Source organism: Panthera onca, chromosome E1, assembly GCF_046562875.1.
Source record: "Panthera onca isolate mPanOnc1 chromosome E1, mPanOnc1 haplotype 2, whole genome shotgun sequence".
Classification (NCBI taxonomy): domain Eukaryota; kingdom Metazoa; phylum Chordata; class Mammalia; order Carnivora; family Felidae; genus Panthera; species Panthera onca.
The window spans coordinates 53,287,096-53,428,794 of record NC_138352.1 but is presented as its reverse complement, the minus strand read 5'-3'; the positions used below and the strand labels follow the sequence as shown (position 1 = coordinate 53,428,794).

Below are 141,699 nucleotides of genomic sequence, written 5' to 3'. Positions count from 1 at the left end.
CCGTCCCCCCCGCCCCAAGTCCCTTTACGGACCCAGCCAAACGCGCTGAAAGCCTCAGCTGCTCCTTTACATACCGCCCAGACACCTCCGGGAAGGTCAAGGCCAAGTTGAAAGTTAAGAGTCTGTTTACCTCCGGGAGCCCATTCAGCGCGGCCCCACGGACCGCCTTTGACCTTTACAGCCGGGCTTTGAGCGCGGCCGCCGCGCCCCCAGGGGTTCCGGCCACGGGGACTTGGAACCTCCTTGTCAGCTCCCGCCCCCGCCCGGGCTCGGGTCGCCGGCGAGGGGGAGGGGGCGAGCGGCGCCCCCTCGGCCCACTTGGGGCAGTGGTTAAATTATGTATTATGTTTTGTAAAGCAAGATGAGCGCCACTGTCTTCGTTCTCCCACCTGGAACAAGGTATATGATCACGACGACCGAAGGCCTCAGGTCGGCCGTGAAGAGTAACGCGAATTTATCTGTGGTGGCCACAGTTCTTTTTCTGGAAAGGTCAGGGCTCCGCTGCCGCGACACTGCTTGGAGCCGCTTCCTTTATGAAGAGGGCCTAATGGGGTGTGTGCTCTTTTCTCTCGTCTTTTCTAACATCCTTTCTTTCCATCTGTATTTTCTTTTCGTCTGTCTTTAGTCTCTTGGTATCTTTCTTTTCTTTTTTTACATCTGTGTTGTCCTGACTGCCTTTCTTTCCTTCGATTTTAATTATCTTTCTTTTCGTGCGTTCTTTCCCGCATTCTTTCTTTCTGTCTGTATTGCTTCCCTTCGCCCCCTTCCCCATCCCCATGTACCTTTATGTAGCCTTCGGTCCCTTTCTCCCTAGCTGCCCCTTACCCTATTTTTCCTTTGTTTGCTTTTTCCTCCCCTCTTTTTTCTTCCTTTCGTTTTCTCTCTTTTCCTTCCTTCCTCCTTTTCTGTCTTTCCTTCTCCTTTATGTCTTTTTTTTTTTTTTTTTCAATTTCTTTCTCTCTTCTCTCAGATTTACTTGTCTCTGCCCTCTGCCCCCAACGCACACACTCGGTTTCTCCTTTTCGGATCCTCCCAATTTTCCATTGTTCTTCTCCAGAGTCTGGAAGGGGCCTCTCTGCAGGCGGCCGGAGCCTGCCCTTGGCAAGGTCGGTCTGCAGGGTGGCCTGGAGTGGGTCACCGGCTTCGGGGGCCCTGCCGGCAGTTGGGGAGGACAGGGGGCCCAGGCCCTTCTCTCGGAACTGAAGTCAGGCTGGGCCTCTCCCGACCTTAGAGGAAAGTCTTTCGGCAAATTGACGGCCCGGTCCAGGAGCTACAAGAATCAGAGACTGGAAGCACGGCTCTTAAGAAGGAGCCCGCCACCACCTCCACTGTCTCTCCCCACCCAGAGAAGCCTGGAGACATCCCCGGGGATTAGGACCCTTTCAGGACAAACTCAAGTGCTTTCGAAGCGGAGACTGTAGGAGAGAGCTACAAAATGAGCCGATCAAGGCCTCGGGCACGGAACACTGGATCTGAGGAGATGATCAAAAGACGGTCTGCTAAGAGGAGCGGCGCGCCCGCCCTGATGGTGCCTGGAAACCAGAGAAGCGCTTAACCAAGCCCAAGAACCGTGAGTGGGGGTCTGGAGCAGGGGGAGGGAGGGAGAGAGTGAGGAGCGGGGGGCGGGGGGCAAAACTGAGGGTCGCTGAAAAGAGACCAAGAGCCTCCAGTCCTTTGGTCCTGCAACTGTGGGCCAGAAGCACGCTGTTCCCTGCCTGCCTTGTGTGCTGTGTGTCCAGTTAGAGGCCCTGCCGGCCCCCAGAGTCCCCAGCCTCTTCCCACCCTGGGCTTTGCTGGGGAGAACGACCTCCGGCACCCACCCCAGCACCCAACCCAGAAGAGCCCAGTGTGGATCTGGCCCAAACCACTAGGAATTTGGGGCCTAGAGGGCGGCACTGCAGAGCAAGGCTTGGGTGGGCAGAATCATTTCCCCTCTCCGAGCCTCTGTTTTCTCCTCTGCCTGTGTAAGGAGCGGAGGGCTGGACAAATCTCTAGGCCCGCTTCAGCGTTCACTTTGGGCAGAAGCAAGAACAGGAAAAGGGAGCATTCCTGGAGGTCGAAGGCGTTAGTGGGGAGGGAAACCCTGGAGAGAGCCACAAATAGGCCACTGGGCTGGCCACTGATTATTCTGAGAGGATCTAGGGCGGGGCACAGTTATTAGGTCCTTGAGGGAGCCCTGCCCTGAGACCATTTCAGGCTGACTCAGTTGGGACAGACAGCCCCAGGGTATAAACTCCACAGTAGCCCATTAAATAAGACCAAATTGGTGTGGGAGATCACCTCCTCCACCCCTCATCCTGTAATGCCCTGAGGAGCCCTCTAACCTCCTCAATGATGCACCCACTGGGAGTAGGATAACAAGAGTGGCATCCTCAAACGGAGAGGCACAACTAACGTCTTTGGGGTTTGCAGCGGCTTCCCGGGTCCCCAGAGACTGGGCTTCCTTTGTTCCCGCCCCTGCGATCCTGGATGGGACTCAGGAATGAGGAACATAAAAAAAAAAAAAAAAAAAAAAACAAACAAACAACTTACCTGCAAATTCAAGAAAATAATTTCAGTCCCTTACGACCTCCCCACCCCATCTCCACCTTGTTTTTTTTTCTATCGGGTGCATGTGGTTCTAGATGATAATTATCAGGATAAATGGCTGGCTACTCTCAGGGCTGCTGGTGGACAGGCAGTCAAGTGGAAAGTCAGCACCAAGGCCCCTTCAAATCCAAACCCACCTCCTTGGCCTAAAGTGGAGCTGTCGGTTTGAGGCTTAGGGGAGAGTACAGTTTGAGAGATTTAACTTCTTGCCCTGATTTCCCCCACTTCCCTTGCTGACAGGCCTGAGACCCCCTCCAATGGTCCAGAACTTGACTGTCTTGTGGCCCCACCTTCTTTTTCTCTCCCCCATCTCTATAGCAAAAGATTTTCCCTTTGCTTTCCACTAAGTTATTTGTTCCAAGAAACAAAGTTGGGGGAGGAGAAAAGTAGGCATTTCACACACACACACACACACACACACACACACACACACCCCATCTGCTTCTCTGAATCTCAGCCCTAGCCTGAGATGACAGTCAGATGGTTCCTGGTTACTACCTAAGTACTCTGACCTGCAGAAAAGTCCATCTTAGACAGGCCGCCAAGGTTCTGGGCCAGCCATTTACCCCAGACACCAGCATGTTATAAATCTGGAGGAATCTGGCTGATTGTCTACACCGACCCTCAAGGTCCAGAGCCAGTACTGGGCCATACACAGGGAACCCCTCCATTGACATGAGATCTGGGATTGGAGCCGCGCTCTGAGCTCTGGATCACCAGCTTAAACTAGTACCTCTCCCTCTCCAGCTTCCTTCAGGGGTTTTCTAAGCGCTCTGAGAGGGTGGAGGAGATGCCCTTCATTTTAAATTGGAAAATCTCCTGCCAAAAAAAACAACTTTTTTTTTAATTTGGTCCCCACAGAGTCTATGGCTTGGTCCACATTAGAGGAGACTGGTATCCGCTGTTGGCCCTGGAGGCCAGAAATCTTTCCCCAGAGACATGAAGAACTTTGCTTCCCCTTCAAGTTGCTTATGTGGCTGGGGGAGGGCTTGGGAGCGGATTCTGATCTTGGAGGCTACTGTATAAAAACTAACACCAGGGGCTAAGGATCTAGGAGCTTAAAAGGGCAGAAAAGCTTTCTCCCAAGGAAGCATTAATCAGGGCCATCTTTGATTGGGGGGTGTTGGGGGGGGCTCCCCTTTCTCTCTTCTCCCTTTGAAGGATCGGAAGTCCCAAATTCTGTAGTTACTCGAACTGGTCAGCTGGTGTTCGGCGTGGGGAGGATCCTTAGAGATCATTCAGTTGTCGCCAGCCGTGTGCTCAAGCGGCTGGACGGCAGAGGCCAAGAGAAAGAAGCGGTTTTGCTCACACCAGAACGAACGGACCTCAGAATAACTGGGGGTTCTCTGGTTCCGGTAAGCTCCGAGCTGAGCTGCCATGGTGGGAGCGGGACGGAGAGATGAAACCAGAAGGTAGACAGCTATGGCAGCTGGATGCAATGTGGGAACTTCCAGTGACGCCCTGACTGTCCCTCTCGGCGCCTGCCCCGGGGGAGCCCCCAAAGCCAGGCTGACTGGGACATGATTATGGAGAAGCTCTACAAGTTTGGCTCCATTGTCTACCAGGGCCTACAGGGCCAAAGCTTGGCCACAAAGGCACGCCCTCCCAGGCTGAGGGACTGCTGGTGGGGCTGTTCCAGCCCCACTGAGCAAGACCAAGGTTCTCGGTTTCCTATTCCTAGGGTTGGCCTGGAAATTTTCCCTTAGAACGGGGCTCAGCCTTAGAGGCCCAGATGGAGGCCTGGGGAAGAGCCATGGTAAGCAGACCCTCGCCCCATGTCTTCACCACCACCAATTCCTTAATAACCCAGGGGATCTGGTAAGGTCCAGTTCAGATATCTGGCTACGTGTGTGTGTGTGTGTGTGTGTTTTGGCTGATGCAGACAGGGATCTGGGTGGGGGGGAAGGGTGCCCTCCAGCCTTGGATTGGAATCCCCCATATCAGCCTACCTTCAGGTTCTGCATCATTCATTGTCCCCTGCTCCCCCCCCCCCCCCCCAGCTCTGCATGGTGTTTCTAGCCTCAGCAATCACCGGTCCCAGGGGTGCTGGCCAAGGCTGGAACCAGGGCGGGCAAAGATGGACGGTAGACCAGCTCCTCCTCCAGGGGCCTTTTGTGGTCTCAGATGCGGGCTAGGTGGATCCTCCCTCCAGAAAGGAAATTTCATAGGAACAACTCTCCATCGAGAGGAGGGGTGGCCTAAAGACTTTCCCCCTTTAGTCCAAGAGCCTTTCTTCCCTTACTGACGTGGGTGTAAACACCCCGTCGGGCAGATTTTTCAGTAATGTGGCCGAACACACCCGTCCCGCGAGGGTTACCGCTGCGGGAGGTTACCGTCCCGCGAGGGTTACCGCGAGCGGGTGCCGCTCTTGGATGGCAAAGCGTCCCGCCCGGATGGGTCGTTTTGACCTCAGAGGGCGCAGCTGCAGAGTGTGGGAGCCTCCTCCCAGACCCTCCTTCCACCCACCCAGAGACCTCTGTGCCGTTAGGTGCGCCCTCCTAATAGGGAGTCCTTACCCTGAGGCAGAGGCTCTCCCTCTAGACGGAAGTTCCCGCCAGACCAAAACCTGCCTAGTGCTTCGTCGGAAGCGGTGCGCGGGAGCAGCGTGGGACCGGCCTGAGGACCGGCGATCCCCGGGGCGCCACTTTGGCCGGCACCTTACTTCCGGCCAGACCCCTACATCCCTGCCCCGCTGCTTCTCGGGGGGGGGGGGGGGGGGGGTTGGTGGAGGGCCGCTTCAGAATTCTTGTTAGGATCCTAACCCAGTGTGTCCTGTGCTGGGGACTGTAAGTGCCCTGTATGTCACTTTCATTTAATCCCCCCCAACAATAGAACTGGGTAGAGGGCAATTGTTACTACCGGAGCTTTGCTTGTTTCTTTGTTTGTTTGTTTTGGTTTGTTTGTTTGTTCATTTCTGTTTTATTGTAGATAAGAAAACTAAGGTTTAAGAGATTATTGTGTCCCATTTCTAGAGGCTAATGGATGAGGAAGGCTGGACTCCAACGCGTGTCTTCATGGCACCAGATCCAGGCTCCGACCCTTTCACTCTCTCTTCCCTATTTAAACGCCACGTTGTTTCCAAGTTTTGAAATGGAAATAAATCTCATTAAAAAGTACAAACGGATCCTGAAAATAGAAGCTATTTGAGGAAGTTATGGAAGGGCAGAGGGAAAAATAAAGGGTTCGGGAAGAACTCTTTCACCCATGGTAAAGGTTGACTAGGGACACTGACCCCCCCCCCCCACTTTTAAAACTACAAAGGTGGGGACGAAATTCAACTCCCCTATTTCTACCCCGCTCTCACCATTCTCTCTCACTTCAGAGCTGAGTTTCTAGGAGCAACAACAGAGCTGTGCTGGGAAATTTTCACCTATACCCCAATGTCTGAACCCAAACTCCTTAGCGCCTGGGCTAAGGACACCTGGGCCTCCCACACCCGCGGCACTGGGGAGAAGAACGTTCTGTCGTTGCTCTGCCGCTGAATCATTTTCCAATTCTCTCCTGTCCCCGGAGGAAAGTAGGTGTCTGGTAAGCCCGAAGATTGTAAACCTGATTCCATGGGCTCACGCCTTGAAATTGGGGGTGAAAGTTGGTGCATGTATGTGTTTCTCTGGGATAGGGATCCACACTTTACTGACTGGTTTTCTAGTGGCAAATTTCACATATCAGAAAAGTAAATAGTAAAAAAAAAAAAAAAAAAGTAAAAAGTAAAATTCACATATGCAGAAGGGGATAATAATGCTTTCCTTATACGTTTCATTTAGCGTCCACAACGATCAACTCATGGCCAGCCTTATTTCAGGGTGTTTTTTTTTTTTTTCCGAAGTATTGTAAAGCAAATCCTACACGTCGTTTTACCCAAAATCACTTCTGTTTGGATGTTTAACAGATCAGGATTTCTTCTTTTTTTTTTTTTTCCTTTTAACAAAACCTCCACGTGATTATCATACATAACAAAATTACCAATAATCCCTTAATACTATCCATGTTTCAATTTCTTCAACTGTCTCACAGTTCTTTTTACAATTAGTTTTTCAAACAAAATCCTGACCTAAACAAACTCCACGCCTTACATTTGGCTGATACATCTCTCAACTTGCTTATAACTGATAACAGCTTCCTCTCCTTTTTCTCGTGCCGTTTATTCAAGACCTGGGTCAACCCCATTCTCAAAGGTATTGGTCATCGACTGCTCTAGGGGCGCCCGGGGTGGGGGGGCTCCGTGGGTTAAGCATCTGATTCTTGATTGCCGCCCAGGTCATGATGTCAGGGTCGTGGGATCGAGCCTTGAGTCGGGCTCCTCTGTGCTGAGCCTGGAGCCTGCTGAAGATTCTCTCTTTCTCCCTCTGCCCCTCTCCCTGCTTATGCTCTCTCTGTGTCTCTCAAAAAAAAAAAAAAAAAAAAAAAAAAAAAAAAAAAAAAAGATTACTGCTCTATGTTGGACCAAACAGAGGTCCAACATATATTCTTATAGGCTTCTTATTCTTATAGGCTCCTGCCCCACTGTCCACGGCAGCTGGCTGGGGACAGGAGAGCTACATAGTTCCCTCTGCTCCCTCCCAAAGAGAGAGGAACCTTCCAGGCAGACTCCCCTCCCCCCCGCCACCCCCCCCACCTCCTGACTCGATTTGGTTCCCCTGTTGCTCTTGGAATGGAAGACCCCCCCCCCCTTCCCTCTCCCACCCAGCCGAGAATAGGATCCTCTGATGAGTCTTTGGGTTATCCAGCCTTCAGAGAGCATCAAAGACTGAGTATATAGTCCCAGGCCTAGAGACGAAACTGCTGCCATTGGCGCGGGACTGTCCAATTCCTTCCACGGGGATGTCCCCAGAGACCTCCACGCTTCCCAAGGGAACCAGATCCCGGTCTGTTTCTGAGGTGGGGTAGCCAGACTAGCTTTGCCACACCCTTCCTCCTTCCTGCCCCTAGGGCATCCCTGACGGGGGCAGCTGGAACTTCTGTCCCTGCTCTGTCACCTGTTGCCAGCTGCGTGCCCTTGGACTAGCCATCTCCTCTCTCTGACCCTCAGTGCCCGCATCTGCAAAATGGAAGCGATCTTCTCTGCCCCACCTTCCGTCCAAGGCTGCTGGGAGACCAAGAGGAAGGGAGTGAAGACTGAAAAGAAGACTATAGATATGTAAATAACGGGTCGTTTCTCTCCTTGTCCGCGGTGTCTGGGAAGGTGATGATTTCTACTGGGAGAAGAGGAACCAGCCTACAACTTTGTTCTGGCCTCCTGCCCATGGGGAGGCACTGCCCCCACACCCACACAACACCACCTCCCCAACTGGGAAGAGAGACCTGAGCTTGATGTTGTCCAGTCAGAGAAGCTGTGACCTCTAGGCCTGGAGAAGAGTATCAGAACGCCCGCTCCACGTACCCTGGGACTGCCGAGGAGGCCGGAGCCAGGATCTTGTCTCGTCCCTGGGCTCCCTCCCTGCAGCCCACGCCCCTTCCCTCTTTCCAAGGCTCTCACCTCTGCTGCATCAACCAACCCAACACCTCAACCTGTTTCCAGGAAGAACTCCAGAAAACACTGGTTGGGACCCTGGCTACAGAAGCTGAAGGGGGTGGGGGGAGGAGGGCAACCCGGCTGCTCCGCTCTACCCTTCCAGGACGACGTCCCTCCCACCACCGCTGGGACCTGGTGAAAGGGAGTCCCCGAGAGTCCAGTGCAGAACGCAGGGCAGGGCAGACATCATGGGACAGCACTCACATTTTTCATTTCCAAACTACACCTAGCTCATAAAAAGCCAGAGAATGTAATAAATTGTCCCCTGGAGGACATGGTTTTAATTAATTATTGGGTTATTCAAGGTGACTCATGTGTGAGACCCAATTTGCCCTCGTAAACTGAATCTCACATAATCCATCCTGAGTAACCGGCTGCTTGTGATCCGCAGACACAACTTGTATTTATCCTTTGAAAGTCTTGAGGGGAAATAGAAGTGTGACTTTAGCTTAGAGAGAGCTTACTCATTCCAGCAGCAGTGACGCCAAAAGAGAGAGAGAGAATGCCTGAGCGAGGGAGAACGAGTTTACGTAGCTGGCTAAGGGGATTAAGACATTGAGTCTTGTTTTCTCGACTACTTATCTGATAGGATTTCTTTCTTAGAAAATCTGGTGATGGGGCACCTGGGTGGCTCAGTCCGTTAAGCGTCTGACTTCAGCTCAGGTCACGATCTCGTGGTGCGTGGGTTCGAGCCCCGCTTTGGGCTCTGTACTGATGGCTCAGAGGTCATTTTGGGTTCTGTGTGTCTCCCACTCTCTTTGCCCGTCCCTTGCCGGCAGTCTGTCTCTCTCAAAAATAAATAAACATTTTTAAAATAAAAAAAAAGAAAATCTGGTGAGATATATATATGTATATATATCGCGGATATATTTATATTCCTTATTCACTTGTTTTGCAATATCTGCAAGGGACACGCGTAGCCATCTCATTGCAGAAGAGAAATTTGTGCTGAATTTTGCCTCTGCTGACCTAGTGGCAGCAGTTCGTCCGACCTCTGGGTCTTTATCATCCAAGATTCACGTCGGCCATACATCACAAAGGTCTCGGCTGTTGAGCGTGGAGTCTCTGCCTGGGATTTAAACTCCTTTCCAACTAACTTAAACACTCTTTACTCCTCTGGCCCCTCCCCCCCATCTACAAAACAAGCTCCTTCCTCGAGGAGGGCAGGATCCCCATAGAGCCATTAGCATTGCAGGGATGGTTCCTGGAATCAGGGAATCTACATTTTTAAAACTTTTTTGGACTTGCTGGGGTTGGAAAGCTGAAGCTATTTCTTTAAAGAGAATCTGGGGGTGCCTGGGGTGGCTCAGTCGGTGGAGCACTCGACTTCGGCTCGGGTCAGGATCTCAAAGGTTCGTGAGTTTGAGACCCACATCGGGCTCTCCACTGTCAGCGCGGAGCCCGCTCCGGATCCTCTGTCTCCCTCTCTCTCTGCTCCTCCCCCACTGGCTCTCTCTCTCTCTCTCTCTCAAAAACAAATAAATATTGGGGCACCTGGGTGGCTCAGTCGGTTAAGCATCCGACTTCAGCTCAGGTCACGATCTCGCGGCTTGTGGGTTTGAGCCCCGCACATCGGGCTCTGTGCTGCCATCTCGGAGCCTGGAACCTGCTTCAGATTCTGTGTCTCCCTCTCTCTCTGTCCCTCCCCCGCTCGTGCTCTGTCTCTGTCTCAAAAAATAAATATTAAAAACATTTTTTAAAATAAATAAATACACATTTTAAAAAAGAGGATAAAAAAGTAAAGAGAATCTGGAAATACAGTGGCGGGGGTGGGGAGGTTGGGGGGGGGGAGGAGGCAGTCCAGGGACTCTTGGCCATCACCCCTGTGGGACAGGCTCCTTCTGCCTGACCAAGGCAGTGCAGAGCGGGGAGAAAATGTAAGAGAGGGGCAGGGATTCAAGCCAGCCCCCCAGAGTTCAACAATAGAAGGGGTGGGAGACACAGGCATTGTGTCTTGGGTTCCTGCCCCAGAGAAGCGTCTGGGTCTTTGAGGGGGGGGAAAGGAAGGAGAGACTTGAGGACACTTTCTCTCAGTCTTTGGCCCCCAAGTTGAGTGTGGAAGGCCCTGCCAGGGGCCCTGGACTGAGCCAGTTCTGAGCTGAGAAAGCAACCCCCCCCCCCAGCTTTTTTTCTTCCAGGTTCTTTTTTTCCTTTTGCTTCCTTCAATTTCCTTCCTTGAGTTGGATGCCAGAACTTACGTATTTTTCAGTAAAAGGGAGACCGGATTCCAAAAACCCCTCAGCTCCCTCTGGCCCCCAGAAGTCGGTCCTAGCGGGTCCCTACAGGTCCCTCGCGTCCTTCCAAGTGGCAGGCAAAGTCCGCATCTCAGCTGGAGTCTTGGCCTGGACATTTTTTTTTCCCCGTTCATGGCCAGGCCAACGAGGCTACACACTGGAACAAAAGAAAATCCTCTTCTGTCTCTGGCTCACTCGAGTTTTTCGTTTCAGGAGAAAAGAAATTTTGGGGTCATTTCAAAGTGTGTGGGGATTTAATAAACGCAGGTGGTAGTGGGTTACCTTTCCCATGAAGACGAGCCCTACCCGCAAGCACCCCCCCCCCGCCCCGCGAAAAGACAGACTGACAGAACCACAGACAGCAGCTGCGTCCTCACACACAGACGCCCTGACCCGGCATTTGAAGGAGCCAATTAACCAGGAACCATTTAATTCCTTCACCAGACCCGAGGGACTGAATCCAGAGGAACCCCACCCCCAGAGAAACGGATTCAGTCTATGACAGACAGAGAGAGGAAAAGATAGAAGCATATATGGGGGGCGGGGTGGGATGAACACTGAAGTTTAAAAAATCAGGGAATTTCAGTGCACACTGAGCAAAGGAACGTCCTAGCAAGCTGGACGAGAGGGCAGCAGGGGCTGGGATCGTCCAGCACCCACGCTGACACAGGTACACATCACCCAGTTCAGCATCCGCTAGGCTGGCTTTCTAGGATGCCAAAATAACCAGCCAGTGCAGCCAATTCTGGGAGAAAGGAGCCAGGGAGTCACTGTTTGGCTTTCCTTTGACCAAACAATAATTGATTGGCTGGAATCTTCCCTTTACCTGAGTTGTTAACTCCTGCAGGGGAGTTGGTCAGCCCCCCCCCCCCCACCCGTCGCCCTTATCCAGGAGGAGACCCGCACCCACCCACCCCCACGGGGGGAAATCTCTCACCTTTACTGATTGAACATCCGAGAGAAAGTTCGTTGCCCATAAACCAAACAATCCAGAGTGATCCTGAAGTTTTATCAACTCTGATCGTGTGTTCAGAAGCAAGACCAGAGGCCCACCCACAATTTTAGAGTCCCCCAAAGCCGATGCGGTTTTGTTTTTATTTTTCGTATTAGTCTCATGATTGATCCTCTCCTTCTGTTTACTGTGACACAGCCCCAACCACATTTACCCAAAGAAAGCCGGAGCATTTGGGCAAATACTCAGATTCCAAGCTTCCCCCCCCCCAGCCCCCCTCCACCGCCACTGCTCCCAGTTTTAGCCACACCAGTCCAGTGGGGGAAGTGGGGGGGGGGAGTGGAGGGGAAGGTGACAGAGGAAGAAGATTCCAAGGGCCCTGTTCAGCTGAGCCAATCTTCCTTCATTTAGCAGTTTCTTTGGAGGGAACTGACCGCGGAAAGCAGAATCCCCAGTAAGGGAGAGAAAGGAGGAAAGAGAGGAAATTGCTGGTTTGAGGGTAAATCCAGTCCGTTTACAGTTCCTGTAATGCTTGGGTCACTTCAGCCTCTGTTTTTTAGAGGACACCAGGAGCCAGGGAGGTCGGCCTGCTGGCTCTCAAGTCAAAGTCCTCCTCCCCAGGGCTCCTTGTCAGAGCTCCTGGGGGTGGGATCTCTTTGTCCTCCAGTCCCTCTTCTCCCCCTCCTAGCCCTTATGTTCCTCACCCCCAACTTGGCCCACCCTTACCTGTCTGTTCCCCTTCACCCAATGCGTCTTCCAGACTTGCCAACGATCCCGCTGACCAAGAAACCCATCCCCAAGATCTCCTAACCCAATTCCAGCACATCTCTTTCAACTTCTGTGCCTCGGTTTCCCTCTATTTTTAGCGAGGGAGACCCAGAAGATACCCGAGGCGTCGTCGGTCTGGTCAGGAAAGATGTGGGCCGGCCGAGTGGTGGGGAGGGGGTTTGACCCCAGGCCCGCGCACGGGGGGTCGGAGTTGGTCGCTGGTCGCTCCAGGGACATGGAGAAGAGAAAGCGCCCAGAGTCGCCCCCAACGGAAAAGGGTGGGAGCAGCGTACTCACAGGCGCCCCTCGCTCGCCCCACGTTTATCCGGGGGGCAGGGGTGCCCAGCTCCGCACAGGCAGCTTGAGAACCTCGGGCCCGCCGGCTTCCTCACCAAATCCTTGGAAAACCCGCACCGCCCCCCCACCCCCCCTTTCGAATAAGGCGCGGGAACCGGCCCAACCCGGTGAGATTGCCCGAGGCGGGCCGCAGCGGGGGCCCGTCGGGGAGAACTGGGCTCACCTCTCTCCTGGGGGGTCGGGGGAGGGCGCAGAGGGGCGCGGAGCGGGGGCATCTCCCTAGGGGAAGCATTTCTTTCCGTCAGGGGTAGAGGCACGCTCTCCCTGCCCCGGCTCCTTTCGCAGACGTCCTGGGCCCCCGACCCCCCGCGGCCCAGCGGCCCAAGTGGCCGCCGCCGCAGCATCCCCGCGGCCCGGGAGGGGGGACGGAAGGTGGGGAGATCTACAGAGCCACGCCGCCCCGGGGAAGTCGGGAGCCCCCCAACAGACACACACAGTGCCTGGGTTTCCACTTAAAAACCAACGGTTAGACTTTGGCTTCATTCTTGGTCTGAATGGCGCAAATGGTGTTTCCTTTCCCTTCTTCATTCGGAGGGTCTCCGCTGTGTAGACCTGGCCTGGGAGCGACCCTCCACCCCCCCACCCCCCCACCCCCCCACCCCCCCCACCGAATGTGTCTTTTCTCCCGGTCTGCCGGTTAAGTCGCTGCTCTCGCATCGTTCTCGTTGCATTAAACTCTGCAAACTTGCTTCAGAAACAAATGACTTTGTTTTTATATTTTTGTAAGGAATTAAGTCAATGACCTGATTTTGGTCAGTTCTGTTTATCTGAGAAAAGTCCACCCTTTCTTTAGTGATTGCCAAGATTGAGTACACGAGACCTCACAAACAGAAATGTAATTCGTTTTTAGTTTCTCTATTTTCAAAATTTTTTTCGTAAGGAGCTTCTATTACCTGTGTAACTAAAAAGGAACACTATCGAAATAATAATTTCCAGATTTTTGTCTTTTTTTTTTTAAATGGATAATGTTGGCTAAAGGAAAAATTCAGAAGTGACCAAAGGACATTCGTTGAAAAGAAAAGTAGTTCTTTGTCCCGCTTCTTACCTCGGGTCCTTCCCAGAAGCAACCACTGTGCGGAGTTTTCTGTACCCTTACAAATATAGCCCTTAACACAAAGGGCAGCAGCTGGTAAATACGCAAGGCTTTGTATTTTTGTCTTTTATTTTTTAATCATGTTGATAATGGTTCGGTATGTTTACTAACGCCTCCTTTTTAATGGCTCCATTTTATTGTATGGATGTGCCATCACTAGTTTAAGCAGGTAACTATTGAGAGAGATTTAAATTGTTTCCAATGTTCCCTTCCCCTTTTTTTTCTGCCACTATAGGAAATATACACGACCCCGTGTATATACGCAAGTGTATCTGTAGGATATATTCTTGGAGACGGGTGGGATCAAAAGCCTTGTGCATTTTTAATGTGCTCTGAGTTTGAACTTATTTTCACAGTGTTAAAAGCAATTTGCATGTCCTTTTTCAGAGAACTATCTTTTCCTGTCTCCCCCCTCCCCATTTTCTATTGCTCTTTGTTGATCTAGAGTCTTACTAATTTGTTTTTATGATACTTTATTACAATGTAAGATTCTGGTTTTGTTCTGTTGGTAGGGTTATAAATGTGACAGAGGATTTAAAGTTTTTCCATCTATAAGGTATCAGAGCGTTCCCGACATTTTTTTCCTGGAGATTCAGGACAGAATGGTGGGAATGGGGTGTTGATTTTGGACTGTTGCCCGCTTGGATTTCCTCTTGCAGAATTCCACCCGTATTGGAAAATGGAGGGAGATTTTTTTTTTTTCCTTAATCATTATCTCCTCTTCTTTGACTCTCCTTCAGATTAGAAGACACAGAAAAGTCCCAAGTTGGACAGTGATGGAAGGTTCAGCACTGCAGAACTGGGACCTCAGGCCCAGTGTCGCCGCAGCAGCCTCGCTCCCTCTAAGCCCAGGGCAACCCCCCACCCAGGTCTCCAGACTCTCACCCAACATTAGAATGTGGGGTTGGGGTCTAAGATATGGCTCCTCCAGGCACCGGGCAGATGGGCTTCTGGAAGTTCCACCCTTCCATGAGGGGTGATGGTCTGCCTTCTCAGCCTTCAGTTTTCTGGGGAACTGAGAAAAAGCAGCCAGGGCACTTAGCCGCTCCCTCCCATGACCCAGTGGTCGCCACAAGCTTGTTATGACGCCGGAGAACACATGGGACAGCAAAGACTGGCTGGGGACAGGAGGGTCGGTGGGGCTGGAGTTGGGAGGGGTGAGGGAGGCGAGCAAGGAGGAGTCAGAGGGATTGGAGGGGCTGTAGAGACAGCTCTTTCAGCTACGGGGTCCCTGCAGTGAGCTGACCAGCCCCCCCTCCAATCGTGCCGCACACAACTCGGATGTCCCAGGCTCGGTCGCAGTCATCGGGGAACCTTGGAGCGGTAGCCAGCTGGGGAAGGGGGGAGGCGGCGGGGGGGGGGGGTGTGTGTGTGTGTCACTGCTCAGCCTCGCACTCCCACCACTTCCAGGAATTCTTTGGAAGACAGAATGGTTTGCGTCCCTTTATGGTACCTAAGATAGCAGTCAAGAAACTGGGCAAAAAACCTAGCAGATCTTTAGAGGAAAGGTCAACAGAGAATTCGGATCCTGCAGAGTTGCGTGGATAGGAGCCAGGCGGGCGCAGCGAAGAGAGGATATTGCAAACATTTTCTGAGCACCTACAGCATGCCAGGAACTTGCTAACAACTTCGGGGGTGCAATCCGGATGTCTCAGGGCCGTGTTTAAGGTTTGACAATGAGATCTACGTGCCCCCAAGGTTTTGTTATTAAGTTTGATCCCCTCAGAATTGTTGGAAGTGACATCTAGAGTGGGCGTGTTAAACGTTGAAGGTTTTTAAGAACGTTATTATGGGATAATAACTTATTATCTATTTCTTTTTCTTTTTTTTCTTTTTTTTTTTTTTTTTTCGTCAGAAGATCTCTCTGTCTCTCCGGAGAAGTCTAAGGGCTTTTATTACCTAATTTCTGACCAAACGACATTTCACTCTTTGGTCCTACGACTGCATTATTTTAAGTTAGGAACTGTTGGGGCGCCTGGGTGGCTCAGTCAGTTAAATGTCCGGCTTCGGCTCAGGTTGTGATCTCACGGTTGGAGAGTTTGAGCCCCGCGTCGGGCTCTGTGCTGACAGCTCGGAGCCTGGAGCCTGCTTCCGATTCTGTGTCTCCTTCTCTCTCTGCTCCTCCCCCACTTGTGTGCTCTCTCTCTCTCTCAAAAACAAATGTTAAAAAAACTCAAGTTAGAAAATGTTCCAATGCATCCAAGTGATTGCTGGAATTGGTATCAACCTCGCAATTGGACTTAAGACCTCAGTTCCTGTGGAGAAAGGGAGGTGGCCCCTCCACGGAGGAAGAGCTCCCATCCCCACCCCTCTGCCCTCTCCCGTGGATGCCACTTCCCCACCCCACCCCCACCTGGCCTCTGTGACCAGAGCCTGTCTTCCAAGGGTCTTTTCCAGGAGCCTTCTCTTTCTTGGGAGAAGGGATGGGGAGAAGAGAGCTAAGAAAGGATTTGAAGGCAGAAGCCATGTCGCCAGTGGCAGTGGCTGCTACATGAACGACCAGCTTTCTAAGCCTGGCTCCCTCCACCCTGGACAGATGGTCAGGGCCGGGACCCACACTTTGTCCGTGCTCCCCCTCACCAGGGGAAAACTACCATCCCGCTCCTTCCCAGCAACCGGTGGTTGGGGTGTAGACCCTGTCTCTGATCCGTCTGAGATCTCCTTTTTTGCGCGTGTGCGTGAAGTTTTTTTAAAGGCAAAAGGAACCGAGACAAAAGGAACCGAGAAACAGAACATTATTCGGCAGGGCGGTCCCAGAGGACAAATCCAACCCTTCCCCCCGGCCCCTCACATTCAGGGTTGAGCTGAAACTAAGTTTCAGTTTCTGAAATCGTTGTTGACATTCTCTGACAACAACCCCCCCTTTCTCTCTCTTGATTTTTACGGTTTCCTGGAAGTCTTCTAAGACAGGGGCCAAAGAGGCAAGAGGAGCTGTGGCGGAGTAGAGGGCGAGGGAACACTATTTTACACCCACCGAGGGGCACAGAAAGTCGGCCCTTGGGCCAAAAACCTGAGGATAGGGAGGAAGGGGATTGCGTGGGGGGGGGGGGGGGAGAGGCCCGATGTGTGGTGTGTAGGATTCCTGGAGGACCTACCGGCACACACCCAGGCGACCCCTGGGCCCGAGGTCGGAGAAAGGACAGGCAGAGAAGTCTAGAAAGGCAAAGAAGTTAACGATGTTTGGCCGTCTGGGGGCTTATCGGTGCGTCGGGGTCAGACGGGGGCCGGGGCTGCGCAGGTGAGGAGCCCCGCCCCCACGCTGGGGACCGCGTGGCGGCTGTGGTCCCGGCCTCCAGGTGGAAGGAAGGGGGGGGTGGCGAGCTGGTGAAATATTAACCCCTTCTGGGTTCTGAAGTGGGGACATCGGTCCTTGGAGGACGTGGAGAAAGGGGGGGGGGCGGTGCTGAGAGCAGAGACCTGTAGCCTTTCCGCAGGGGGCGCCTCGGTCAGGGTCACCAAAGTCTTTTACTGGATTGGGGGTGAGGTGGAGCGGATTATGGGCACCCCTTCTCCGCAGCCTTCGATCTCAATCGGGACGGGGACTGGGGGTGAGGGGCGCCCAGCCCTCTCCCCGCCCCCCCCCCCCCCCCCCCCCCCCCGGCCCGAGGCGGGAGGAAGGGCAGGCCGCCGGAGGGATGCCCTCGGGGCTGGGGAGTCGCGGAGGCATTTATGGGCCGGGCGGGGTGGCGGTTCCCAGCCTCGATCGCCTCACCCGCCGCCGCGCTCGCTGGGGACCGCTGGGTGGGGGCCGGGCCGGGGTGCCTCCCTGCGGTGAATCAGGCTTCTGACCTCAGCCCCTAGCCCGCCGCGCTCCGGAGGGTAAACATCCTCAGCACTTGGCAAACTGGTGGGACCAGAAAGGCGAGGGGATGGCCGGGAGAGGGAGCGGGGTTAGGAGAGAGGCCCAGAGACGGCAAGTTCTGAAATCCTGTGTCCAGCCGGGAATGCAGGGATGGCCTTCCTGGGGGGGGGGGGGGGCGGCAGGGGGTGTCCAGGGGGTGTCAGCTGAGCTGCCTCCTGGAGGCTGAAGAAGGGCATCCCGTGGGGCGATGTTTCTCTCCTGCTGGATGAAGAATCCCTTCATTCAAACCTTGGAAATGCCACTTTGGAAGAGGTCCCAGACTTGGGGGGCAAGGGAGAGCAGGAAGGGGCTGACAGGCGGCCACCCTGTTCCCATTCCCCCCAGGATCACCGGAAGAATACCCCTCTGAAGGGACACGGGGCATCTGTGAGCTGTTATGGATGGAAGCAGGGCGCAAATGACATCCTCACTCCTTCGGGAGGGACGGGGGTCACTAAACCTTAAGAACCGTGTGGTCGCCACAGCTCTCCTTTGTTAACGCTAAGACGGCGTGGAAAGAGCCTGTGTAGGGCTCCCAATTCAAAGCCATCCTTAGGCGGGTGGAGAGGAGCTGTGGAGTCACACAGATCCATCATAGACCTGGATCCCAGTGCCCTCTGGCTTCAGACCCCAGCAAGTGTCTCCCTCCACCCCCTCACCTCCCCCCCCCCCCCGCCCCCCGCCCCAGCAAAGTCTCCTTGCCTGTAAAAGAGGGCTGATACTAACAGCTACAGAGTTGATCCCGGACTCAAGAAGTCATACTCTACTCCTTTGCCACAGCATCCCCCCGACCCCCGCCACCCACCCGAGGGGGGCGGCTCAGTTCCCTTTCCTCCAGCACCCAGGTGGTAGAGCTCCACACCAAGGAGTCCGATGGCTCTGAGAAGAGGGAGGTCTTAGCTACTAGGGTCCGGAGACACTCCACAGCCTGTTTTCAGCACCCTGTTTCCTTTTAAAATGAAAGTAATTCAGGAGAGGGACTGGCTGAAAGCTCTTCCTGGGTTTAGGACAGCAGAAGACTTTTCTTGGAGCTGGTCTCCAAACGAGCTATGGCCTGGATGTGGTTGAACCCGCTCCTACTCTGTAAAACTACCCGCTCCCACCCTGTCTTCCTCCGGGGGGGGGGGGGGCTTATGGGAACAGTGACAGAGTGGAGGTGACTGCACAGAATGCTCTGTTCCCCTGCGTGGTATTACATTGATCTCCACGCTGGAAACTAATTGCAAGGGTGCAGGTCAAGTTCAAGTAACCGTGGCCCTGGAAGGACCTCACTGAGGTTTCGGGTGGCCTTGGAGTCATGGCGGAGTTCAGTCTTGCCTCCCACCCATATTGCTTCTAACATTACTGGGTTTCCCAGGGCCTGGTTTTCTCACCTGTAAAGGGGGATTGAACCCCCCACATGGGCACACATCACCACCAGCACCACCACCATCAGGTGGTTTGGGTATAATAAAGTTCCTAGAGCACTTGGCCCTTGTGCCTGACACCTGGTCCGCACTAAATAAACAGCAGGGACGTATATTCCTAAGTAGATACCAGAGGAAGGAAGCCGACTGCACGCCCCCCGCTGCGGGAGGCTTTACCCCTGCGGCGTTGGGGTATCTGAGCTGGAGACGCTGGGTTGCCCACAGCCTGTAGAGCAGCGAGGGGAAGGCGCAGGTCCCCCAACCTCCGTCCTATTTCTTCCAGCCTGGAGCGGATCCTCCTGGGACCCCGCTGGGGCGAAGGTCGGCTTCCCTTTGGGTGGACGGACGGCCGAGCCGGGTCTCTGGTCCTGGCGCCCGAGCCGGGATGCGCTCGGCAGGGCCGCGCGCGGAGGCGCAGCGGCGTCGGGGGGTTGGGGGGAGACAGGCAGGGAGCAACGGTCCCCCCGGGGTTTCTCCCCACCCAAGAGCGCGGGGCTCAGCGCCCCGGATCTGCCGAACTCCTCCGGTCGCTTGGAGCACGAAGGCGGACCTGGCTCCTGGGTGAGCGAGGTTTTCCTCTCCGTGCGTCCTCAACTCCAAATTCGTGCAAATTCACTGGGACGCGCCTTTTCCGCGCTCACCTTCTCCAACAGGAACCTCTAAACCAGCTGCGCATAGGCCTCTCGCTCTCTCTCCCCGGGGGATCCCCAACCCCACCCTGCCCTCTAAGCCCCCCTCTCCGGAGATGGGAAATGGAGGCCATGCTCCAATCACGCCCTCCACCTCCACTTTGCCAGGCCCCTTCTGGTGCACATTTCCCTGCAGGGCCCCCAGATGCGGGGCAAATGACAATGCCAGGGAAAGAGGACCCGTTGTGGGTGTGAGACTAATGAAAGATTCCTTTTTTCTTTCTATCTTGCCCTCCCCTCAAACAGGCACTTTGGAAAATAATCCAGAATGTTCGAAGAATCAGGAAATTTGCTGAGGCATGGAGACCCAGAAGGGAACAAGCAATCCAACAGCTGGCTTTTTTTTTTTTTTTTCCCTTTCCATAGGAGCCCAGTCCCTCCATCAGATATGAATACAAATATTGTGCATCTTTCCGTGAAATGTAAATTTCCCAGCCAGGCTGCAAGGAATATGAATTTTTATAGGTACACTGAGCCCTAAAACCACCCACAGGCCATAAGGGGGTCTATTCAGGCTACCTCCAAATACAACAAAATTACAACATGGAAACCAGAGATCTTGATTCAGATCTTTTATGTTTTTTTTTTTTAATTTTTTTAACGTTTATTTATTTTTGAGACAGAGAGAGACAGAGCATGAACGGGGAAGGGTCAGAGAGAGGAAGACACAGAATCTGAAACAGGCTTCAGGCTCTGAGCTGTCAGCACAGAGCCCAACGCGGGGCTCGAACTCATGGACCACGAGATCATGACCCGAGCTGAAGTCGGCCGCTTAACCGACTGAGCCACCCAGGCGCCCCAGATCTTTTATGTTTAAATAAAGAGGGGAAGGGGCTCCCGGGTGGCCCGGTCGGTTGAGCGTCTGACTTCGGCTCAGGTCATGGTCTCACGGTTCACGGGTTCGAGCCCCATGTCGGGCTCTGTGCTGACAGCTCAGAACCTGGAGCCTGCTTCGGATTCTGTGTCTTCCTCTCTCTCTGCTCCTCCCCTGCTCACACCCTGTCTCTCTCTCTCCCTCTCAAAAATAAACATTAAAAAAATTTTTTTTAAATAAAGAAGGGAAAAACACTTTTGAAGTATCCGAATAATTGGAAATATGCATAAATATATTCATTTCACCGGGCCTGTGTTTGGTTGGTGGGAGTGGCAGACAAAATCAGGGATGTCAACTAGCTATTTTTCTGGTCTGAAAACCAAAATATCCTCCCCCCACACACACACACACACATACACACCTCCTTTGAGCCTCTGCTTCTCAGCTAGGAAATGGAAAGAACTCAAGTCCCGTTTAGACTGTGGGAATTGACATCGAGGGGTTCAGGGTGGAAAGGTGGGAGCGCAGAGGAAATGGGAAATGCAACAGACGCATTGTCAGAGGCCCGGAGCCCAAGTCCTGGCTCTGTGCCTTTGATGGCCCCTGGCCTCAGTGTTCTCATCTGCGAGATGGGGATACTACTGATCTCACAGGACCTCTGTGAAGGCTGTACAAAATAATACACGTGAAAAGCTTTATCATTATCAGACTTTTCTTGGCCTCTCCCAAATTGAAAGGGGATCACAGCAAGGAAAACGAGGATCCAGCTTGGGCCCTCACCCAGAGATGGTATGAACGTCCGCAAGGCTACTTGATGTCCTGACACGTGACCCTGCTGGCTCCGTCTCACCTTCGGCCAGATCCCAGGGGAAGCGAGAGTCCATCGCGGCAGGCCTGCCTCAGCCCCTATTTGCTTTGGCCAGGTCGTGATGGCCCTGCTGGGTTTGCCAACAGGATCTGGGTGTTTGCTCTCCCGCCTGGCATGACTGCTGAGGCAGCTGGCATTCTGTTCCCAATTACCCCGCTAACCAGTGTTGCTCACGGCAAGCGGGATCTGTCTCGGCATTGCCTGCCTGACTTCCTGCCGCTTCCACTCCCCCCTTTGCAGATGGACGGGGGGGCCCTTTTCATTCCTAAGACTCTTAGACTTGGGAAAGCAGGGTGGTGGAGAGACGGCACAGTCTTACGCACCCCCCCTTTTTTTTTTTTTAGTTTATTTTTTAAACTTTAAAGTATATTTGAGAGAGTGAGCAAACAGGGGAGGGGGAGAGGGAGAGGGAGGGAGAGAGAATCCCAAGCTGGCTCCACGCTCCACGCTGAGTGAGACACGGGGCTCGATCTGACGAGCCCCACAGTCTTTCCCTTTACAATGGTTGTCTGGGGGGGGGGGGGTGCCTGAGATGGCTCAGTCAGTGAAGCATCTGACTCTTGATTTCTGCTCAGGTCATGATCTCAGGGTTTGTGAGTTCAAGCCCCAAGTCAGGCTGTCGCAGAGCCTGCTTGGGATTTCCTCGCCCTCTCTCTCTTCCCCTCCCCTGCTTGCTCACACATACACTCTCTCTCTAGCGCGCTCTCTCTCTCTCTCTCTCAAAAATAATAAAATAAAGGGCACCTGGGTGGCTCAGTCGGTTGAGTGTCCAATTCTTGATCTTGGCTCAAGTCACGATCTAATGGTTTGTGAGTTCAAGCCCCGCATCCGGCTCTGTGCTGACAGTGTGGAGCCTGCTTGGAATTCTTTCTCCCTCTCTCTCTGCCCCTATGCTACTCGTGCTCTCTCTCACTCTCTCTCAAAATAAATAAACTAAGAAAAACTTCAAATGGCGGCCCAGGAAGTACATTCTCAAGGATTGAGAGGAAATCAGGAAGGAAGCCAGGAAAAGAAATCAGGGGCACCTGGTGGCTCGGTCGGTGAAATGTCCGACTTCGGCTCAGGTCACGGTCCCTGGGTTCATGGGTTCAAGGCCTGCATTGGGCTCTGTGCTGACAGCTCAGAGCCTGGAGCCTGCTTCCGATTCTGTGTCTCCCTCTCTCTCTGTCCTCCCCCGCTCATGCTCTGTTTCTCTCTCTCTCTCTGTCTCAAAAATAAACATTAAAAAAGAAAGAAAGAAAGAAAGAAGAAAGAAAGAAAGAAAGGAAGGAAGGACTTGTTTTGCTTCCCCCCATTCCTTTCCTCATGTTCTCTGGGGATAGTAGACGGTTCCAGAGTAAAGAGGAAGGGGGACCCTTGCTGAAGGTCACCCGAGACCAGTCAGAGCGTCTGGAGAGTAGCAGCGGATAGCAAGTGGGTAGCAAGTACCTGATGGGGAGGACATCTGCTCAGAGCAGTCACGATCCTCCCACCGCAAGGCAGCTCCCGGAGCCTCCAGCCACCTCCCCAGCCCGCAGGGCGCACGCAGGAGTCACAAAATAGCCTGGCCACGGCGCACTGCCTGCTTGGCTTTCCCAGGCTGCTGGTTAATAACGTAGAGTCATGGCTGAAGAATGCAAAATAATTGAAAGCAATGCTTCGTAAATTGCAGCTCCACGGTCTTCATTGCCTTCCTAACAATTTGCAAAACCCATTTCACTGCTTTTTTCGATTCCTTGAATTGAAACGCCGCTGTGTGCTGTAATTAAACTAAGCGACATGCCAGCTGTAAAGACAAGGGTTGTGAATGATTACATTGGGCTCATGTAATCATCCAGTGCGGGTGGGGGAGGACGCTTGAGCCAGCTGCCAATCGGCCTGACTTCCAGTCCCTGCTAGAGTGGATGGAGAACTAGAATCTGCGGTTGCCCTTTTAAGGCTAGGGAGAGGTTTCCCCGCCTGGCCTGTTGGAGGTGGGCTAGGCGTTGTCCAGTGTGGGGTGAGCCAGAGAAGTGGTCCCCAAACACGGCGATGCATTAGAGCCCTCTGAGGGAGTTCTCTAATCCAGGTCAACACCCTCCAGGTCAACTGACTACTCTGGTTTTCGGGGACCGGGAGCACACATATCTTGAAGCTGCCCCGGTGGTTTCTGAGCCTGGACAAGCTGCCCAGTCCAAGATGTCTATTTAAAAAAAAAAAAAAAATTTTTTTTTTTAATGTTTATTTTTGAGAGAGGGACAGAGTGCAAGCGGGGGGAGAGGGAGAGAGAGAGGGAGACAAAGAATCCAAAGCAGGCTCCAGGCTCTGATCCGTCAGCCCAGAGCCCGACGCAGGGCTCGAACTCACGGACCGTGAGATCATGACCTGAGCCGAAGTCGGACGCTCAACCGACTGAGCCACCCAGGCGCCCCTAGACTTTACTTCTTGACCACGTTCGGGGGTGTTTTTATTTTCTTCCACACTGCTGTGCCTCAGTACCACACCTCATCTTCCCCTTTTTTTTTCTTTACATTTATTTATTTTTGAGAAACAGAGTGAGACAAAGCATGAGCAGGGGAGGGGCAGAGAGAGGAGACACAGAATCTGAAGCAGGCTCCAGGCTCTGAGCAAGCAGTCAGCACAGAGCCTGATGCGGGGCTCGAACCCACAAACTGTGAGATCATGACCTGAGCCAAAGTCGGACGCTCAACCGACTGAGCCACCCGGGCGCCCCTCATCTCCACTTTTAAAAATCATATTTATCTCCCCCCGCCCTTAATTTTTTTTCCCCTTAATTTTAAGTAGGCTCCACACTCACCGTGGGGCTTGAACTCACGACCCTGAGATTAAGAGTCGCATACTCTACCGACTGAGCCAGCCAGGCGCCCCAAAAACATCTTCTTTTCCTGCCATTTCAAATATCACCTCTTCCAAAGAAGGGGACTTGATCCTCCCTGCTGGGTGGGAGGGCATTTCCCCCTCTCATCTAACAACACTCTTTATTAGTGGCACTTAAGTCAGGCTAGCTATCTGTGGGCTTGTCTTCTTCCACTGCACACGCCACGGGGGCAACGTCTGCCACGAGCATTTATTTTGTCCCGCAGGAGCATTTGGCGGACGGCTGTTCAGCGGGGGCCCTATGGGTGAACGGCAGGAGTGGGTGGGGCCTGCCATTTTGCCTTCTCTTTGGATAACCCAGAGCTGTTGAAGTCTCTTAAGCAGGACTGGCTACATAACGTGGTGGGTGCAAAATGAAAATGCGGGCCTCCTTGTTCAAAAATATTCAGGGGCGTCTGGGTGGCTCCCGTGGTTAAGCGTCTGACTCTTGATTTCAGCTCAAGTCACGATCTCATGGGTCATGAGTTTGAACCCCACATTAGGCTCTGCATTGTTAGTACGGAGCCTGAGGTTCTCTGTCTACCTCTCTCTCTGCCTCTCCCCTGCTCACTCTCTCTCTCTCTCTCTCTTTCTCTCAAAATAAATAAACAAACATTTTTTAAAAATAGAATTTCAAGGGGTGCCTGGGTGGCTCAGTCGGTTAAGCGTCCGACTTCGGCTCAGGTCACGATCTCGCGGTCCGTGAGTTTGAGCCCCGCGTCGGGCTCTGGGCTGATGGCTCGGAGCCTGGAGCCTGCTTCCGATTCTGTGTCTCCCTCTCTCTCTGCCCCTCCCCTGTTCATGCTCTGTCTCTCTCTGTCTCAAAAATAAATAAACGTTAAAAAATTAAAAAAAAAATAGAATTTCAAGAGGGTGACAACAGAGCATCTAACCAAGTGCAAGGCCACGTGAGACAACACAGACTGCACGCCCATGAAGCTGAGCCCGTTTCTGGGATCAAAGCTGTGGGCACCAAATTGTCCCCTAGAAAGACAAATCGTTCTGACTTCACCTCATTAAAAGACTTCCTTTTTATCAGCTCAGGAACCTTGACTGGCTGGGGCTGGTGACTAGGGAGAAAAGGGGAGAGATTGTAGACGTTCCAGAAAGCCCTATTTCAGCAAGGCTTACATCTTTTGTGTGGGCCAGGCTATGATCCGTATAGCCTGAAAATTGACAATGGAAAAATTGGCCTTGAGTCCGTCTACTTGGAGGGTCCTCAATGGTATTGGGAAAGGGCGAGCCAAGGGGGTTTAATCTTTTTTTCAATAATCTCTGTGCCCAATGTGGGGCTCAAACTCACAACCCCGAGATCAAGAGTCGCATGCTCTTCTGAGTGAGCCCGCCAGGCGCCTAGGCGGGGATGAAGGTGTTGTGTATGCGTGTCCTTCACAGCGGGACCCAAATGGCTTCTCCATTCACTCCTTTGGGTAACTGAGTGAGGAGAGCTGTGTGTGCTTCAAGTATCCCAGAACCCCCTGGCATCCTTGAGGCCAGAAATTCGTGCCAGTAGGAATTCATAAAGCAAAGCTGCATCAACATTGGGAAGCAGGTTCTTGACTTGGGACCTCACCCTTCTTCCACCGTTGCCCCAACCCCCCACCCCCGCCCCGCCTCCAAAGCTCCTCATTCCTGGGCTCTCAGGAAGAACAAGAGGGGCAAAATCTTGGATCACATTCCTTGGAGAGGGTAGAGAATGAACTGGCGGAATGAAATGCTACACCCGGAGTCTAGCCAGAACTGATGCTGGACAGGCACACCGCAGCCACCGTGCCCCCCGCCCCCTGCGCAAAGGGCCACCTTGGGCACTAGCCTCCCAGCAAGGAGGGCAGGGCCTACCATTCATCCAAAGAAATTCTTCAAAGGCTCCTGATGCATTTTCAGTGAATTTGGAGCTTTCTTACCAAGGAGTTGCTTGCGAGAACAATATCTCCCCCTTCCCCCTTCCCCCTTCCCATCCCCGCTCTGGATCAGGCTCACCACCCTACCATTGAGCGTGGCAATTTATTAATGCACACTTGAGGGGAAGATGCGTCATTTCTGCAGGTTGATGGAAGAAACATTGCACGCTGGGCACTCTCGCCTCACTTTTTTCTCCATCAGCAGGATCGATGTGGACCAGTGAGGGAGGGGGCACAAAGGTGGCACAGAGGTGGCTGGGGTGGGAGGAGGTCTGGTCTCAGGGCTCAGAATTCTCCATTCAGGGCTCAGAATTCTCCATGCAGGCCTGGCCCTTTCTCTGTCTTTTCTCTTCGAGGTTGAAAGCCAACTGACACAGGCCTGTTGGTGGACGGGGGGCTTTGCATCCCTGGAAGCTTTGAGTCCTTCCCTGAAACATGCCTCCCTTCACACTGCTCTACCTGGGGGGGAGGGGAGGGCGGGGGGGGGGGAGTGTTCTGGATGACGATGCCATCTGAGGGACCCGTAGGAATGCCACTGGTGGGGCAGCTGGGGTGGATCCTGGGGCAGCTCCAATACTTCTCATAAGTCACGGTCCTTCAGCACCAGAAGCTAACTGGGAGGGCACAAAAGGCAAGGCTGTTGGCCCACTGGTATTAATGGGAGGTAGTTGTAAGACCAGGATATCTAGATGAGGAAATAAAACTTTCCGTTGATCCTATGGACGTTGTAGACACTTTAAGAAAAGATAAATCATTTCCTGGGAATACGACGTGGAAAGGGAAACAATGGCAGAGATCCGGTCTGATTCTGGAAAAAAAAAAAAAAAAAAAAAAAAGATATGTGTATATATTTCCTTTAACTTTTTTTTTTTTTTTTTTTTTTTTTTGAGACAGAGAGAGACAGAGCGTGAGCAGGGGAGGGTAAGAGAGAGAGGGAGACACAGAATCGGAAACGGGTTCCAGGCTCTGAGCTGTCAGCACAGAGCCCGATGTGGGGCTCGAACTCACGGACCGCGAGATCATGACCTGAGCCGAAGTCGGACGCTCAACTGACTGAGCCACCCAGGTGCCCCTCTCTTAATCATCTTAAAATCTACACAAGGGGCTACTATCTCCCAAAAACTCAACGGTTGACACCTCTGAAGGCCTCGACTCAGTGACCCATCCACTGTGAAAGTGGCTCCAGAGGAAGGATGATGAGATCATAGTGATTTAAGTAGAAACACGGCAGGGCTCCTTTCTTCCCACGGGTCAAGATGGGCTCTCCGTTCACAGCAGAGCGGTAGAGAGGAAGAAACACGGGGTTATTTGTCCAGAACCCATCACTTGTGTGAGGTTGGGCGAGTCGTCTAATGTCCCCAAACCTCGATTCTCTTCATCTGCCAGTTGAGGACAAAGTAATGATGTCTTCGTGCCAACCTCGCAGCATGTGACCTGAGGATCACGTGAGATATGGTACGTCGCCTTGACGTGTGGAAGGTATGACACTGACCAAAGAAAGCCCCAGAACTCGGACCTCTGCTCTAGTACGCGTGTCCTTTATCACTCCAGCCGTCCACCTGCCCATCCGACATTCCAGAAATACGTACCTGTGGTGCCCGCCAATCAGCAAGCACGCGAAGGGAATATGGGCGGACCTACCTGGTTCCGCTCACATCCTCTTGGGCCAGCGATCGGGCTGTGACTGGACGCTTCCCCCGTGGCTTCGGCCAGGCCTCGGATCCAGTCGGGCTGGGGTGGCGACCACCAGCAGATCCTTCAGAGAAACATTGTAGCTCGGACGATGGTGCAGGAGGACAAGGGAGGACACGTGCAGCCGCCTCTTCCTGCCAGAGCTTTGGCCGCCCCAGCAGCACTCCCAGGGCAGGGAGTGGTTTTCTGGAAAGGCAAAGTCATTGGCATCGTCGACGTGTGCCGCTGGACTCGGCACACCTCCCACTAGGGTCCCCTGGCCTCAAACCGCCTGAGGTTCCTCAATCCGAATCAGCCACCGCTCCTCTCCTCCAAGTAGTTTCTCTTCCTGTTGCCAGACTGAATGCCCCTCACCCAATACCCTGTGACTCAGCTGGATGCAGCTCATTTGAATGAGAAGCAGGAAATTGAACAGGGTACTTGTCAAAAGCATTCTATTGGGGGGGGAGGGAGGAGCGGGGCACCTGAGTGGCTCAGTGGGTTGAGCATCCGGCTTCAGCTCAGGTCATGAGCTCTCGGTTCACGAGTTCGAGCCCCTCATCGAGCTCGTTGCTGTCAGCCCAGACAGATCCTTGGTCTCCCTCTCTCTCTGCCCCTCCCCCGCTTGCTCTCTCTCTCTCTCTCTCTCTCTCTCTCAAAAATAAATAAGACATTAAAAGGAGAAAAAAAGGTCCCAGGACACTGGGTGGCTCAGTCGGTTAAGCATCAGACTCTTGATTTCAGCTCAGGTCATGATCTCACAGTTCACGGGGGTCTCTCTCTCTCTTCTCTCTCTTCCCCTCCCCCGCTCGCATTCTCCCTCCCTCTCTGTCCCTCTCTCAAAATAAATAAATGAACATTTAAAAGAAAAATACTTTTTTTTTTTTTTGCCTTTTTTTGTGTTTCTGGTAAGACTAGAGACTCCTTAAGGACACGGCTTATGACTCCACCATCAGGCTGGGGTCTCCCATCTGCCTGAGGGCAGGGGCTGCGTCCCCCACCCCAGAATGGCCACTCCTCAAAGAGGAGGACTGGTTCCGTTGGTGGCTCCACCCCCTAGGCCCTTGGCACATGCCATGCGCGCTGGCACTCACGTGACTTGTTACTCAGCACCAGCTTTGGGTTGTCCTGAGCTGGGAACAGGGACAGCTTCTCCCTCAGGGGAACCCTGGTGAGTAGCTCTGACATCAGACTCTGCTTCCTCGTGTCACTCTTCAGCAAAGCCCAGCTCTGGTTCAGATTTCCTAAGAAGCTCTGGGAATTTGTCGGCAGAGAAATTTTCGAGATTTTCCCCTGGAGGAGGTGCTGGGAGATGTGGTGCTGCCTGTATTTCAAGACCGCCTTGTCCGTCTTGGGGCTACTGCACTCAGAGCTGGTTTTCGCGGTCATGCTAGGCAGAGACTCCGGGGAGTCTGAGTCCTGGGTGGTGGAATCTGGGGAGGTTTCCACTGAGGTTAAGGGCTGGAAGAGAAAAATAGCCCAAAATGAGATTGTCGAAGCCTAGGGCTCCTTCCTATGCCTTCTGGATTCCAACAAAGTCAGCCAAGCTCATCAGCAGCAAGAAAGATTAAGTCAAATGGTTTCCTCACCGGGAATTGGTTAAACAAACATTAGGGCAGAGGATCGGGGAGGGGGGGCGTCCACAGAACTTTCTTTGTTGTTGTTGTTTTTATTTTATTTTTTATTTTTAAAAAAAAATTTTTTTTTCAACGTCTTTTATTTATTTTTGGGACAGAGAGAGACAGAGCATGAACGGGGGAGGGGCAGAGAGAGAGGGAGACACAGAATCGGAAACAGGCTCCAGGCTCCGAGCCATCAGCCCAGAGCCCGACGCGGGGCTCGAACTCACGGACCGCGAGATCGTGACCTGGCTGAAGTCGGACGCTTAACCGACTGCGCCACCCAGGCGCCCCTGTTGTTGTTGTTTTTAATACAAGAGAGATTTTAAACACTCGAGATTGCTCATCTGAAAAATAGGTATTCAGGGACACTCAGGCACTGCCAATGAGAAGGTAGACTGATACGGCCATTTTGGTGAACCATCTAGAAACAGTTAATAAGATTACAAATACAGTATGACTCAGCATTTCTGCTTCTAGGTATACATACCGAATGAGTTATTAGATAGCTCCTTTTCAAAAAAAGTGTATACGCCAATGTTCCCAGCAACATTATTCACAATAGCCAAAAGGTGGACATAACCCATTTGTCCACCAACAGAGGAAAGAAGAAACAGAATGTGGAACATGCATCCAATGGAATACTATTCGGCCTTAAAAAGGAAAGAAATTCTGATATATGTTGCAACATGTGCGGACTTTGAAAATGTGATGCTAAGTAAAATAAGCCCAACACAACAGTATAAACGTTGTATGACTCTTCTTCTCTGGGGTACCTAGAGTGGTCATAGAGGCAGTAAAATAGAGAGGAATGAAGTAAGGCAGAAGAAACATTTGAAGAACTAGTAGCCATAAACTTCTCGAACCTGGTGAAAGACAGCAATTTACAAGACCAATAAGCTCAAGACTCCTAAGCAGAACGAATACGAATAAAATGGCATCCAGATGGGGGCGTCTGGCTGGCTCAGTCAGAAGAGCACGCGACTCTTGATCTCGAGGTAGTGAGTTCAAGCCCCACACTGGAGGTGGAGATTTCTTTAAAAAAAAAGAAAAGAAAAAAAGAGACTCTTCCAAAAGGAAATGATACCCATACACATCACAGTCAAAGAGCTGAAATCTGGAGATAAAGGGAACAGCCAGAGAAAAATGACACATTATATACAGCAGACAGTATTATGGATACCGTTGACTTCTCATTAAAAAAAGAAAAAGAAGATGGGAAGATAATGGAACTTTTCTTTTTTAAGCCTTTCCTCTTAATTCTTTTATTTTTTTATTTTTTTTTAAAGGAATCTTCCCTTCTTTTTTTTTTTTTTAACGTTTATTTATTTTTCAGACAGAGAGAGACACAGCATGAACGGGGGAGGGGCAGAGAGAGAGGGAAACACAGAATCGGAAGCAAGCTCCAGGCTCTGAGCCATCAGCCCAGAGCCCGACGCGGGGCTCGAACCCGCGGACCGCGAGATCGTGACCTGAGCCGAAGTCGGACGCTTAACCGACTGAGCCACCCAAGCGCCCCGCCTCTTAATTCTTTTAAATATTATGACTGTTTAAAGCAAAATTTTGGGGGCTCTTGGCTGGCTCAGTCAGTGGAGCATGGAACTCTTTTTTTTTTTTTTTTAATTTTCAAACGTTTATTTATTATTGAGAGACAGAGAGACACAGAGAATGAGCAGGAGAGGGTAGAGAGATGGGGAGACACAGAATCCAAAGCAGGCTCCAGGTTCTGAGCTGTCAGCTCAGAGCCCAATGCGGGGCTCGAACTCACAAACCATGAAATCATGACCTGAGCCGAAGTCAGACACTTAACCGACTGAACCACCCAGGTGATCGGAGCATGGAACTCTTAATCTCAGGGTTGAGTTCAAGCCCCACAGTGGGGGTAGGGATTACTTAAAAATAAAGTTTAGGGGCACCTGGGTGGCTCAGTCAGTTAAGCATCTGACTTCGGCTCAGGTCATGATCTCGCGGTTTGTGAGTTTGAGCCCCACGTCGGGCTCTGTGCTGACAGCTCAGAGCCTGGAGCCTGCTTGGGAGTCTGTGTCTCCCTCTCTCTCTGCCCCTCCGCTGCTCACATCGTCTTTCTCTCTCTCTCTCTCTCTCTCTCTCTCAAAAATAAGCAAAAACATAAAAAAAGTAAATAAACATTAAAAAATAATAAAAAATTAATTAAAAAAGTAAAGCTAAAAAAAGCAAAATTTATAACACTGTGTTGTGGGATTTGTAATGTACATTAGCACAAAAGAGGGAATAATTTTCCTATATTCAGAATGAAATCCATTACCTCTTAAGTAGATTCTGACAGGCTGGAGATGCATTTTGCAATCCTTAGAACAACCACTAAAAAAATGCAAAAATTATCACTAACTAACTAAATGAATGAATTAAAACTAACAAATATTCAGGGTTTTAATTTTAATTTTTTTTTTTTTTTTTTATGTTTCTTTTTAAGAGGGAGAGAGACAGAGCACAAGCTGGGCAGGGGCAGAGTGAGAATGAGACACAGAATCCAAAGCAGCCTCCAGGCTCTGAGCAGTCAGCACAGAGCCCGACGCGGGGTTCGAACTCACAGACCGCAAGATCATGACCCAAGCCGAAGTCGGACACTCAACTGAGTGAACCACCCAGGCGCCCCATAAATATTCAGTTTTTTAAAGAAAACCTTTATTTGTTTTAAGTTTATTTGTTTTTGAGAGAGAGAGAAAGCATGATGGAGCAGCGGGGGGGGGGGGGGGAGAGAGAGAGAGAGAGAGAGAGAGAGAGAGAGAGAGAGAGAATCCCAAGCAGGTTCCATGCTGTCAGCGCAGAGCTTGACCCAGGGCTCCAACTCACAAACCATGAGATCATGACCTGAGCCAAAACCAAGAGTAGGATGTCCAACTGACTGAGTCACCCAGGCAGCCCACAAAAATTCAATTTTCAACTAGCCCAAAAGAAGGGAGAAAAGGAGGAACACAAGGAAAAAAGCAAAAACAGAAGAGATGAATAGAAAACAAACAACAAAAGTTCAGCTCTAAATTCAATGGTATTAATAGCTGTATTAAATGAAAATGGAGTAAATGCCCTAATTAGAAAGCAGAGGTTATTATACTGGATAAAAAAAAAAAAAAAACGAGATCCGGGGCGCCTGGGTAGCTCAGTCAGTTAAACGTCTGACTTCAGCTCAGGTCATGATCTCATGGTCTGTGAGTTCGAGCCCAGCACAGGGCTCTGTACTTACAGCTCAGACCCTGCTTCAGATTCTGTCTCCCTCTCTCTCTCTGCCCCTCCCCCACTCTCACTATGTCTCTGTCTCTGAAAAATGAATAAACCTTAAAAAATTAAAAAAAGCAAGATCCACTTATGTCTGCCTATAAGAGATACTCTTTAAATATAATGAGAAAAAAATGTTGAAAATAAAAAGATATACCATGCAAATACTAACCATAATCAGCTGAAGTGGTTATATTAATGTCAAACAAAATAGACCCTTACACAAGGAGTATTATCTGGGATAAGGAGGATTTTATCATTTCATGATTGAAAAAAGGGTCAATATACCAAAAAGACAAAATAATTGCAAACGTGTGCCTAATAAAAGAGCACAGAGCCTGACACGGGGCTCGAATCCACGAATGGGGAAATCATGACCTGAGCCGAAGTCAGATGCTTAACCAACTGAGCCACCCAGGAGCTCCAGTTTATTTACTTATTTTGAGAGAGACAGAGATAAAAAACCAGCAGGGGAGGGCAGAAAGAAGGGTAGACAGAGGATCCAAAGCAGGCTCTGCACTGACAGCAGAGAGTCTGATGTGGGGCTCAAACTCATGAACTGTAAGATCATGACCTGAGCTGAAGTCAGATGCTTAACTGACTGAGCCACCCAGCTGCCCCACAGGAAAGCCTTTTCAATAAACAGTGTTAGAGGGGTGCCTGAGTGGTTCAGTTGGTTAAGCGTCTGACTCTTGATTTCGGCTCAGGTCATGATCTCACGGTCATGAGATCAAGTCCCACATCAGGCTGCACATTGGGCATGGAGGGTGCTTAAGATTCTCTCTCTCCTTCTTCCTCTGTCCCTCCCCTGCCTCCTCTCTTTCTCTCTCTCTCAAAAAAAAAAAAAAAGTCTTTTTAAAAAATTTTTTAAAATAGTGTTCAAAATAGCAACACATATGGGAAAAACAAACCCTGGTTCCCATCACCAAGCATACCCAAAAATTAATTTGAAATGGATCATGGACCTATACACAAAGCTAAAGATATAAAGCTTTTAGGAAAGAACTAAGAGAACATCTTTATGACCTGGAAGTACATGAAATTTCTTAAATAGGACACAGAAAGCAATAAGAGAAAAATTGATAAACTTCATCAAAATTAAAATCTTTCACGAATCAAAGGCACGAGTAAGAAAAAGAAGCCATGGGGCCCCTGGGGGGCTCAGTCAGCTAAGTGTCCGACTTCGGCTCAGGTCATGATATCGCAGTTCGTGAGTTCGAGCCCCGAGTCGGGCTCTGTGCTGACAGCTCAGAGCCTGGAGCCTGCTTCGGATTCTGTGTCTCCCTCTCTCTCTGCCCCTCCCCTGTTTGTGCCCTGTCCCTCTCTCTCTCAAAAATAAAGATTAAAAAAAAAAAAAACTTAAAAAAAAAGGAAAGGAAAAGAATAAGCAGGTTTCCAGGATATACAAAGAATTCCTACAAGTCAATAATAAAAAGATAAAAAATCCTAACTTTTCAAAGAGAGGGAAGCAAAAACTTGACAGACTCTTCACAAAGAAAGATAATACGAATGACCAACATGCACCTGACAAAGTCTCAAAACAGTTAACGACCAGGGCACTGCAAATTAAAACTACAAAGTGAAATCACAAATAGCCAGTAGAGTAGCTGAAATTTAAAAAGCAGATAACCCCAAATGTGGACAGAGGGACAAATGGAACTCTCACTCATTGTCAGTGGAAATGTACAAATGATACAATCACTTTAAATAAAGATTTTGTAGTTTCTTATAAAGTTCGACATAGATCTACACCTTGACCTAGCAAACTTCTTCTAGGTAGTTACCCAAGAGAAATGAAAACATATGTCCACAAAGACTTGTACAGCAATGTTCATAGAAACTTTAATCACAGTAGCAATAAAAAAATAAAAACTGGGAACAACCCACATGTCCATCAACAGGAGAATGATAAACTGCAGTAGATTTGTACAATAGATTATAATTCAGCAATGAAGAACCAACTATTGATATACCCAACAACATGAATGGATCTCAGATATAATATTCAGCTAAAGAAGACAGACACAAAAGAATATGTACTATTTTATTCCATTTATATAAGATTCTAGAATAGGCAAAATAGTCCAAGGTCAAAAAAGCCAGGGTCAGGATCCCTTGTCCTTGAATGACGGACACAGGGAACGGGGTGGGGGGGGGTGGTGGTGAGGGGGACAATTGCCAGGAAAAGGGCAGGAGGGAATTTTCTGGAGATGTCAGAAATTTCTACACTGTGACAGGGATAGAGGTTACATAGATGTGTTTATTTATCAGAATCGTACAGTTAAGATTTGACCATTTCAGGGTGGCTGGCTGGCTCAGTCAGAACAGCATGTGACTCTGGATTCAAGTTCAAGCCTCACATTGGGTAGAGAGATTACTTAAGTACATAAACTTTTCAAAAAATTTTGAGCATTTCAATGCACCCAAATTTAACCTTAAAAAAAGAAAAGAAAAAAAAAAAAACAGGGCTCAACAAGAAAAAGACTGGGTCATAGAATGAGATAAATAACCCAATCACATTTAAATAAAGTTTAAGTGCATGCATTAAAAAAAAAAAAAATCTCTACTGGGGCATCTGGGTGGCTCAGTGGGTTAAGCATTGACTTCAGCTCAGGTCATGATCTCGCGGTTCATGGGGTCGAGCCCTGCGTCGGGCTCTGTGCTGACCGCTCAGAGCCTGGAGCCTGCTTCGGATTCTGTGTCTCCCTCTCTCTTTGTCCCTCACCTGCTCACACTCTGTCTGTCTGTCTCTCAAAAATAAACATTAAAAAAAAAATCTCTGCCAAGAAACACACTAACCAAAGATGGTGAATAAGCATAAAGATAAAAGGAAAAAAATAAGTAAATGAAAGACACAAAGGCTTTGAATGAACCAAGGATTTTTACTGAATCAGCCCTCTGCATATGAAATCCAAAAAAGAAAAAAAAAGACAATAAAATGTTGTTGCCTTATTTTTTGAAAACCTCTTTAGAGTAAGCAGTACCGCTTAAAGTCTTAGATTAATGAGAAGAGAACAGAGGCAGTCTTAAGAAGTCACACGAATATTAAAATAACAGCTAATGCTTCCGGAGTCCTGTGCAACAGGCACCACTCTAAACCTCTTTTTCCCTTTTTTTTTTTTTAAAGTTTATTTATTTTGAGAGAGAGAACACGCACGCAGGAGCACTCGTGCGAGTTGGCGAGGGACAGAAAGAGAGGGAGAGAAAAGAGAGAATCCCAAGCAGGGACCGTGCGGTCAGCTCAGAGCCCGACGTGGGGCTGGATCCCATGAACCACGAGATCATGACCCGAGCCCAAATCAAGAGCCGGACACGTAACTGACTGAGCCACCCAGGTGCCCCGAAATATTTTCGTCAATTCTTTCATTTAACACTCAAAGTAATCCTCTGTAGTTATTATTATTAAATGACCATTTTCTCAATGAGTAATCTAAGGCTTGGGGAGATAAGAGTGACTAGACAAAAGTCATATAGGAGACTCCAGGATCCAAGTATCCAAACAGAGGCAGCCAGATCCTAATTCATACTCTTTATTCTTTTTTTTTTTTTATTGCAGTAAAATAAACACACACACACACACACACACACACACACACACAAAGATTTACCATCTTAACCTTTAAAAAAATTTTTTTAATGTTTTTTTTAAATTTCTTTTTCTTAACATTTATTTATTTTTGAGACAGAGAGAGACAGAGCATGAACAGGGGAGGGTCAGAGAGAGAGAGGGAGACACAGAATGTGAAACAGGCTCCAGGCTTTGAGCTGTCGGCACAGAGCCCCTGTCGGGGCTCGAACTCACGGACCTCGAGATCATGACCTGAGATGAAGTCGGACGCTCAACCGGCTGAGCCACCCAGGCGCCTCTTTAATGTTTATTTTTGAGAGAGAGACAGAGCATGCACAAGGGAGGGGCGGAGAGAGGGAGACACAGAATCCGAAGCAGGCTCCAGGCTCGGAGCTGTCGGCACAGAGCCCGACGCGGGCCTCGAACTCACAAACCGCGAGATCATGACCTGAGACGAAGTCGGACGGCCAACCGACAGAGCCACCCAGGCGCCCCTTAAGATTTTACTTTTAAGTGATCTCCCCACCCAACATGGGGCTTGAACTTACAACCCCAAGATCAAGAGTCGCTTGCTCCCCCGACTTAGCCAGCCAGGAGCCCCCCCTAAGCACTTTTCTGGAAAATTTTTTTTCAGTGTGTGTCTACGTACGGATGAAATAAAATGGATTTCTACTGTGGGCTATGGTTAGAAACTTGAAAAACACTTACACCGCTCTATACTGCACTTGGGCTGAGCCGAGCCGAGGCCCAACAACGCTGAAGCTTTTCCAGTAGTTAAAGTACAGTCGTGACCCAGCGCTTGGTGGGCCTGTGATTAACATTTGAAAAGCCCTAGAAGTAAGGGTCCGTTCTCCTAGCAGGTATGCTATTCCACAACTCGGGCTTCCCAGGTGGGGAAATCGAGGCTTGAGCGGCTCACTCAGAGACAGACAGTGAGGACTCAGGGGTAGAGAAGGGACCAGAAAGCAAGACTCCTCCTACCACTGCCCCCTGAGCTCAGCCCTCTGGGGAGGTGGAGGACTCTACTCACCTCAGTGCTGGTGAATATGTTCATTGCGGAGGCGGACTTGACCTCCTTGTTTCTGGAGAGGGGGTTACCGAGCTCCAGCCCCGGGCAGCCGAGAAGGCTCGAGTGCCTCAGGTCAGGTGCAGAGGTGTGCCGCCGTGCAGGGCCGGCCTCTTTTGTGGGGGCCTCCGGGGCGAGGCTGCTGTCTGTCTCATTTGTCTTTGCATCTCTGACACTCAAGAGCAACTCAGGTGTGCAGGACACTAACGTCAATGGCTGGAGATTCTGGGAAGGGAGGAAACCAAACATGGCCCGTGGGAACCCAGCTGTGTCCATTTCCAGATGCATCTGCACCCAGGGTAGGTGCCAAGGAGAAGAGAAGGAAAGCAATTGGTACCAAAGTGTCTCTAATCCGTGGTTCTAGAGGGCTCATGGATGGTTTCATGGCATCTCTGAGCCACTTAAGACTGTAGTTTGTTTTGTTTTAATTTTTTTTTTAACGTTTATTTATTTTTGAGACAGAGAGAGACAGAGAGAGAGGGAGACACAGAATCTGAAACAGGCTCCAGGCTCTGAGCGGTCAGCACAGAGCCCGACGCGGGGCTCGAACTCACGGACCGCGAGATCGTGACCTGAGCCGAAGTCGGCCGCTTAACCGACTGAGCCACCCAGGCGCCCCAAAGACTGCAGTTTTAAAACTGTACCTTTGTATATTTTCTGGCAAGAGGTTCCATAGCTTTTATCAGATTCTCAAAGGGCCTACAACCCTAACAAAGTTATAAAAAACATAGAAAAAAAAAAAAAGATCCTGCTCTAATCTTGCCCCTTCAGGCGAGTGTTGGAGAAAAAGGAGATGGTTCAAAAAGCCAGCGTGAGTCCTTCCACCGAGCCAGAAGAGACAGTGTGGCAGAGAGGGGGAATCCAAAGATTCAGAGGGTAGGACAACTGGACAGCTGGCCCACAGGCCGGGGCTGGGCCACACACGCTGAGCAGCGGGCAGGCTGGAAGGACCCACCTGTGGTCAGTCACCCCATGTAACGGGGAGGGTCCTGCGTCCCTAATGCTCTTCTCTGCGCCCCACCCCCACCCCCACCCCAGCTGTGCCCCTGGCCTGCTGGAGGCGAGCATTCCAACCCAAGCTGGAGGTGGGACCTATGAGTACAAGTGGGCCCGGAGCCCGCGGCCTACATGGGGACCGTGCCTGGCCTCCTAGCTGCTTTCACTCCCACTGGAGGGCTGGTGAGCGTCTGAAGGACGCCGGGCTCCTTGTGACTTCCAGGCCCCCCTGCCTCCTGGGGCCCAGCCCTCCATGCAGCCCCCCATTCCTTTAGTGCGTCAGGGCTCTGGGCAGGGGCCTCCTCAGCAGCCCCCCACGGACCGGCCCCAGCCGAGGAAGGGTGCTGGGCACACGGGCGCCCCTCCCCGCCGGGTTTACTTGTCTGGAGACGGGGGCCGTGGCCTTGTGTTCCTGCTGTGGTTTCTGTGGCCAGCTCCTCGCGCTCTTGCCCCTCGCTCGCTCGCCGGCCGACTCCCCCTGCGTCTCTGCCTTCTTCTCTTTCGTTTGGAAGGATTTTTTCTCCTGTTTGAGTCTCAGCTCCTGGATCAGCTGCCTGTCCGTGAGGAACAGCGAGCGTCAGGGAGGTGAGGGGTGGGCTGCAAATGCGGGCTATTGTCCCCTGAGGGGGGGGGGGATGAGACTCGGCAAAGAAGGGCAATGCTCCACATGTCCTTCCCCCAGCGTGTCCGGCCTGCATCCATGACATTGCAGGGCACAGAGCAGGAGGTGGGGGGAGGGGGGAGGCATTCCTCCCACCAGACCATTCCCAGCCTGGGGAACAGCATCCAGGGAGACACGCAAAGCAAGCGGCTCTACGGGGCTCCACCCCCTTGTCTCTGTCTCCGCTTCCCAACGGGCCAAAGGCCACGCGTGGCAGGTGCCAGGAAGAGGGTTAGGGTAGGCGGCCAAACCAAGGGGCCCCCGTGTTGGACCACTACACCTCTCTGGCCAATGACGTAGTGGGACTAACTCGGTCACCCGGGTCAGGAGACAGAGATTCCGATCTCTCTTTTGCCATCACCTGCTATGTGACCCCTTCTGGGCTCTGACCTCCCCTTCCATAAAACGAGTGATGGGTAGGGATTAGACGGGACAGGATGAGTCCCTTCCAGCTCTTAGGTTTCCTACCTGTGGGGATTCAGGAGTTCTGAAGGACTGGGAATTCTGGAGAGGGGTGAGGGTGCCTCTCTCAGGGGCGAGTCTCTAGAAACAGCCACGTATCCACTTAACGCCCCACACCGGGGTATCTTAGCATTCCTGGTCCTTGTGAGACCAAAGCAAATATATCCCTGGCAACTCCCAGGTTGGGGACTGAAGCTCAAAGACCCTTCTCGTGGGGCACCTGGGTGGCTAAGTCAGTTGAGCGTCCAACTCTTGATTCCGGCTCAGGTCGTGATCTCACAGTCTGTGGGCTGGAGCCCCGCATCGGGCTCTGCGCTGACAGCTCAGAGCCTGGAGCCTGCTTCGGATTCTGTGTCTCCCTCTCTCTCTCTGCCCCTCCCCTGCTCACGCTGTGTCTCTCTCTCTCAAAAATAAATAAACATTAAACAATTTAAAAAATAAATAAATAAAAGACCCTCCTCGCTGTGCCAGGCCAGTCACCCTAAAGGTCAAGTATAATGTCCCCCCCACCCCGACACCCACCCACCTCACCCAGAGCCTTCCTACCGGGCATACACCTCCCGAGCCCTGGAGGCAACAGTATTCTGGAAGAGAGAGCTGTTTCCCTGGAAAAACTTCTCATACTTCTCCGCATTCAGAGTAGGATAAATCAGGCGGAACCCTCCACAGTTTTCCTTCTCGTACTTCTCAGTTTTCTCTAACCACACAGCCTGGAAACCCTTGACCTCCTCGATCCTGTTGGGGAACAGAATGCAAGGCTGCTGTAGATTTTCTAGGAAGGGACGTGCCAAGCTGGATGTCACCTGGGGCCAGGCGGAGGCCTCGCACACAACGGCAGTCAACCCGTATTTGCTAAATAAATGTGCGGGACTGATTCTAGCCCTCTCGGGACAGCCGTTGTCATGAGGCACTAAACGCTGGTTAGGACAGTCTTTCCGACTGCTCACCAAGGTCTCTCGTCATACAAGATCCCAGTTTCCCCTTGGCTCAGGTCGGAGGAGGCGGACTGTGGCCACGTCCCCCTTTGCAGCCCTGATTTCCCTCCTCTGGAGAGGTGGCTAAATGTGAGGGCTTCTTTGGCTGAGCTTTTATGAGCTGCGATGATCTCATTCTCCCTCACAGCCCCTCGGGGAGCTGGAGGTCAGAGAGGGAGGAATGATGAGTCCCTTTTACAGCAGGGAGACCGAGAGCACGGAGCTTATCCGGGGGCCAAGCCATGACCAAGAGGATGATTCAGGGGAGGGCCCCGGCTCCTCCCTAACGGAGGCTGCCTCCTCCTGGAGAAGTTGAGACAGAGCCAGCTCAGTGGAAGGCAGCCCGGAGGAGTCCCAAGCGGCATGCTCCCTGGGTTCTTGGCTCCAGACCTGTCACTTCCCAGCGGGGCGACCTCGTGCAAGTCAGTTCCCCTCCCAGACGCTTGGTCTCCTTAGCTCCAACGACAGGACCATATAACACCCCCCCGCTACCCACCTGTCTTCACAGGGAAGACGGGGCACCCGCAAAAGTGCCCTGAGAAACACAGTGCTGTCACAACGTAGATGCTATTGCCTCCGCGTCAGAAGCCCAACCCCGCCCCCCCCCCAAGGGTTGGTTCTGCTCATGGGAAGAGAAGGGCTTCAGGGGGATCTGAAAAGCCACAAAGGCATTTCTTCCACCAAGTTCAGGCTCTTCAGACACGAGAATCGCTCCGCAGAATGAAGGCCCCTGTTTAAAGGCAGGTGCTGCCACTCGGGGAGCAGGGGGCGCTCGCTCCTGCCAACAGGTAACATGGGGTAGGACAGACCAATGGGTCTTTCGGCAAAAATGAAGGAATGGTTTTAATTTGGGGATTGGTGATCCCTGAATCTTCATCTTATATTTAATGAACTCATATCCGGGATATAGTTCTGTCTATAACTAAATCTCTTATTTTTAAAAAATTTTAACATTCTTTTTTTTCTTTTTCTTTTTTTTTTTTTTAAGGTTTTATTTATTTTTGAGACAGAGAGAGACAGAGCATGAACGGGGGAGGGGCAGAGAGAGCGGGAGACACAGAATCGGAAGCAGGCTCCAGGCTCTGAGCCATCAGCCCAGAGCCCGACGCGGGGCTCGAACTCACGGACCGCGAGATCGTGACCTGAGCTGAAGTCGGACGCTTAACCGACTGAGCCACCCAGGTGCCCCAACATTTATTTATTTTTGAGAGACAGAGACAGAGCGTGAGCGGGGGAGAGGCAGAGAAACAGAGGGAGACACAGAATCCGAAGCAGGCTCCAGGCTCCGAGCTGTCAGCACAGGGCCAGACGCGGGACTCGAACTCACGAACTGTGAGATCATGACCTGAGCCGAAGTCGGGAGCCTAACCGACGGAGCCACCAGGTGCCCCAATCTCCTATTTTTAAGTACAAAAAAAAAAAAAAAAAAAAAAAATGCTCACGGTAAAAATGTTCAAAAGGCCCCTTTCTGCACATATAAGCTAATTTTCCAAATAGGATTATCATTTGTTAGAATTGACTTCCCTCCCCACCAACTCGGGACAAGATTCTTTTTTTAAATGCAATCACTTGCTTTAATTGAGATATCATTGACATATACCACCCTGTTAGGTTCTCGGGTGTACAACACAATTCGATATTGTTATATATCATGAAATGATCCCCACGATAAGTCTACTTAACATTTATCACCGTACAGTTAACAAAAATGTTTTTCTTGTGATGAGAACATTTAAGATCTACTCTCTTAGCAACTTTCTTTATTTTTTTAACTTAAAAAAAATGTTTATTTATTTTTGAGAGACAGAGCACGAGCAGAGGAGGGGCAGAGAGAGAGAGAGAGAGGGAAACACAGAATCGGAAGCAGGCTCCAGGCTCCGAGCTGTCAGCACAGAGCCCGACGTGGGGCTTGAACTCACGAACCGTGAGATCACGACCTGAGCCGAAGTCGGATGCTTAACCGACTGAGCCACCCAGGTGCTTCTCTTTGCAATTTTCAAACACGCAATACAGTCTTACTAACTATAGTCGCCATGCCCTACATCATATCCCCATGACTTATTTATTTGATAAATGGAAGTTTGTAGCTTTTAACCCCCTTCACTCATTTTGCCTGCCCCCAGCAGGCAAGACTCCTCACGGTCTCTAACACACCCTATCGTGCCAGGCACTGTGATGAACTTTTATCTCACTTAATTCCACTTAGGTATCACTGGCTCCATTTCACAGAAAGAACACTGAGGCTCAGAGAAGTGACATGAAGGCCACATAACCAGTAGGCTGTCGAGGACCAGGCCAGGCCAGTGTTACTGGGAGCAGGGAAGTCACAGACAGTGGGGTCTCCAGGGTCTCGGGGCACCTCTGTACCTGGTCTGCCGAGAACATTTTTGCAGGAACTGCCCCCGTTGTCTCTCCTCCTCCAAGACTTTCTTTTTGTCACAGCTTCCCAGGTTGATCAGGACCAAAGTGTCATATAGCAGACTGTCTTTCACCTCTTTATCCAGCCAGGAGTCGGTGGAGAAGCTCGGAGAGTGGTTGACCTGTGAAGGCACCGGGGGGAGGGGGAGGGCTGGGCTGTCCAGAGCGGAGGCAGGGAGTGAGGCCAAAATGCCACCTCCAGGGAGCAGCCTCAGCCCAGCTTGGGGCCCTGGCTACCAGGTGAGGGGGGAGAGACAGGGAGAGGGAGTCCGCACTGCAGCCAGAGTGAGAAAAGGAGGAAGGAGAATATCCTCTGGTTTAACCAGCGTATATTTCAGCCCTTTCCTCTTTTTTTTTTTCTTTTATGATTTTTTAGAAGTTTATTTATTCTGAGAGGGGGAGGGGAGGGACAGAGAGAGGAGAGAGAATCCCAAGCAGGCTCCTCACTGACTGTGCCTAGCCTGGTGCAGGGCTCTGTCCCCCGAACCCCGACCACAAGATCACAACCTGAGCAGAAGTCTGACGCTTAGCTGACTGAGCCACCCAGGCGCCTGTCCCATCAGGCCTTTCCTCTCGAGAAGCATCAGGGGTGCCCTGTCTTTGGTCTCCCCTCCTCCTGATGTGCGTGCTCTCTCAGGTACATGCCATCCCATAGGACAGATGGAAGGGTCTGGCTGGGAGACCAGCCAGAGGGTCTGGCTGACCCAGACCCAGTCCAAAGGGTCAGGCTGGGAGGTGGGGAAGAAACCAGAGCGATGCATTCGGGACTCTGAGCAGGATTGAGGGGGAGACCGGTGGAGGTGGGAGAGAACTCATTCCTGCTCACGGAAAAGTCCGTCCTGTTTAGACGCCCTACGCCCTACGTAACGTGCTGCGGGGCACCCTGCCATGGGTCTGGGGGAGACAGGAAACTCGTTGAGCGGCTCTCCACCCACTCCCGTGGCCACAGACACCAGCCCACTCTGTGTTGGTGCTTGGAACCGAGTGGCCCAAGCCCCCGACAGCCAGGCCCGGCAGCTCCTGTCTGATCTCGAATATCATCACCCAGTTCTGATGAACAACACCCCCTCTCTGGGAGGTGATTCTATTACAAAAGACAAAGCTGTCTTTGAAGGCTTTCTGCGCCTGAGATCAACGGTTTTCCCACCCCCCCGCTCTGGGCGGACTTCAAGAAGGCACAAGGAATTCGCTAATCCCTGGCCGTCTACCCCCTCTGGTGGCCACTTCTCAGCCCCGGGCAGCAAGCCCCGGGCAGATGAACTGGCTTGGCCGGGAGGTTGATTGCGAGGATCTGGCTGAGCCGGGGGGTTGAAGGCATGAGCCTGACCCCCGCCGACCCCAGTAAGAGCGGCCAGTGTTCGCCCCTCGCCCCAACCCCTCTACCTCCAGCAGCCAGGGCTTGAGTTTGTGGTCCAGCAAAATGTCAAAGCCCAGGATTTCAAAGCAGGCGCTGTTGAGTTTGTGGTTGGGGAAGCAGGTGTGGTAGTTATGCTTGATGATGGGGTGGGCGGAGATGATCGTCTTGATGATGACGTCCTCGATGTCTCTCCAGACCTGCTCCGTGTTGTAGCCATGGCTCTCCATGTACACACCGAAGGTGGAGAGCTTCCTGGAAGGAAACCACAGGCCGTGAGGCAAAAGCGGCCCCCCTCTGGTCAGCTAAGGCCATCTCATGCTGGAACCGAGAAACTTCTGGAGAAGTCCCGGGAGTTAACGGGGATGGACGCCCGGGATGCAGGGTGACAACAGGGCTGTGTCAGCTCAGGAGGGGCCTGCAGGAGATATAGGGCCACAGTCCTCAAGCCTCTGCGGCCCTGAAGTGGGTGCAGGTAAAAATGACACATAAGACCTGGCTTGGGCACTTTCACTGTGACCCAGAAAACACCCGTGAGGCCGGGGCAGGGACAAGGTATTCTGGGTGGAAAGCTTAATGGGTGCAAAAAAAAAAAAAAAAAACCCACCCAACATCCTACATTATGGTTTGGCTTTGATGGCAAATGGTTTCTCAGCCTTTGGTGTTCATTAGGAACACGTAGGGAGCCTTCTAAGAACACCAATACTTGGGTCCCACGCCAGCCATCTGAGGGGCTTCTGGGGACACTAGATTCACAGAAACTTTGCTTTAGGACTGTCCACAGGGAAAAGGCAGCCCCAGGGCACCGCCACAGAGAGGGTTACCAACTGTCCCAGGCAAACTAGGACAGTCCTGATTTTATTTTTTTTTAATTTTTTTTTTCAACGTTTTTTATTTATTTTTGGGACAGAGAGAGACAGAGCACGAACGGGGGAGGGGCAGAGAGAGAGGGAGACACAGAATCGGAAACAGGCTCCAGGCTCCGAGCCATCAGCCCAGAGCCTGACGCGGGGCTCGAACTCACAGACCGCGAGATCGTGACCTGGCTGAAGTCGGACGCCCAACCGACTGCGCCACCCAGGCGCCCCCAGTCCTGATTTTAGAACTGAGAGTCTCACATCCCAGAAAACCCCCTCAGTCACCCGCTGTTCACCCTATTACACAGATCAGAGGACGTCTACCCCGTGTGGAGGGGTTCGTGAGGAAACGTCTGAAGGGGTGCTCTGGTCAGCTCTGAGCTGGGCAGTCCATAGAAAGGGCACAGCTGACAGGTCTAAGAGGTGACGGTGGGGACACACAGCCACCCGCTCACATGCACACGCATGCACACACGGAGCTGAAGTGGGAATGTGTGAGGGAGAGACACGGGGGCGGGAAGAGCAGAGGGGAAGACAAGCCAAGAGACAGGGGCTCACAAGGCAGTGCCAAGAGCTCACGGGACCCCAGCCAACGGGGCCAAAAAGGAGGAAGCGGGGGCAGTCAGTCAACGCACATTTGCCGAGGGTCTGCTGAACATGCGAAACTCATGAAGTGAGAGGACCCCTGGAAACCGATCCCGCGACCATGGGAAGCCAAGGACCGTTTGGGGAGTCGACCCCCATATGAAACGACCAACCAAGGATGCATTCATGTAAAGACAGATTAGCAAAGGCCACTGCACACAGAGGCCCACCTCCCCCCCCCCGCCCCCGCCATTGTCAGGGTATAAAGTGTTGCCCATAAATGAATTTTCCAGATCGCTTGAAGCCAATCCATTCAAGTACAAAAAAAAAAAAAAAAATGTATTTAATTTGCCTAATTGGGAAATAAATCTTCCCCAAATAGATTATACACTTCTTATAACAGACATTGCAAATCATGGCGTAACCTCTTCTTGATGACTCAGGCACATCACAATGAATATACATTATCGTGTAATTTCATAATGCCCAGTGGTTAGCCAATTCAATTTAACACACCAGCTATGTGCCAGGCACCTCGAAAGATGAAGAGGGCCTGGTCTCTGCACCCGCCCCCCCCCCAGCCCTGCCAGGTTTCCCATTGTTCTGTCTTCCCCTCCACTGTTCCTGCTGAGTGTGCACCTGGTGGGGGACTTACTGGGGGTGCAGCTGGCCTCGAGCTGGGGACAGGGGAATTGGGGGCGGGTAAGGCAGTCAGCGTAAGAAGCAGATCACCTCAGAAGGTGGGGAAGAGGAAGAAGAGCAAAGGACAAAGGAGGGAGAGAAGGAAAGAAGGACTCTGCCCGGCAACATGGGAGGTGCCCAGAAGGCCAGGGCATCGCTCTAACCCTCAGGGAACTTAAGTACAAGCAAGGACACAAGACAAACATGTGCACCAAACCCAGAGCAGTTACGGGCTATGGCTGACATTGACCAGAGGGTGGTGGGGGTGCAGAAACGGGAAGGTGGGTGGCTTGACTCAGATCCCATAGTCCATCCTCAGAGATGGAACCCAATCCTCTCATCTGATTAAATGAGGAAACAGAGGCCCATAGAGACGACTGGTTTCACAGTGGTTAGTTATATGGCTGCACCAGAACCTAGAACCAGATCGGAGAAGGCAGTATGGAAGCTTAGCGAGCCCGACGGGCCTTCGAGGATGTTCCCCCATGGTTTTGGTTGGAGCTGAGCAAAGATGGAGAAGTGGGAACGAGCAAGGCCTATATACGGAATATGAGCCAAAGAGCGTCCTGGTAGAACCCCATGGAACGAATAGCACAGACTATGGCCTGGTGGTTCAGGGCAGACACGGGAGTTTTACTCTGGCTCTACCATTTTCCAGTAATGAGTAGAGAAGTCCCCCCACCCCCGCCACCCCGTTATCCACAGGGGATACATTCCCAGACCCCCAGGGGATGCCTGAACCCATGGAGAGCACCAGACCCTGCAGGTACTATGTTCTCCCCTATGCAGACACATCCGTAATGAAGCTTAGTTTCTAAATTAGGCACAACTAAAAGTTGTGTGACCATGGTCTCTCCTGCACGCTCTTGAAACACCTTCCTGCGCTCACCCGGCTTATGAAGCTGATGTGAGATATGATGCCTACCCCGATGAGACAAATGAGGTGAGTGACGCGGACGTTGTGACGCAACATTAGGCTGACCATCCTCCATCAGGAGGATCATCTGCTCCCGGGGCCACAGTTAACCGCGGGTAACTGAAACCGCGGAAAGGGAAACCACAGGTAAGGGGGAGTACTGTATACAGAATACAGAATAACAGCACCCACCTGCGTGGGGGTTATTGTTTTTGAAGCTTATTCACATACGTCATCTCAATAGGTCCTTGACGGCATATCTGAGGCTGGCCAGCCAGTATTCGTAGTTTCCCATGTCGTTTTACTTTTTATTTATTTATTTTTTAATTTTTTTTTAACGTTTATTTATTTTTGAGACAGAGAGAGAGAGAGAGAGCATGAACAGGGGAGGGTCAGAGAAAGAGGGAGACACAGAATCTGAAACAGGCTCCAGGCTCTGAGCTGTCAGCACAGAGCCCGATGCGGGGCTCAAACCCACGGACTGTGAGATCATGACCTGGGCAGAAGTCGGACGCTTAACCGACTGAGCCACCCAGGCGCCCCTATTTTTTATTTTTTTTAACGTGTATTTATTTTTGAGACAGAGAGAGACAGAGTGCGAGCTAGGGAGGGGCAGAGAGGAGGGGGGAGACACAGAATCGGAAGCAGGCTCCAGGCTCTGAGCCGTCTGCCCAGAGCCTGATGTGGGGCTCGAACCCGTGAACGTGGAGATCATGCCCTGAGCCGAAGTCGGACGCTCAATCGACTGAGCCACCCAGGCGCCCTGATTACTAAATTATCTTAGAGATGAGAAAATGGAGGTACAGAGAGGTTAAAGTCTGGATTTAGGGTGAAGAGCCAGGGGGCCGAGCAGCCCTTGGGTCTGAGGTCTGGGTCTGGTGGAAAGGAAGGGACACAGGGACCTCTGAAGGAGGAATGTTCGGGATTCAAGGACACCAAACTCCCTAATCTTGCAGGTCAGGAGGGAGAGATGGGGAAGCTGGGCAGGGGAACCATTCTGGAACGCTGGGGTGGGAGCGAGGGGTGAGGAAATGCTGAGTCGTAGGCAACAGGACATGTCCAGGTGCACTGGGGAGGGATGAGCCCGGAACTCAGGGAGAGAGGGCAGGGGGGAGGGCGGGGGAGCGGAGCAGAGGGGCGAGGCCTGGCCTGAGGGGAAAGAGAGTTGAGGAAACAGAGGAGGAAGGAGGAAGGGGGGTGCAAAGTGGCAGAACCATACCACACACTCTCCCCTTAGTCCCGGCACCCCCTGCCACCCCTCCGTCATGGCCCGAGGGCGCAAAGCCTATTGCCTTCTCATAAGAGGAGGGAAATGAGGGCCCTTAGGGAAAGTCACGGTGACCCTGAGCACTGTCCCACAGGTCATTTGAGTCTCATGGGGGTGACTGTGGGAGGTGGGCAGGGCATCTCTCTGCCCACATCTTACACACCATGAAGCCGAGGCTCAAAGATCGCTGCCCACGCCGACTGAGCTGGCGAGACTCAGAGCCAGGACTGAAAGCCAGGCCTCACTGAGCACCGTCACTCAACCTGCAAGGGCTCCCAAGGCTGAGCTGGCGTCCACAGTCAAGGTGGGGAGCGGCGGGGGGGGGGCGCCCTCGGAAACAGGGGAGGCCTCCCCTTCGAGCAGGCTTCAGCTAGTGATTTTCCGTTTGCTTTTTGGAACTCTGCCACCAAGGGAGTTGTGAAATCTCACGTGCCTCCCTGAGGCTCCAAAGCCAAACAGATTGCGTGTTTGTCAGCCCTCGGAAGCCTCAGGCAGGGGGCAGAGCGAGAGCCTTGGAATCTGGCAGACCTACCTTCTCTTCCTGCTCTAGCACTGACAGTTGTGGGGCCTTGGGCAGCTTAACCTCTCAGAGACCTCAGTTTCCTTGTCTGTAAAATGGACATAGTACCTAACTCATAGTTCTCCACCTACAAAGGGCAGATTATAACGCCTCTGTCGTAGTGCTCTGAAGATTCGTGGGGGGAAAACTGTAAACAAAGCCCCCCCCCTGCCCGGCACGGCCCCCACCACACAGGAGGCACCACTCTCCCTTCCCCTTGTGCCTGGCAGGCTCCCTTCCTTCAGCTCCCCCTTTCTCCTAAAACTCCAATGAGACAGGATTAGCCGATCACATGAATGTAGTAACTGGGAAGATACTCAGGCATTCCTCTCATTCCGCCCCCCCCACCCCCGCTCCTGGGAGGTGGGGCGGAGGGGGGGGTGGTTCTCAAAGCCAGCCAGCCACAGTCATGTCAACACATGCCACACACATCGTGACTTATCATTTGAGAATCTCTGTTGGAACAACACCCCAGGAAACCACAGGCCCAAGGAACATCTGCCTCACCTGTCCTTCTAGCGTGGCAGACCAGCGATCGATAAATATCTATTGGTTTGGAAATCTCAGAAGGGCCCAACGTACCAGGCATATGTTTTGGCGTGCACGCGTGCGTACGTGTGTGTGCGTACGTGTGTGTGTGTGTGTGTGTGTGTGTGTGTGTGTGTGTATCCTGCTGGGGAAACAGTACATGTTTCTCTCTCCTCCTCCCAACCTCCTAGGGTTTACGAGGTAGCCTGCTTTTAATGATTAACAGCCAGAGGGCAGAGACTACGGAGGCCAAGAAATAGTTTCTGAGACCATGTGACCCAAGATGGAACCACCAAGGGGGACTGACGGGGTTTGGGTAGAATCGCAGACGGAGGCTCCGAGCCTGGTGGGGCAAGACGAGAGACGTGAAGGGGCTTCCTTACCTCTTGCTTCCGGCCTGAGCATCTCGAACGAAATTGGAGCTGTGCTTATTAATGGAATAATTAGTCAGGTGCATGCAGATGTCATCCTGGGGAAAGAGAGAGAGAGAGAGAGAGACGCAACTCTGTGGGGTCTCCCACTTCCTCTCCTTGCCCTCCTGGGGCCCCTAGGTCTTAAAGAAGAGACAGGGGAGGCCTTGGGCTTGCTTCGAGTGGCAAAACAGAGGAAGTCAAGTGGTATCCCGCAGCCTAGGGCGGAAGAGAGTCCAACCCCTCCTGCGTTTGGGTGGTTCACTGCCTGAGGGACGTTTCAGGAGTCCTGGGGGGCGGGGGTGGTGTCTGAAGGGCGGATCTGGAGCGCTAGCTTTGGATCTCCTGCAGATCTGGAGCGCTAACTTTGAAGCAGGGCAGCTCTGGCCACGGGTCCCAGCCTCCTCTCTTCCTCGTTCTGCGACCTCCGCCAAGTCCCTTACACCCTGAGTTTTCATTTCCGCGTTTGTGAAATGGAGAGATGATAATCCCTATTTCTGAGGGCTCCTAAAAGGGCCAAGTGAAGGGACGGATGCAACCGGGCACGCAGTAAGTGTTCAACAAATAACAGCCCGTAGCCACAGCGTCTTGAGGACGTGGATTTAACTGGGGGCTTTTCGTCCCCCTAAGGAGGAGGGGGGGAGGAGGCACGTCCCCTGAGCTCACCAGGTTGTCTGCGCAGGGGTGGGAGTAGGAGGTGGTGGCGAAGCGCACTAGCCCTTCGTTGTATGCAAAAATCCGGAGGGGGTCACAGGACGTCATCAGCACGTAAATCCGCAGGTCAAACTTGAACCCATCAATGATAAAGGGCTGTGAGGAGGGAACAGGAGTCACATAGGCTTCAGAGGAGAGATGCAGACTTGAAGATCATCGCCAGAAACTACGGAGTGCAGGCTTGGCCCGGGTTGGGGAGAGAGGGGGGAGGGGGACTCGCCCTGTGGAAGTCACTAAACCACGCTGTGCCTCCGTTTTCTACAGCACAACTCACCACCTCCGGGAGATCTCCAGGCAACCAAAGTGCCATTATAAAGCCCTGTGATGAGGGACATGCTGTCACCATGTCACTTCTGCAAGAGTGCTTCCTGCAGGGCTGGCCGGGCCTTCCCAATCCGCGCCCGCTCCCAGAGGGCTCCCTCCTTGCGGTGGGCTATACCACTGTGACCTCTGACCTCCAGCCATGGAGTAAAGCCGGTCACCATGATCTCTCCAGGACGATTCCCCTCTCCCAAATGAAGCGGGGCACCCACAGACCAAAGGTGCCCTCCAGCTGCCATTTGTTGGAGGACAAGGGCCAGCCTAGTAAGGCTAGACCAGCTACAGGGGCACAAGGGCGAGAGACGCTTGTCCAGGCACACATCACATCCCTGGTCCGAAGGCCTGCTCTGACAGCTTCCAGGGCAGAAGACACGACTCGGCTCAGCCCCCATCGCCAGCCCCCGTCCCCTCATTTCCCACAGTCCAGTGAAGCTAGAGCATGAGGTTGCTGTAGCAAGAAATAAATAATCCCAAGGAAGAAGTACCTTTGAAATATAGAGTTGACAGATCATATCCTCGCCTGGCTTGATATCTTTCACCGTCCGGGTGATGAATATACCTTTCCCTTGGCAGCCCGAATCCGGCTTACAAATGTACGTCTTATTTTTTCTTGACCTGCTGTAGTTCTGCAAATCTCCCCAGCTACCAGAGCGGCAGAAAGGGAATGAAATACGCCGTTAGAGGGGGAGCAGTGCAAAGGAAGCCTAGCCCTTTATTAACAAAAAAAACATCAAAAGCCAAACCAAAACAGAAACACTAAAGCTCTCTAATGTGAAAAAGCCCTCGAGCTAACAGACACACCTACGAGATCTGGCAATAGGAGAGACAGCCGTGCACACGCGCACACGGTGGAGGGAGGGTGGGCTTTGGGGGGAACTGGGCCAGGATTTGCATTGTGACCACTAGAGAAGTCACTTGACTGCCAAGTTCCTTAGGGGCCATGACATCTGGATGTGCCCGGTGGCTTAAAGGCAAACATGTTTCCTTCTGAGTTGCTACTAAGTCCCAAAAGTTGTTCCAGACAAGCTGAGGAAGTCTGGGAATCTTGGAGCTCCTGGTTTGGAAAAGCACTGGGAGGGTGCCGGGGTGGCTCAGTGGGTTAAGTGTCCGACTTCAGTTTAGGTCATAATCTCACGGTTCGTGAGTTCGAGCCCTGCATTCAGGCTCTCCGTTCTCGGTGCCGAGCCCACTTGGGATTTCTGTCTCCCTCTCTCTCTCTGCCTCTCCCCTGCTCATGCTCTCTCTCTCTCTCTCTCTCAAAACTAAATAAACATTTAAAAAAAAAAAAAAAAGGAAAAGCACTGGGTGCAGAGGACAGAGTAGGATTCTTGCTGTGTGAATATAATTCCAATGGCAACGCTTCTCTGCCCTGTCCACCTCATCCCAAAGACCAGGTTGTACCCAGGTCACATTTATGTCATCTCATGTTTCTTCTGTTCCTTGGTGGTGTGGTCCAGAGCAATTTGTGTACCGAGAATGGATGCCCAGTTTCAAGATGGAGAAAGTGAGGAGGGGGATGGGGAAAGGCTGCCTGCCATCCATAGTCCTGCCGTGGGACAGAGGTCAGGCGTCCCTCCCTGCTCCCAACCTGGGCACTAACCATTATCTCACTCCCTCCAGAAGTGTTCATGGTCCTTCAAAATCCAGAAACTGCACACTTAAAAGGTTGGAACAAGTTCAAAATCAACAGCGTTCAGGGTCAGAGCCCATTCTCATCCCAACTACAGGCCCAAGCTCCAAGGCACCCAGCCCCGAGATGTCATCTAATTTTTTACAGCAGAGCTTTGTGTTTTCTCAACCTTGGACACACCCTTTTTCCCTTCTCTTCCTGAAAAGGAGAGAGATAGATGGGGGATCCTTTGGGAAGGGAAAGTGGCACCAGGGAATCAAGAGCAAGACGGAAACATAAATTGGGGGTGGAGGGTGGAGAAGGGTGCACAGGTGGGCACTTACTCGGCAGGAAGACACCAGGTCCTAGGGAAGAAGAGGAAATCCTTAGGGAACATCTTTAACATGCGGCTCATATTTCTGGCCAGCAAGTCCTTTCGGCAGATTTCACTCATCCCAGGGAAGTGATTTATTTTCTGTGAAGGAAGCCAGAATTCATGAATAATGGGGGCCACGGGAGAACCCAGGAGATCCCCTTGCTGGACGGTCCTAAAAGTGGGAGCCCGCTGGATAGATGCCACACTTACACTGAGGACCAGCTCTGCCCCAGATACCTGGTAACTTTTCATTTCCATCACCCTCTCCAGCGACACTGAGTAGTCTGTCCAGTAGAGAGTCCAGTCATTGGTTTCCCCTCCCTCGTGAAGGCCATACCGCTGGGCAGCCCTACGCACTGCCATGGAGTTGGAGAAAGAAAGGCCTGTTAGCCCCGGAAGTGGGGAAGGAGCATGGGGTGGGGAGGCTATGTTTCTAGGCGGTCTCAGACCATGTCAGACCATGTGCTGAAGAGAGACACCTCAGCTCGTTGGAACTGGCGGCCATCTTGCCTGGTCTGGACATACCTTTGCCAAGAAAGACACAGGGAGATCTGCGGAGGAATACAGCCTATACCCGGTGAACCCCACGGAAGGTTATCTGGGAAGAATGTTTTACCTGCCCTGGCTTTCCCTTGCCAGGAAGTAGGCTTCTGGCTTTCCTCCAAACACTAAGCACTCTGTGTTCAGGGAATGTAAACTAATCCTTAACATTAGCCAGAGTCAAGCTTAAGTAGGAAGCTAACAGAAAAAAAAAGTATACAATGCATTTCAAAACCACATATAGGCTGGGGCCCCTGGGCGGTTCCGTCGGTTGAGCGCCCGACTTCAGCCAGGGTCATGATCTCGTGGCTCGTGAGCTCGAACCCCACATCGGGCTCTCTGCCGTCAGCTCGGAGCCCGCTTCGGATCCTCTGTCCGCCTCTCTCTCTGCCCCTCCCCTGCGGGCGCACGCTCTCCCAAAAATAAATAAAACATTTAAAAAAACCCCACACTTATATGCTATCACATCCTTCTTTCTCTGTCCCTGTTAGCATTTGGAACTGGGAGCTCACTCCAACGCAAACACACAAAAAAAAAATGCCTGGAAAGGAAGAAGTGCCTGCAAGTGACCAGGAAAGGCAGGACCAGGCTAAAACTTACTCAAACTCGGAATTATATAATGACAACAACACTTCTCTATAGTCCAACGTGGGTCTGTAGGCTGCCAGTCTCTAACTTCTGCTCTAACAAGGACCAACCCCTGCCTTTTCTACAGATTCCCAAAGAACCCTACATCAGAACTACAGAGAACTGAAGTATGGCACCACCATGGTCAAAACCCACGTTTTCTTGGAGTGAGATTCCCCTCCTCGAATAGTTAATTGAGCTGGGTGAAGGAAACGTGAGGATTTGGAGACACCCCCTTTTCACCCCCAAGAAGATACAAGTGACCCTTCCCAACCCTTTGGGGGCAATCCACTGGGTCCCCATTGTGGATCCCTCGAATGCAGGCGCTCACCGCTCTCGTATCGGCAGGTGGAGAGATTGATCACCAATCATCTGGAAAAGAGAAGAAGGAAAGCGGCAAGACAGAGACAGACGCACTTGCCAGAACACGTGGCCGCACCCAGAAGCATCCCACCCCAGGCGGGTCCAAGCCTACTCAGTCGCACCCAGCCTGGTTTGACTACACCCCTACTGAAGACACGAATCCAAAGGATTGCAGAGAGGCAGAAAAAACATGGGCGCTACCATTACCCAGCCCACGAGGTCGAAATTCTGCATTGTGGTTGTAACGAATTCTGCTTTGGCTTCCTATGAACCTTGCCTCCTCAATCCTTTGACTCCAGTGGCCCATCAGGAGCAGGAAGTAAAAATCTTTTCGGCCAAATTACTTCATGGTCGCCCACCTCTTGCCTCCCCCCCCCCCGCCCCCACTAACGGAAGTTGTGAGTTAGAAAGTGGACAAGCTGTCACACATCAGTGAGTCTGAGGACTGATCCATTTTCCCCAAAAGAGGCGAAGCGCGACAGAATATTAAATGGGAACCAGAACACAGAAGCCACAGTCGGATCCCGGAAATCGGCATCAGTCTTGTTATTTTTAAAATGTACTGGGGCACCCGGGGGGCTCAGTCGGTTAAGTGTCCGACTTCAGCTCAGGTCATGACCTCGCGGTTTGTGGGTTCGAGCCCCGACAGCTCAGAGCCTGGAGCCTACTTCCGATTCTGTGTCTCCCTCTGTCTCTGCCTCTCTCCCACTCGTGCTCTGTCTCTCCCTCTCTCTCAAAAGTAAATAAACCTTAAAATTTTCTTTAAATGTACTGAGTTCCCAAGGCAATAAGCACTTCCTTAAAACAAGGAAACTGTCTCTCTCCGCACAATTTAAAAAAAAAAAAAAAAAAGGCATGCTAAACAACAAATAGAAGGACGATTAGGACAAAGTGTGGTTAAGATTACGAACACCGCCGTTTGGTTCTATGCAACAGGTCATCAAGTGGATCCTTTCCATCCGAACCGAAAGGGGTGTGATTTTGACAGCCTCTTTTACCCTCTCATTAGCGGCCAAGGCCCCCTTCCCTCCGGGTCCCCTCTGCTCCCAACAACACGGAACCCCATTCCCCATCTTTTGGTCCTAACCTTTTTTTCTTCCTCTTCTTCTTGCCTTGCTGCGGGGCATTCTGAAGCCTCTCTTGTACCCCAGTGTTCTCGCTCATGAAAACCAGGGTGACGATTTCTTTCGACTCTTCTGGGGAGCTGTCCTCCTGCTCTTCTGAGTCTGCCCCTTCCTCGCCCTCCAAAGGCAGGCACTGGAGCATCTCCCCAGCCTGGGAGGAGGCTGGGGGCAAATCCCGGCCCACCCTGGAGAGAGGGCAGAAGGAGCGGCAGTTACTTGAATCCACCTGCAGGGGGACCCCCTCCCTTGCTCATGCGGGTGGTAGACCCACTCAGAGACCAGGGGACAGATTGCAGTTTATAAAATGCCACCCCACCTCCACGGTGGGTGCCAGCTCGGGGAGAGAGCCGATTCCACCTTTTGCCACTGACTCTGACCTTGGGGACTCACTCAGCCAATTCTGGCTTTGGTTTTGCCCTCCTGGGATTTTTCAGGAGTAGGCTGAGATGCTATGCATAGTACCTGGTAAACAATCTTATTAAAGTGAGCGAGTGCCTGGAGACAGCCTCGGAACCAAGGCCTAAGCCTTCCTAGCTGAGGGAGTTAGTCCCAGTGGGTGTAGACGAGGCGCTCTGAGGAGGTCCGTTAACTGGCTCCCCACGACGCTGAACGTCCCACGCCCAACCTGCTGCCTGACCGTGAATGCAAAGGGAGCGGAGCACAGGGTCAATGTGTAGCTGACTGAACACATACCCAGCTCAGGGCCAGAGGGAGCCCTTCCGAGATCCCAACCACAGAAAAGGCTACCGTGTCTCCCGCCCCCTGCGATTCAACGTAAAAACAAGACCAAACGGTAAAATAGCACTAAGGAAGTCCAGCAGAGTTCTTGTCCCTCCTCCTATCCCCATGATGACTTCTTCGTTGTTTGCTGGGAATTTCAATATTTTTTAATGTTTTTTTTTAAATTATTTATTTTTGGGAGAGAGAGAGAGACGGAGACAGGGCACAAGCAGGGGAGGGGCAGAGAGAGAGGGAGACACAGAATCTGAAGCAGCTCCAGGCTCTGAGCTGTCGGCACAGAGCCCGACGCAGGGCTCGAACTCACGAACTGCGAGATCATGACCTGGGCCGAAGTCGGACACTTAACCGACTGAGCTACCCAGGTGCCCCAAGGTTTTCGAATGATTTTTAATGCCTTAGTTTCAATAATCCTTAGGAATGTGCTTAGTTTGCTTGGGGTGACCCAGAACAGCCCAGATCCAATGAACTGATTCATCACCTTCACCTCCAAGATTTCTATGACCATAAAGCCAATCTTCTGGGGCCCTTCCCCTCTTTACCTCCAAATCCCTGCCAACCTTCTCACCATTGGAACCCCTGTCCTTTGATGCCCTTCCTACCTACCACCTGTTTTTCCCTCATAAACGCTTTGGTTTTTAAAAAATGTATTAACGTGTTTATTATACCTTATTATAACATATTATTAGTAATGACATAATATAACATTAAAGGAAGTTTAGAAAAGGACACGTATATATCTGGAGCCAGGATTACTAGGTTAATATAGAAATTAGCTTCTAGTTTTATTTTATCTATCTATCTATCTATCTATCTATCTATCATCTATCTACCTATCTATCTATCTTGCCATGTTGTTTCCCAGAGGAACTCCCAAAAATTTGGCCTACCTCCAGCAATATACCATAACAGCTGGCTCACCAACTCACATAATCTCATGGGAATCACTTTCCCTCCATACCCAAACTTGCTAATTCTAGACAATTTTTTGTACCTGTCACCACATTTTTAACATTACTGCATCCTTCCGTGTCTCTCTGCCCCTTTCCCACACCAAAATTGGGGAGTAGAGGGCTCTAACTTGGAGGCTACGTATGAATAACTCAGTAATAAAGCCGCCCTCCTGCGTGGCTCCGTCGGTTGAGTGTCGGACTTCGGCTCAAGTCACGATCTCGCGGTTTGTGGGTTCGAGCCCCGCGTCGGGCTCTGTGCTGATGGCTCGGAGCCTGGCGCCTGCTTCCGATTCTGTGTCTCCCTCTCTCTCTGCCTCTCCCCGACTCGTGCTCTGTCTCTCCCTCTCTCTCAAAAATAAATAAACGTTAAAAAATTAAAAAAAAAAGCCTCCCTTATATGTATGTACTTCTTTAGTGTTTTCAGAGAATTATCACACCCACCATCACACTGAAAGCTCACAGCCGTCGCCAAGAGGAAGGGCAGAATTATTAAGTCAGCCAGGGACTGCCCCTGGTTTCTCTCTTGCCAAAGGGGGGCTGTCACTTATTCCCAAGCCCAGTTATGATGACACCTGAAAAGGGGAGACAGAGTTGTACTCGGCACAACCACCCGACGAAACCTGGGCCTCGTGAGCCCGTGTTGCCCAGTGGACAGGCACATTCTTGGCAAAGTCCAAGAGGACCGAGGTATGTGAAATATTGACCTGGGGCTGCTCCCTTGATTTCAGATAAACAGCCCGTTCTGCTCCCCTAGCCCTCCGCAACGGCTTCTGTTTACCAAGCCGTGGAGGAGTGGCTCCGTTTACCCAAAGGTTAATGTTAACTCGAGGAGACAAAACTGACCCTGAACGTGGCCTCTGGAGTTGCGAGTTGTCTCTGCTGTCTTTCGAGTCCTTGCCCAAGTGGTAAGAACAAGTCATGGCTGCCGCTGTCTGCCTGCCTCAAAGAGAAAAACAACAACAACAACAACAAGATCAAATTCTGTTTCCTCTTGTCCCAGAGGGCCTCAGGCACATGGACCAGGGAACCGAACCCATGTACTTCTCAGGGAACTGATCGCCACCGCATTGGTTCCCACCTGCCTTTCCCCTGTATTCTAGGCTATCTATGACCCGATTGCCAGTTGAATGGTGCTTGAGTCAGGTGCAAGGTGGCGGAGAGCAGTCGATGCCCCCATGTGTCTATTTTTGCTTTGCCTTTGGTCTCCCAGCTTCCTCCTCCCCCAGCCCTCTCCGTCCTGTTTCTTCCCCAAGGCTAAATCCCGCTGACTTCTCTCAAAGGTTCCTGATAGAGAATATGGTGCTCAAAGTTTGCCAGGGGGAGGAAGGGGGGGGCGGGGGGGGGGGTGTGTGCCTGGGGTCACATGCTGAATCCACCTGCAGAAATGTTTACTTGGCCCACCACAGTGTGTAGTTGTTATAGTTTTAAATAGAAGTAGGGGCGCCTGGGTGGCTTAGTCGGTTAGGCGTCCGACTTCAACTCAGGTCACGATCTCGCGGTCCGTGAGTTCGAGCCCCGCGTCGGGCTCTGGGCTGATGGCCCGGAGCCTGGAGCCTGCTTCGGATTCTGTGTCTCCCTCTCTCTCTGCCCCTCCCCCGTTCATGCTCTGTCTCTCTCTGTCTCAAAAATAAATAAACGTTAAAAAAAATTTTTTTTAAATAGAAGTCGTTGCTGGGGTGCCTGGTGACTCAGCCAGTTAGGCGTCCGGCTCTTGGTGTCGGCTCAGGTCCTGACATCACGGTTCATGAACTCGACCGTGGCACCGGGCTCTGCCCTGACAGCCTGACAGAGCGGAGCCTGCTTGGGATTCTCTCTCCCTCTCTCTCTGCCCCTCCCCTGCAGGCGCGCGTGCACGCGTGTGCGCACTCTCAAAACAAATAAGTAAAACTTAGCAAGAACGGGTACATAAAGGAGTTGCCAATAAGTAGGAAATGTGGATTTCTCATAAAAATCCAGATTTCTGTCGCTTCTGGAAAAGTAGGTCCCCAGTGCTTCATGCCAGAAATCCGCCAGAGCCAAATAATGCCTCCCTCATTAGCTATTTTTCAACCTGCCCCACTCCGGTCCCTGTGGCCTCCGTGACACCAGAGTCACAAAACAGCTGCGCCTGTGCTGTTATTTTTCTCACAGTAGCATGAAGAGAGAGGAAACATTTTCGTACGTCCAGATCATTTCTCTCCGGGCCGCAAGCCGGGCGCCCTTGACATCCGGATTTGCCTGCCCTCTTCTGGCATCTCTCTGGCCCCCAAGCCGCTGTGAGTTAGAACAGAAGCTGCTTCCTCCAGAGAGTCTCGGGTCTTACTGGACTCTACCAGTCTCCTCTTACCCAGTGCCAGCAGCCACTCCCTTCTCTCCCGCCCAACAATTCGGGTGTCAAAAGTAGTCTCGCAGTCTTGTGGAAGTAGAGAAGGAGAGGCAGCAAATTCGAAGGACGGGGCTAAGGAGAATATAAAAGGGTGAAGGGGGGCTGCCGGCATCCCGAGATATACGTACATCCTGGCGTGAGGGCCGCTGCAGTGAGAGACATGACTTTAAGTCACCTGCTAAGAGGCAGCGGAAGTGAAGTCGCTGAGGACTCAGATTCTGGAGCCTGTCTGCCTGGGTTGAAATCCCGGCTCTGGGGGCGCCTGGGTGGCTCAGTCGGTTAAGCGTCCGACTTCAGCTCAGGTCACGATCTCACGGTCCGTGAGTTCGAGCCCCGCGTAGGGCTCTGGGCTGATGGCTCGGAGCCTGGAGCCTGCTTCGGATTCTGTGTCTCCCTCTCTCTCTGCCCCTCCCCTGTTCATGCTCTGTCTCTCTCTGTCTCAAAAATAAATAAACGTTAAAAAAAAAAATTTAAAAAAAAAGAAATCCCGGCTCTGCCACTTTCTAGTTGCATGGCCTCGGGCAATGTATTTCATTGCCCCTTCTGCCTTAGTTTCCCCATCTGTAAAATGGTCTGCCCCAGCCAGTTACGGAAATTAAAAGGAGTTAAGATAATACAAAGTGCTTAGGACAGTGCCAGGCGCAGAGTAAGTGCTCACTAAAGGCTACCTGTCAGCACCAGCTATGTGGCCCTGGACTGTGACCTCCCTGATGGAACAGACAGTGTCTGTGAATGCTCAGCTCCTACTACCGGGTCTGGCAGATACCAGAGGGTTATAAGCTTCCTGAATGATCAGACTGGAAGAATGAATAGATTCATGGACTAATTTAGCTTACCGTTCGTTTTCCTCATCTATATAATAGAAGAGCTGTTGTGAGCATTAGATAAATAGCAGTTTTTCAAGCACTGGCCTTGGGTTGAAGAGGGCACTTCCAACACTTCGTGTCACTCATGAGTAACCGTAGCTACTTTTCACAACCTACTTACCACGTAACTAAGCATTTACATTGTACTGAAGCATTTTATATCCATAGGTACTGTCTCAGCAGACCATCAGGTCATAGACATTCTCTTGCCTCCATTACAGATGAGAAGATTGAGGCACAGAGGGGCAAAGGCAGGAGACATAGCTGGGGTTCCACAGCCTATCTCTCTTCTACACGCCACACGCTGCCTTTCCCTCTCAGCTGATCACTCATAAACGGTGTGACCGGAAAGTGAAGCGACTGGTCTCCTAGCTCCCAGAAGCGGTTTTGGTGACCTCAGTCCCTTAACAATCAGTTGGTCCCATTTTCCTTAAAGCCAACTGCTTCCAAATTCCCACCTCCATTAAGGGCCTGGATCTCCCCAGATTTGCCACAACCTGGGAACAACTCTACTGTTTCGAGTTTGTATTTATTTTCTCCGTTTCCTGCCCTTCTCGTCACCAAAGTCCACGTTGTACGTGGGCTCTTATTTGGGGTGTAATTACAACCTTTTTTTTTTTTTAAAGTAGGCCTCACACCCAGCGCAGAGCCTGACACAGGGCTTGAACTCATGACGCGGAGATCAAGACCTGAGCTGAGATCAAGAGCCAGACGCTTCACCAAAAAAATAAAATAAGCAGCTCTTCCCGCCCATGGGTCCTGTCCCCATGCTTTAATAAAATCACCTTTTTGCACCAAAAAAAAAAAAAAAAGAGTCAGACACTTCTCTCGACAATAGCCAAAGTATGGAAAGAGCCCAAATGTGCATTGGCAGATGAATGGATAAAGAAGATGTGGTATATATAGACAATGGAGTATTGCTCGGCAATCAACAAGAATGAAATCTCGCCATTTGCAATGGTGTGGCTGGAACTGGAGGTCGTGAGGCTAAGCGAAATTAGTCAGAGAAAGACAAATATCATAGGACTTCACTCGTATGAGGAATTTAAGATACCAAACAGATGAATATAAGGGAAGGGGAAGCAAAAATAATATAAAAACAGGGAGGGGGACAAAATGGAAGAGGCTCATAAATATGGTGAACACACAGAGGGTTACTGGAGACGTTGTAGGAGGGGAGATGGGCTAAATGGATAAGGGGCATTAAGGAATCTACTCCTGAAATCATTGTTGCACCAGATGCTAACTAACTTGGAGGTAAATTAATTAAATAAATAAACTAAAAAAAAACCCCAAAAACAAAAAGAGTCAGACGCTTAACTGACCGAGCCACCCAGGCACCCCTGGAACACTTTCTCAGCTCTTACTGAATTCCTCAATATTACAGCTGGGAGGGACCATGAGAATACCTAGTTCAAACTGTTTGCTTTTTAGAAGTTTTGAAATGCCCCTGCCAGCTAGAGGAGGGGACTCGCACAAAGCCAGAGAGCGAGTCAGAAGGGCCAGGACCAAAGCCCTGGCTACTGAACCCTCTGCTCATCTTTCCATTACGCCAGGTGAGTGGACAGGCAATGTGGACTAAGCGCTTTGGAGAACGTTTAAGGCAACTGACTTGTGCTAACGTAGCAAACAGAGTAAATACCATCTTCGGTTTTATTTAATGATGCAAGAAACATTTAGTTCACCTTTCCAAAGAGGACAGTTAAGACCATTTACAAACAGTGATGTTTCCTCTCATTTTAGTGTGGGGTTTGATCTTGGAGAAGCTTCCACGCCAGGCAAAGCCGACCAAATCTGGCTAGACAGCATGAAAATGCCCTTCATTGGCCACCAGGGGGAGGGAATGAGCCCTGCGATGGCTTCATGCAAACACATTGCAGATTATTTGGAAAAATCTCACAGGAGGGAGCGTATTTCATTTCCACTTCTGAAAGACTATACATGCTGACTCCTCTTCTTCCCCCTAGAGGTGCACGGAAAATATCTAGCGCTTTCTTTGGCAAGGCGGAATTAATACGGGTGTCAATACATTGGAGAAAAGAATTATTTGGTGGTTACGAACAGATCATGGAGCATGTTTCAAGTTGTAACTAAGTTTTTTCATCCCGACCTTCAGAGCCTGGACTTTTCTTTCAGTCTGTAGAATTACATATGGCACTGAAGGGCCATCCTACTGTGTCTGCCGGATGACTAGCTTCTCTTCTCCCAAATAATATGTTTTCCCGCACTTCCTCCCTTTTACAACTTTGGGTCCTCATTCCTCTACCAGAAGCATCCCTCTGAAGGCTTCCAGTGGCTAGCTCTTGGAAAAGGTTGAAAGCAGATTGGGGAAGATGGGGAGGTTAGACCTCTGGATCTTGCTTTCAGCTTTGCCTCTTTGATTTTGTATGTCATAAGAAGCCAAGTAATATCGCCTCCCTCATTCCCTTTTTTTTTTTTTTTTTTTTTTTTTAGTGTCATTGACACACAATGTTACATTGCTTTCAGGTTCACCTTCATTCCCTATCTTTTATTCCCTATCTTTTCTGTGATTACCGGACCACCAGAAGATAAAAACTTCACATCTGGAAAAGTGCTTTGGGGTGCCTGGGTGGCGCAGTCAAGTTAAGTATCCAAATTCAGCTCAGGTCATGATCTCACGGTTCGTGGGTTCGAGCCCCGCGTCCAACTCTGTGCTGACAGCTGAGAGCCTGGAGCCTGCTTCGGATTCTGTGTCTCCCTCTCTCTCTGCCCTTCCCCCACTCACACTCTCTCTCTCAAAGATAAATAAATATATATTTTAAAAAGAAAAGTGCGGGCCGCCTGGGTGGCTCAGTCAGTTGAGCGCCGATTTCAGCTCAGGTCATGATCTCATTGCTTGTGGGTTCGAGCCCCGCATCGGGCTCTGTGCTGACAGCTGAGAGCCTGGAGCCTGCTTTGGATTCTGTGTCTCCCTCTCTCTCTGTCCCTCTCCTGCTTGTGCTCTGTCTCTCTCTTTCTCAAAAATAAAATAAACATAAAAAAAAAATTTAAGTGCTTTGAGCTTTGACGCAGGCAGAATAAATTGAGATGCTTTTTATGAACTTTTGCCTTTTCCTTCTAGCCACCCTTGGAATTTCAGCCCAGGGACTAAATGGGTTCTTAGCAAGATGTGGATTAACAAGGGAGGGATGGGGGCACTCAACTGCTTAAGGGCTGTGCCAGTAAGAAGTGCTGAGAGTGACCAGCCATATTCTCTGGAAACACTCAGAATTTGCTGACTTAGATTCCATTTTTTGCTCTGCCAGAAACTGAGGGGAAGATGCATTGTTCAGGGCAGGCTCACGCCCAGTCATTTTCTGCACAATACTCTGCATCACCAGCAAAGACAGATGGATCTGGATCCAGATCCCAGCTCTACTTCCTAGTGGGTGACTGTGGGTGAGAAACTGAGTTTCTTTGTACCTCAGTTTCCTCATGAGGAAAATGAGGAAAATAATTATCTATCTTGGGGGGTTATTTAAAGACGAAATGAGTTAACATTTATAATGCTCTTAAAGCAGTGCTTGGTTTAAAATAAAAGCTATGTAAAATGAAAATATAACAGCAGGATTGGTGTATCTATTAAATAACTTACTGAATGTAGAGCCTGGTACATACCGGTGCTTAGTAAAGGTTAGCTCCCTTCCCACCTCATTCCCAAATGTGACTTACATTTTTCCTAGGGTTCAAATCCCAAAGGAGAACGTTCCTCAAGCCTAGAAGAATTCTCCCTCAGGAGGTGAGAAATAGGAACTGAAAAGGGGGGAGCTGAAAAGGAGGGGCAGGGGCATTTGTTGAGGGCTGTGCTGGCTATCCAAAACAGAAGTGTCTTTCTGGAAGGTTTCTCCAGGCAGAGGAAGAAAGGTGATCAGGAGAAAAGTCCCAGCGATGGGGAAGGAGGAGGCAGAGAAAGTTTGGCGATTCCCAGGGATCTCCGGTATCTAAGGGACAGCTCCCTGGGGTTTGGGAAATCCAGGGCAGGAAGTGAGGGTGTCCCAGATTCGGCTGAGAAGCGGGGACAAGAGGGGGTATGGAGCTAGAAAAGGAAGAGAGTGAGGGCAAGGTCCTGGCATCGGGGTCTTGAGGATGAGAAAGGGAGCGAGGGTATTTCCGGGGTGAACGCCAGTACGGAGCTGGGAAGAGATGAGCTGCGGCGCCAAGAGGGAGCAGGGACTGGGAGGGCGAGTGGCGTTGGCCATAGAGAGCCACCAGGGAGGACAGAGGGAGTAACCCTGGTGAACTGGGCACCGAGGGGGACTTCGGGGGTATGAAGAACCAGGTTTTCCGTGGGGAGACACTAGGAGGCCGCGATCTAGGGCCAGCAACGGGTTTGGGGGGGGCTCTTACCCGCAATTCCTATCTCCCCGTCTTGCCCCCGCTCTGCTGCCCGTATCGTTCGCAGCCACACTTTCGGGCCCCCTCCTCAAAAGACTTAAGGAGACAAGGTCCCATTGGCTGCCCCACAACCCTTAAGCCCAACCCGCGCCCCTCCTAACTTGGGGTGCGCCCAGCCCACATATATTTGCATATAGGGCTTTCCAGGTCTTCGATTGGCCCCAGCGGCAGGCGGCCGTGCCCCCCCCCCCCCTCCCCGAATCCAATTAACCGCCCCTTTGCTCTGAGAGGCCAGCGCCCGAGGTCGTCCCGGGAGACGCGGAGGACGCTTGGGCCGCGCTCCTCGCGCTCGGGGCGGCTCCACTGCTAGCCCTGCGCGGGTCCCCGCCCTCCCCCGCCCGCGCCGTCGGGGCGTCGGGGCGTCGTGCGCAGGCGCAGCTGGAGCCTCGGGGCCGAGCGGATCCGAACTGTCTGCCTCGGAAGCTCCAGCTGCCCCGAAGGGGGAGGGGGAGGGGAAGGGGGGAGGGGGGCGGGTGGGGTGCACCGAGCGGGGCGGTCTCGTCCTCTGGCGCTCTGGGAGGGGTGAATAGCCGAAACCGGGACCAGAGGGGAGACGCGCAGACAGCATTGGATTGAGACCCAAGTCAAGATCTCAGGCATGTGTAATCATGGGCAGTTGACATCATCTCTCCGGGTTTAGCTTCTCCAACAGTAGAGTAGATACCGCAAACCTGCAAGGAACCGCTCTGGCTTACTGAATCATGACATCTCAGAGAGTGGGGGGGGGGGGGGTCATGGCCCCTCTACCGAACGAGCCCCTGGCCGAGAGAGGTGGCCGCGCAGGGCTCGGGGGTCTTGGCTTCGCACAGCGACATTCTCACTGTCCTCTGGCAGGCGGGGGAATCCGAGTAATGACTGGATTCAGATGATCGTGGTTTCCTTCCATTTCCGCCTGTGTCAGCCCAGACTCCTGCGGGCCTGCAAAGGGTTGGCGGCCAGTAGAGCTGTGTCTACCTGGGTTCGTTCAGGATTGGGGAAAGACCAAAGGATCGATTTAAAACTCCTGAAGGGGGGGGGGGGGGGGGGGCGGTGGGTCAGTTGGTCGGCTCAGGTCATGACCTCACGGGCGGTGAGTTCGACCCCCAAATGGGGCTCTCCGCTGTCAGCATGGAGCCCGCCTGGGATTCTCTCTCTCCCTCTTTCTCTCTGGCCCTCCCCCGCTTGCTCTCTCTCGTGCGCGCTCTCTCTTGACATGAATGAATAAACTTTAAAAAGCACTTTAAAAAAAAAATAAATAAAATTCCTGAACCACAGTGTTCTTAGGAAACTTCCTTATGGATGGCGCCGGGGATTTCTTGTTGCCTATATCCATTGTTCTTCATTCTGCAGATTTCCAGATGCTTGAATTGATGTTCCTGAAATGTAGCTGCTCCTGCGGGAAAGGATTGTTCAGTCCCAAGGAGTTAAGACTTAGGTAAGACTCTGCAACATTAACTCTCACGCTGAGGATAGAGTTCTCTTCCCTCGGTTGAGGGGAGACAGAGGAGACACAGGCCCTTCCCAGAGAAGCCGTAATCAAAAGGACTAGTGGAAGAGGCAAGATCCTTGCTGATGTGGAGGATGTGGAGTTAGTCCGGGAGAGTTTCCGAGAGGATGAAGGTTTTAGCAGATTCATTGGGAACATTGTGTCCGATCCATGTGCCTGGGACTTCGGGCTGGCCTCTGATCTCTTATCTGAATAAAGCAGAGCTTTACAACAGTCCGCTGCCCCTCTCCCTGACACACCCCCTATGTCCCCAGGGAGGCTCTGTTCCTGGACACTTGGACATTCCAAAAATTGCGTAAACAAGTCTCATCAGAAGCCCATTTTGAAGCCCTAATCACCCCTCCAACCCTCCCCCCCCCTTATAAAACTGATACATAATAAACCTTTATGCCTAGCTGTTTGTACAGTTACTCACGACTGAGTGCTCTCATATGCCTGTAAATAAACTGTTAACCTTTTGACCTAAGTTGCTGGAGGAAGTTTTCCTCCCGGCACAGGACCCTGTCCCTTTACCAGCTGATCTGCCCAGGCCGGAGCCTAGAGGCAAAGGCATGGCTTAGCCCCAAGTGGACAAAGAAAGCCTGGTTAGTGATGCTTAAATTCACGCTGGAGGGCCTGAGGTGAAACCAGGGGCCCATCTGCTGCTCTTCCAGAAACCTCCCTGCCATCCCATCCTCTACCTCTTCCCTCCGTCCCCCTTCCCTCCAGGTGGCCCTGGGCTATCGCGCCCCTCCCCACCTCCAGGGCCCTGGAGGCCCAGGTGACCAGTCATCAACTGGCCAAGAGCAGATGCTTCCCTAAGACCAACCATCCCAGCTCTGTTCCCCTCCCCCTTCCGGCCTCTTTCTTTCCCCCAGTGTCCCACCAATCTACTCTGCCAAGCTCGGGCTTTGGTCTGAGGTCCCTCTGGAGTGATATTGTGATGGAAATGAGGGAAAGGATGCGGGAGGGAGCGGCAAAGATTTACAACTTCCAGAGGGTTTCCATTAAAATCCCTGACAACTGGTTATTTACGAGAGGGTTGGCCACAGTGGGAGCTAATAGGCCAGAGTCTGGCACCCCTGTCCTTTCAGGGGTGCTGACAAGGGGGTGAAACAGTAGAACTGCCCCCACTGTAGAGCAAAGCATCCCCTCCAGGGCCAGAGGGACGGCCAGGAAATCAGAAAGCATCCGTGATTTGTGCCAGGCAAACCCCAAACAGAAAGATCCCTGAGGCAAACACCGAGGGTTTTTCTGGGCCTGGGTGTGAAAGGCTGAAGCGGCGTGTTGAGCCTCCTTCAGTCGTCAGAAAAGTTGGACCGCGTCCCCTCCCCCGAAACTCAAACTCAGAGGCAAGAGTGCGCAAGGGAGACTGCAGGCACAGGTATGAAATTTGTTTTCACGGGCTTTTTTTTTTTTTTTTTTTTAATTTTTTTTTTTCAACGTTTTTTATTTATTTTTGGGACAGAGAGAGACAGAGCATGAACGGGGGAGGGGCAGAGAGAGAGGGAGACACAGAATCGGAAACAGGCTCCAGGCTCCGAGCCATCAGCCCAGAGCCTGACGCGGGGCTCGAACTCACGGACCGCGAGATCGTGACCTGGCTGAAGTCGGACGCTTAACCGACTGCGCCACCCAGGCGCCCCTGTTTTCACGGGCTTTTTGTTCCCAAGGCACCCACCTGACTAAATAGTAAGACAGTTTCCCTTCAGAATGTTGTTTGCTCTACAGTTGACACACAGGCTCTTTCTCAGTTTGGGACTCTTCCTCTAAGTAGTTGATGGGGGAACAAAGAAAGTCCTGCCTCTGCATGTACCAGTCAAAGGAAGTCTTGGTATGGGACACCTGGGGGGCTCAGTCGGTGAAGCGACCGACTTCGGCCCAGGTCATGATCTCACAGTTTGTGATTTCGAGCCCCACATCCGGCTCTGCTCCAGATTCTGTGTCTCCCCCTCTCTCTCTGCCCCTCCCCCGCTCACTCTTTGTCTCTCATTCTCTCAACGGAGCAAAACAAACAAAATAAAAAACTTAAAACACACACACACACACACACACACACACACACACACACACACACACAAAGCAAGTCTTGGTATCTGTACCAGGGATGATGGCGTCGGGAGTGGAAATGAAACAAAGATTCTTAGAAGACCTTTTTTTTTTTTTTCTCATACCCCAGGTTTTGGTTTTGGTTCTGTGTTGTTTTTTTGCTTTAAGTCTGCAAGGTCTGAGAGTCACAGAATCAGAGTTCTTTTTCAATCAGAAGAGATCTTACAGGCCACCTGGTATTTCTCTTGTGTTTAGAAGACGAAATTGAAAGGCGCCCGGGGTTGGGGGGGGCTCAGTCCATTAAGCATCTGACTGTTGGTTTCGGCTCAGGTCACGCTCTCACGGTTCATGAGATCGAGCCCCACATCAGGCTCTGTGCTGGCAGTGCAGAGCCTGCTTAGGATTCTCTCTCTCCCTTTCTCTGCCCCTCCTCTGCTTGCCCTCTCTCTCTCTCAAAATAAATAAATAAAATACACTTAAAAAAAAAAAAAGAATTAGAAGAGGAAATCGAGGCCCAGAAAAATGTAGTGGGACTGACAAGCAGTTATGTTCACGCAGAATCTTTGCTTTTTATTTATCTTTTAATTAAAAAAAATTTTTTTTAATGTGTATTTATTTTTGAGAGAGAGAGACACACACACACAGAGCATGAGCAAGGGAGGGGCAGAGAGAGAGGGGGACACAGAATAAGAAGCAGGCTCCAGGCTCCGAGGCGTCAGCACAGAGCCTGACGTGGGGCTCAAACTCACGGACCAGGAGAACGTGACCTGACAGTTAACCGACTGAGCCACCCAGGTGCCCCTTGAATCTTTGCTTTTTACAAAATTGTTTAATGATTGACTTAAATATTCAATGGGTATAGAATGGTGAGTAAATTATGGTAGAATCACTTATTACAACAAAAAGGAAACCAATAAGCATATGGTTTATAGCAATATAAAACGGTGTTTGGGGGCGCCTGGGTGGCTCAGTCGGTTGAACATCTGACTTCAGCTCAGATCATGATCTCTCACAGCTTGTGAGTTCGAGCCCCACATTGGGCTCTGTGCTGACAGCTCGGAGCCTGGAGCCTGCCTCTGATTCTGTATCTCCCTCTTTCTCTGCCCCTCCCCTGCTCACACTCTGTCTCTCTCTCCCTCAAAAATAAATAAACATTAAAAAAAAATTGTTTTTAAATGGTGTTTAACCCAACAGTAGTAAGCAACAGCAACAAAAACTTGCAAAGGCTATGACTATAATCGTGTCAAACGTGCATTTGTATGCATAAAAAAACTGAAAGAAATGTTAAGAGAACTTTCTAAGGAAAGGAAAAGCATGACTCTCCTACGGATATAAAAATGAACGCATGTTAAAGATTTTATGTAACTCAGCAGGGAGCCAGTCAGTCAGATGATTCAGCTGGTTCCAAAAAAGCGGCACAATTTGTCTGATAAAAAAGAACGTTGAAAGAAATTGCAAATGGACGCGAAACTGCTTTTTCTTCCACAAGGAAAGGAGGCAAAATAGTCCAACCTCTATCAGATCAGACAGAAATTCCTTGCCAATCAGTTACCTACAATTTACGGAGTTGTAAAATACTTCCCATAGAATCAGTTCAAATTGGCTAATTCAGGGAAGGGTGTCCAACAGAGAGATTTTTCTCTACAGACAACAGTCTTGAAAATATGTGTAGAATTATGAAATGTCTCTTTCTTTTTAGTTTATTTAATGTAACTTTTTAAAACAAAGATATGCCTCCCAAATTCTTACAGGGACCATATAATATCCCCTGAAATGTTCAATAGGTGATTTGGTTTGCCCACGCATTCTAGAAACACAGGGTTAATGTGAGGCATACCTGGCTCCTGTTTCTCCAAAAGTTTATAAAACAGCACACCCGGGGTGCCTGGGTGGCTCAGTCGGTTGAGCGTCCAACTTCGGCTCAGGTCATCATCTCGCAGTTCATGAGTTCGAGCCCCGCGTCGGGCTCTGCGCTGACAGCTTGGAGCCCGGAGCCTGCTTCGGATTCTGTGTCTCCCTCTCTCTCTGCCCCTTCCTCGCTCATGCTCTCTCTCTGTCTCTCAAAAATGAATAAACGTTAAAAAAGAATTAAAAAAAAAACAAAAACAACAAAGCAGCACACCCAACCTGCATTCTTTGAAAGCCTAATGGTATCCCAACCTAATTAGTAGTCTCCTTCTTGCCATTGGTTATTCAATTCTTCTCTTTCTCAAAGCCGGGCATGGAAACTCTCTGTACTTGGGAATGCAAGCTGGTGCAGCCACTCTGGAAAACAGTATGGAGGTTCCTCAAAAAACTAAAAAGAGAACTACCCTACAACCCAGCAATTGCACTACTAGGCATTTATCCGCGGGATACAGGTGCTGTTTCGAAGGGACACATGCACCCCCATGTTTATAGCAGCACTATCAACGATAGCCAAAGTATGGAAAGAGCCCAAATGTCCATCGATGGATGAATGGATAAAGAAGGTGTGGTATATCTATACAATGGAGTATTACTCGGCAACCAAAAAGAATGAAATCTTGCCATTTGCAACTATGTGGATGGAACTGGAGGGTATTATGCTAAGTGAAATTAGTCAGAGAAAGACAAATATCATATGACTTCACTCCTATGAGGACTTTAAGAGACAAAACAGATGAACATAAGGGAAGGGACACAAAAACAATATAAAAACAGGGAGGGGGACAAAACAGAAGAGACTCATAAATATGGAGAATAAACTGAGGGTTGCTGGAGGGGTTGTGGGAGGGGGGATGGGCTAAATGGGGAAGGGCCACTAAGGAATCTACTCCTGAAATCATTGTTGCACTATATGCTGACTAATTTGGATGTAAATTTTAAAAAATAAAGTTAAAATTAAAAAAGAAACTCTGTACTCTGTAAGGCATCCAATTGCAGAGTCTCAGGTGGTTACAGAGACGGCGAGCTTCAAGGGATAAAATTCCTCTGTCTTTTTCCAGGGAGTGGAGAGTCTAAACGCCAGAGTCATTGCCACGGGATAGCGCTGGGCAGGGCTGGAGCGAGCGCAGGGGTAAAAGTGAGCCGCCGCTTGGACATCTTGTAGGCTGCCTCCTGCCTCTCCTTCCCATAGTCCACACCCCTGTCGCCCAGATACTGTAGCTTTACACCAGCCAGGACAGTGCTGACACATATCTATTTAAATTTCAGTTTCATAGGGAATTTCCATGTCTGTGTGGGTTCCCCATACGTACCTGCATATGCTATTAAATTTGATTTTCTCCAAATAAATAAGTAAATACTCCATAGAAAACCCAGTTCCCCGGTGCACTAGCCACATTTTAAGTGCTCGACAGCTACATGCGGTCAGCACAGTTACTGAGCACTGCCTTCGCTGCGGAGAATCCTACTGGAGAGCACTACTGGGGAGGACTATTCCCTGTCTCCACGTCGTTTCTCCTCCATCCCTTTCCCTGCGGGCCAAGCTTGTTATTCAAAATAAATCAAATGTCACCTTTGACCAAGACTCTTTGACCAAACTTTGGTTGGGCTCCTCTGAGCCCTCTTGACTAGGCTTCAACCTTGGGCTTCTACGTCTGCCTTTGCCAAGTCCACAGCTGGGGTGCAGGGGTGCCAGGGCACCTGGCTCTGGGTGAGGGGGTGAGGGGGTGGGGGTGGGGGCAAACAGACCAGGTTCAGCCACTCACCGCTGACAAAATGCAAAGACAGGTGGTGGAACAAGGAAGGAATTTATTTCAGGGAAGGGCGACACCGGGAAGACAGTGGACCCTCTGAAATACAACCTCCAAAGTGTCGAAAATACTTCTGGGTTTTGTAAGGAAAATGTGGGACAGAGGTCAGAGAGTACCACAGGTGGAAAGCGAAGGTCAGGTCATTGTTGTCTTGAGGTCACTTGGGGTCTTGCTGGCTCAGGGCAGTCGTTGTTGCTTGAGGGGGTAGTTTTGGTTCCCATCACGATGATTTGCCTGCGGGTTCTTTTGCCTGAATTAAGAGATAAGCAGGAAAAAGAAAACTTTCATTAGAAAGTACAGACTGAGGTCAAAATGGAGGTAGTTGAGGTCCTCTTTCAAGTCCGGTTTCAACAAAAATCTTAAATCAGCTTAGACAGAATCCTTACTCTTCCTATCTGATCAATCCCTAGCCTGCCTTCAGCAAGAATCCTATTAAATCAGTTTGGCAAGAACCGCCCCCCCCCCCCCCCCCCCCCCCCCGTTCTTGATGTCTTCTCCTCTTAGTAATTTTCCACCACTGACTCCCTCATTCTGCTTGATTGGCTGTAAATCCCCACTTGTCCTTACTGTTTTTGGAACTGGGTACAATCTCCCTCTCTCTGTTTGTAATGCTCCTATTACAACCATCCCAAATAAAGTTTTCCTTTCTGTTTTAATAGGCCTCAGAATATTTTTTTTCTTTACCACTTTTTCTATGAAACCTTCCTTCTTGCCCCTAGGAAAAATGAATTCTATGCTACCTTAGCACTATGTAAATTCCTCTTCTAAAGCCACTACCATGGGGTATCATACTCATTTATGCATTTGTCTTCCCTTATGGATTACCGAACTCTCATGAAGAATAAATATGGTGAGAGTCACGATTAAGAGCACAGTCATTTGAGTCAGAATGCTCAGTTCAAAGTCTTCTGATGGCACTTACTATGTGGGTGAGCTTGCACAAGTAACTTTACGTCTCGAAGCCTCAACTGTCTCATCTGTGAAAAGGGTATAATAAAAAGTGCTTCCCTTGTAACGATTAAATGAGAAAACCCACTGTGTCAGGCACAGAGTAACTACCCCCATTCCCAGTCTTGGTCTCCCTTCCTAACACTTGAAGATAGGAGAGGAGGATTTTCTCTGTAGGTCTGAATATTGATTCCCATTCCTTCAATATCCAGTTATAAAGGGTTCCACTTGCAGCCTTCCCTTTGACACTTCTATTGGAAATAAATCACAAACCAATCAATGTTTTTTATTCCATGCTATCGAACTTAGCTTCCCAAAATGTCAACAAAACAACCTGTTGATAAGACAAAACTGAGATCATTCTTACCTTACTGAGGAAGAAGACAGTCTTTTTTTTTTTTTTTTTCTTTTAAGTAGGATTTTTGCCCAGCACAGGGCCCTACATGGGGCTTGAACTCACAACCCTGAGCTCAAGACCTCAGCTGAATCAAGAGTCAGACGCTTAACTGACTGAGCCACTCAGGCACCAGGATACTTTCTTGCCAAAGTTGTAGCCGCAGCACAGAGGCAGAAGGACAAAATGGTGGTGTTTATTGAGACTCTGAAGTTGGTTTGGGGAAGGGGTGGGTGGATTTTTCAAAACAAAGATAGAGGCAAAAGTTGATTAGGGTAGGGTAAGGGTCATGATATAATAGTTTACTATGGGTGGACACAGCCAAGCAAGGATTTTGAGGCCAAGGGCTCTTAGAGTCTATCATCATGTGATGCTTTCTCTTAAAGAATCAGTGGTTCTTTTAGGCAGTTCCTAAAATGCACAATGGATTCATTTGCATTTTTTTTTAATTTTTTTTAACGTTTATTTATTTTTGAGACAGAGAGAGACAGAGCATGAACAGGGGAGGGGCAGAGAGAGAGGGAGACACAGAATCGGAAGCAGGCTCCAGGCTCTGAGCCATCAGCCCAGAGCCCGACGCGGGGCTCGAACTCACTGACGGCGAGATCATGACCTGAGCCGAAGTCGGACGCTTAACGGACTGAGTCACCCAGGCGCCCCTCATTTGCATTTTTAACCTCCCCGCAAGAGTGTCATGAAATAGTTGTGTTAATATAGACATTAAGGTATGTAGGGGTAGGAGATTTCAGTTCCAAGGGCTTTTTAGAAAGCCACTAAGTAAAATTAAGGGAGATGTATCCAGGATACTGAGGGCACTTATCCCTGTAGACAGAGTTTAAAATGGAAAAGCATAATTTTCAGGACTATTGCCACAGGGACCGTTACAATAGAGGAGACATATGGTGCTCAATTCCAAATACGATAAGGACAAGTGCATGAAAAATTACTAAAGGGAGACATCAAGGGTGGGAGGGGATTCCTGTTAGCAGAATTCTTGCTGAAGGCAAGCCGTCGATCAGCTATCAAGGGTGAGAATTTCCCTCTAAGTTGACTTTGCAGGATTCTGAGTTTATGCTTAGTAAGAACTGCCTTGACAGAGTTAACACTAAAAAATAATTTCATTATAGAAAGGGAATGATGAGACACAGGAAGTGGGGCACATAGGGAGATTGCTGGATCTCCTTTATTTAGGGGCAGGCGGGAGGCATGATTAAATGCCAAAGGGGGTCTCATCTATAAGACTCTTAGGGAAGTGTGATGTGGGGGCAGGAGAAAAATGAAGATGACCTCTCGATGGCCCTTTCTCGTTCAGGACTGGAAGAAGTAAACTTTTGGGCTTTTTTTTTTTAAAGGTAAGTAAACAGCTCATTCTAAGGGAAAAATAGGCTCCTTGGGGTGAGAATGCTGTTCGGGATGGGCGAAAAGCACAAAGAGCCGCAGAGCGCCCCTGGGGCTCAGTCACCTGAGCACTACAAGTCCCAGCAAACATCGCGGCGAGGGCGGAGCTTGGTAGCCGTTGTGACGTGGTGGGCGGGATCAGACGGGATCTGCGGTCCCAGGAGTTTTTAGCCCCGCCCCTGTCCCTTGCCCTGCCCTGTTGCTGTTGTGCCGACGCCGGCTGCTACCCCCGGTGAGTCCCTGGAGTGAAAGGAGGGCAATTAGGGGCAGTTGGGCCTTCGGGTTCCCCAAATTCGGACTTCCACTCCTGAGGAGGCACCTTGGGCAGGCAGAGATGTGGCTAGTTTCGGTTTTCACTAGCTTCCATCTTTCTAGGGTGACAGTAAGTGTGAGTGGCGTCATGGAGCCCCTGGGGCCCCTCCCGTGGCCTTGGAGGGTTGAGGGGCAGTTTTCTCCCGAGGAGGGCCGAGCTTCAGCGCTTGTGGCCGGGTGGCAGGCTCCTTGAGCAGAAGGGACCCCTCTGACGGCGAGTCAGGGTCTTGACGTCACAGCGTCATCTACCCCACCCCCCACCCCCCCAGTGGGCTGAGGTCTTGGCAGTTCCTTAATCCCTATCCTTGACGACATCAGCATCGCTGTTTGCTTCGAGGCTGCGGCGGCGCTCTGCCCGGTCACCCTAGGCAAGTTACTTTCTCTTTGGGCCTCAGTTTCCCTGTCTGTGATCCCCAAAGCCCCTTTCCTTCAGATGAGGCCTTCTGTAATTGGAGATATTCTAGGCAGCCGAGAGGAACGAGCGTAGTGACCTGCTTTTTTACGGTTGATCTCCTGTAGCCCCTCCTCACCGCTACCGTCACCCCAATTTAGTGTAGGTGCTAATGTTCCCCGTTAGGATTTCAACCCCGCCCAGGCGTGTTAACTTTTCCGGATCACTTGGATTTTTTGTTCCTGATGCAAGCCAACAAGTGGCCTTTGCTGGAGCTGAGTAGAATAACACAGATGCTATGTATTATAACTTAACTTCCCCCGTTGGCAAAAACCGTTTCAAACAAAAGACTCTTAATGCAGTCGGTCTTCGTAGATTATGGAGAGTACATGACTAGGAACTACCCAGGTGACTCACTTTCACGGGTATTTTCAAAGGGCCTCTACCTGAAACTCGACCCTTGAGCAGGTATGACAGCTGTGGAGTGGAAAGGACCCCGAGAGAGACAGTGAGTTACTTAGTGTCGACAAGCTGTATTATCTTTCAAGTCAGGTGGTACATCCAGGGCTCCTTAAAAACTTTGTGCTTGTTGATATCATACCATGGTTCCTTCTTTCCTTAGATGACAAGAGAGGCCGTTTAGATGACCTCTTTCGCTTTCTTTTTCTTTCACTTAGGATCACCATGATCGCTGGAAAGTTTCTTAGAGATTTTCTAGCCTGATCCATGCGTTTTACTGATGGGGATCCTGAGGCCTAAAAGGAGGGAGTGTGAGTTGGTCAAGATCGCAGAGCTAGGACAGGAACCCAGCCAGGCCCCTTGGCTCCTAGCCTCGCTCCCTTCCCACTACACTTGAAACGCTGTCCCCACCCATGTCATTTCAGGGGTCAGCACGGTCACCCCTTTCAAGGAAAAAAGTGTACCATCTCGTTATAGAGGTGGAGGACACGGCTTTGAGCCTCTCAAACGGTTTCTTCTGGTTGCCTGCATCTCCTGTCCCAGAACGATTTTTCTTTTCTTCCCTGGTACCGTTGCCTCTACTGGTGTGGGGTGTGGTGGAGGGCCTGCTTAGCACAAGCTGGGCAGCCAATCCCAACCGTTGTTAATGAGGAATATTAAAAGCCTCCTGGATGGGGCGCCTGGGTGGCTCAGTCGGTTAAGCCTCCGACTTCGGCTCAGGTCATGATCTCGCGGTCCGTGGGTTCGAGCCCCGCGTCGGGCTCCGGGGTGACAGCTCAGAGCCTGGAGCCTGTTTCGGATTCTGTGTCTCCCTCTCTCTGCCCCTCCCCTGTTCATGCTCTGTCTCTCTCTGTCTCAAAAATAAATAAACGTTAACAAAAAATTTAAAAAATAATAAAAAAAATAAAAAATAAAAGCCTCCGGGAGGTCCACAAGTTTTCTAAGGTACTCTGAAAGATTTTAGGTAAAGAACTAGAATGAGGGGCGCCTGGGTGGCTCAGTCGGTTAAGCGCCCGCCTCTTGATCTCGGCTCAGGTCTTGATCTCAGGGTTCATGAGCGCGAGCCCCGAATAGGGCTCCGTGCTGCTGGCCGGGAGCCTGCTTGGGATTCTGTCTCTCCTTTCCGCCCCTCCCCTGCTGGTGCACACATGTGTGTGCTCTCTTTTTCTCTCTCTTTCTCTCAAAATAAACGAACTTTAAAAAAAAAAAAAAAAGAACTAGAATGATTTTGGAAATTTTGTTTTTTTTAATAGTCTTTTTTTTTTTTTTTTTTTTTGTTTATTTTGAGAGAGAGAGAGTGCAAGCGGGCAGGGGGCAGAGAGAGACAGACAGAAGATCCGAAGCAGGCTCCGTGCTGTCAGCGTAGAGCCTGACATGGGGCTCAAACTCAGGAACCCATGAGATCATGACCTGAGCCGAAGTCAGGAGTCAGATGCTTAACCAGTGGAGCCACCCACGTGCCCCTGAACTTGGAAATTTTGGATTCCAACAAGTGGCTCAATAGTTTGAAGACCAGTGACTGTGTGTCTTTGCTTTTGCTCATGGCCATCCTTACACCCAGAGTGGCCACTGTCCATGTTCTCTAAGGGTAGTTTTGAGTACGTATCTCTTCTTGGGCCTGGGAGGAGTGGGATTCAAATCCGTTCATGCATTTTGCTAATTGCTACTAGTTTAGAAAGTTGCATAAGCAGAATGAAGGAATTAGAGTAAATGTGGTTTGGTTTTTTTGCTTATCTTTGTTTTTACTGTTCCCAAATGAAGAATTGGTTTGCATTTCTCTCTTCGCTGTGGAAACATTTGGTTTCCTTCTGGGCACTAATCCAGAGACACTACTGATAGTCTTTATTTCTCTAAACATGTGCCCACTGGTATGAAAGGCTGATGCAAAAATGTTGGGCATACTCTACAACAGAACTTCAGTTATTTTTTTTTTTTTTTAGTTATTTTTATTTTTGAGATTATTTCTTCTTCCTGGTTAGGCATACACGGGGAGAATCTTTAGAAAAATTGGTGAGTTGATTTGGTTGAGTATTTGCATTGTTAGAATCTGAACCAGGAAGCTTTGTAGTATTTTCGGATTTTTCTGCTAAAAAGCATATCCGTGTCCTTTATGAATTCACTCAGAGAGAGCCGAAGTAGAATTAGCTGTTCCTTTTCAGGAGAGCATAACAGAATCTATGCCCTCATGGAACAGTCCTGGGAGTAGTAGATTAGGCTTGAAAAGCTCATTAGATGAAAATGTGTCAGGTTTTCTTAGAAGCCAGAAGCCAGTTCAGGGGACTCATTTGAAAATACATTGCCTGTTATTGCATACATCCTCTGAGAACCCTAATCCTTTCGGAAACTGAGCTGAAAAATCACAGTCCAAGTAAAGTGCCTCTGACGGTTTGTTGAACCTCTGCGTTATCTTCCCATACTCGACCGTTTGCTTGTAGACATCCCTTCTTGGCCTTGGTCACTCCTTATTTTTTTTTTTTTTTAATTTTTTTTTTTTTTAACGTTTATTTATTTTTGAGACAGAGAGAGACACAGCATGAACGGGGGAGGGGCAGAGAGAGAGGGAGACACAGAATCGGAAGCAAGCTCCAGGCTCTGAGCCATCAGCCCAGAGCCCGACGTGGGGCTCGAACTCGCGGACCGCAAGATCGTGACCTGAGCTGAAGTCGGATGCTTAACCGACTGAGCCACCCAGGCGCCCCTTGGTCACTCCTTATGTGGCTAGTCTTTGGTGTGAGGGTAGGAAGAAGGAGTTAAGTGGAATACCAGCCCGTGATTTCTAGGAGACCTAATTTCATCCCACTGCTTTTTCATGACTCAGTAGCTCTCCAGGCTTCTACATTTTTGTTTGTTTATTTGTTTACTTTGACAGAGACCGAGCTGGGGAAGGGCAGACAGAGAGGGAGAAACAAGAGAATCCCAAGTAGGCTTCTCGCTGTCACCCCAGAGCCTGATGGGGGTGGGGCTCGAACTCAAAAACCACAAGATCACAACCTGAGCTGAAATCCAGAGTTGGATGTTTAACCATCTGAGCCACCCAGGCGCCCCCAGGCTTCTACGTTTAACTTTTACGTTTTTTCTGTTTTTTCTCCTTCCCTCCCTGGATATGATCAGAATTAGAAATGATGGTGGACATCATTAGAAATGATGGTGGTTCTATGGGGGAAGAGTGGTTAAGGAAGGGGAAGTCGGGGGCGCCTGGGTGGCTCAGTCGGTTGAGCGTCCGACTTCGGCTCAGGTCATGATCTCACAGTTCATGAGTTCGAGCCCCGCGTCAGGCTCTGTGCTGACAGCTCAGAGCCCGGAGCCTGCTTCAGATTCTGTGTCTCCCTCTCTCTCTGCCCCTCCTCCACTCACACCCTGTCTCTCTCTCTCTCTCTCAAAATAAATAAACTTAAAAAAAATTTTTTTTTAATAAAAAAAAAAAAAGAAGGGGAAGTTGATGCTCAAATCCTTCCACTTTTCCTTCCATTGCTTAAATCATTCTACTTTTCCTTCCATATCCTCTCCGCCCCTTCTATAAACAGTCAACTTAATCACTGGGGGGGGGGGGGGGGGGAAGAAGGGTTCAAGGATCACTGACTTTGGGGCCCCTGGGTGGCTCAGTTGGTTGAGCATCCAACTCTTGGTTTCTACTCAGATCATGACCTCATGGTTCGTGGGTTCGAGCCCAGCATCAGGCTCTGTGCTGACACTGCGGAGCCTGCTTGAGATTCTCTTTCCCTCTCTCTGCTCCTCCCCTGCTCGCACTGTCTCTGTCTCTCTCAAAATAAACTTAAAAAAAAAAAAAAAAAATCAACTGACCTTAAAAATTAGTGGTAGATACCTTCCTTCCAGAAAAAATTCAATGAGCGACCTCTTTACTGACCCAGTTCAGATTGGCATGGTTATGCTCTAGATTAACCCATGGCCTTTTCTGTCCTCGGCTTTGGCCTCAACAGAGCCATTGCTGTTCTCCAGTCTGCCTGCCTCCTCAACCCCTTTCTCAGTCTCTGTGGAGGAGAGTTTTCTATTTCAAGAACAACTGAGTTCCAAATGCCTAGAGAGCCATAGGTGCCCTCTGAGTCATCTTGGGAAGGTGATGAGATCTCTGAAATGGGAAACTTCACGGGGTCTTACATTTTTGATAAGCAAGGAACCAAGACTGTTGGACTTTTCCAGGCAGATGATTAGATGTTCAGATGAATGTTAAGAGAGAGTTTCCACCGGCTGTACGCTCAAGCCTCAGGACATGAGCTCGTGTGTGTGTATGTGTGTGTGTGTGTGCGTGTGTGTGTGCGCGCGCGCTGTCCTTTCTTCAGTGTTCTGTTCACGAGCTCATTGATTGATTGTTTTCTCGAGTAAGGAAAGAGATCACACGAAGCCCTCTTACCCTTGGCTGGTCTTGCCTTTCAGAGTAACATCCATTTGCAAAACAGCTTGCCAGAGTTTGAGTGTGTAGAAGGTGGGTAATGGAGTGTGAATTTTATGGGTCCTGAAGGAAATCAAATCTGTGCCTTTTGTTTTTTTGGCTCTTGAACCAGCTAGGCCAGCTGAACCAGCCATACCGAGAATTGACATAGCACTTGGAGATAATCATCTCTTCACCCTGTTTCAGAAAAGGGAAAGCTGAGAAACAGCAGCCTCTCTAAGGGTCTCCAACAAAATTAAGAGCAGGGCCTCAAAAAAATGAGCCGCATCGTCATTCACACCATTGTTTGCCTACAAAGCGCCTTCCTTTCATTTTTTGATGAATCTCATGCATTTCATTTATTCAGTGAATACTTAATCAGCAATTGCTATGGGCTAGGCATTATGTGATGTACATTGGGGTGATAGTGTTAGGAAGTAAAAGAAGACGGAGTTGGGTACTCAGGTTAATTGAGAGACAGGCCCTGAAGCCCCTCTTACCCGCGTGTTCTTTATGATCCACAGATCACAGATTAGGTCGCTTTACAAGCTCAGATAAACGTTCCAGGCCGAGGACAGAGGGAATATGCTGACCTCAGTATGACTCGAGACCCCTAGGAAAGAGAGAGGTCCGCAAGCAGAGAAAGCCCTCCGTGGCCACCCTCCCGTAGCACCCAAGAGATCACACAGGCAGCCGCTTATCGTAAAGGAACCGGTTCTGACCTAGATGGGGACCTGACCTCCCCCTTCCTCAGAAAAACCGATCTGAGGTTTGAGGTTGCGGATGTGGCTAAACTGTGTCACAAACCAGAAAGCCAATACATGTCTCAGTTCCTTAGCTCAATCCCGAGACTAGGCAGTTCAGTGCCATCGAAGTCCTCTCGCCTTCTCTGTGAAAAATTGCCTACTGGAGGAGTTGAAAGAAGGGGCCTCGTTGCTTAGAGTCCAAAATAAAATAAATAAATAGGGTCAGGCAGGGCTAGAAGAGTTATGTTTTTTGGTTATTGTACTTATTTTTACAAATTGTGCATATATGGGGCGCCTGGGTGGCTCAGTCAGTTAAGCGTCCCACTTCGGCTCAGGTCGTGATCTCATGGTCTGTGAGTTCAAGCCCTGCGTCAGGGTCTGTGCTGACCTCTCAGAGCCTGGAGCCTGCTTTGGTTTCTGTCTCTCTGTCTCTGTCTCTGTCTCTCTCTCTCTCTCTCTCTGCCCCTCCCTGCACGTGCGTGCTCTCTCTCTTTCTCTCTCAAGAACAAACACTAAAATAAATAAAAAGAAGTTGAGTGTATACAATCTTCTAGCATGTTCCAGCAGCCAAATTTGTAAGGTATTGCATTCCCGTGGATTCAGCTCTCCTTCATGTGCTGTGTACAACTGAATATGTTTCCATCGCTCAGTGAAACCCTGGGTTGAGGACCATGGATGGACTCACTAAATGTTAGACCAGGGTGGCGTTTAGAAGGAAGAGCAGGTGACTTTTGAGAGGCAGGAAATAGCCGGTCTCAACAATTCAAAAGACTCTGTTTCTTTTATATACTGTTTTACTTCCCAAATACTTTCTAATCCTTGAGTACATCTTTATCTGTACCGTGACCTGCGAAGGTGATATACAGGTTTTATCCCCAATTTTATAGATAGGGATCCAACTCGCTTGCCGTCCTCCGAACGGGGGGGCAGCATTTCTCTGTTTCGTTGCTTTTATGCGTGCCATTTCACTTACCTGGAGTTTTGTCACCCCCAAACCCGCTTGTCAAAACGTTCATCTTCCTTGAGGGATCATCCAGGACTCTACTCACTCCTCAAAGCCTTTCTTCTTCTCTCTAACCATTGGCATCTCTCCCTCTTGTTTTTTGTTGTTGTTGTTGTTGTTGTTGTTGTTTTAAGATAACTTGGGTGGAGTTTTGTTTTGTTTTTGTTTTTTTTTTTTGAGTTTATTTATTTTGAGATAGAGAATCCCAAGCAGGCCCCACACTGTCAGCACAGAGCCTGATGCGGGGCTTGATCTCACGAACCATGAGATCGTGACCTGAGCCGATCGTGATCGAGAGTCAGATGTTTCACCAACTGAGCCACCCAGGCACCCCGTCCCTTTTTTTTTTTTCTTTCTTTTTTTTTTTTTAAGTTTATTTATCTCCTGGGGCATCTGGGTGGCTCAGTTGGTTAAGTGTCCGACTTCAGTTCAGGTCATGATCTCATTCACAAGTTTGAGCCTTGCGTCGGGCTCTGTGCTGACAGCTCAGGGCCTGGAGCCTGCTTCTGATTCTGACTCCCCCCCCCCCGCCCATCCCCCACTCAGTCTCTCTCCCCCCCCTCAAAAATAAATAAACATTAAACAAAAATTTTAAGTTTATTTATCTCCCAAGAGCATTTTGCACGGATTCTGTCCATTTGGCAGTGAGGTAGATGTTATTAGCTCCGTTTTACAGGTGAGGAAACAGGCCTAGGGCCCAGCTGATGAAGTGAATTGCTCAAGCTCACGCATCTAATAGGTGGCGAGGCTGGAATTTGAACTTCATTTCAGAACCCATGCTTGTCCCCTTGCATGTCAAATAACCCCCTGCTCTCAACCCTATCTTTCTTCCTGCACCTCTGCCCAGCTCCTAGCAGAGTGAATACATGCAAAGACTCACTAATTATAGGATAAATGCAACTGAATGGAGAAGCTGACAGCTTGAGAAACCGACATTCTGGAAGTCACGGGACTTGCTGCGATGAAAAATCTAAACTCTAGGTCTTCTAGTTCCCAGCTCAGGTTATTTTCCTCTAGGCTGCCTTACTTATTTAAGACATTTAGAAGTAGAACAAGCTAGGGGCACCTGGGTGGCTCAGTCGGCTGAGCATCTGACTTCGGCTCAGGGTCATGATCTCGTAGTTTGTGGGTTCAAGCCCCGCATCGGGCTCTGTGCTACCAGCTCAGCGCCTCGAGCCTGCTTCACATTCTGTGTCGCTCCCTCCCTCTGTCTCTCCACCGCTCATGCTCTCTGTCACTCGAAAATAAGTAAAAATTAAAAAAAAAAAAAAAAAGTAGCCCAAGCTAGCTATGAGCGGAGAATAAAGGTATGTGAGGGTGGTGGAGCTCAAAGACATTCATACGAAGTTCTAGCATAGGAAGCTCTGAATGCAAAATGGCTCAAAGTGAAACAGAAAACAAGTTGTATGATCTCAATCCTTGTCAGGCTTTTGCTTTTCCTGACTTGCCTCGAATGGAATGTTCCTAGAAACCTCTCACAGATTTCAGACAACCGTTTCTCAGCCGTATTCTGTCCCCTGTCTCATAACAGGACGCTCACCATGGAAGAAACCGTAGAAGATCCCCCCACATCCGCTGTCTTGCTGGATCATTGTCATTTCTCTCAGGTCATCTTTAACAGCGTGGAGAAGTTCTACGTCCCTGGAGGGGACGTCACATGCTATTATACACTCACCCAACAGTTCATTCCCCGTCGAAAGGATTGGATCGGCATCTTTAGAGTAAGTGCTCAAAAACCAAATGTAAATGTTTTATTGATTTATTTTTATTTAAAAAAAATTTTTTTAATGTTTTTATTTATTTTCGAGACAGAGACAGAGCATGAACGGGGGAAGGGCAGAGAGAGAGAGGGAGACACAGAATCGAAAGCAGTCTCCAGGCTCTGAGCCATCAGCCCAGAGCCCGAGGCGGGGCTCGAACTCACGGACTGTGAGATCGTAACCTGAGCTGAAGTCGGACGCTTAACCGACTGAGCCACCCAGGCGCCCCTTGATTTATTTTTAAGTGTTTATTTGTTTTCAAGAGAGAGAGAGAGAGAGAGGGACAGATAGAGAGAGGGACAGAAAAGGATCTGTGCTGACAGCTCAGAGCCCAACGCAGGGCTCAAAGTCATGGATCGTGAGATCATGACCCGAGCCGAAGTCTGACGCTTAACCGACTGACCAACCCAGGCGCCCCCAAATGTAAATGTTTTAAAATTAATCCTATTTTGAAATGTCCACCTGTGAGTTGACTGGGATGAGTGGCCCCTTACGTAATTTCCGTGATCTTAAATATTGCTTTCCAACTTAGTAGAGTGTTTTAATATGAATATTACGGATCTGAAAAGGATGTTGAGAAGTTACCCGGTTTGACATCCTGCACCCGAGAAGTTTGTTCCTGAATAAATACGTCTTGCTTCTTTGTAAAGATTTCCAGGGAGAGGAATTTTTCTGAGGTCCCTCAGGGACCTCTTCTAGTGTCTAATTACCCTGCTGGTTCAAGTACAGAAGTGGTACTTTTTTATTATAGTCCACTCACTCTCTGCCTCCCATTCTCCCCACCCCCATCTGTATCTCTGTCTCTCACATCACATACACACACACACACACACACACACACACACACATCATAATGACAGATCTTCCTATTATATCCAGAGACAGGAGCTAAAGGTCAAATTTTAAGTAATTTACATCGCTGAGTTCCAACGTCAGTGACCTTTGTTTTGACATCTCAGTATGTCATGTGCTTGTTTGCCAATGTTCGTCCTGAAATCAGGCATCCTTCTTGACAACACAGGGAAGGAGCTGGCGTTTGTTCACATCCCTCATGGAGCCACTTTTCCTTAATTGTTTGGAATTCCAAGCTAACTGATGGAGCCATGGAAGCTGGTGTTTAGAGGCAGGGATAGTAGACAACCAGAGAGACCCTGGCAAGTATCATGACACCTCCTGAGACCGAAGGATATTGAGCTGTTAGACTAAAGGATGTTCTGGGGGCGCCTGCGTGGCTTAGTTGGTTGAGCGTCCGACTCTTGACTTGAGCTCAGGTCATGATCTCACGGTTTGTGAGTTTGAGCCCCGAGTCGGGCTCCACACTGAAAGTGCAGGGCCTGCTTAGGAGTCTCTCTCTCTCTCTCTCTCTCTCTCTCTCTCTCCTTCCCCTGTGCTTGCTCTCTCTCTCAAAATAAATAAACTTCAAAAAAAAAAAAAATACAGGATGTTCAGAAAACTGACACATCAGTGTTTCCCATTTTGAAAAGAAGTTAGTAGTTGTTTTTCTCTTCCCTGTATGTAGCAAAGCTGGCCGGTAGAACTTTCTACAAGGGAGCTATACCTTCAGCTACACGTTCACTGTCTAGGACAATGCCCTTTAGCCCCATGTGGCTGTCAAGCACTTAAGATGTGACTAGTGAATTAATTAAAAGTTAATTAATTGAAATTTAAATGGCCTCCTGTGGCTAGTGGCTATCGTACTGGACAATGCAGACATCGGCAATAAAAAAATTAGCCTTTGAAATGCGATCTGTAACTTTTTTTGCAACACGGTCATCCTTCTGTTTTGCTTAGATTGATTATATTTCCCAAGCACTTAGCAACTTCCAGTGAGGACTTAACCATAAGCCAAGTGAAAATCTTATGTTTTTTTAAAAACGAATGTTTAAAGGCATATTTTTAATGCATCTATATTTGGAATGCTTCATGCATCTCAGAGGTATTGCCATGACTCCATGAAGAAAGCATGGTTAATCAAAGAATGGCTTCTAATATTCATTGTTCATAAAGCTGTTGATTTGAACAGCTACCCAGGAGCCTGAAAGGTTTTTTTTTATTATTACTGAGAGAGAGCAGGAATGCAAGTGAACGAGGGCAGAGAGAGAGAGAGAATCCCATGAGGGGCAGAGAGAGAAGTGGAACTCACCCGATGCGGGACTCGAACTCACAGACCATGAGATCATGGCCTGAGCTGAAGTCAGATGCTTAACCAACTGAGCCACCCAGGCGCCCCTGGAAAGACAGCTGTAAGGCTCATAAGGAGAACACAAATTTCTTGAGAACGTAGAGTGTGCTATGTCTCTGATGAGGTTTTTTTTTTTGTTTTTACGTTTATTTTTGAGAGGGAGGGAGCACACAAGCGGGGGTAGGGGGGTAGGGGGGAGGGGAGAGAGAGAGGGAGACACAGAATCCGAAGCAGGCTCCAGGCTCTGAGTTGTCAACCCAGAGCCCAACGTGGGGCTCAAAGCCACAGACTGCGAGATCATGACCTGAGCTGAAGTTGGGCGCTACACCGGCTGAGCCCCCCAGGGGCCCCTGATGAGGTCTCGTGCATGGGTGCACATGCGTGCGCATGCGTGTGCGTGTGCCCTTTGATCCTGACAGCACAGCTGCACCCTCAGGTGGGCGTGTTCCCTCTTGTGCACAGGTGAATAAAAATGAATAGACCCAAGACCGTGACCTTCCTGAGGTCTCCCAGTGAGTAAGTGGGGAACAAGTGTGTTGGACGCCTAAACCTTTGCGCTATTCTGCTGAGTTCACACGAACAGCAGATGGTATATTAGAGAGCGAAGAGTTGCCTGTAGAGTGTCATCTCTCACCTCTCCCTCGGAAAGCCCTCCCGGTGTTTGTTCTTGCAACGAGGTCTTTCTCAAGGAAACCCCACGCCGCATGGGCTCAGACTCACAACCTCGGGGTCAAGAGTCGCACGTTCCACCAACTGAGCCTTCTTGCGGCGCAGTCTCGACCATAGTCCTCAGCTCCTCCCCAGCCCTGACCCTGGGCCTTCCTGGCACGGCGCGGGCGCTCGCGAACTTGGTTTCAGCGTCCACTGTGCTTCGTCTTCTCAATAAAGCGAAAGCTGCCCGCACCGATAGAGCCTCAAGCAGGTGGTAGCTTCCCTGCCTTCAGCGCGTGGCCCTGTGCTCCAGGCTGTCCTTTACCTGGGCGTTTACCTGTGCCCAAGGTCTCCGAGAGGGGACAGGTCCGAGAAGCGCGCCCGGACCAGCGCGACTCAGGTGGGGGACCCAAGGCCAGAAATCACAGGCGGCCAGAAGTTGTCTCCTGGTTCCAAGACCGCAGTAATTCTTAGGCCTTCCCAGATATTTTGGTCACAGTGCATTAAGAAACTCCAGGATGTGAATGAAGACTCCATAAAATTCCTGCTTCCTGTACCAACCACAGGCCGCGCTGGCTCCGGGCTGTTTCCAGCGATGGGGTGCGTGTTAATGAGACACTAAAACATGCCCTGGTACGTTCTGATGAGCGTTCAGTGTCGCCTTTTCAACCCTGCACTGATTCCTTCGTATATAAAAACGGAATTTTATTTTTAGTTCTTCTTCTTCCCACTGGGCTCAGGCAGGGTCAAAATACGGCAATAGATGTAATTCTGCTTCTCATTTGCTGAGTGTTCTCCCCTTGAAGACACAATGGCTCCCTTTCTATTCTCCGGTGTGCCCTTACCGTCTCGATATGATTTGAGCCATCTTTTACCCTCCTTCGACTTTACTGAGAATATTTTCCACTTAACCGGCTTCCTGCTCTGAGGCATATTTTACAGTATCCGTATATCATGACTTAATGCTTTCAATACCTGGAAGGGGCCTTCATGACCACCAGAAGCACCAAAAGGCCTTCCTTAAGCGCGTGTTAAGAAAAACACTGAAGAAAGAAAATTCTGTAGACGGGGCTCAGTTTCCTGGGGCCTCATCATCTCAGAACCCTTTGGCCCCTCTACTCCGCAACATGCACATTATTCAAAAAGTGCATTTTAAAGATATGCTAGTCTAACCAGGTCAGTCTGGGTGATGAGACTGGACTGGACACAGGAGAGGACTGACCAGTGGAGAAGGCAGATCAGAAGGGCTTTCTGATTAAGAAGTTCTACGAAGCGTTGTAAGAAGACAGCAGGATCAAGAGTCACAACCCCAGATTTTCCCCAGTCACTCACCGTTCTCTGACTTGGTGTTAATAATTTTTGGAACTCTTGTCCTGGGTGTGGAGCGGCCAGTTTACATTTCTAGGCATTCTGGACTGTACAGGTGTGCAGGCCAGTTTCTAATTGTATCAGACCTTGTACCACATATAGTTGTCATGAGTCAAAAAGCAAGACCTGGGGGCGCCTGGGTGGCCCAGTCGGTTAAGCGTCCGACTTTGGCTCGGGTCATGATCTCACGGTTCGTGGGTTCGAGCCCCGCGTCGGGCTTTGTGCCGACAGCTTGGAGCCCGGAGCCTGCTTCGGATCCTGTGTCTCCCTCTCTCTCTGCCCCTCCCCCCGCTCACGCGCGCTCTCTCTCTCTCTCAAAAATAAATATTAAAAAAACTTACTAATAAAAAGATCTGATCCAATGGTGGGTGGATCTTATCATACTGAATTCATTTTACTTTCAACATCAACAAATCAAAAGCAAGTGTATTTTGAGAAGACAGAGCCCAAATCAGGACTCTCCCCTGAGCAGTTTGAGATGCTGAATGAGAACCTTTTGTCATTGCAGGTGGGTTGGAAGACGACCCGGGAGTATTACACCTTCATGTGGGTTTCTTTGCCCGTTGACCTAAACAGCCACTCAGCCAAACAGCAGGAGGTCCAGTTCAAAGGTAAGGAAAATAAATACCGGATCAAAGGTGTTGAAGACCGCAGCCAACACGGATTCCCTTGAGCTTAATTAAGCTTTCTGGGGCAGATAAAAAGACTTCCAGATTTTCAGCTTTCTTACTAGACCTAATTTTGGATTAAAAATCATGTTGCGTCTTCAGCTTATTACCTGCCCAAGGATGATGAGTATTACCAGTTCTGCTATGTGGATCAGGACGGCGTGGTCCGGGGAGCAAGTATCCCTTTCCAGTTCCGTCCAGAAAATGAAGAGGACATCCTGGTTGTTACCACTCAGGTCTGTAAATCTCACCTCGAGCCCTTCCCGCCATTAAGAGTAGCGATTTCACAGGACACCTGGCTGGCTCAGCTGGTGGAGCATGTGACTCTTTTTTTTGTTTGTTTTTAATTTTTTTTAATGTTTTATTTATTTTTGAGATAGAGACAGAGCGTGAGCAAGGGAGGGGCAGAGAGAGAGAGAGCGAGACACAGAATCCGAAGCAGGCTCCAGGCTCTGAGCTGTCAGCAGCACAGAGCCCGACGCGGGGCTCGAACTCACAAACCGTGAGATCATGACCTGAGCCGAAGTCGGAGGCTTAACCGACTAAGCCACCCAGGAGCCCCTGGAGCATGTGACTTTTGATCTCAGGGTCAGGAGTTCAAGCCCCACGTTGAGCATGAAGCCTACTTTAATTAAAAAAAAAAAAAAAAAATCGTAATTTCAGGATAGGGTAGAATTTGAATCAAAAAAATAAGCCTTTACTGAATGCCTTAACAGATGCTATTGGGAGAAATGTATCCTGTACCCACTCAAACCTACTCAGGAATGACGTAGAAACATTGAACAGAATCACAAGAAGTGATTTCTCCTTTCTCTAAAACTTCTGTAACTCCGTTGGCGTTCAGTTACTCCCTTCACTTTTCCAGTTGCTTAATTTTTGTCATCACATCTTAGCACCACAGTAAATGACTCTGCTCCTCTGAGGAGGCACACACCAAATATCCTTTGTGTCTCTTAGTTCTGGCCCAGGGCCAGGTCCACATGAGTATTAGATTCATTTACTTACCCAGTTATTTCATAGGATGCCCTCTTTCCATCCAGCCCCGTGGCGGGCAGGGAAGAACGGATTAAATCACTTACTGTCCCGAAGCTCATCCAATAGGAGAGACAAACGATACTAAGCATTTGCAAGAAGAATCCACATTCTTCTGTCATTCCCCCTTTTAACTTTTTTTTTTTTTAAGTAGAAATATATTTTGGGGTTCATAAAAAAATATTTTCAAAAGTCATTACAGTGAATCGCTTCTCACTTAAAAATAAACTCTTGAAACGTATTTAACTTGTTTTCTTACTGAAGTCTTAACCACTTTCCAACCCCACGTATCTTGGTTATAATCCTAAAATTTCTTGACCAGTTTCTTGGGCAAGCACCTTACAGTCCATGTACCTTTCCTAATAGATCTAGTCCAGGCTTTTAATAATTCTGGGGAGACCTCTCCAAATCCTTGTGTTGGTCTCCATATCTCTTAGTCCGGTGACGTCACATTGGACGGGCTGGGACACACTCAGGCAGAGGAGCGGTCAAGCGTATCTTCACCCATGGGGTCAGCGGAACGTAAACATAAACCAGTACTGAGATGATATCTTTATTGATACACCACTTGGTCAAAACTGGATTCTTTGCACCCCATATCCTGTCCCAGCCTTGAGACGGATTCACACGTGTTGTTAGTGGGTCTTGACATCTGTTTGTTTAATCTCCCTTCCTCTGGGCTTCCTGACTGGGTCCCCAGTCCCTGCTGGGTCACTGCCATTATTCCCTCGTCCCCTCACGCATTCCCAAGGAGCCCACCAAGGGAAGCCCAGCCCGTCACCTTTGCCGAGTGGCCACGGAGAGCAGTGATGGCAGTGGGAAAGGCATGCAGAGACAAACACAAGGATGCGGTCGGAGCCAACCCTCCACCCCAGAAAGATGAGCCACTCTTTCGCTTTTTATGGTCTTCATTTTGTTTGCCTGCCTTTCTTGGTAATGGCGGGCTCCGTGTTGCAATTATCCAGACATGCCTACACGGCCCCCTTCCCCTCCCACCTGAGGAGGTGTTCCCATTCGAGGTTCACAGATGCCCTAATAGTGAGTGGGAAGCCAGCAGACCCTCAGCATCCCAGCCTGTGGGAACGTTCCGCCAGCGGCACTTGACTATCCGTCGAGCTACAAAAGGTCAAATACGAACTGATGGAATGCTCTTTCGTAGGGGGAGGTGGAGGAAATCGAGCAGCGCAATAAGGAGCTTTGCAAAGAAAACCAGGAGCTGAAGGACACCTGTGTCAGCCTCCAGAAGCAGAACTCAGACACGCAGGCTGAGCTCCACAAGACGCAGGTATGGCTGCTGGTTCACCGTGAACCTGCACACCAACTCAACAAACAAGCAAAACGTGTAATGAGACTGGAGTACAGAGGTCACAAGCGGGTGGTGTCTCTTCTTCGGCACCACTTTCTCTTTGGCCTGTGATCTCCCTCCCTCACACTCATATTTTTGAATAGGCACAGCGTTGAAAGTTTTCTGTGGATTACCTTATTGCAACTCTGGAATAGGCACTGTTATTACCCCGAGTTTACAGATGAGTAACCTGAGGCCTGAAGGGCAAGTGCTCCCTTCTACAGCTAATCAGTGATGGTGGAGCCAGGATTCAAACTCAGGCGGTGTGGCGTCTTCCTAGTTCGTACGGAGAATATAAAGTATTTTCTCTGATTAGCTGGATCCGGACATCGAGGGAGAAGAGAGGATGGAGGCAAGGTTGCAAGTTCTCCTAAGTCCTTGCTGCTTCTCTTTTGAAACATCCTTCAAAACAGCAGGTGGTAAATGAGAGTTGAGCATGCAAGGAGCTAAAGAGGAGAATCTTCTCTAAAGACTATAAACTTAATTACCCTGAGGTCATGCCTTAGAAGTTTCCAGAACACGCAGACGTTGGCAGTCACCATCTGTAGAGCCCTTGATCTACAGGTGAGGAACCCGAGGCCCAAAGGAGAGAGGAAGAGGTCAATTTAGTGATCCCACTGGGTTAGAACCCACTTCTCTTCGCTCCCAGACAGACCGTTCTTTATACCTTGCTGTCACACAAGTGCCCATGATGTCCTCGGCCCTGGGCTGGTATAGAAGTGGATGACAGGTCCAAGATACAGATCTGGCCAATCGTAGGCAGTGAGGTAACAGGGGTGGCATAGGTATATAATTCACAAGCTCTCTGTCGACCATCAGCGTCTGGCCAGGAGCTCACCTGCCAGGTTCTAGCCAAGGAATCACAAGGTCTGGGTTCTTGGGTTAGCTCGCCTACCTACCTGCTACCAGTTGTAATGATAACACAAGCCAATATTCAGCACCTACTGTGTGCCACTGTAATTAAGCGTATTTTTATCAGTGAAGTAAGCTTCGCTTACTCCTTAAAATGACCCGGCAGCTCAGGGGCGAGTGAGTGTGGATCAGTCAGTTAAGCGTCCAACTCTTGATTTCGGCTCAGGTCATGATCTCACAGTTTGTGAGATCGAGCCCTGCACTGGACTCTGTGCTGTCTCTCTCTCTCTCTCTCTCTCTCTCTCTCTCTTTCTCTGCCCCTCCCCCACTTGCATGCAATCACACTCTCTCAAAATAAGTGAATAAAACATTAAAAAAAAAAAATGGGGCGCCTGGGTGGCTCAGTCAGTTAAGTGTCCGACTTCAGCTCAGGTCATGATCTGCGTTCATGGGTTCAAGCCCCGTGTCGGGCTCTGTGCTGACAGCTCGGAGCCTGAAGCCTGCTTCGGATTCTGTGTCGTCCTCTCTCGCTGCCCCTCCCCTGCTCCTGCTCTGTCTGCCTCTCTTTCTCAAAAATAGATAATAAACATAAATTATTTTTTAAAAGACTATGCATTTGTAAGTCTTGGAGCTAAAAGCAGCGAGTCAAAAAATTAAAAAAATAAAAGCAGCGAGTTATTATTGATACGCTGGCTTGGCTTCAGTGCAAAATGAAGTTGGGGAAGAAAAAACAAATGTCTGGGACCAGTACGGTGGCCACCAGCTGCAGGTGGCTATTGAACACTTGAAACAGGGCATATTGTGATACTCTGGCAGCGTAAAGTATATAACAGATTTTGAAGGCTTCGTATGAGAAAAAAAGTAAAATATTTCCTTTTTATTTACATATTGAAACAATATTCTAGGCCTGTTGGGTTAAATATGCCGTTAATAAAATTAATTGTATCTGTTTCTTTTTACTTTTTTGAATGTGGCTACTTGACTTTTAATTACGTGCGCAGCATTCAGGAATGTATTGGATAGCACCTTTCAAAGAGAAAAGCCACTTTATTTCACCCACTGCCGTGTCCGCAGTGCAGGAACAGTGCTTCCTAGGCAGTCACTGAACATTTGCTTAGTGAATTAATGGACAGATACAAGCTCCAGGGGAAGAGAAGTTACGGTGTGTACGTTTTGGGGAAAGAACAGATTGAGAACATGTTAATCCAGAAATCCCCTTACTCGGACGTTTCATTCACTGTTGTGTCATGACACATAGCAAGTGCCTAACACGTAGTAAGTGTCCTGTGAATATTTGTTGGATGCCTGAGATTCTAAAAAATGGCTTAGAAATGGTCGGTTCCTTTGACGTTCTGCAGGAGGAGCTAGAAATTCTAAAGAGCACCGCTCAGAAGCTGGAACAGGAAGCGAAGGCGCAGAAGGACGGCTGGGAGACGGAGCTGCTTCAGTAAGTGTGGTTCCCGGCCGGGAGGAGCTGCGTGTTGTAGACACCCTTGGCCGGGCTCTGATCAGTTCTCCAGAACTCCCTAGAAAACAGTCCTGCCATCAGGACAGTGATAGGAATGATTCTAGGTTAGACAGGATCTGAATGGTAAGGAGACACGACCTGAAGTCCAGTATTAACGTGAAAGTTGTCGAATGCAGGCAGTTTGAGGTCAGGAAGCCGAAACGGGACGGAAGAGGAGTGGATCTTAAACTCACTCCGCGGCCCTAGGGCCAAGGCGGCCTTAAATCATTGAAGGCCTGGGGGATCTGACCCGCGATCGGCGTGTTTTTCACCTCCGCAGACTGAAAGAACAAAACCAGAAGATGTCCTCAGAAAACGAGAAGATGGGAGTCAGGGTGGAGCAGCTCCAGGTAGGTGATGCCGGACCTTTGCCAGAGTGCGTTGTCCTCCCCTTGCCACCATGCCTGCCTGGTGGCCCAGAGAGAGAAAGCTACGTTGCACCGTAGTGAGTGCCCAAAGCGTGCCTTTCAAAACATCAGACTAGGGGCGCCTGGACGGCTCAGTCGGTTAAGCGTCCAGCTTCAGCTCAGGTCATGATCTCACAGTTCGTGGGTTCGAGCCCCGCTTCGGCCTCTGTGCTGACAGCTCAGAGCCTGGAGCCTGCTTCAGATTCTGTGTCTCCCTCTCTTTCTGCCCCTCCCCTGCTCACGTGTGCTCTCTCTCTCTCTCTCTCTGTCTCAAAAATAAACGTTAAAAAAAAAACTGGGGGGTGCCTGGGTGGCTTAGTCAGTTAAGCATCCAACTTCGGCTCGGGTCACGATCTCGCAGTTTGTGGGTTCGAGCCCCGCGTCGGGCTCTGTGCTGACAGCTCGGAGCCTGGAGCCTGCTTCGGATTCTGTGTCTCCTTCTCTCTCTGCCCCTTCCCCTCTTGTGCTCTGTCTTTCCGTCTCTCAAAAATAAACAAATGTAAAAAAAAAAAAAAAATCTTTTTTTAAAAATGGGGGACTGTCAGCTCTCCCAGTGGTTTCCAGACTTTTTTCTTTTAGCTATAAAATCCTTGCAAGCCAAGTCTTTCTCAAAAGCCTAGAACCTAAAGCAGATAGCAGCTGAATCACTCTTGTTTTGAGGAAGCTGTACCTTAAAGAGCAGCTGGTTGAATTGTCCTCATTCGAGTCTCGGCTACTGAGGGTGTAAGGCAGAGCTGAAGAGAAAACGTTCCAGGGGTGTCTGGCTGACAGTTGGGAGTTGCTACGGAACACACACCCCTTTGTGTTAGCGTTCATTAACTAGCACTGTCTCCCTCTTCGGTGGTCCCTTCATATCTTGGTTATATTCACTCATCTTGCTTTAGGCCCAGCTGTCAACTCGAGAGAAGGAAATGGAGAAGCTCGTCCAGGGAGATCAAGATAAGACAGAGCAGTTGGAGCGACTGAACAAGGAAAACAGCCAGCTTCTTCTCACTCTAACCCAGCAGGTAGAGTCACGGACGAAACTAACATTTTTAGGCCCTCGCGGGAAAGCGTATGTTGTTCTTTCTTTACTCTGTCGTATACCTGGGTTATCGCCGGCTCCGGGAAAGGCCTCGGAGGAAGCCACCTGAAATGAGGGGCCTCGTGGCTGTTCTCAGAAGCCAGCAAGGGCAGACTCCCCTCTGTCTCTGCATCCTGGCTCGCTCATCGGCTCAGCGGGCCCTTCCCCAGTGCGCGTGTGCCCGTGTTTCCGCAGCGGCGGTACTGAAATCTATTTCCGTGCAGAAGGAGCGCCAGAAGAAGCTGGAGCAGACGGTAGAGGAGAAGCTGAAGCAGGAAGAAACAACCACCCTGAAGAAACAGCAAGCGTTAAAGGCATGTCTGTCTTCGGATGGCTTTCGGGGGAGGGAGCCTACGGGAAGGAAGGGGAAGGGTTTGTTTTCAGGTGACGGAAAGGATAAAAAAGACAGATGGGGATAGCGGTCGCCTCCGGACGTTTTGCTCTCGACCCAGAAGAGGACAGAGAATCTGTCGTTTACAAAACGTCTCAGAGAGGTGGCCGTTTCTGCGGTGTGGTGAATGGCAGAGCGATACCGAAAGTGAAACCACATGACAGGTTGTGGTAAACACAACCTTGGACTAGGTTACGACCCAGAGTAACCCGACTCCCTCCTTAAAGAGTTCTTATGGGGGCAGACAAATTAACAATTGTAGCGCTAAGCTGTACGGTTAGAGGATATGGCAGCAGTCAAAACAGATTTTGTTGTAACTATAATATTAGCAATTAGCATTCTAAATTATTCTGAGCTATAATAATATAGTAATGAAAGCCTAACCGTCTGATCTTTTCCTATAGTAGAATAGAATGTTGGAAAAGAGGCCTCGTGGTGATGACAGGTACCAAGAAGCCCCATTTTCTCAATTGATAGAAGGGTATGAGAAACCCTGATGTCTGGAGGGTATCCAGCTGCTGGGTTTATAAATCCTATCACACAGGCATCATGCATTCACTCAGTCATTACTCGGTCAACTATGGAGTCCCAGTATATATGAGAGACCATATATTTTCGCATGCTAAGGAGGAAAACAAAGTTCTCTGAACTCTGTTCCCGAACCAAATCGGCCGCCCAGAGAAATGTTTTATTCGGCCACACTGATGTTTTTCAGAAATTGAATTGGTGACCAACAACTAAACATGGGAATATTTCCCCCTTAAAAACAATTTTTTTAACGTTTATTTATTATTGACAGACAGAGAGAGAGACAGAGCATGAGCATGGGAGGGGCAGAGAGAGGAGGAGACACAGAATATAAAGCAGGCTCCAGGCTCTAGGCTCTGAGCACAGAGCCCGACGCGGGGCTCGAACTCACGAACCGCGAGATCATGACCTGAGCCGAAGTCGGACGCCCAACCGACTGAGCCACCCAGGCGCCCCAGGAATCGCTCGTTTAAATGACCCGTGGCCATTCAGGGGTCTGAACGTCCTTGTGGCGGGTGTGGGTTCCCTGGGTTTTCGTGGAGTGTTTTCCAAGACCCAGGCGCTCCATTCTTCATTCCCCACCTATCCCAAGGAACCCCAGCTATGAGGACCACGTATCTTATGCTTCAGGAGCCTAGGAACAAGACGTGGAGCGCCTCCAGGCAAAGGTAGAGGCCGGGAAAGCCTGTTTCTTAGAGAAGTACAAAGAGTGTCAACGACTCCACAAACAGATCAGGCAACTCAGGGCTGCTGCGCTGGTAGGTGACGGAAATAAGGGGCCCAGGCAGCAAGGGGTGTGAAGGTTTGTGGTGCTTAGACCAAGCCCAGAGCCCAGAGGACTGTCCATCCTTGTTCAGGAGAGACATTTCTAAAAAAAAAAAAAAAAAATCTCCTGCTAAAAAGAGGCGTGGACGGCCAGAAACCAGTCTGGGGACCCCCCCGAAATCTCGGCCCCCGGCACAGATCTCAGGGAAGGATTTTGTAACCACCGAGCAGGTGTCTGCGTAGACTCAGATAGTCCTTTCTTATTTCTGCCTTTTGAGGAAGTGAAGCAGGACCAGAAGAGCCAGCAAGAGCCCATGGGGATGGGGAGCCAGGAGCCAGCAGTGAGCACTGTCGTCGGGTAGTCCCTCCCGCATTACTACCTCAGGGCCGGCTAGAAGCACACGGCAGTCCGGGCACCAGCATTCAAATAAAAAAATCTTGGAAAAAAAAAAAAAACCAAAAACAAAAACGCAACTGATAGGACTAGCTTAAGTGTCTTTGTGAGGCGTGTGCATGTGTGGAGGCAGGAGGTGGGAGCAAGCCTACCCGTTGTGGGGTGTTTGAACATAGGTCATCATCCTGGGAAGCCCAGGACCTCAGCCTGGGTTCCCGGTGGCCGCGGAGGAATGCCTTCCAGGGTTCCTCCGTCCTCCGTGTTACTTGAGCCCAGAGGCCCGTCCTCCCTGGGAGGGGGTCGCGCCAGCCTAAGCGCCCCGCGCCGCCTTGAGCGAGATGTTCATTCGAGACAGAGACGCTCATTTCCATGGCTGGGTGCGGTCGAACAAGGTTCCGTTTAGCCCTCATCCTGATTCGTCCGTCTGGAGGCTCTTCCCAAGCTTGTCGCCCTTTCCATCTTTGGTCGCTTACACTGCCACTAACCCAAAAGAAATCGGCATCTCGATGCCGGCCCAGGCCTCCCAGCATCTTAAGTCACTTCTCTGTAAGCCGACACCGCCCGCGTCTCCTCCTCTGCGCCCCAGCTCCCTTGCCCCCCCACCCCCGAGTCCCACCAGTTTGGGAAAGCAGGTCCTCTACAGGCCCCTCGCTTTCCCCCACTTGGGATCCGGATGACAGCATGTGATCCTAACCCTAATTGTTTTTTATTACCGATAGGACGAGAACGCTGGCCTGTCAAAAAAACTGAGTGAGAACAAGATTATATATGATGCTCTGCAGAAAGAGAAAGAGAGATTGGAAAGAGAAAATGATGTGAGTGTGTACGGAGGGCGAAAACCTCAAGGTTTTAAGGGGAGGGAGCAGAGTGACCCGGAGATGTGGTGACCAAGAGGTAAATAAAAGAGCCCTTTCTGGGACAGTGGGTGAGACCATTGCTCCTGAGAGCAAATTTAGTCTGGTTTCCTCACCTCCCATGAACTCTCTCTTGGTTCCCCAACCGAAACTTGCTTGGTGTGGCAGGAATCAACAAGAAACGAACAGCCTTGATCAAGATCTAAATTAATTTTACTCTTAACTTCATACCTATTGTAGGTATTGTCTTTGGGGAATCATATCCTACGTCCTTTTTGTGCTAGTTGAGGGACCCCTTTCCTTCGGCACAACTTTCTCCTTTTTTTCTGCCACTAAACCAGGACAGAAGTGATGGTCTGTACTATCGCTGGACCCTTGGTGGGCCCTTAAGAAAATGCTGTGCATTCATTCGCGCCCTCATTCATTCATCCATTCATTCATTCATTCATTCAACCAACATTTATTTTCTGCTGTGGGTTAAACACAAGTTATTGTTGATTGAGGATGATGGCCCTAAATAAAGAAACTGCACTTGGGGGCGCCTGGATGTCTCAGTCGGAGGAGCATGGGACTCGTGATCTCGAGGTTGTGAGTTCGAGCCCCGCCTTAGGTGTAGAGATTATTAAAAACAGTAAGTTAAAACTTTTTTTTATTTAAAAAAAAATTTTTTTAATGTTTATTTTTGACAGAGAGAGAGAGAGAGAGAGAGAGACAGAGCATGAGCGGGGGAGGGGCAGGGAGAGAGGGAGACACAGAATCCGAAACAGGCTCTAGGCTCCGAGCCATCAGCACAGAGCCCGACACGGGGCTCGAACTCACGGACCGCGAGATCGTGACCTGAGCCGAAGTCGGACGCTCAACCGACTGAGCCACCCAGGCGCCCCAAAACTTTTTTTTTTTTAAAAGAAGCTGCACACAAAGGCACTTTCCTGCTCTTGCATCAAAGGTGTCGGTGCATTCTGGCTTCTACTCCTGGATCCACACCTCCCGAGGTTCTCCATCTTTCCCCTCTCCGAAACCCTCCCGGGCTGTGCCTCCAAGTGATCTTTTCTGGCTTTGATTATGCCATTTATGCCCCTTTCAGTACTGTAGGGACCTTTGGAGTCTGTTTCCGGTCTTGTTATTCTCATCCTCTTGATTTAGAGGAATACACCTTGACTTTGCAGTCTCTGTTTTCCCATGTAGGCTCATGGGAAGAAGGGACGACACACAATTTGCAACAGGGAAAAAGATCTGATTTTTTTTTCTTCTAAGATTTTTTTTTTTTTTAAGTAATCTCTTCCCCCATAGTGGGGCTCGAACCCACAACCCTGAGATCAAGAGTCCCATGCTCTTCCAACTGAGCCAGCCAGGCACCCCAAGATCTGATATTTGAAAGTTTTCTTAAGAACCAATAGTAAAGCCCTTTTAAGATGTCAAGGGGCAGTTTACTAATTATAAGAGCTTTAAACGCTGTCTGTCCTCCTCGTAGCTTCTCTCTCATTCTTCCCATTATTCCCTCCCTCCCTCCCTCCCTCCCTCCCTCCCTCCCTCCCTTCCTTCTTTCTCTCTCTCTATTGGTGTATCCATCTGAAAGGATAAAACATGAAGACGGGAAAGTCATATCAGATGAGTATTCACACTGTGTAAGAAAATCGTTCTGGGAAGGTGGGACGGAGACTAAAAGAACCATTTTACCCTCAATAGCATCCAACAGCTTCAACCTTAATATAGCTCCTGCCGCCCTCCTGTAGGCACCCAACTTTTGTACCCCACCTCAGCTGGTGTGTGATTTAGAGGCTTAAAATTCTTTTTTTGAGTTCATCTAAACAAAATGCAGCATATATTTCAATTCAGGTCTAAAGAACTGAGATCTTCAGGGTGTTGAGGCCGCTGCTTTCTCTGGAGAAGAATTACAAATGATCATTTCCCGGGACCCCCCAGGGCCCCGCTGTTCATCGAGAGCTACCTCTTTCCCGCCTTCCCACCTTGCCAAGCGGGCAATCCCCTCTCCACTTGCTTGTGGCCATTCTTTGTCGTCGTCTTTCAATATGTCTCTCTCTCCAACGTTCTGTCCCTAGCTTTTGAAGAGGGAGAACAGCAGACTGCTGAGTTACATGGGTCTGGATTTTGACTCCTTGCCATACCAAGCGCCGACTTCAGATCAAGGAGGTGCAGGACAAAACCCGGCCCTTGTCTATGGAAACCCCTATTCCGGTAAGAGACAACTGCCGTTTGAGCCCGAAGGCCCCTGCCCGCATCCTTTTCCCCCCACTAAGATTCTTTTTGGCCTGCGATGCTAATTAAGACCAGTCTCATTGTTAAGACTTGCTGGGCAGAAGCTGAGGACCCCCAATAGAAGGATTGCCAGGCGAGAAGTGTTAATTGAGAAATAAATCTGAATCTAGAAGACGCAAATCAGATCATGCGCCTAGAGGCAGCAGACACAAATTGAGTCCCGTGGCTATATTCCAAATATATAAATCAGAGAAATGTCTCTGTGTAGAAGATATACACACACAAAGCCGAGGAAGCTAATTAAGGTTTGGAAATGGAAGCACACGAGGTGGGGTCTGCCACCCAGGAATGGGCGGTTATGGCGGCCACCTCGATGGCCTGACCGAGGGTGGCAGGAACGTGCACCACAGAGACCCCGGGGTGGTTTGGAGGACAGAAGTGGGGGTGAAAACCAGTCTTGTCACTCAAGGACTGAGGGGTCAGAGTGCCCTTGCCAGGCACGAGGGAACAGGGAACTTCTCCTTTGTCTCCAAAAGCAATAGAAGACCTCATTGCCTTTTCTTGGGCAGTTTAAAGCAGCCGTGTTCCCTTAAGAGCCCCAGTCAAATCTTTACAGCAGGCAGGGGTATACCTTTGTTTTCCTCTTTAAAAACTGTTTTCTAAGCCTTTCCTTTAAAAATACCTGTTTGCACGGATTCAGTCTTCAAACCTATTCTCAAGTTGTGTCCTTCCCAAATCGTGGCTGTTTTTGTTAAAATCTCGTCTTGCCCATACTGAGGTTTATTTGTTTTTTCTGACTGTATAGAAATATGCATGGCTATCACAAACGCCACTTCGTTATTTTTTTCCTCTTTTCCCTTTATCGTCGACCTGGATCCCCTCTGTCAGAAGTTAATGGTACATGGGCGAGAGAAAGAGACGCAGTGGGGAGAAAGGGGAACAAAGAGAGTTACAGAAAACAGCTGCTGCATCACGGTTGGAGAACCTTAGGGATGGTATTTCTTTCACTGAACGAAATCTTTGTTATTATCCTCAGGTATCCAGGAAAGTTCTGCCCCAAGCCTGGTAAGTACGTGAATCACGAGAGTGCCCACATCAAATCCTTGAGAAATGTCCCCCCCTGCTCAAGTTCATGGGAGAAGCGTAGGGAGCCTGGTTCGTTGTGATAATTCCGGAAGTCAGCTGGATCGATTGGGTCAAAACCCGAAGCCGAGTGAGCCTGTCGAGGCAGGGAGAAGAAAGCCCGGTCCGTCCGCCAGCTTTCTGGCGGGTAGATCTCCACCCGTGAGCGGAGGTACCGGAACTAGGGAGGAGATGCGAACAAGGCAGCCGGTCCAACAGGGCATGTCCCGTGTCCCTCCTGGGCTGGAAGCTCTTTGACCGCTTTAGCACTAGTGGGTCCTTTCACCCCTGGGGTAGAGAAAGCCCCGGGGAGGGCCTCCAAACGTGAATCGGTTCGTTCGTCGTCTGTTTCCTGAGCACCTGCCGTGGGCCGAGCATTATGCTCCGTGCTGAGAATCTCGTAGAACACGGGACGTGGCCCCTGTTACCTAGAGCTTGCCTCTGTGCTGACCTCTTTGCCCTTCCTCCCAGCTCGTCGTCAAGAAGTGCCCCACCTGCAAATCCGACTTTGCTGGCGACATTCTTGATTTCACCTCAGAGCAGCAACGCCCACAGCCCCTCTGTTTGAGTTGTCCGATTTGTGACAAGACCTTCCCAGCAAAAGAGAAGCAGATCTTCGAAGACCACGTGTTCTGCCACAGTCTCTGAGTGTTCCGGCCTCTTGGATCTATACCGTACATAGATTTTGATAGGGTAGAACCTATAGCTTCTACTTGGAGTTATGACCCAAGACCCTGCCTAACGTGAAATTATTAGGGGTTTACTCAGTCCTGCTGCCCTAAGGGTGGAGTCATGCTGATTATGTGGTGAGGGCTGTTACTTCCATCCTTGTGGGTTACAACTACTTTTTAAATCCCATAACTAGCCGTGGCCTGCTCTCCCCTCTGGCGCCCAGCCTTCCGAGGGTCTCCAGCACAAGGGCCCTGGGACGGAACTGACCGGCTTGACTCGAGTGCTAAGTGATTCGTTTTCTGAGTTGTCCCAGCGCCCTTCAAGGTCAGGCCTTGAGTGGTTTTGCCCTCAGTTCTGAGCCTTAAGCCTGCAGCTGGTGATTGAGCAGAGGTTGAGAATTTCTTCCTCCTCCTCCTCCTCCTCCTCCTCCTCCTCCTCCTCCTCCTCAGGTCCCTTCCTCCCACTGATGGCATTAAACTGGGCAAAAATGTCACTGCAGAGAACTCAGTCATCCAATTTGGAGACCAAAGGTTTCACAGCTCCCAGCAGAAGCATCTTATTCCTGAACCCTGGACACAAAATAGTATTTCAATCACAGGCCTTCTCTCTCTCTGGATACCTCTGTTTGGCATTTTCTACTCTTCGATCTTTCCTATGCACGTAACTTTTAGTGTTGTAAGTCCTTTCGTAATGATTAGTAGGACCTGTTAGAAACTGGGTTTGCAACTTTCTGAGCAGGTGAGTTTTGAATATGGAGAAGTCAGAATAATGAGAGCTATTAATCTCTTTAATACTAAAAATAAACTAGTCCTCTGTTTCAGGGACGTGGGTAACTTCAATTTGGTAATTTGAGTTTGCGGTCTTTTATTTCTAAGCTTAGGAGAAAAGGGTAACCAAGAGGCCTGTGGGACTTGTAGGCCCCAGCAGTGATTTCTCTTCATTTGTCTGAACTAGTCAACAAAAGTGTCCCAGCCCTTGTCTTGAGACGGAGAGCAAGGTGACGGAGCATTAGTTTGAGAAATCTAGGGCTCTGACTTCTTGTTCCAGCTTTCCGTGCACTTTTTGAAAGGGAACAGTGTGGACTCTTCGCGAACCAGATTCTAGTCCCTCCATCCAGATTTGCCTAATTGAACTACAAGAAAGCAATTCCATTTTCTCTCCCCCTCCAGGGACGGAACAAATGGAAAGGACTCTCAGGCAGGCCACCAGCGGGTCACCATAGAGACTTGTACAAAAACCTCAGAATGATGTAAGACATGATGTCACGAATCAGGTTGAGCCAGCCTCCTTCCGGGGTTTTCCCTACGTGATTGGAGTTCGGCCCTAGACCAGCTATATTGCCCCGGTCACCACTCCTTGTCTTTATTTCTCCTTTGATAAAACGAACATGAAACTGTACTCCTGCTTCTCCTCCTCCCCTATCAGCATTTCAACGAGCTGTCTCTTGGACGCCCAGCCTTTCGCCCCTTAAGGTTCCGATGTGACATTAAGAGGAGCTCTGGCAGAGAAACGTAACGGGGAGGTGGTAACACCGTTTTCCTGGCAGATCCCTTTCCTCGCTGCAGAAATTCTGCCGCTCCCCAGATAGTTCCAGTGGAGAACTGCAGTTTCCTTTATTTTGCACTCATCAGCTCTTAATTAAGCACATGAATGGCGAAGAGCAGTGGTGCACATGATCCAAATCAGTGAATACCAAAAAAAAAAAAAAAAGGTGCTAATGATCCTTTTTTTGCTGGACGTAAAACAAAGCATCTTTAACCACTGTTCGTTATCCCCAGCTGCTCTTACCAAGGATTTGAAGGGGAAATTATGCTCCAGGCGGCTCCTGGTGAAAGGAAACAATCATTCTCCTATAACCCACTCCTTACCCCAGCCTTTCCCCTCTCACCTCCTTGCACCCACTCGTTTTAGAGCCGTAAAATACCCCGCAAAAAAATAGCAGGAAGTTAACGGGGGCAAACGGTACCTAGAGCCCAACTGGGTTTTAGAATCGTCGTACCCATCATGGCAACCAGTTTCCCCTCCTAACTCACTTGCTCTTGGTCTTAATACGAAGGTGTTTTTGCACTATTTAGCACGCTTCCGTCACCCGGCACACGTGTGTGCGAGAGCGTGGTAAGAGAGAGCTAGTGAAAATCCGGGACGTGAGTGTCGGCAAGGCAGTCCGAGAGCCTGGGGCCCTAAGAACACCTGTAGCTTCAGCCCTGTGCCCTGGGATGAAATGAAACTGCCCTGATGTTTAAATATCATTCTATGATTTCGGGTGGTTTTCTGCAGTGGCCGTGGGACTGCACCGAGCCGAGCCCGCTCTAAGCTGGTCTCCTAGCAACAAATGGCAATGCGATGAGCCGCCCCGGCTGAGCGATTGCAGTCCCCCGCGTAGAAAAAAAAAAAAAAAAAGACGCAAAGTGGACTCTCCGTGGGGATCAAACCCAAAGAGACACTCACCTAATTCCCCTGAGGCGACCAACAGGGGGCCACACGCTCGGGGAAGTTAGGCGAGCCCCAGCGCTCTCCTTAGTTGACCGCCTATAAATATTAATATAATTGTCTTTACCTGCAAGTAGCGCTTTATCGTTTGGACCGCGTTCGTGTATTCCACGCAGACTTGCAGTAATCTCTGAAACGGCTCTGAACTCCCAGTTTTGTAGAGGAAGAAGTTGAAACGTGGAGCCATAACTTGCCCATCGTGGAAACAACCCAAATGCCCATCGGTTGATGAGTGGGCGAATGAAATAACGGCCTGTCTAGGGGACGAGATATTATTTGGGAGCAAAAAGGAATTGAGGGGCACCTGGCTGGCTCAGTCGGTAAAGCACGCGATTCTGGATCTCGGGGTTGGAAGCTTGAGCCCCACATTGAGTATAGAGATTACTTAAAAATAAAATTTAAGGGGCGCCTGGGGGGGGCTCAGGCGGTTGAGCAACCGACTTCGGCTCAGGTCGTCATCTCACAGTTCGTGAGTTCGAGCCCCGCGTCGGGCTCTGAGCTGACAGCTCAGAGCCTGGAGCCTGCTTCAGATTCTGTGTCTCCCTCTCTCTCTGACCCTCCCCCGTTCATGCTCTCTCTCTCTGTCTCAAACATAAAAATAAAACATTAAAATTAATTAATTAATTAATTAATTAAAATAAAATAAAATTTAAGGGGCGCCTGGGTGGCTCAGTCGGTTGAGCGTCCCGCTGTTGATTTCAGCTCAGGTCATGAACCCAGCGTCACGAGATCAAGGCCCCACGTCGGGCTCTGTGCTGAGTGTGGAGCCTGCTTGGGATCCTTTCTCTCCCTCTCCTCCTGCTCGTCTCCCCTGCACTCTCTCCCTCTCTCTGAAATAATACAATTTATTGTGCAGATAGTGGCACAATTACACACTTTATTTTATTGAATTACTTTATTTTTTTTTTAATGTTTATTTTTTAAGAGAGAGAGAAAGACAGAATGAGAGTAGGGGAGGGGCGGAGAGAGCGAGAGGGAAACCCAGAATCCGAAGCAGGCTCCAGGCTCTGAGCCATCAGCCCAGAGCCCGACGCGGGGCCGGAACCCACGAACCGCGAGATCATGACCTGAGCCGAAGTCGGACGCTTCACCGACCGAGCCACCCAGGCGCCCCTGAATCACACTCTCTAAATGGGTGAATTGTGTGCTCTACGAATTCTGTCTCAAGCTGTTGTATTCTTAAAAGGTCAAAAAGCTTGCGAAGGTCATCCGCGGGTTCACAGTAGAATATCTTGAGTACAGCTAGGGAGCTGGGTCCACATTATTGAACTTGGTTAGAAGTATGCTTATTTCGGTACCACCCACTGCCACAATGGTATTGGGTTCTCCCCCCACCTTGGGCTGGAGACAGGCAGCAGCTTTGGTGGTGATGGAATCAAGATGAACGGGGTCAGGGCATTTAATAGTGGCCCACCATTTGGCCGGCAGCATTAGCGGTCTCTGGGAATATCTATTCTGTGGAAATGAATGTCCCCAATAAAGTTGGGGGAGAGAGTCACCAACCACAAATTTCAGATAATCATATTAAGGGATCCAGCCTGCTCTGCCTAATGTTATTACTTTCTCCCTGTGGAAAGAAAGCATATGGCACTCTGGGGACTCAGTCTATTGTTGACTCAGTCAATCAACATTTATTGAGCACCCACGGTGGGCAGAACTAGCACAGGGCCAGGATTTTAAAAAATAGAAAAGTTCTTCCCTTGAGGTATCTACGAGATTAATGAAGACATTCCCTCTGTCCTCGGGGAACCCTTTCAACTGCTGGTGGAGGGTCTCAGGTTTCAGGGGTCTCCTAATCTGACGGGGAAAAGAGACGGCCACCCCCAAAAGCAATTTCAGGACAGGAAAAAAAGGGAAGCCATCGCACCAACGTAAGGACGTAAGTAAGGGCTGCGGGACCAGAGTGTTCATGAAGGGGTGATCGAAGCCTAAGTTAGTGATGTCTTCTAAGAGGTTGAGGGACAGAAGTGGCAGGCAAAACCCGGATTGTATTCTGAGGGTCTCTAAACAGGGCGAGGGAGAAGGGAAGTCAGAGAAGGGGCCCAGAATGCAAAGGATTCTGAACCAAAAGCACTAGAATATAAAAGGGGACCAGCCTCTGTCCCAGAAGACTGTAATCTAGGTGGATCATGTCTAACACGCTCATCGGAGCTCAGGAGACAGGAGTGAGGGTGGGGGGAGCACGGTGGCTAGAAGGGTATAGGAGTGTCTCAGAATCCCAGGCTTCGGGACTCCCAGCATCCGGGGCTGGAGCCCTAGGCGGCCCAGAACTAACTTCCCTTATCGGCTCATCCTGCTCCTCTGCCTCTGACTCCACACTTCTCGTTCATTCTAGAAGCTGACTCTGCCACCCGGACCACATAATGTAGAATGGTGGCTATCTGCAGGCCTGGGTTTTTCAGCTACTCTGTTATTTTTTTTTTTTTTTAATTTTTATTATTCTTTTTAATCTCTATTTTTGCAGGAGACCACCCACCGCAGTGGTTCAAGAGAGCAGTCAAGGCCTGGACCAGATTGGAGATAGACATGGGAGGAAAAAAAAAAACAACAGAACTATTTTTTTTTAATGTTTTATTTATTTTTGAGACAGAGACAGAGCACAAGCGGGGAGGGGCAGAGAAAGAGGGAGACACAGAATCGGAAGCAGGCTCCAGGCTCCGAGCTGTCCTCACTGAGCCCGACGCGGGGCTCGAACTCACAAACGGCGAGATCATGACCCGATATGAAATCAGATGCTTAACCCACTGAGCCACCCAGGCGCCTCCCAAACTAGAGCTATTTAAGGAGTTGAAACCAGCAGGATTTTCGTGACCCATTAGATGCCAAAGAATGAGGGCATATTCATTTGCTAGGGCTGCCGTAACAAATGAACGCGAATCGGGTGCCTTCAAGCAACAGAAAGTTATTCTCTCACAGTTCAGGTTCTGGAAGCCCTCAGATGTGCAAACCCAAGGTGGCGTGGGCAGGGCCACGTTCCTCCCAGAGGCTGTAGGAGACAGTCCGTTCTTTCAGTGGCTGTTGGCATTCCTTGACTTGTGGCTTCACTCCGATCTCTGCCTCCGTGGTCACAATACCTCCTCAGTGTGTGTGCTCTGCCCGTCTCTTAAGGACACTTGTCACTGGATTTAGGGGGCACCTGGATAATCCAAGATAAAAGATAATCACATCTTTTGTCATATAAGGCGGTGCTCTCTCTAGCTATATAAGGTAACGGTCACAGGTTCTGGGCCATGGACGTCTCTTTTCGGGGGAGGGAGCACCATTCAACCCACTCCCGGAAGGTAGGGAAGGATAAGTACTAGGGTTCTGACCCAGGCCACCAAGGTAGACAACACAGAAGAAAGAGGGGCTTGCGGGGAGGGAATTTCAGCTTTAAGCATGCTGACTCTGAGGGACTCGGGACAGTCAGTAGGCAGTGGGAGAAATGTGTCGGCAAAGGGCTGGGCCGGAGACGAAAGTCATTGTTGACATAGGGCAGTCTCGCTGAAACCGCACGGCGAGGGCACTAGCCTGGGCAGGGGAGATGGAAACGGTGGGGACAGACCCCGAAAAACATCAACCGTAGGGGGTGGGCAGTCATCCAAGACGGGAAGAAAAGCCAGGAGAGAAGTGGCAGGCTGAAAGGCCAGCCAGAAAACAGCTTCAGAAAAGGAATTCACCCAATAGTGTTAAATACTAGGAGGGTAGGGCTGGAAAGACACCTTTGACTGGGAATTGAACAGACATGCAAACACGTCTATTTTCTCCCGTTTAAAAAACCCACATATGCTCTGGGCCGCCTGGGTGGCTCAGTCGGTTGAGCGTCCGACTTCGGCTCAGGTCATGATCCCCCAGTTCATGGGTTCGAGCCCCGCGTCGGGCTCTGTGCTGACCGCTCGGAGCCCGGAGCCTGCTTCGGATTCCGCGTCTGCCCCTCCCCGGCTCGCACTCTGTCTCCCTCTCAAAAATAAAATAAACATTTAAAAAAAATTTTTTTAATAAATAAACATTAAAAAACAAATCACATTTTAAGAAGTTCAAGTATAGTTCTATGAAGCAAACACAATCACATTTCCATCCGGTTTTTTCCATGAGCTTAAAAGAAAAAAAAAAAAAGACCGTTCATTCACATGTGTGTCCACATGGATGTGTGTAGGCACCTGCCTTGATTCCCGTCGTAAGTATCCTTCTCCCAGTCCTCCCTGAGGGCCTGTCCCCAGCTGGGGGGCCTGAGTTCCGGACCTCGGTGAGGCTACCACCCCCCCTCCCCCCTGCAAGCCTGTGGGAATGTAACCCTCCTGACCAGGGACACTTTTCCTCACCTCCTCCCACGGAAGCTGCTGCACCTGTTTGACCTGGACAAACACCAGGCGCTTTTCCCCGGGTCAATATTTTACATCCATTGTCATCCAACCTCAACATCTGCTCCAGGAGGGAGGTGTTGTGTCTGCCCTCCCACTTCGGACCGCCTCATGGTCTCCCTCCCACCCATGCCCCCCCCAAAAGAGGCTCTCTACAAGCCCCCAGGGCAGAGGCGCTTCCTCCTCAATGCTGCTCAGCATGTATCCTCTTTTCCTTTTTAAATCCTCTAGCTTCTGCCTGAGCTAATAAACTCTCTTAAATTACAAGGAGAACCGCCTCCATCTGGAAGCCTTCCCGGATTGCTGAACACTCGGGTGCCCGGTCAACGCTGGCCGCCTCGTGTTGAATTCAGTGATCCTGCCCAGCCTCCGGCCGGCACAATCCAATCCCCGCGGGTCCCTCTGTGCTTTTGGATGTAAATGGTCAATTCCCCCCGGTATCCGCCAGTGGGCCCAGAGTCTAGCCAAATGTCTGGCTTGCCGCCCTCTGCTTCCCGACTAGCTGCTTCCCACCGTCACCATGAAGGAGCCCTGGGAGACACATCTTCATCTGAACAGCATCTCAAAATAGATGAGGAAGAGAAAAACCAATGCAGAAATGTGACGAAATACAGTGCAAAGCCTAACTAGGAATCGTTCCCAGTATTTGTGTTTTTGCTCCCCACATTGGCTGGCAAAGGCATTTTCCAATTGCTCTAATCAGCTTCCAAGAACAGGGACAGACTCTGCCAGTCTGTTCTGTCCCCTCTGTGCTAATCTGTGACCCCAGGACGCCTCGTTTATTATTATGACATTATTTAAAACCGACACACATTGAGTGTTTCCTGTAAGTAAGTCCTGTAAGCCCTTTTTATCTTATTTTAGAGTTTATTTATTTTGAGAGGGGGGAAGGGGAGGGGCAGAGAGAGAGAGGGCAAGAGAATCCCAAGCAGGCTCTGTGCAGTCAGCGCAGAACCAGACGCTGGGCTCGAACACGTGACCTGAGCGGAAATCAGGAGTCTGAACGCTCAACTGACTGAGCTGCCCAGGTGCCTCTATCTATCCCTTTTTATAGCGGAGGGAGCCAAGGCTTAATGAGGATGAGGATTGGGGTGGAGGGGGGGGGGGAGGTGACACAGCGGGTGGCTGAGGGCGGGGCTAGAACAAGGGTTTAGGTTTGTAACACTATCCTGTTTGGGGAAACAGCAAATCCCCGCTGTGGGAGAGGGGGAGGGCTGGGTGTGGAGCTGAGCCTAACTTCCTCTCACCAGCCATTCCGTCCTTTCTGCAATAAAAGTTCATAGTCCAGGAAATTCCCTGCAAATGACAATGACCCTGAAACTTTCCCAAAGATAAGAACTGCTTGGCCGGAGGGGGGGCCTCCCCTCACCATGTCTCTCCCCCCCACCCCCTCCCCGCCCCGTAACTCTTTCTTTGCCAGGCTTTCCAGCCTGCCTTCAAGTCAGGACAAATCCTCCTACAGTCGCCCAGATCCGGGTCCGCCATCCCCATCAGGGGGACCCGTCCTGCCGTCCCACCCAACCCCACCTCTCCCTTCCTTCCCATCTGCCTTCTGGGAGTTTTTGCAGCTCACAGCCTCCACTCGGCCCCAGAAAATCAACTGTTACTGTTAAGCAGTGGGGAGACTTAGGCAGGGCGGCAAAGAGTACTTGTAAAACAGAAACGTACTCGGGTCTAGGAAACTGCTATAAATGGGCATCTTGGCAAGGCCAGCGCTCCGTCTCCTGCGTGTAAACCCCGGGCGATTGCCAAACGGAGCGTCTGTTTATCAACTGCCGCGGATTCAGGAAGCGCCCGTCACCAGGACAACCCCTCCAGTCCCCTGCCTCCAGAAGTGACCACCCCTGAGATGAAAAATCGCCCTTGGGAAGAAACTAAGGAGCTTTTACTGTTTGCTCGGGGCTTCACATCCTTTGTTGTAGGGAAATTCCTCCTGTAGCCGACATCCGTCTCTGTTAATACATCCCGCACAATGGGGCTGTTTTTGTTGTTCCCCATCTACCGTATAATATTTCCTTTTGATTTGAACAAAATCGTGGGCTTCGAAAGCGTGCATGGTAAGCACTGTGTTGAGCACTTTGTATTTGGTCGTTTCAATCCCCACAACAAACCACGAATCGTTAACATATGAACAATTAATGATTAAAGAGATCATGAATGTACCCATTTTACAGACGGGACATCCAGGCTGAGAGAGGTTGAGTCAATTGCCCAAGGTCATACAGTAACGGAGTTGGGATCTGAGTTCAGACAGTCCACCTTGAGAGCCCCCGTGCTTAATTATTAACGCTTTGCGTCTTCCTGCAGTTTTCACCTCCATAAACCCGCCTTTATTCCCCTTTGACCCAGGAAACCTACAACGGGTCCCGAAGAACCCAAACACATATTTTAGAGGCAGAGCCAAGGAAGGTTTCCTCCCCATCACTCAATTCAATCTCTGACCGCGTCCACACCAGCCACTGCCCCTGGACAGCCCTGCCCTGCTCTCGTCCCTCTCAACAAAGAGGTTTCCTAACCGGAACTGGGGGACCGTGAGAGCCATTCAGGAAAGCTCCAGAGAACCAGCAGCCCTGGTCACGAGGGAAAAAGGAGCCCCTGTTTCAGATGAGATCTGGCACGTTTAGGGTGGTGTGGCCCTAGACAAAGGAGCCCCTATTTCAACGTGGCTGTATTTGCTAATTAAAAAGCACTTCAACAAAATGCCTTTATTTATTTTTATTTTTATTTTTTTTGAGAGCGAGAGAGAGAGCAGGGGAGAGGGGCAGAAAGAGAGGGAGACAGAGGGTCCCAAGCAGGCTGCACGCCATCACCACAGAGCCTGACGTGGGGCTCGAGCCCACGAACCTCGAGATCGTGACCTGAGCGGAAAGGAGAAGTCAGACATTCGACGGACGGAGCCACCCAGGTGCCCCAGCAGAAGACCTTTTAAGGAAGAGATATTTGGGGGGAATTATGCATTCAGTAGTGTTGATGGGAACTCAGCGTTGAATTCCTAGCGAGCAAACCGCAGAGGAAAACACCTCGTGTCTCCTGTGGTTGGTCTGTCCTTCCGCTCCTACCTCCTCTCCCTACCTCCCACACCGCCACATCTGTCCCGCCCCTTCTGTACCCCACGGGGTCTGTCACTGGCCCTGAGTTTTGACAACCCTATACCTGTGTCTCCAGAGAGCACTGGGGCCAGCAGAGCTTCGTGGTCCAGAGCCCAGACCCTGGAACCAGACCTCCCGGCCACAGTCTTAGGCAAGTTACCTTGGTTTCCCCCTTTGGCAATGGTCGTGACAGTCTTTGCTTCAGCTCGATGAGTTGACATGTGTAAAGCATTTAGAGCATAAAGAGCATGGGTTTGAAGTCAGCCTTGAATCCTGACTTTCAGCAACTTCCTTAACCTCTCTGAACTTCAGTTTCCCTGTCTGTAAAACGAATCCAATAACATCTCCCTCTCATTAGGGTTCTTGAGAGGATTAAATGAGACAATATGGGTAAGGGACTTAGCACAGGGTGTCATTGGAGGTGAACGCTCAGTAAGTGGCCCTTGTGGGGGCACCTGGGTGGCTCAGTCAGTTACGCATCCCACTCGGGCTCAGGTCATGATCTTGCGGTTCACGAGTTCAAGCCTCACGTCGGGCTCTGTGCTGACAGCCCAGAGCCTGGACGCTGCTTCGGATTCCGTGTCTCCCTCTCTCTCTGCCCCTCCCCTGCCACCCTGCTACCACTCTGTCTGTCAAAAACACACGAAGTCCCCTCGTGTATAAATTGGAGGCCAAAACACCGCAGGAATTCTGTAAGGCCCGAAGGACATGCCTTGGGGTTTCCCTTTCCCTCCGTCCTGCTCCATCCCACCTACTGCCTGTGGGATGCTGACTCGGCCGGCAAGGCCCACTCAAAATGCTGCCTCTTCCCAGAAGCCTACCTGTGTCCCCTACCCGACGCCGACCGGTTCAGACTCGAATTCCTAGACCCTCAGTTCTGTTCTTGTCTCCTGTCCCTTCTGCCCCTTGAAGGCTGAAGGGACAGCACCTCTTCCTGTTCGGCATCTCCCCAGCGGAAGAACTTTTAAGTGCAGGAAATACCACCCCTCTTAAATCTTACCTCAAGACCAAGCAAGATGGGAGTGGGGGGCAGCCGTTGTTCCTGACCCTTATCTTCCGGGGCTTGGCGGTAGAGCCCTCGCAGGAAGAGGGGACCCCGGCCCGGCCGGCCACTCAGCAGCTGAGCTCACGATCAGCCCCCGGAGCCCTCTGGCGGGCAGTCTGGGCCTCCGCAGAACACTCCGTTGGGTTTACTCCCTCCCCGGGGCCTTTTCGAGGGCATGGAGGGCCCTTGACACTTCAGGAACGTCTCCCTCATGTCAAGAATATTAAGATGCCCTCACACATCCCACGTGAGATGGGTTTATCTCCACACTCTGTACAAGTGGGGTTGCAGTTGATCGGTTGGTGTTCTGTGGCCATTTGTTTTGCAGCCATTTGCTTAACTATTTATGAGTTTCCGTTTTGCAATTTCCTCTTTTCATTTTGAAATCAATCGCATTTTCCCGTGCTTTACCCCTAGTCGCTCGTAAGCCTAAGCCTAAGGGATGGGCGGCGGTGTCTCCAGTGCCTAAACCGGGTTGGTTAGATCCTGGGTCCCAGAGCTTGTCAACTCCAGAGCCCATCTGGACCACATGCGTCTTATCGGTCTTTCCACCTATCATCTATCTATCTACCTATGTCATCTATCTATCTACCTATGTATCTATTTATCTACCATCTATCTATCCTCTCTCTCTCTATCTATCTATCATCTATTTATCTATCTACCTATCCATCATCTATCTATCTGTTTATCTATTATCTATCTATCATCTATCATCTATCTGTCTATTATCTATCATCTATCTATCTATCTATCTATCATCTATTTATCTATCATCTATCTATGTATCTGTCTATGTATCTATCTATCATCTATCTATCTATCTATCTATCTATTATCTATCATCTATCGTCTATCTATCTATCTATTATCTATCATCTATCTATCTATCTTCTATCATCTATCTGTCTATCATCTATCTGTCTATCATCTATCATCTATCTATCTATCTATCATCTATCTATCTATGTATCTATTTATCTATCATCTATCTATCCTCTATCTACCTATCTATCTATCATCTATTTATCTATCTACCTATCTATTATCTATCTATCTGTTTATCTATTATCTATCTATCATCTATCATCTATCTGTCTATCTATTATCTATCATCTATCTATCTATCTATCTATCTATCTATCTATCTATCATCTGTCTATCATCTATCTATCTATCTATCTATCTATCATCTATCTGTCTGTCTGTTTATCTATTATCTATCTATCATCTATCATCTATCTGTCTATCTATTATCTATCATCTATCTATCTATCTATCTATCTATCATCTATTTATCTATCATCTATCTATGTATCTGTCTATGTATCTATCATCTATCTATCTATTATCTATCATCTATCATCTATCTATCTATCATCTATCTATCTTCTATCATCTATCTGTCTATCATCTATCATCTATCTATCATCTATCTGTCTATCTGTTTATCTATTATCTATCTATCATCTATCATCTATCTGTCTATCTATTATCTATCATCTATCTATCTATCATCTATTTATCTATCATCTATCTATGTATCTGTCTATGTATCTATCATCTATCTATCTATTATCTATCATCTATCATCTATCTATCTATTATCTATCTATCTATCTTCTATCATCTATCTGTCTATCATCTATCATCTATCTATCTATCATCTATCTATCTATCTATCTATCATCTATCTATCTATCATCTATCTATCATCTATCTGTCTATCTATCATCTATCTATCATCTATCTATCTATCTATCATCTATCTATCTATCTATCTATCTATCTATCTATCTATCATCTATTTATCTATCATCTATCTATGTATCTATGTATCTATCTATCATCTATCTATATATCTATTATCTATCATCTATCTATCATCTATCTATCTATCTATCTATTATCTATTATCTATCTATCATCTATCTATCATCTATCATCTATCTATCTATCTATCTATCATCTATCTGTCTATCTATTATCTATCATCTATTTATCATCTATCTATCTATCATCTATCTGTCTATCTATCATCTATCTATCTATCATCTATCTGTCTATCTATCATCTATCTATCTATCTATCTGTCATCTATCTATCTACAGGTTTCTCCCCACTATCCAAAAGTGGAACGATCCTATGAAACCTTCTGTAAGCCAAAATGGCATAAAGTGAAGACGCCCTTAGCAGTAATTTATATGGAGAATTTCAGCCTTTCTGATACCTTAGGGCACTTCTTGCAAATGGAGGCACAAAACAAATGGAGATAAAGCGCAGATGCCCACAGTCAGGGCAGAGCTCTGGAGGCTTGGTGTCGGGACGCTGAGGGTGGTTGGGAGGGACCGGGGAGCTTGGCGGGGCCACTCTGCTGCTGGGGGTGCTCGCTGCCTCCACAGACTCTCAGCTCACCGCAAAACTAACGCTGGGCGAGTGCTGTTTTCACTTGTTTTCATAAAAGCAAAGATACCCTTTGGGTTTCTCTCAGTGAGTGAAAACAGGTACTTATAAAGGTCTTTTGTAAGAGCAAAGTGGCCTGATGGCTTTGGACAAGCGGTGGGCACCTGCGCCTGTCCAGTTGCCAAGGATGGGAAGGCAGCCATTGGGCAGGAGCTGGAGAAGCGGCGCGTGGTGTGAGACTGCCCTCTAGAGGTTGTGCCCGGAAGGTGCAGGTGGGGAGGCCCCTGCCTGTGCGATTAGCCCACCCCACCGCTCCTTCACTGGCATTCACTGAGCCCGCACCCGTCCCAGACACCATGCACACGCTCTCGGAACAAAGGGTGACACAAAGAGGGTACAAATGGGCAACCCCCATTTTGGAGCGGCTGCTGCACACACATAACACGCAATTACAGCTGGGGGCAATGACTACAATGACTACCCTAATAGCTGTGTGTACCGACTTCTGTGGGAGCACAGGGGGAACGGGAAGAAGTCTGGAACCACAGGGGAAGGCATCACAGGTGAGGTGACATTTACTTCGGGCCTTGAAGGATGAACAAGGGGTTTCCAGGCAGCACCGGGAGGAAAGGGATTCTGGGCGCATGAGCAAAGGGCAAACAGCCCAAGACCCATCTAGAGAGGCAGGTGGGGCAGATGGCGAAGAAACTCCCATTCGAAAAACAAAAATGTGATGCTCTGGCCAAACCAGAGGGAGGCCTGACCCAGCCGCACAAACGGCCCCAACGTCCGGGGGAGTCACACATACCCAGGACCATGACATCAGATACTTAGACACAGCAGCTGTGTCTCAAAGGGACGGCGCTGAGCCAATGGAAGGGGCGAGGTCCAGGGGAGCAGGGGTGAGACAAGGAAAGCAGAGCCCCTCTGTCCTCTGGGCACCTCCCACCTAAGTGTAATTTGTGTGTAAACTACGTACAAATGGACTGGCAGGTGATCGGTTCTGCCACCAGGTTGTTTCGAGACTTCGAGCAAGTCACTTAATGAGGCAGAACCAGTGTGCTCATCCTGAAAAGGGGACTATGATAATAACACCCGTATCAGGGTATGATTAATACCACATATCATAACAATACCACCTACTGGGGTTGTTTGAGGATTAAAGGACATGAAGGCATAAAAAGGACGTCCTTAACTTGGTGCCTGGCACCTGGCAGAAACTCAGTAAAGGTCAGCGAGTTCCCACAATTCCACCCTTTTTTTAAAGTGCATTTATTTATTTTGAGAGAGAAAGAGACAACAAGGGGGGGAAGGGCAGAGAGAGAATCCCAAGCAGACTCCCAGGCTCAGAGCTCAACCCAGGACTCGAGCTCACGAACTGTGTGATCACGACCTGAGCCAACATCAAGAGTTGGATTCTTAACTGACTGAGCCACCCAATTGCCCCTCCCACAATTCTATTCTTGACCAACTTTTCTTCTTCTTCTTCTTCTTCTTCTTCTTCTTCTTCTTCTCCTCCTCCTCCTTTTCCTTCTCCTTCTCCTTCTCCTTCTCCTTCTCCTTCTCCTTCTCCTTCTTCTTCTTCTTCTTTTCAGGAGTAGAATTTACTGATTCATCACTTACTTATAACACCCAGTGCTCATCCCAACAAAGGCCCTCCTGTCGCCAATGGCCCATTTAGCCCATCCCCCCCCCCCCCCCCGCCACAACAACCCTCAGCTTATGCTCTGTATTTCAGAGTCTCTTAGGTATGGTTTGTCTCCCTCTCTGTCTTTTTTTAAAATTAATTTTGCTTCCCTTCCCTTATGTTCATCTGTTGTGTACCTTGAATTCCACATATGAGCGAAGTCACATGATATTTGTTTTTCTCTGACTTATTTCGCTTAGCATAACATACTCTAGTTGCATCCACGTGTGGCAAACGGCAAGATTTCATTCTTTTTCACTGCCAAGTAGTATTCCATTGTGTATATATACCACATCTTCTTTATCTATTCATCCATCAATGGACATTTGGGCTCTTTCCATACTTTGGCTATTGTTGATAGTGCTGCTATAAACATGGGGGTGCATGTGTCCCTTCGAAACAGCACACCTGTATCCCGTGGATAAATGCCTCGTAGTGCAATTGCTGGGTCATAGGGTAGTTCTATTTTTAGTTTTTTGAGGAGCCTCCATACTGTTTTCCAGAGCGGCTGCCCCAGCTTGCATTGGCACCAACGATGCAAAAGACATCCTCTTTCTCCGCATCCTCGCCAACATCTGCTGTTGCCTGAGTTGTCAATGTGAGCCATTCTGACAGGTGCGAGGCGATATCTCATTGTGGTTTTGATTTGTATTTTCCCTGATGATGAGTGATGTTGAACATCTTTTCATGTGTCTGTTAGTCATCTGGATGTCTTCTTTGGAGAAGTGTCTGTTCATGCCTTTTGCCCATTTCTCCACCGGATTATTTGTTTTTTGGGTGTTGAGTTTGATAAGTTCTTTATAGATTTTGGAGACTAACCCTTTACCTGATATGTCATTTGCACATATCTTCTCCCCTTCCTTTGGTTGCCTTTTAGTTTGGCTGATTGTTTCCTTTGCTGTGCAGAAGCTTTTTATTTTGATGAGGTCCCAAGAGTTCACTTTTTTCTTTTTTTAATGTTTATTTATTTATTTTGAGAGAGAGAGAGAGAGAGCAAGTGCACACGTGTGAGCTGAGGAGGGGCAGAGAGAGAGAATCTCAAGCAGCCTTCACGCTGTCACCCGACTTGGGGCTCCATCCCATGAACCGCAAGATCATGACCTGAACCGAAACCAAGAGTCAGACGCTTAACCGGCTGAGCCGCCGACTAAGCCACCCGAGCGCCCCTCCTACAATTCCATTCTTGACCCTCTCAACTTCCACATTAACTCCCACTTCTTGGTCGTGGCTCTCCCCCACACCCCATGCCTCCCAAATCTGCCTCTAGACCTCTCTCGTCTGAGCTTCACAAGCTCACACACAGCTGCCCATGAGACACCTGCACCCAAAGGTGCTTCAGGAGCCTAAATCCAGCACCCCAAAAAGAATGTCTTCTCTGCTCCGCCCTGGCATCCCTTCTCTCTAACTTGACTGATGACACCATCCAACCCACCCAGGAAACCCGAAGGCCACCCTAGACTTCTCTACACTCTCTTGTGACCTGTCACTTCCCAAATTCCCAAACATCCCTAGAATCTGCTGCCTCCTCCCACTCTTAAGGTCTCGCATGGGCCTCCTTATTTCTCCTCTCCTCCGCCTGCTACCTAAGGATGCTTCTAAGTCACGGGGCTGCTCCTGGCTTCCCCCAGCCCAGATCACTTCATGGCACATCAACATGCACGAGACAAAGGCCAGACTCCCAGCCTCACACACAAGGAGGTGAGCTCTGGATCTTGCAAGTATCGAGGACCTGAGCCACACTGAAGTTACTTGGGTAGTGGGGGTTATTATAAGGACGCACAGGGAAGGGAGGAGGACAGGAGTCTCAGCCACCAAATAGCCAGGCCGTGTGGGAACTGGAAGGTGACTGAGTGGTCCATAAGACAGCGCCTCTGCGGGAAGGCAGTCCTTTACTGGGAAACATGACAACATTTCTGTAAAAGTGTATGAGCGTCATATGTCTGAAAGTTGAAAAACAGATTTATGTGGTAGAGGAAAGGCAATTCTGGTCTCAGAAAGCAAAACAAGATCTCGAAATACCTAAACATGATCCAGAAAGCAGAATAAAATAGCGACTTAAGAGTATTGCTCAGAAACAGGCTGTCCTGGCTCCATCATTATTGCCTGGGAGATTCCAGACAAATTAACTGACTGCTCTCTACCCCAGTTTCCTTTCTATAATAATAGCATACTAGTCATTTCATATAACAGGGGGCAGATTAAACGTTTCATGCACGGCAAGTGTTTGCAATGGAGTGTCTACATAGTAACCACTCAATAAAAGTTTTCTACTGTGATTCATCCAGGCATTGGAGCGGGGAGTACTAATGACCCCCTGAAGTTCTCCTTATTCTCCCTTCTTTCCTGTTAGTAATGGCAATTCCACCCTTGAGCGTTAGTACGTTAAGCGGTAGCCCAGCTGGAGACCAGATTTTGGCGCGCCGCCTTGTGGGGAGATGTTCTGGCCAATGGAAGGGGTGCAGCCTCTGGATCCCACCCTTAGGAGAAGAAAACTTGCCTGCTCCTCGAGTTTCCCTTCCTGTTGATTGAGAAGTGGCCATAGCAATGGAAGCCACACATCAAGGATGGCAGGGACGTTCTAGAAGCCCTGGGCTGTTCTCCTCTTACCGCTACTGAGAAAGAAATGATCTTGAGGCACGAGAGTGGCTCAGCTGGTTGGGCGTTGGACTTCGGCTCAGGCCATGATCTCACGGTCCATGGGTTCGAGCCCTACATCGGGCTCTGTGCTGACAGCTCAGAGCCTGGAGGCTGCTTCAGGTTCTGCGTCTCCCTCTCTCTCTGCCTGTCCCCTGATTGCACTCTGTCTCTCTCTGTCAAAAATAATAAACATTTGAAAGAAAGAGAGAGAGAGAAAGAAATGATCTTGGTCTGACTACACCGCTATGCTGTGGGCCTCTTTGTTAAAGCAGCTGAGCGTGTACCTTTAACAAAGACAGCGTCTTTTTTTTTTTTTTTTTACTGTAATTTATTGCCAAATCGGCTTCCATACAACACCCAGTGTTCATCCCAACAAGTGTCTTCCTCAATGCCCATCACCCACTTTCCTTTCTCTCCCCCACCCCCCATCAACCTTCAGTTTGTTCTCTGTATTTAAAATCTCTTATGGTTTGCCTCCCTCCCTCTCTCTTTGTAACTATTTTTTTTCCCCTTCCCTCCCCCCATGGTCTTCTGTTAAGTTTCTCAAGATCCACATAGGAGTGAAAACATATGATATCTGTCCTTCTCTGACTGACTTATTTCACGTAGCATAATACCCTCCAGTTTCGTCCACGTTGCTACAAATGGCCGGATTTCATTCTCTCTCATTGCCAAGTAGTATTCCATTGTGCATATAAACCACATCTTCTTTCTCCATTCATCACTTGATGGACATTTAGGCTCTTTCCATAATTTGGCTATTGTTGAAAGCACTGCCTGGGGCGCCTGGGTGGCTCAGTCGGTTAAGCGGCCGACTTCGGCTCAGGTCACGATCTCGCGGTCCGTGAGTTCGAGCCCCGCGTCGGGCTCTGTGCTGACGGCTCAGAGCCTGGAGCCTGTTTCCGATTCTGTGTCTCCCTCTCTCTGACCCTCTCCTGTTCATGCTCTGTCTCTCCCTGTCTCAAAAATAAATAAAACGTTAAAAAAAAGAAAGCACTGCTATAAACATTAGGGTACATGGGCCCCTAGACAGCATCTTTTTCTGCCACGATCCTTCCCTGTTAGAAAAGGGCACTGGGAATGCGAGCTGGTGCAGCCACTCTGGAAAACAGTACGGAGGTGCCTCAAAGAACTAAAAATAGAACTACCCTACGACCCAGCAATAGCACTACTAGGCACTTATCCAAGGGATACAGGTGTGCTGTTTCGAAGGGACACGTGGCCCCCCCATGTTTATAGCAGCACCATCAACAATAGCCAAAGTATGGAAGGAGCCCAAATGTCCATCGATGGATGAATGGATAAAGAAGGTGTATATCTATACAATGGAGTATTACTCAGCAATCAAAAAGAATGAAATCTTGCCATGGGCAACTGCGTGGATGGAACCGGAGGGGATTATGCTGAGTGAAATTAGTCAGTCAGAGAAAAGACAAAAATCATATGACTTCGCCCGTGTGCGGACTTGAAGAGACAAAACAGAGGAACATAAGGGAAGGGAAACAAAAATCATATAAAAACAGGGAGGGGGACAAAACGGAAGAGACTCATAAATATGGAGAACAGACAGAGGGTTCCTGGAGGGGGTGTGGGAGGGGGGATGAGCTCCATGGGGAAGAGGCATTAAGGAATCTACTCCTGAAATCATTGTGGCACGATATGCTAATTTGGATGTAAATTTTTAAAAATTAAAATTGAAACTAAAAAAAAAAGAAAAGAAAAGAAAAGCGCACAAAGGCACGAGGACACGCTTGACTCACACACCAAAAAGGATCTGCAAATGGCCTTTAAAGACCTGAAAATACGTTCAATCCACGCATTGAGAAATGCAAATTAAACGCCCGCCGTCATCACAGTCCTCATTTATCAGACTGGCAGAAATTCAAAGGCTTGACCCGTAGTCTGTTGGCGAGGCTCTGCGGGAAGGAAACAGGTCCTCTCACACGTTGCTGATGTGACATAATGAGAAATATATATTTGGTCTCTGCCGCAGGTTCTGAACCCTGAGCTCCTAAAACCCTGGGAATTTCCCGAGCGGGAGGTGTGAAAGGAGTTTGTGCTGAGTTTATGCTGGTGAGGTGACTCTTGGGATGATGGGATTGACTGTCGGAGGGACCAACCTCAGGATGGAATCCCACCCACCCCTACATCTGGGGAGAGAGCCTAGTGTAGGGATTAAATTAATCACCAATGGCCCGTGATTTAACGGACGGTGCCTATGTAACGGAAGCTGCATTGCCTATGTAACGGAAGCTGCATTAAAACCCTAAGCAGAGGGGTTTGGGGAACTTCCAGGTTGGGGAACACACGGAGGGGCCGGCTGAGCCTGGAGAGGGTGTGGAAGCTTCACCCCTCTTCCCACATGCTTTGCCCCGTACCCCCCCATCTAACCGCTCCTGCGTTGTATCCTTTATAATAAACCAGCGGTACTAAGGGTTGTGTTTCCCTGAGTTCTATGAGCCCTTCTAGGAAATTATCAAACCTGAGGATTGGGAATCCCCAATATACAGCTGGCTGGGTCAGCAGGGTGGGAGGCCTGGACTAAGGATGGGTATCTGAAGGGGGGGCGCTAGTTTTGTGGGACCAAGCCTTCAACCCGTGGGGTCCGCACGAACTGGGGAGTTGGGGTCAGAACAGATGTGAGTGGTAGGACACTTCGTCGGTGAACAGAGACTTGGAGAATTGGTTGCTGTGGGGAACATTCCAGCACGTTTGGGGTCAGAAGTGAGTAAAGTTTTCCCCTAGCTGTTGGAAGTCCAAAATGGCTCCTGTGTTGAAGGACTGGGAAATGCCCAACAAACAAGACCTGGCAATCCCACTTCTAGAATTTCCCCCGAATGTCACCCTCCCCAACAATATGGGAAAAAACATACACACAAGGCTTTCCGGCATCATTTATAGTAGCAAAGTTTTAGAAACAATGTAAATGCCCAAACATGGGAGACTGGCTAAAGAAATCACAAAACAGGGGCACCAGGGGGTCTCAATCGGTTAAGCATCTGGCTCTTGATTTCGGCTCAGGTCAAGGTCTCACAGTGGTGGGATCGAGCTCCAAGTTGGGCTCTGCTCTAGGCATGGAGCCTGCTTAAGATTCTCTCTCTCTCTCTCTCTCTCTCTCTCTCTCTCTCCCTCTGCCCCTCTCCCCTGCTCGTGCTCTCTCTCTCTGTCTCAAAAACAAAAACAGGGAGGGGCGCCTGGGTGGCTCAGTCGGTTAAGCGTCCAACTTCAGCTCAGGTCACGATCTCACGGTCCGTGAGTTCGAGCCCCGCGTCGGGCTCTGGGCTGATGGCCCAGAGCCTGGAGACTGCTTCCGATTCTGTGTCTCCCTCTCTCTCTGCTCCTCCCCCGTTCATGCTCTGTCTCTCTCTGTCTCAAAAATAAATAAACGTTAAAAAAAAAATTAAAAAAAAAAACAACAACAGGAAAATCACAGCACATCCATAACAGTGGAGTCCTATGCTGCGGTAACAAAAGACAGAGGACGTTTGCGCTGAACTGATATACAGCAACGGCTAGGACGTAGTCAGTGAAAAAAGCAAAGTGCAAAAGAGTGTGTACGTGTAAAAACCTTCCTTTTGGGTAAGGGAAATACTCTGCCGCAAAGAGGAGCAGGGGGCGGGGCGTTCCACACAGGAGAGTGACACAGGAGAGTGAAGACGACAGTGCGACAGCAGAGCCCCCGGCTAGATGCAGCAGGCAGGTGAAGGGCTTCTGGGAGGACAGGTTTGCCCTTGGGGAGAAGCATGATGAAGAGTCATTGGAGGGGAGGGGAGGGTTAGTCGCAGCTACAAAGAAAATGAAACAAGTGAAGAAATGAGACGATTAATTCCAGGCAACACAGAAAAGTGCAGGAGAAAAGAAATGTCATCCTGATAAACTACATGGCTCAGCTGGGAGTCATAGTTATTTGTCACAAACTGTAAACGTTGGGGCGTCTGGCTGGCTCAGATCTCAGAGCATGTGACTCTTGATCTCGGGGTTGTAAGTTCGAGCCCCGTGTTGGGTGTAGAGATTACTTAAAAAAAAAAAAAAATCCTGGGACACCTGGGGGGCTCAGTTGGTTAAGTGACCGAGTTTGGCTCAGGTCACGATCTCACGGTTTGTGGGTTCTCGGCTGTCAGCACAGAGCCTGCTTCGGATCATCCATCCCCCTCTCTCTCTGCCCCTCCCCTGCTTGTATGCACACTCTCTCTCAAAAGTAAAGAAACATCTTAAAGAAACTTTTTATTTATTTTTTATTTATTATTATTTTTTTCAATGTTTATTTTTGAGACAGAGAGAGACAGAGCATGAACGGGGGAGGGTCAGAGAGAGAGGGAGTCACAGAATCCGAAGCAGGCTCCAGGCTCTGAGCTGTCAGCACAGAGCCCGACGCGGGGCTGGAACTCACGGACCGTGAGATCATGACCTGAGCCGAAGTCAGACACTTAACCAACTGAGCCACCCAGGCGCCCCTTAAAGAAACTTTTTAAATCGTTGGGGTGCCTGGGCGGCTCAGTCGGTGGAGTGTCTGATTCTTGATTTCAGCTCAGGTCATGATCGAGGGATGGAGCCCTGCGTTGGGCCCTGGGTTGACAGTGTGGAGCCTGCTTGGGATTCTCTCTCTCCCTCTCCCTCTGCCCCTCCCCTACTCACGCTCTGCCTTTCTCTGCCTCTCAAAAATAAATAAACATTAAAGTTTTTTTTAATAAAATAAACAAAAAATAAAATAAAATAAACCAAGTAAATTTGAAGGTCTAAGTTGACTTTGTTAAACGATTCACGATTGTGCCAGCATCTACCTCGCCAGGAGGGGGCCACTCCAAACAGCGGTACAAAATCGAAGGTTTTTATAGAAGGAGGGCGGGGCGAGGAAGGTACAAACAAAAGCAAAAAATAAAAAATAAAAAAATAAGGACTGTTCCAGGGCAAGGTCACTTTCCCTCAGTGGGAAGCACAAAGGGTCTTATGCACATGACTTTCTCTTCCTCTGGGGGATGGGGAAGGCCCGTCCGTACCAGATGACCTCATTGGTGCTATCAGAAAATTCCTGACTGACATTTCTGAGGGAGGTTGAAGCTGCCACGAGACTAAGTATGAAGGCCTGGGTTGGTGACTTGGCTTGGCCCAAGGAACGCCATTTTGGGCCTGTGGTTTTCCTTTGAACGGCGCCGTGAACCCAACAGGCACACCAAGGTCCCCGCCCTCGAGGAGCTCCAACCGTAGGAAGGTGAGAGGCGATAAACAGGAAACAGCACAAACAACTCGCTGTCTGTTACCACGACGGCTACAATTCGTTGCGGTCAGAATAGAACAGTGTGTCAGAAGGTGCTGAGTCCTATAAACTAATGGAACCAGGTAAGGAGTTTGGGGAGAGTGGGAAGTAAGGATTGCAATTTTCAATGGGATGCTCAGGGCAAGAGTCATGGAAAAGGCAAGCTTGGAACAGAGACACGGAAAACCAAACACCAGGGAGCGAGCTCCGTGGACATAACGGGGCAAAGAACGTGCCCAGGATGGTCGAGCAACAGGAGGGAAGCGCTAGGGGGAGAGTCGTAGGAGAGGTCAGGCAGGTCATGGCGGACCAAGTTCTGAAAGAAATGGGAAGCCATTGTGGGATTTTGAGCAGAGGAGTGACATAATGAACCTGTATCTTGAAAGGATCTCTGGGGCTGCTGGGGGTGTGGGGGATTTATGATAAGGAAGCAAGGAAATAGAAACAGGAACGCCTGGGTGGCTCGGTTAGTTAAGCATCGGACTCTTGGTTTGGGTTCAGGTCATGATCTCACATTTTGTGGGATCAAGCCCCATGTCCGGACCTGAGCCGACAGCTCAGAGCCTGCTTGGGATCCTCTCCCTCTCGCTCTCTATCTCTTGCTCTCAAAAATAAATAAATATTAAAAAAACAAAAAAGCAAAAAAAACCCCTAAACTTCAGGTGTCTCTGAAGTAGCTTCCATTGAGCCCCCTCTGCTGGACAGATGTGAAATTGCCTCCCTTTTAGTCCTTTTTTTTTTTTTTTTTTTTTTTTTTTAGTTTAGTTTATTTATTTGGAGAGAGAGCAAGCAGGGCAGAGAGAGGCAGAGGAATAGAAAGACAGAGAGAGTGAATCCCAAGCAGGCTCCGTACTAACGGCGCTGTGAGCACGGAACCCAACACGGGGCTCGATCCCACGAACCAGGAGATCACGAGCTGAGCGGAAATCCAGAGTTGGACGCTTAGCCAACTGAGCTAACCAGACGCTCCTGAAATTGCCTCCTTTTTGAAAGGCCACAGAGGGGCGCCTGGGTGGTTCAGTCGGTTAAGCGTCCGACTTCGGCTGGGGTCATGATCTCGCGGTTCATGAATTCGAGCCCCGCCTTGGGGTCTATGCTGACAGCTCAGAGCCTGGAGCCTGCTTTGGATTCTGTGTCTCCCTCTCTCTCTCTCTGCCCCTCCCCTGCTCATGCTCTGTCTCTCTCTGTCTCTCAAAAAAATAAATAAATAAATAAATAAATAAATAAATAAACACTTAAAAATTTTTAAAGGCCACAGAGCTGTGGAATGCAAAAGCGCTGGGTTAACCTTCCAAGGCCGATTAGAGGAGCAGTGCTCCCATCAGGCCCTCCCACCCCCCAGTACTCACCGTTCACACCCTGGCGCCAAGACCCTTAACTGGAGAGGAATTGAAATAGATGAGCAGAGCACCCGAGGCAAGCTTACTCCTGACTCTTTACCAGGCCTGGGAATAGTCAAAGAAAGATAAGATTTCTGGTTTGGGCTTCATATCAGACACCCACAAATAGGATGCTCGGGCCAGCAAGGTTTCTATGCAAATTGTAGCACCAGAAAAAATATATCATTCTGGCAAATAGAGACCTGAGATCTTCCTAAACCAATGTTGCTGGAAGGCTCCATCCACGTAAAAATGGTACCGGCAATACTAGGATGTGGAGGGCTCAGTCTGAACAAATCCCCGTAAACCAATGTTTACGTAGGAGCCCCTACCCACTGGTCTTCTTTGGGACAGCCTCGAAGGACGCCGGCTGTACAAGAGCAGTCATCCAAGCAGGTAGATCACAGGGACCGAGGAATTCACTCCACTGCCCAGAGAGTTAGTTACACGACGGCACCCGTGAGATTTGCTGGTTCTGTCATTTGCCTGTATGGACTCGTTCGGCAAGATACAGCACAGCCTCTGGACCAATGGCCAAGTACGGTGGTTTCATAGACCCTTCCCACGAAACGCTTTCCCTAAGGGTAGGTGTTATTCTCTCTCTCAAAATAAATAAATACACTAAAAAATGGTTAAGATGGTAAACTTTTTTAAGTTTTATTTTATTTTGAGAGAGAGAGAGATGCAGCCACAGGAGGGGCAGAGAGAGAGAGAGAGAGAGAGAGAGAGAATCCCAAGCAGACTCTACACTCCAGGAAGAGCCCCACGTGGGGCTCAATCTCACAACCATGAGATCATGACCTCAGCCGAAATCAAGAGTCAGATGTTTAACTGACTGAGCCACCAGGCGCCCCAACGTGGTAAATTTTATGTTACACGTATTTTAACACAGTAAATTCTTTTCAAAAAAAATCAGATGAACGTGTCTTCATCAGCCACATGCTGGGAGAGGCAAAACTGATTTAAAAAGTTTTTTTTGTAATGTTTTTATTTATTTTTGAGAGAGAGGGCACGAGCGGGCAGAGAGAGAGGGAGACACAGAATCTGAAGCAGGTTCCAGGCTCCGAGCTGTCAGCACAGAGCCCGACGCGGGGCTGGAACCCACGGTCCGTGAGACCATGATCTGAGCCGAAGTCGGACGCTCAACCGACTGAGCCACCCAGGCGCTCCAGAGATGCAAAACTGATTTAGACATGGATTGTACCATCTGACCTTTTTTAAATCATAAGAGAGGGAGGAACTGGGCTGGAACTCAGAAGAAGTCTCCGCAAAGGTAATGACTGACGAAGAGGTAAGTTGTGGCTAAAACAAAATACAATAAAGCCAGGCACTCCAAAAGGTCTTGGCACTATGCCTGCACAAATGAACCAAGTGTCCATGAGTCTGTCCTGATCCTTGCGCCAGGGGAGAGCCTCACTGCACGGAAGGAAGCCCAAGTGAATGTCCAAGAGCAAGAATTCTTGTCCCCTTCAAGCGTCCCTCTAGCTGGACTAAGAATCAAATTGACATGAGACAGATTAAGAGGAGAAAATCAAGTTTGGCAGGGTATGCGTGGGGAATCCACACAGACATGGAAATTCCAAAGAAAGTCAGGCAAAGTGAGGTGTATATGTCACTCCAAACCAAGGGGAAGGGGTGAGGATCTGGGACTTCCCAGGAAGGTAAAGAAGGGTAAATGCTTGGTAAACAAATGTTTGCCCTGGCAGACAGATGGGTTCCTCAGATAACGTTCATCTCTGCTAATAACCCTGATCCTGGGAAAGATCTCCAGTTTAGATTCTTCTAGGGTCGTTAAGGGAGGGGCAAAGTTTTCCTGGGGCTAGCTGCCTCACGGTGTTGCTTTGTAAATTACCTGGATGTGGATGATTGTAACTTTGGGAAAATGATAAGTTGCAGTTGTCCTTGAGGGGATGGGGGTCATGCTTAGTGGCCTCATCTCAAGCTATACTGGGAGAAAGATGTGTGTGTGTTCGCACAAAAATGCACACATGCCCTAGACAACATGGCCTGGAATAGAGTGGAGCCCGTTGCGGGTGTCGTCCCTGGTTATGGGTGTTCTCTTACCCTTTTCTAGATGCTACCCTTTAATTCTTGGTATGACTCCAAGTCATATTTGATAGTGGCGGGGTTTTTTTAATGTCTACATGCGTAGATTTTAATGTCTTGACTTCTTATTTAATTACCTGCGGTAATTCCCTGCGGTCTGAGAATGTGGTCTGTGTGATATTGACTCTTTGGTATTTTATGGAAGCTTATTTTGTGGCTCAGTAGGGGGTCGAATTTTTTATAAGTTTTCCACGCATGCTCGAAAAGATTGCATGCTCTCTGATCACTGAGGGCAGAGTTCTTTGTAAATTGAATAACTGAAGGCAGTTAATCGTGCATTCAAACCTTCTTCTTTTTTTTTTTTTTAACGTTTATTTATTTTTGAGACAGAGAGAGACAGAGCATGAACAGTGGAGGGGCAGAGAGAGAGGGAGACACAGAATCCAAAACAGGCTCCAGGCTCTGAGCTGTCAGCACAGAGCCCGACGCAGGGCTCGAACTCACGGACCGTGAGATCATGACCTGAGCCGAAGTCAGACGCTCAACCGACCGAGCCACCCAGGCGCCCCCAAACCTTCTTATCCTTAGTTGATTACGGGTCTGTTAGATGTGTCTATTACAGAGACGTGGTAAGTCCCCCACCATACCGATGAATTTCTGAGCTTCTCCCTATAATTCTGTCAGTGGTCACATTACCTGCATATTATTAGATGCATACAGTTTGTTTTCTCTTTTAAATGTTTGTTTATTTATTTTGAGAGAAAGAGAGAGAGAAAGACCGTGAGCTGGGGAGGGGCAGAGGGAGAGGGTGAGGGAATCCCAAGCAGATGCCACACTGTCAGCGCAGAGCCCCATGTGGGGCTTGAACTCACGAACCCTGATTTCATGACCTGAGCTGAAATCAAGAATTGGACGCTTAACTGACTGAGCCACCCAGGCGCCCCATCATCAATTTTTTTTTTTTTTTTTTTTGCATCTCTGTTGGTTTATTCCAATCAGCATAAAGTCATGGTGCTATTTTTTCTATCTTTAAAAAAAATTTTTTTTTAATCTTTATTTTTTTTTAATTTTTTTTTTTAACGTTTATTTATTTTTGAGACAGAGAGAGACAGAGCATGAATGGGGGAGGGTCAGAGAGAGAGGGAGACACAGAATCCGAAACAGGCTCCAGGCTCTGAGCAGTCAGCACAGAGCCCGACGCGGGGCTTGAACTCACAGACCGCGAGATCATGACCTGAGCTGAAGTCAGACGCCTAACCGACTGAGCCACCCAGGCGCCCCAATCTTTATTTATTTTTAAGAGAGAGAGACAGAGACAGAGTGCGAGTAGGGGAGGGGCAGAGAGAGAGGGAGACACAGAATCTGAAGCTGGTTCCAGACTCTGAGCTGTCAGCACAGAGCCCGATACGGGGAGCGAACCCACGAACCGTGAGATCATGACCTGAGCCGAAACCGGACGCTTAACCAACTGAGCCACCCGGGCGTCCCTGCTATTTTTTCTATCTTAAAGAAAATTCAGTTGGCCTCACTTCTTCCACTAGCTACAGCCTCATTTCTCTCTTCCCTTTTCCGGTAAAAAAAAGGGTATGTAGTCCTCTCTCCCCATTCACTTATTTTTCTCATTTTCAATTTTTTTGGTGTTTTATGCTCAGTGTTATGTCTTAAAATAACCTGCTCCTATTTCAAAAGACGCACATGAGCATTGCAGAAAATTAGAAAATGTAGGTAAGCAAAAATAATAAAATGGAGGAGCACCCGGGTGGTTCCGTGGGTTGGGCGTCCAACTCTTGGTTTCGCCTAGGGTCATGATCTCACGGTTCATGAGATCGAGTCCCACGACCCCACTCTGGACTCCGCCCTAACAGAGAGAAGGGGATTTTCTCTCTCTCCCTTTCTCTGTCTGCCCCTGCCACCCTCTCTCAAAAATGCATGAATACACTTCAAAAAGTAATAATAGTACAAAATGGAAACATATTCCAACCACACTGAGAGTACCCGTGTTAATCATTTGGTACTCCAGTATACCTGGATCTTTTAGATACTTATATATTTTTTTAATGTATGGGTTTGTTAACATGAGATCACACCATACATACTATCTTATAACCTCTTTTTTTGTTAATCAGTCATCTCTGCCTTTCCAAATCAAACATTTTGCATCCCATCTCATAGCTAAACCATAATAAAAAAATTTCCAATAATCCCCCAAATGCATTTTATTTAAAAAAAAAAATTTTAAAGATTTCTTTTCCATGTTTATTTTAGAGAGCAGAGGAGGGGCAGAGAGAGGAGGACAGAGTATCTGAAGCAGACTCCGTGCTGACAGCAGCGAGCCTGACATGGGGTTTGAACTCACGAACTGAGAGATCATGACCTGGGCTGAAGTCGGACACTCAACTAAGCCCCCCAGGCAGCCCGCGAAACGTCTCTTATACCTGGTGTGTCCATATCAGGATTCAAATCATGGCCACACGTTGCTTCTGCTCTGCCAGCACAATCTCCCTTTTTCAGGACACTAACTTGTTGAAGGCATTAGCCCACAGGTCCTGTCTTCTGGATGGGTCTGGTTGCTCCCTTGTGGTACTTTTTAACTCGTTCCTCTATCACCCGGATTTCTTATAAACCGAAAGTTAGAGGTAAAGACTTAACCGTTTCCAGATAAATGACTCTGAGTAGATACATGATCAATGACGTATACTCCATACTGAGTCTCATCTCACACAGCCTCTGGGGACACCACTTATGACAACACTGGTGGACCCAGGGTCAAGGTGAGGACAGCATAATCTGCCCCTTGTAAATAACACTCCCCTCTTGTGCCTGGAAAGTAATCTATCATGTTGTGGCTTTGGCACTACGTGAATGTTCGATTTCCTGTCTTCCGGTTCTCCCGATGGTTTCAAACCAATCCTTGCTTGAATCATAATTTCAGAGGATTTGCAAAGTGATGATGTTCAAGTTCTAGGTTATTCAATAAAGTTTTTGCTTATCAGCTGGTCTGTTTGACTCTCCTAAAATCCATTTCCTACTTGAAAGACAAGATAAATGCCCATTTATTTTTCTTTCATTGCCAATTTTCAAAGCAAGTTTTAGTTAAACAGCCAGATGAAACAGTGACAAAGCACTATGTTCTTAAACCCACCCCCCCCCCCCCGCCAGCTTTCACACCGGGGATCCACTGAATTTCTCTTGCAAAATTCACCAATGGCCTGTAGGCTGCTCCATTCAGAAGTCAAGTCTAGGAAGTCAAGTCTAGGGGTGTCTGGGTAGTTTAGCGGGTTAAGCATCCGACTCTTGATCTCAGCGCACGTCTTGATCTCAGAGTTCAAGCTCGGCACCGGGCTCGGTGCTTGGGTGTGACGCCTACTGAAATGAAAAAAAAAAAAGTCAAGTCTAGAACTCACCTAGTTTGATCACTCCCTCCTTGAAACCCTTTCTTCGTTTGACTTTCAAGACAATGCTTTGCTTTAATTATCCTACTTCACTAGCCATTCCTTGTCCTTCGTCTTTGTAAGTTCTCATTTCTCTGGACTCTCGATACTGGAGTGGCTCAAGCTCCCTCCATGAATTTCTCAGTCTACACTCATTCTTTTTTCAACCTTGATCAAAGAGTATATGTATATTTTTTCAAATATGCATGCTATTTGTTTACTGATTTATTTTTAAATTTAATTTTTTATTTTTTTAAAACATTTTTAATGTTTCTTTTTCTTTTTGAGAGACAGAGCATGCGTGGGCGAGGGGCAGAGAGAGAGGGAGACCTAGAATCTGAAGCAGGCTCCAGGCTCTGAGCTGTCAGCACAGAACCCAATATGGGGCTCGAACCCACGGGAGGTGAGATCATGACCTGAGGCAACGTCGGACACCCAACTGACTGAGCCATCCGGGCGCCCCTGATGGTAGTTTTGATTTGCATTTCCCTAATGGCTAACGACTGAGAGCACCTTCTCATGTGCTTATTGGCCATGCATATGTTTTTTTTTTATTTTTATTTTTTACATTTTTTATTTATTTTTGAAGACAGAGAGAGACAGAACACAAGTGGGGGAGGGGCAGAAAGAGAATGAGACACAGAATCCGAAGCAGGCTCCAGGTTCCGAGCTGTCAGCACAGAGCCTGACGCGGGGCTCGAACTCACAAACTGTGAGATCATGACCTGAGCTGAAATCGGATGCTTAACCGACTGAGCCACTCAGGAGCCCCCATGTGTATGTTTTTGAAGGGAAGATGTCTCTTCAGATCTTTTGCCTATTTTTTTAAATAGTTTCTTTTTTCAATGTTTATTTATTTATTTTGAGAGAGAGAGAATGGGGGTGGGGTGGGGGGACAGAGAGAGAGAGAGACAGAGAGAATCCCAAGCAGGCTCTGCCCTGTCAGCACAGAGCCTGATGCAGGTCTCAAGCTCACAAACTGTGAGATCATGGCCTGAGCCCAAATCGAGCATTGGACGCTTAACCGACTGAGGCACCCAGGTGCCCTTCTTTTGCCTATGTTTAATTTGGCTTCATTTTTATTACTGAGTTATAAGAGTTGTTCATATATTTTGACATGAGTCCCTTATTAAACATAAATGACTTGCAAACATTTTCTTGCACTCTGTGGGTTGTCCTCTCACCATCATTTGTGTGTGTGTGTGAGCTCTATGCCCAATGTGGCTCGAACTCACCACCCCGAGATCAAGAGCCACATGCTCTACTGTCTGGGCCAGCTGGGCGCCCCAAGTTGTCCTCTCACTGTCTTGATGGTATCCTTTGAAACACAAAAGGTTTTAATGTTAATTACATCCAATTTATCTAACTTTTTATTTTGTCACTGGTGTTTTTGGTGTCCTAAGAAAATATAGTGTATCCAAGGTCAGGAAGATTTATACTTATTTTTCTTATTCTCAGAATTATTGCAGTTTTAGCTGTTACGTTTAGATCTGTTATGCATTTTGAACTAAGTTTTGTAGCCGGTGTGAGGTAGGGGTCCAGCTTTATCCTTTAGGACGTGGATACTGTTTCCCCAGCACCTGTTTGTTGACACTGGTATTCTTTCCTCCGTTGAGTCGTCTTCGAACCCTTGTTGAAAATGAATCGACTGTAAACGTAAGGATTTAGTTCTGGATTCTTACTTCTTTTACGTTGATCTGTCATCTATCCTTATGCTAGTACCATACTGTCCTGAGTATTGTAGTTTGTAGTAACTTTTTTTTTTTTAACATTTTATTTATTTTTGAGACAGGGAGAGACAGAGCATGAACAGGGGAGGGTCAGAGAGAGGGAGACACAGAATCTGAAACAGGCTCCGGGCTCCGAGCTGTCAGCACAGAGCTTGACGCGGGGCTCGAACTCACGGACCGTGAGATCATGACCTGAGCCGAAGTCGGCCGCTTAACCGACTGAGCCACTCAGGCGCCCCTGTAGTAACTTTTTAAATTAGGAGGTATGAGTCTTCCACCTTTGTTCTTCTTTTTCAAGATCGTTTTTGCTGTTGTGGGTGCCTTGCATTTGCATTCGAATTTTGGCATCAACTCTTCAATTTCTGCAAAGAAGTCAGCTGGGATTTGGATAGGGATTGCGCTGAATCTGTAGATCAACTTGGGAGCGTTGTCCTCTTAACAATGTTAAGTTTTCCAACCCCATAGGCCTGGAATACCTTTCCACTTATGTAAGTCTTTAACTTCTTTCTAATTGCTTTCAATAACTTTTGTACTTTTCAGTGTACAAGTCTTATACTTAATTTGTTAAGTTTATTCTCAGTAACTTTATTCTTTTGGATGCTATTACAAATGCAATTGTTTTCTTAATTTCATTTTTTAGATTGTTCATTGCTAGTGTATGGAAATACAATTAATTTTTGTATATTTATCTTGTGTTCTGCCACCTTGCTGAACTTATTCTAGTAGATTCAGGAGAATTCTTCAAGAATATAAAAAACCATGTCAGGGGCTCCTGGGTGGCTCAGTTGGCTGAGTGTCCAACTCCTGATTTCAGCTCAGGTCGTGATCCCAGGGTCATGGGATTGAGACTGTGTTGGGCTCTGCACTGAACATGGACACTGCTTCAGATCCTCTCTCCCCCTCTCTCTCTCCCTCCCCCCATTTGCTCTCTCTCTGTCAAATAAAATAAAAACTTTAAAAAAATTTTATAGGCAGCTCTTTCTGCCCATGGTCCTGCCCCTGTGCTTTAAAAAAAAAAAAAAAAAAAAAAAAAACTCCTTTTAGCACAGAAAAAAAAGTTTATAAAAAATAAAAATAAAAGATCATGTCAGGGTGCCTGGTCAGCTCAGTCCAGAAAGTGTGTGACTCTTGATCTCAGGGTCGTGAGTTTGAGCCCCATGTTGGGTGCAGAGATCACATAGATAGATAGATAGATAGATAGATAGATAAGTCATCTGCAAATAGAGATAGTTTTACTTTTTACCTTTTTTTGTTGTTTGTTTGTTTGTTTTGTTTTAATGCTTATTTATTTTTGAGACACAGAAAGAGAGTGTGAGGGACTGGGGAGGGGGTGGGGTGGGCAGAGAGACGGAGACAGAGGATCTGAAGCAGGCTCTGCGCTAACCTCAGAGAGCCCAACGTGGGGCTTGAAACCGTGAACCGAGAGACCATGACCTGGGCTGAAGTCGGACGCTTAACCTACTGAGCCACCCAGGTGCCCCACTTCTTCCTTCCTCCTATGAATGTCTTTTACTTCTTTTTCATTCCTAATTTCCCTGGCTACACCCTCCAACCACAATATTGAATAGAAGCGGTGAAAGCAGAAATCTTTGTCTTGTTTCTGTTCCTGGGGGGGAAAACACCAGTCCTTCACCATTAAGTATGATGTTGGCTGTGAGTTTTTCATAGATGGGCTTTATCAAGCTGATGAAATTCCCTTCTATTCTAATTTACTGAATGTGTTTATCGTGGAAGTATGTTGCATTTTGTCAATGCTTCTTCTGTACTTATGGAGATGGTTGTGGGGTTTTTGATCTTTATTCTATTAACATGCTATACGCATCGTTGGGGTTTTTAAAAATGTTTTATTTATTTTTGAGAGAGAGAGAAAGAGACCACGAGTGAGGGAGGGGCAGAGAGAGAGGGAGACTCAGAATCCGAAGCAGGCTTCAGGCTCCGAGCTGTCAGCGCAGAGCCTGATGCGAGGCTCAAACTCATGAGCTGTGACATCATGACCTGAGCCAAAGTCGGACATTTAACTGACTGAGCCACCCAGGCGCCCCTACATGAATTGGTTTTGTACCTTAGACCAACCTTACATTTCTAGTGTAAAACCCATTCACTTACGGCATATAATCCTGCTTAAATGTTGCTGGATATGGTTTGTTAGTATTTTGTTGAGGCCCTTTGCATCCAAAAGATATTTGGTGTGTAGTTTTCTTCTCTTGTGATCTTTTTATCTGGTTTTGGAATCAGGGTAATACAGGTTTCATAGAACGATTGAAAAGTGCTGCTTCTTAAGCTCGTCTATATTTTAAAGAGTTTGTAAAGGAAGGGCGCCCTGGCTGGCTCAGTCTGTAGAGCATGTAACTCTTGATCTTGGGGTCACGAGTTCGAGCCCCATGTTGAGCAGAGAGCTTACTTTAAAAAAGGAGTTTGTGGGCACCCGGGTGGCTCAGTGGGTTAAACATCCAACGCTTGATTTGGGCTCAAGTCATGATCTCACAGTTCATGAGTTCAAGCCCCACATCCAATTCTCTGCTGTCAGAGTGGATCCTCTGTCTCCCTCTCTCTCTGCCCCTACTCCACTCATTCTCTCTCTCTCTCTCTCTCTCTCTCTCTCTCTCTCTCTCTCTCTCAAAAATAAATAAACATTAGGGGCGCCGGGGTGGCTCAGCCAGTTGAGCATCCGACTTCGGCTCAGGTCTGATCTCACATTCTGTGAGTTCAAGCCCCATGTTGGGCTCTGTGCTGACAGCTCAGAGCCTGGAGCCTGCTTGAAATTCTGTGTCTCCCTCTCTCTCTGCCCCCCCCCCCCCCCGCTGCTGCTCTCTGTCTCTCAAAAATGAATAAACGTTAAAAAAATTTTTAATAAATAAAAATACATACATACATAAAGAGTTTGTAGAGAATTAATATTAGTTCTTTAAGTGTTTGGTAGAATTCACTGGTGAAGCCATCTGGACCTGAGCTGCTCTTTTGGGGAGTTTTTAAATTATGGATTCAATCTCTTGTTATAGATCTGTTGAGATTTTCTATTTCTTCTTAAGTCAGTTTCAGCAGTTTGTGTCTTTCTAGAAATTTGCCCATGTCATCTAAGTCCTGTAATTTGTTGGAATATAACTGTTCATAGTATTTCCTTATAATCCATTTTATTTCTATATTGTCAATCTTGTCAAAGAATCAATTTTTAGGTTTGTTGATTTTATTTACCATCTATTTCCCATTTCATTTATTTTCATGTTATCTTTATTATTTCCTTCCTTCTGCGGGCTCTGGGTTTAGTTCTCTTCTCTTTTCTAGTTTCTTAAGGTGGAATAGCAGGTTATTGATTGGAGATCTTGCCTCTTTTTTTTTTTAATTTTTTTTTTAAATGTTGATTTATTTTTGAGACAGAGAGAGACAGAGCATGAACGGGGGAGGGGCAGAGAGAGAGGGAGACACAGAATCGGAAGCAGGCTCCAGGCTCTGAGCCGTCAGCCCAGAGCCTGACGTGGGGCTGGAACTCACGGACTGCGAGATCGTGACCTGAGCCAAAGTCGGACGCCTAACCGACTGAGCCACCCAGGCGCCCCTTGCCTCTTTTTTAAATATAGGTGTTTACAGGTATAAAGTTACCCATAAGTACAGCCTTAAGCTGCATCCTATAAAGTTTGGTACATTATGTTTTCATTTTCATTCATCTTACAGTAGTTTTTAATTTCCCTCATGATTTCTTCTTTGATACATTGGTTATTTAGGAGCATGTGTTTAATTCCCACATATTTGTGATTTTTTTTCTTTTGTGTCAAGTAGATATTTCTAGTATGTGATTTTATTTTATTTTATTTTTTAAGTTTATCGTTTATTTTGAGAGAGAGAGAGAGAGAGAGAGCAGGGTAGGGGGAGAGAGAGATAGAGAGAGAGAGAGAATCTCAAGCAGGCTCCTAGCCTCCAGTGCAGAGCCCAATTTAGGGCTCAAACTCACAAACCATGAGATTATGACCTGAGCTGAAACTAGGAGTCAGACACTTAACCAACTGAGCCACCCAGGCACCCCTCTCGTATATCATTTTAATTCTCTTGTTTCTTATACTGTATTTTTTGAGTTATTACTTAGTGGCTGCCCTAGGGATTACAATTAACAGCTTAATTTAAAATAGTCTACTCCAGGGGCGCCTGGGTGGTTCAGTAGGTTAAGTGTCCAACTTCAGCTCAGGTCATGGTCTTGTGGTTCGGAGCTCAAGCCCCATGTTGGGCTCTGCTACGAGCAGAGCCTGCTTTGGATCCTCTGTCCCCCCTCTCTCTCTGCCCCTCCCCCTGCTTGCATTCTCTCACGCTCTTTCAAAAATAAACATTCTTTCAAAATTAAAAAAAAGCAATATAGTTCATATTAATACAAACTTAATTTCGATTGTATACAAAACCTTTACTCAAATATAGCTTCATTTCCCCCACTCTCCCTTTTACTATTATTGTTATATGAATTACATCTTTAGATATTCTAAACCCCGCTAACACAGCTTTATAATTATTGCTTTATGTAATTGCCTTTTAAATCAGATAGAAGAGAAAAGAGTTATAAACAAAAACATATTTATATTGTCTTTTATATTTACTAGTGTGTGACATTTGCTAGAACTCTCTATTTCTTCCTGTGGATCTGGGTTACTGTCTAGTGTCCTACCATTTCAGCCGGAAGGACTCCCTATAATATTGCTTGTAGGGCAGTTCTGCTAGTAATCAATTGACTCAATTTTTGTTTATCTGGGAATGCCTCAATTTCTGCTATGGTTGTTGAAGGATAGTTTTGCTAGATATAGAATTCTTGGCTGACGGTCCTTTTCTTTCAGTGCTTTGAATATGTCATCCCACTGTCTTCTGGCCTCAATAGTTTTAGGCGAGAAATCAGCTGTGAATCTTATTGGGGACCCTTACCCATGATGAGTTGCTTTCCTCTTTCCTCTTGCTGTTTTCAAGATTCTCTCTTTGTCTAGGTCTTTTCACAGTTTCGCTATGATACTTCCAGGTGTGATACATTCTTTCTTTGATGATCTCATCCAGTCTCAGGATGTTAAATGCCAACTATTTACTGATGACTCCCAGATCGATATTTCAAACCCAGACTCCTTCAGGATTCCAGACTCATATAGTCAAAAGCCTACTCGTCATCTTCACTGGAATCATTACCTCAAACTTAATAGGGTAAAACGGAGATCCTAATCCTGCTTTCAAAAAAACAAATGCTCTGATCACAGTCAAAACTTACCCCATTTGATGGCAAATCCATCACCCCAGCTGTTCAGGCTAGAAAGCACGGAGTCTTTAACCACAGGGCTGTTGCACTTGTTCTTTGGAACACTTGTCCCCCAGATATCCTTATATCTTACTCTTCTCCTTCAAATCTTTGTTCACATGTTACCTTCTCGGTGAAATTTTCCATTCTAAATAAGTTTCTTCCTCCCTCTGTGGTAAGGATTTAATCGAAGATTTAATATCTTCTCTTGGTAGAGTGGCCTGTAGTTTCACTAAAATGAGAATAGGTGTGGATTTTTCTTTTTTTATTCTTATCCTATTTGGGATTTGTTGAGATTCCTTAACCACAGGATTCATGTATTTCATCAGCCTGAAAATTTCTCAGCCACGATATTTTTAAATATTGTCTCTTTCCCATTCTCTCTATTCTTTCCTTCTAATATTCTAATTAGATGAATGTTAGCTCTCATTTGGCCCTTCATGTTTCTTAAACTCTTTTTCATATTTTTGTTCTTTTATTTCTCTGTGCTTCATTCCGAAAATTTTCCTCAGATCTATTTTCCAATTTGCTAATTTTTCCTTCGGCTGTTATTAATCTCTTGTTTAACCTATCCATTTTTTTTTTATTTCAATTGCTGCATTTTTATTTTTTCTTTTTTTTTTTTTTTTTTAAGATTTTGTTTTAGGCAATCTCTGTATCTGATGTGGGGCTCAAACTCACAAACCCAAGATCAAGAGTCACACACTCCACTGGCTGAGCCAGCCAGGCACCCCTGTAGTTTTTAAAGTTCCATTTATTTCTTTTTCAAATCTGTGAGTTCTTTTTTATATCATATTGATCTCTTTGTTATTATTATTCCTTATGTTCTGAGTACTTTAAGAAGCATTTAAAAGTATGTAAACATACTTAATTTTAAATAACAACAAAGGTATCAGTGACACTATATGCCAAGCACTGTATTATACAATATTATTAACTCATTTCTTTTCATAACATCCCTGAATAAGGAAATGGAGGCACAGAGAAGCTAATCAACTTACCCAAGGTCACCCAGATAGTAAATACAGCACTTGGAGTCTAATCTAGGCAGGGTGACTTTAGAACCTATACCTTAAACCACTGTATCTTACTGCCTCTTTTATAGTTGAGTTGTCATCTGAAAAATTATGTTATCCGAAATCCTTGCTGTTTGCTACGTTTGTTCATCCTTGCTCATTGTGAATTATTTCTTTATGCAGATCACTTTTCAGTTATTGTGGGAATCTTGCATGGGTCCAGAGAAGTTTTACACTGTTTCAGCCCAAGGGCATCCCTGGTCCAGACTACTTTTTTTTTTTTTTTTAATGTTTTATTTATTTTTGAGAGAGAAAGAGAGAGAGAGAGCATGTGCGCGTATGCTTGAGCAAGGAAGGGGCAGAGAGAGAAGGAGACAAAGGATCCAAAGCGGGCTCTGCACTGAGAGCAGTGAGCCCAATGCGGGGCTCGAACTCACTAACCATGAGATCATGACCTGAGCCAAAGTCAGCATTCAACTGGCTGAGCCACCCAGGCACCCCCAGAACCACTTTTAATGCCAATTCCTTATCTTGGACATTCCTAGACAATAGGGTATTGATTTTTTTTTAATTGTGCTTGCATTTATTTATTTATTTATTTATTTATTTATGTAATCTCTACACCCAACATGGGGCTTGAACTCACGACCCCAAGATTAAGAGTCACATGCTCGGGGGGCGCCTGGGTGGCTCAGTCGGTTGAGCGGCCGACTTCGGCTCAGGTCACGATCTCGCGGTCTGTGAGTTCGAGCCCCGCGTCGGGCTCTGTGCTGATGGCTCAGAGCCTGGAGCCTGTTTCAGATTCTGTGTCTCCCTCTCTCTGACCCTCCCCCGTTCATGCTCTGTCTCTCTCTGTCTCTCAAAAATAAATAAACGTTAAAAAAAAATTAAAAAAAAAAAAAAAGAGTCACATGCTCTGGGCTCCTGGGGGGCTCAGTCAGTTAAGCATTGACTGGCTCTTGGTTTCGGCTCAGGTCAATCTCACAGCTCATGATTTTGAGCCCCACATCAGGCTCTGTGCTGACAATGCAGAGCCTGCTTGGGATTCTCTCTCCCTCCCTCTCTCTCTGCCCCTCCTGTGTGTGTGTCTCTGTCCCAAGATAAACTTAAAAAAAAGATTCACACACTCTATCCACTGAGCCAGCCAGGCACCCAACAGGGTATAGACTTGAATTCAAAATCAACATAAAAAATCATCTTGTAGTTACAAATTCTCAGGAAAGTTTTCTGTGTGTTTTATTTTCTTTTTTAATGATTATTTATTTTTGAGACAGAGAGAGAGAGGGACAGCCTGAGTGGGGGAGAGGCCGAGAGAGAGGGACACAGTACCTGAAGCAGGCTCCAGGCTCTGAGTGGTCAGCACAGAGCCCAACGCAGGGCTCGAACTCACAAGCTGTGAGATCATGACCTGAGCTGAAATCAGACGCTTAACTGACCGAGCCATCCAGGTGCCCGTGTGTGTGTGTGTGTGTGTGTGTGTGTGTGTGTGTGTGTGTTTTCACCCAGAGCCAGAAGCAGGTAGAAAATCTTCCTTGTTACCTCCCTGGGGATATGTGTGTGTGTGTGTGTGTGTGTGTGTGTGTGTGTGTGTGTGTTTTAAGTCCACCCTTCAAAGGGTGTAGCCTTTTGAGGGTCTTAGCTTTATTTGGAAATTTCAATTCCAACCCCCTTTCTCACGCAGGCACCAAACTCTTCTGTCCCCTTGGAGGATTCAAACTCAAGCCACTTAATTCCTGCGACTGACACCCCTTCCTCTACTGCACCATATCCCCAGCCATGGCTGCTTCACTTTAACATTACATGTTTACTGCTATGGTTTTATGTTCCTGCTTTGTTTTGGGTCCCTACAGACTTTCCTTACTTTCTTGTGAGCCCAGCTATGCATTTAAAAGCTAGCATTTATCACCATGAGTCATCCTTCCCCCTCCCCCCAAAAAACCCCTCCTTTTATATTTGTTCCTATTGCCGTCACAGAATATATCATCACCAGCAGGGTCATTTGGGAGAGGAGGTGGGGTTTTTTTTTTTTTTTTCAGACTGTGGAGAATTGGTAATTTGATATGATAGAGAACGCATTTTACTTTAGCTGTCAAAAGCAAGGCCATGCACGTTAAAAATATATTTGTTCTATTTCATCCTTAGGTAACATCTATAGGTG

General features: G+C 49.0%; 2 protein-coding genes and 1 long non-coding RNA gene across 6 annotated transcripts; 2 read left to right on the top strand and 1 right to left on the bottom strand.

The window, feature by feature from the left end:
• Positions 1-25,948: 25,948 nt before the first annotated feature.
• TTLL6 (tubulin tyrosine ligase like 6) lies at positions 25,949-64,879 on the bottom strand. Of its 3 annotated transcripts, XM_081791257.1 has the most exons (17): positions 64,647-64,878; positions 57,912-58,004; positions 55,342-55,562; positions 54,222-54,260; positions 52,961-53,079; positions 52,692-52,822; positions 51,224-51,380; positions 50,370-50,513; positions 49,677-49,762; positions 43,930-44,155; positions 42,496-42,668; positions 39,701-39,889; positions 38,411-38,585; positions 37,000-37,260; positions 28,625-28,991; positions 27,501-27,737; positions 25,949-26,667 (listed from the first exon to the last, which is right to left on the bottom strand). In XM_081791257.1, exons 2-16 carry the CDS (start codon positions 57,986-57,988, stop codon positions 27,511-27,513), a joined length of 2,592 nt encoding a protein of 863 aa, XP_081647383.1. In that variant the 5' UTR covers positions 57,989-58,004; positions 64,647-64,878; the 3' UTR covers positions 25,949-26,667; positions 27,501-27,510. The 3 variants fall into 3 exon arrangements, with proteins under 3 accessions (XP_081647383.1, XP_081647384.1, XP_078293389.2); XM_081791258.1 differs by lacking the exon at positions 39,701-39,889 and having other exon boundaries at positions 64,647-64,879; XM_078437263.2 differs by lacking the exons at positions 57,912-58,004; positions 64,647-64,878 and having other exon boundaries at positions 54,222-54,262; positions 55,341-55,390.
• A 297-nt stretch (positions 64,880-65,176) lies between these two features.
• Positions 65,177-71,692, top strand: LOC132687789 (uncharacterized). Its single transcript, XR_009614258.3, has 3 exons — positions 65,177-65,290; positions 66,024-66,108; positions 71,175-71,692. It is a non-coding gene; the product is annotated as an uncharacterized LOC132687789 (long non-coding RNA).
• A 3,085-nt stretch (positions 71,693-74,777) lies between these two features.
• On the top strand, positions 74,778-102,579 carry CALCOCO2 (calcium binding and coiled-coil domain 2). Of its 2 annotated transcripts, none has more exons than XM_060646311.3 (13): positions 74,778-74,896; positions 83,494-83,683; positions 88,432-88,534; positions 88,694-88,827; positions 90,783-90,908; positions 93,179-93,267; positions 93,608-93,677; positions 94,619-94,741; positions 95,022-95,111; positions 97,595-97,690; positions 99,790-99,925; positions 100,983-101,011; positions 101,540-102,579. In XM_060646311.3, the coding sequence occupies exons 2-13, from the start codon at positions 83,504-83,506 to the stop codon at positions 101,714-101,716; spliced, it is 1,353 nt and encodes a 450-aa protein (XP_060502294.2). In that variant the 5' UTR covers positions 74,778-74,896; positions 83,494-83,503; the 3' UTR covers positions 101,717-102,579. The 2 variants fall into 2 exon arrangements, with proteins under 2 accessions (XP_060502294.2, XP_078293390.1); XM_078437264.2 differs by lacking the exon at positions 74,778-74,896 and adding an exon at positions 76,066-76,137.
• Positions 102,580-141,699: the final 39,120 nt, after the last annotated feature.

Bases quoted from the DNA above. Each gene is read 5' to 3' on its own strand.
- TTLL6 (XM_081791257.1), bottom strand. From the start codon at position 57,988: ATGACTTGTTCTTACCACTTGGGCAAGGACTCGAAAGACAGCAGAGAC. The intron at 51,381-52,691 runs GTAAGTGCCCAC...CCGCTCTGGTAG, and splicing joins ACCTGGTGTCTTCCTGCCGA to CTGGGGAGATTTGCAGAACT. The intron at 37,261-38,410 runs GTAAACCCGGCG...CTCCCTTCCCAG, and splicing joins CGGCCCCCGTCTCCAGACAA to AATCTCCAGCCATTGACGTT.
- CALCOCO2 (XM_060646311.3), top strand. From the start codon at position 83,504: ATGGAAGAAACCGTAGAAGATCCCCCCACATCCGCTGTCTTGCTGGAT. The intron at 88,828-90,782 runs GTCTGTAAATCT...GCTCTTTCGTAG, and splicing joins TCCTGGTTGTTACCACTCAG to GGGGAGGTGGAGGAAATCGA. The intron at 94,742-95,021 runs GTAGAGTCACGG...ATTTCCGTGCAG, and splicing joins TTCTCACTCTAACCCAGCAG to AAGGAGCGCCAGAAGAAGCT.